Source organism: Chanodichthys erythropterus, chromosome 21, assembly GCF_024489055.1.
Source record: "Chanodichthys erythropterus isolate Z2021 chromosome 21, ASM2448905v1, whole genome shotgun sequence".
In the NCBI taxonomy this organism is placed as follows: domain Eukaryota; kingdom Metazoa; phylum Chordata; class Actinopteri; order Cypriniformes; family Xenocyprididae; genus Chanodichthys; species Chanodichthys erythropterus.
This window is the reverse complement of record NC_090241.1, coordinates 15012333-15156511: the sequence shown is the minus strand read 5'-3', so window position 1 is coordinate 15156511 and position 144179 is coordinate 15012333. Positions and strand designations below refer to the sequence as shown.

Genomic DNA, 144179 nt, shown 5'->3' with positions numbered 1-144179 from the left:
CTTAGTTCTGGGTCCTGTGTGTTATTGGCTGGCAATAATATTCACGCACACCCAAGCCTCCCTTATTTCATACACTTATTTTGAATTTAATTAAATAACATTTAATTCAATTTTAAAATTAAGTAGTGGCAATCAGTTGGCATTTTGCTATCAACAAGCAATTCTCTTTAGGAAAAATCTGCAAATAGGGAAGGCTTTCTCTTTTCGCTTTTTCCCATCCTGTTATTCTATGCACTCATTTAAATTTAATTGAACAGAGTTTAATTCAAATTTGAATCAAGTGCATCTGATTTGTTTTTGTTTTATGTTATTTTTACTTTTGTTCTGCTTCTAGCTAGTTCCTTTTATACCCCTACTCTTTTATCCTACACACTTAATTTAGTTAAATTCTATTTAAACAAGATTTAAATTGAGTTTTAAATTTACAATTAAGTCGTGTTTACCTGACTGTTTGTGCACTTGCAGATAAGGCCCTTTAGCGCCCTGGGGTGAGCTGACGGTTGCTCCAGTGAGTTCCAGTGAGTGGAGCTACCTGGCCTGGCGCTTCTTACACTAACCGTGTGTGAATCGTGGACATTCTGACCTCGTATCACGGGCAACACGCAAGGACATCAGCGAGTTGTGTATCAGGTACAGGGAGGCAACGAGACCCGGGGTGACAACAAGCGGCAATTTTGTTTAATTTCCGTTTGGAGTAACTGCCCGTAAAGGGGACAGACTCTGAGTTCAGGGAAAACTCAATCTTGACTGGTCACTCGGGCCGTTGGCGCAAATACCTTGCCAAAGTGCGCAATTGTGCTGGTGTTCCCTGTTTGAGAGGTTGCACCGTGGTACAAAGGGGACAGGTGGCCACGGACACCGCAGTAGAGTGTTTGATCGTCAAGGAAAGGTGGCCTGCCATTGAGTTCTTATCTGAGCACCCACGATTCACCCAGGCCTAAATTAGTGACATACAGTCACTTCACCTAATTGAAAGCCACAGAATATTACATATTCTTCAATTACTCAGGTGCGGGCCAACCCTTAGGCTCTCGATCCATACCATCCCTCTAGGTTTTATGACGCAACCGTGCACTCGCCTGACACCGTCATAAACCCAGCTGGAATAGGAAGTTTAAGTTTCACTTCTCCCCTCTAGCCCTTCTGTTTTAGTTTATTGCGATTCTATTTTGATTCCTTTCTATTTGTTTACTGCTCTATTTCTCATTTAATTGCATCCACCCTGTTCTGTTTTGCTTCTCTACTGTGTTTGTTTCTTTCAGTTCATGTAAAAGCAGAGCCTGTGAGAGCCATCACGGAAAACTGAGTAATAGATAGACGACCGAGCAGCGAGAGTCATCAAAGGACTCTTAGGGCTACCGCCTGTCAAAATCTTTATTCAAATCCGGCACTCACCCACACAAATTGACCCGCGTGGTCCTTTTGGCTATCGACAATTAAGTGTCTAGCCTACATTCCACTAACTGTCTGCACCAGTTAACTGGAACCAAACCAAAGAATTATATTATCATGCATTATTATAAGTCGTTAGCCCTGCGCGTGCTTGCATTGGTTCTGTTTGTGCTGTCTTTCTCTCACCAACAGCAAGCTAACGTGTTCAGAGCAGCCAGCCCCAGCACCCATGGGGACGGACTCAAGACCGGGTTGGGCTCCCTGACCAGCACGATCCTGCCCAACGACGCTGTGGATCCCCAGCACCTAAGCAACGAGCAGCTGGACGACAACCTGAATCGACTAATGGCCCACGATCCAATGCCGAGCTACAAAGAGTGGGCGAGAGTCATCCGAGCCATCACCCACAACCTCAAGCTCCAGGCGGAGGACGCCCGGAGGAATCAGGCCCAGATTCATCGTCACCACGATCAGCGACTCGTCGAGACCCAGGACCAGCGTTGGACAGCGGACGAATCCAAACCCGAGCTGCAGGAGGAGCTGCAAAGACTTCAAAAAGCCCTTGCAGAGCTCCACCTGGAGGTGGAGCGTAGAAAACTGACTGGAAAACTCCAACACAGCGAAGCTCCCCTAGCCAAAGCAGAGACTACGCTGAAAGACAGACACACTAAAGCCCTGACCTGTGAAAATCATCTCAAACAGACCCAAAAAGGAGTTACGGCTCCGAAACAACAAAGTGACTATGTGAATGAACTTGACACTGGTTACAGAGTACTGAAAAGTGGCATGGGAGGGGAAACACACATCACCGAGTTTCCCCTAACCAGTCAAGAAGCCCTAATTCCAAATGGGGTTAAAAGTCCACTGCCCAAAACGTCCAACGGCCAAGAACCTTCGCCAGCAGCTGTCACATCCAACTGCCAGCACCTGCGACAGGTTCTGATCCAAAAGCTTTCTGACCCTGCATCAGATCAAGGGCTCCCTGCTGCCATGGACCTAAAACGGGGAAGACTGAATAACCCATACACTTTCTACAGCCGAATGCAAAGAGGATACTACGGAGCACGTAACCAGCCAGCAACGGAGGAAGATTTCATCTTCAACCCTCTGCTTCTCCGAGAGCTGCACCCTGCGGTGAGTGATCATCTGGCAGCCTTGGCCTGCTCAAGCAGCATGTCTATTCAGCAGCCGCGAGACTTGGTCGACGAAGCTCAAGCCAAGCAGAGAACTGCGTCTAAAAAGACTGTAGAAAATCCAACCAGTTACCCAGACTCCGATCACTGCCCAGAAACCTGTCCTCACCTTTTTGAAAGACTGAGAAATGAAGCTGAAAGACAAAGCCAGACTCTCAAGTCACAAAGATGTGAGCTGAATGTGCAGTCTCACAGTCCAAATGAGGTCCACCTTGAACACACAGCTCCCATGCACCACACCATTGGTCGAGTGAGCCTGGTACCTCCTGTGTGCGTAGCGCAAATGGACACGTTTCTCTGTTTCACCCACAAAGACCCGCTAGACTGTTTTGAGCCCTTATTGAACGCCAGACCGCTGAAAATCTGGGCTCAAGTGTGTGAACTTCTGCCTTCCCAGTCACCCAGGCCACCTGAGCCAGACGGTCAGGTCACAGAGGTCGTGGGAAATCTCCCAGCTAACCGCGGGAACCCCGGCTCAGAGCACAGTTCAAGGTCGCCACCCGGCGTACTTCAACTCACCATAGACTGTAACTCTCTCTGCTCCAAGGTCACGACAGACTCAGAGCTGAATGATGTAACTACAACAGACATTATTCTCACACTGGGGGCAGACAACTCAGCCTTCAGCCACACGCTGTTAAATGCTCTCAGTGAAGGAACACCGGACCTCCCATTTGTCAACAAGCAAACACACTTTCCACTAGACTTTCGTCTGCCAACCATGATGACTGTCAAGGACATCTGCGTTTTGAACTTCAAATGGAACAACCGGCATTTTACCCATCACTTCCTGGTCCTTCCAGACCTCCTGATGCACTCTAATGCTCATATGGACAGTGCAAGTGAGTTGTTGTGGGCCCCTATGACTGTACCTCTTCCTGTTGTTCCTGTCAACACTGCCAACTTCCTGTCAGGCCAGACTATCCAACAGGTCTGCATCCTGATCAACATACAGGAACCTGTAGTACCACCTTACACCAAAGGGGGTGCTGTTTGGATCAACATACAGGAAATTGTAGTACCACCTTACACCAAAGGGGGTGCTGTTTGGCTCAACAGGCAATGTGGTCAAACCCTAAGCCACATGCTGGGCTCCTTCACACTGTCACCTGAAGGCGTGGAACTTGGACTTGCTCTAAAAGCCACACCGCTAACTGAAGTGTCACCCTACGGAGTTCACAGCTGGCTCAACGAATGCATGGTCACAGACATCAGCATTCCCAAAGCCCACCATCTAGAATGGATAATGGACCATGGCCCCTATGACTTTGAACGCAAGTTAACAGTCATTAACTTAATACCAGCTGCCATGGTCCCAGAAGGAAGCTTAAGCAACACAAGTTTCACAGCATCCTTCAAGAGCATCTCCATCACTTCCATCAAACTGGTACCCACAGAACAGGTGCACAGAACGGAGCTGATGGAGGACAAACACCTTGCAGTACCCACAGTCGCTAACCAGCCTGCCTGTGAAACTCAGGAAAGCGCTGCACCTCGGACAGCCAACCTGACAGCTTACACCACAACAGAGGAGCCCTTCCCAAGGTTTGAGCCTAAAGGCCAACAGATCCAGAAAGATGCAAGTGCGCTAAAGAATGATGCAGACTGTCGAAGACTCAGAAACGTCTTGCACAAATTCAAAGTGACATTTGACAAAGACCTTTTATGCTGTGGTCTCACTAAACTTCACACAGTGCATAGTGCAACACACCCAAATGCTCCTCCCACCTTAATCAGGCAGTACGAAGGTCACATCGCCCCACATGAACCAGTACAGGAGGTTGTTCATTCAACAGAAGGAAAAGGTGTTATCTGCCCATGCAACAGCACCTATTCAGTCCCTACCTGGTCCATTGTCAAACCAGACAGCAAGTGGCGACCCACCAGCGACTTCAGGAGGCTGAACCAGCAGGTGCCACTGCCACAACGTGCCAGAAAGCACAAGTCTGCACGGAGCAGAGATTCAGCTGCCTGTCAAAACTGCTATAACAGCACACCAGCGTTGACACTTGAGATACTGGTACCCCAACAACAGCGACCAGCCTGTCACAGATACCTCAAAGAGAATGCGTGCCAAGGAATGCCCACGGCCTACGTCGATGGACGTTCCTACAACCATGAGGGCATCTTACAGGCAAGTGCAGGGGCACGATGGTTAAACAACCAACCCTGCCAACCACAGAACAGCAGGTGGGGTCCCCAGTCATGTCAGTATGGTGAAGCAGCAGCGACCCTCAAAACCTTTCAAGACTCCTCTGTCCATAACATCAGAGAACTCATGTGCACAGACTCACACTTTGCCAGACCTTGTTTCACATGCCATCTTCTGGGCTGGAAACAAACTGGTTTCAAGACTGAATGCAACAAGCAGGTGAAACATCAACACATGTTCCAGACACATGATCACCTCACCCAAGCACACGACATGATCGTTTACTGGGAAAAGGTGAAAAGATGCTTAAAGCAACCAGGGCGTGACAAAGGCGTGAACGACCAAATTAATGCCCTTGCCAAGACTGGCACCCTGCATGACAAGCTATGGTCACACCCACCCCATTCACCCACCCTTAGTGTGGCAACAACAACCCGCAGCCAGCGGACTGTTCCTGCAACATTTCCCGCCTCACTGCCACTGCCACTGACAACCAAACTTGCCAACACTTCCATGCAAAATGTTTTGTACCACCACTCATACCCCTCCAACCTCCCGTTCACGGCACCTGGTCCCATGACCGACCACATGCTGCGTGTGGGAGTGAACTTTCTAAAATATGTCCCTGATGTCTTCACAGCGCCAAAGCTTGTACTGCCACAGGGCCAAAAGGGGGATGAACTGATATACACCCACGACACACCATGTGCCAAACACCATGGCACCAGAACTATTTATGAGACTTTGGAACAAGTGGCGTACTGGCCCAGCATGCAGAAAGATGTGGCAAAGTATGTCAGAGAATGTCAGGTTTGCTGTCAAGTCCAAACTGTAAACCCAAACTACAGAGCTCCACTGCAACACAGAGGAGTCACGTTTCCACGGTCAGTCGACCAGAAAGACTGGACTGTAAAACCTCATCTGATGCTCATGGCCATCACAGACACCATACAGGAGTCAACTCAGGTGTTCCCCACAGAACTACTGATGGCACGGCAGGTGCCACTGCCGTTGCATCTGTACCAACCAGGAGACTTGAGTCTCATCACAGCCTGCTCCCCTCATCAGCATCACAACAAGCTCCGCCTACAACTGAGAAAGCAACTCGCAACACAGAGACAAACCCTGCAAACCACCTGCAAATCCTGGAAAGGTATTGCGGTGGTTCTCCGCACTCACAGTTTCCTGCTGATCCAAACTGCGAACTCAAGGAAGCAACTGTTTACAGTCCTCCAGAATGAATTTGCCCAAAATCAGCTGGTTATAGCTCTGTTGACAGACCTGCTGCGAGAAATTAGCTTCTCTATGGACAGAGTGGCTATGAATAGGATTCCTCAGTATCCTACACAAACTGTGCTGGACTTTGCTACTGGCAGACCCAAAGACACGGTCAATGTCAGGTGGCGGCAACGTAACACCCATGCCAAGAAACACACCTCAGTTGCGGTAGCCTACCACAACAGCAACCCACGGCTGTGCCCGGCTCCCCACTTTCGCAGGTGTAGTTTCACCAAAGACTTTCAGTACTTCTGCCCAACCTGCTCTTCCTCAGAAACCACACTGAAGGAATGGGCCGGTTGCAGCCCATGACCAGCGACACACGCTGCCCGGCCAAGCCTCGCACCCCAGTTATCGGAACACAAGCCGAGACTGTGGGTGATCGACTGCTCATCCACACCCCCACTCATGCAGCCATCCTAATCTACAATCAGCACAACACCACCACTCGTGTCAGCCTGCCCAATCCAAGTAAGAGGATCCCTTTACCCCTGAGTTCCATCCTTTATCACAGCCATCTGGCAGTGCACTGTCTCTCAAGCAAAGAGGACCAGTCAGAACTGGAAATCCCATCTTCCCCCAGGGATCACAATCACACCTTAGATCCAGGAATGGAACTGAGGATTGACAAAGGGGGGTCCCAGCTAAGTGACAGTACTCCTATTGATGCAGCCCTCCAAGCACTCTCACGACTGCCTGTCCTGACCAGCTCACCTAGAGCCCGAGCTTGGACTGCTGCCAACACAATCCGTTGCCTCTCCATGGCAATCAAGTACGCACTCGCCCTGGCCTTCATCCTATCCCAAGGGATCAAAGGGATGCAAGAGTCCATGAACAAGGGCTTATCTGCCCTCCCTCAAGGACCAGTAGGAACCACCTGCTGCGTGACCATCCGGATCCATGTGCCATCGAACTTGGTTACCGTCCAACGAAGTCCGCACAGGAACTTCGTTGGCCGAAAGGGGGAATCTGTAGCGTATGTACACGTATCAGGATAATCAATAAACTTTGGAATGTTCAGAACGCTTTTAGCATGCTGGACTGGGTTGTAAAACCCCCCCAGAGACTTACCAGATCCACATTCCAACACCCCACACACACAGGGACACACAAAAACACACACACAGACAGACACAGAAACACACAATCATACATTTTGAACTGTATTTGTAAACTACCACTATGCTGAAATATATATTTCATATATTTTTAGGGCCTATGCATGTTTCCTAGTGTTTAAATGAGTGTATTTGTGCTAGTGTGCATTTTAACGATATAATTTTGTCTGTAAACCATAACTTCTCTCCTATGCCTTTCTGACCTATCGAGTTTGGTCTCTCCGTAAAGCTCCGGACACGAGCTATTCACTGAGATATGTCACACCGCTGATAAATGCATTTTTCTATGTGTTTAATGATACTGTGAAGAACGCACTCCATTTGGAGATCTGATCTGAGAGTCATAAATCATGCAGATTAAGTCGTGAGGCCAAACAAAGGAAAAGCTTTCCCGCCAACTTTGCACCCATGTTATTGGCTACCCCACCTCAAGGAGGTGTGTCGGCTTATCTGTCATAAAAGCAAAGACGCACAATTTCTTGTGTGTTCTCTCCCGATTGTCTCACGAGCATCTCGTGCACGTTTTTCCCGGGCCCCTCCGGTGACCACGCGCTGTCATCGCGCTCAGCTTCGGGATCGCCATCTTCCAGCGAAACTCACTCTCGTCCTCAGTTCAAACCTTCCCGCTGAACGGAGGAAGCCAACGAACTGCACCAGCGCTAACCTGAAATTCGACACACGCAACCAATGCAAGTATACTGCCGTTTCTCAATCTTAGATGATGAAACTGATTTCCGTGCTGGCTTTGGACTGGTTGTGAGTTTGCTACTTGCCTTCTCTCTCTTTCCTTCTCTACTTCTATTCTTGTACATAGGTGTGTATTTTCTTGTATATATATTTAGATGTATAACCTCTGTATTCGTAGTTTGCATATATTAAAACGTTATTCATGCTCGATTGTTCTGTTTGTTCTTTCAGCGGAAAACCCAAGTCACTTTAACGTTTTTTCGATCGCTTTATGCTTTAGTTATTTTCATGGCCAGAGAATAACTCCGTTTATAATATTCTGTGAGGGACTTAGTTTGCTGGACAAACGAGCAGTTTCTCTAAATAATTATTAAACCAGAACTAATCATATATGTAATTGATTATAATTTGTTGTAATTGATTCACAATATATGTTTAATTCCCCATTGGGTCGATATATGAATCATAATTTATTCATAACCTTATGAATTATTATATTCATATTTCATCCATAAATTGATTAATAACCGCTACATTTCGTTACACCATTTATTTTTTAGTTTGTTTTAGTTAACAGGAACATTGCACATTAATAAAACATTTCTGTAAATGCACCAGAATTAGCCGAAGGCTATTTTTCATCTGTAGTCCCTGGACAGAATATTACAAGTCACCTTAGACAGAAATATGTGGTTAAAATACATACTAGTAAAACAAATACATAACACACTATATAAAAACCATCTATCAATTAAAAAAAAAACTCAATATAAAAACAAAAACAATAGCAGGACAGCCAGAGGGTGTAAATTCTAATGTTGACAGAGCTGATTATTAATAAACCATTTCTTTACCTGAACTCTAAATAATTGATATGCATCTAGTTCTCTTATAATGTATTCAGACGAAAACCTGTGTGCAATGGTTGCTACAGAGTCAATAAAGTGATGATTAAATTCTCCTGCTACTTCAACTGGATTGTTTATTACTTTCCCCTTTATTTTAAGTTCTAAAATGTTCCTATCTACATTATGTTGCCCTGTTAATATTTTTAAATGATTCCAGATCGCCACTTGCTTTTTCTATTATAGTCAGGAAGAAGTCAGATTGGGCTTTTCTTAATTTCTTTACCACACAGTTCCTCAACATGTTAAATCGATATCTATCATGGGTCAATGTACTTCTAAGTGAAAGTTTTAGGGCTTGATTCCATTCTTTCATCAAATTCAAAATATCTACATTTATCCATTGGACCATGTTTTTTTTCTTCTTTATCTTTCTATAATTAAGTTTGCAGGTTTAATCTGTAATAATGTTTTCTAGTCTTTTTGTGAAAATCTGACTATATTCCTCCTGGTCGGTACCCAATATTAGATCCCATTCTATCTGTTGAATAGCACCTTTAAATTCTCATGTTTATTTTTTGGGATCCCAAAAGATTCACATTTCTTAGCAAACTAGCTAAACCTCTAGTTTTCTAGCAACCAGAATTAAATTATGATCAGACAGGCCAGTTAACATATTATAGGATTTCAAAATTCGCTCAGGTCTATTACTAAACATTAAATCAATTTGACTTTCACTAGAATTAGTTATTCAAGTAGGCCCACTTATTAACCGATAACTTTGATCTTAAACGGTTATCTGTTTGAGATTTTTTTTTCTAGTGGATTTATCTTCCCCATTATTGTTGAAATCACCCATAATTATTACGTCTTTGTTAAAATTACATTCTTTCAATAGACTTTCAAAGTTCTTATAAAAACTAAAATTAGAAAAGGGTGGTAGATAAAGTACAGTAAAATGAGTAAATGCCATGTGTGGTGATAAAATAATATTTAAACCAATGCATTCCAAATCCTGACTGTTTAACCACTGATTTTTATTATACTGAATACTATCCTTATATATATATATATATATATATATATATATATATATATATATATATATATATATATATATATATATATATATATATATATATATATATATATTTATTAACTACATTAAAACCGGGCACTTGAACTACTGCAGGAGAAACATTTTAATGGAGCCAAGTCTCTGTCTAAATTTGACTTAAATTTGAGATGATGGACTTGATCACTTTTTGATTTGATGATTCTTATGTTCAAATGACCCCCTTAGAGTCCCTTTGTTTTATCTTTTAGGGTCCCAAACTATTCTAGATTGATTGACACCTGCTGTAGATCACCAAACCCAGTGTGATTAGCGTTAGGCGGCACGGCCTCCGCGGTCCCCATGCCTGCGGTGACGCCTCAAGAAGACACGACACCCACAGCAGCGCCGCCGAACCAAGACAAGGGAGATTTGTTGGTTGAGTGTAATAAGACGGTAACCTATTACGAAAAGTGCGTTGCATTGCAACATGCATTGCATCCACTGTGATGTAATCCTCTGTTTCAACGCGGAGAGGAGGACTAGGACACGGACGAACACCGCCAGAAAATGGCATCGTCCGATCAACACCAGGCCGCCCAGCGGTCCCCACACCAGCGCTGATGCCCAGAACAGATATGACATCGCCCGCCGAACCAAGGCAAGGGAGATTAGTTGGTTGAGTATAATCACAGTGTAACTCGCTACCTGTGGAATATTTATAATATGCGTTGCATCTGCGGAGATGTAATTTTCCTGCTTCATTTTAATGTGAAAATGACCAGGACACTGATGAACATCTCCATATAACAGCAAACAGATTATAATTATCAGTGCCTAACGATGTCGAAGTCGAGCCGGTGGCTTAGAGTGTTTCTTCGCCCTGTAGTACAAGAAGGTAAAAATAAAAGTCACAGATAAAGAGTGCTTCCCATATCCAAAGTTTTCCGTGACATGGTTCGTTTGTTAGCTTAATATATCAATAGTGGTCACAGATAATTTCCAGTTATTTTGGGAATTGAATTTAACATAATTTAAAAGTGTATTGGTACTATCTGGTCTTAAAATTTTTTAAAATGAATCCATATACTTAGAGAGCTGTAACTGCACCTGCTCTACATACCGCCATCTTGAAGCATGATAATGCACAAACTTCCAGGGTGGAGCCACTGAATTCCAGGAGGCCTTTGCATCATTAGAAGCTCCGCTTAAAGAACATCTATCAGGCCAGGAAATTGTCTTGGGCAATCAAACAGTGACTGTGTAACACTCCAGTTAGTATGCCAGGAGGATACACTAAATAAGGGGAATATTTGTGTCACTTAAACAAAAAAAAGAATAAAACGGGAGACAGATGTTCATCAATAAACCCAAGTGTTTTTACAATTCAATCTGTGAACACAAAGAAATAACCACGTTAAAGGTGCTAAAGAGGATGTTTTGTTTTATACATTTTTGCAATATTACTTGAAACTGTCTTTACTACCTGATAAAAGACTATTTATTAGGTGCACTGAAAGGAATAATATTAATATACATCATCTGTGCACAAGGTAGGGCCTTAAAAACATCAGCCAATTGTTTACGCGATCATCGCGTAAACGACTGGCCTTCTGGCTTGTCAATCACTGCCATGACGTTCCTTGTGAGAGACGTGCGCTGCTGCGCACTCCAGTAACTTTCCACACTCCACAGGCGCTGCATGCAATGTTTTTGTCAGGAGACAGGAGTAACAACTACAGATTATGAGTTACCTGCGGTGAGTCCGACATAATGAATCCACTAACACGACACAGCGAATGTCGGTGGTAAAGAAGTTTATTTAGGAGCAGCCTCACCGGGGAAATAGCCAGTCCGAGAGCAGGATCCTACAGGTACAGTCCAACTGTTTAAAGTCCTCTGGGGCGAGTAATCTGTGGGAAAAAAACAATATACTCCACAAGAGACGGCGAAAAATCAGCTCAGCAAATAAACAGTCAGGAAACGAAGCAGGGAAAAAAGATTTAAATATGAATGAAAAAGACGCACTGTGAAACGCCGGCGTGCCAGTTCCTTATATGGGAAAAAACAGTGTAAACATCCCACTGAGATAATGTAACGTCACGTGAGGACGGAGCGCAAGGAGAATCTTGCAGGAGCAGAATCTCGTGGGAATATAAATCAGGGTCAAACACAGACAACACATAAGGAAGAAAACGGTATACAGGGGAAAGCTATTTACACATAATAGTCAATGTATTATTATTGACAATTGAAACTATAATTAGGCTTTCTCTTATGTGGCAACGCTACATAAATCCCTCCCCCCAGCCTGCGGCGTCAGAGGAGAGCGTCCATACCAGCGCTTCAGGTTAACCACATTTTCATTTTCAGTTTTAAGTGGGTCTCCACTAGGGCTGGACGATTATGGCCTAAAATCAAAACCTTGATTAATTGAACATTTTACCTCGATTACGCTTAATGGGTCTCATTCATGAAACACGAGCAGAACAAATTTTTGTGTAAATCGTGTGTAAAGTGGTTATGGTGTAAATTTTCGGATTCATTAAAATGTTCATATTTTCCAAATGTTAGTTGGTACGAAAGAAATCTACACCTGCTCCCAGCCACGCGTAAATAGTGCGTTTAACATCCAAACGTTTTGCTCATTAATAAGGTTGCATTTTAATTCACCTTAATAAGGTACATATTTACACAGCATTTTGAAAAAATATTATATATAGTAATTACATACGTTTTTTCTTTTTACTTTTATTGTGAGAGCCAGTAATAGCGTCTGCAAACGGAGCACTTTAATCAAATAATTAAGTGATTTCAATAGGACTGGGCAAACTAATGGCCCCCTTTAATTGTTATGGAAATTGTTTCCTATAAAATGGCCAAAATCCTTCATTTGGTGTCATAATATGATGCCCATATATAGTTGTCAGTCGGATTTAATGGGCGGGATTTATGGTAATTGAGAATGAGCGTGCACGCGCGTCCCATTTACGACTGATTGGAATTCATTAACACACACACACACATTTCACTATCATTTCTGACGTTTACGAAGTATTTGTGAATCAGGAGAAGAGTTTTCAGGAAGGTCTCTTTACGCGCAAATCACTCACATATTTACTCGTATATTTACGAATGTTTCATGAATGAGACCCAATGAACGATTTTTTTTTTTTTTTTTGCCCTCATAGTTCAAGGTTTGTACTGTAAATATGACTATACGAACGGACGTCATGCCGCGTTGCATGCCGGGGCGCCACCGCCATTTTGACAGGATCGGCCCCTATTGCACTGAAATTAATACGGATACTTGCTTACCTTTTTATTGTTTCTGCCATTAAGTGGGACATTCACATTTTTAATGGTATCGTTTGCAGGGAATATAAGCTAGTTTATAGCATTGCATTATAATTTTATTTATTTTTATTTTTTTCACTTAAGTTTTGTAGAATTTCGTTTACAATGTTCACCTGTTTACCGTGTCGCATGCTGGACGCTCGCTGCTGCTTCAGCCATCATATGAATATTCAAATAAATCTGTGTTCAACAAGTGGAGAGAAGTTGATTCATTTATTTGTTGGAAACGTTTAAATGACGTTTAAACGAGCATATTGAGTAGGAATACAACTGTTGTCATTGTAAATATTTTCCACGATCCCAGTGAATCAGAGATTATGGGTCAAAGTCAACGGACACGAACACACTGTATTTTTATATTTATTTCAACAAATGAAAGCCAAAATCAAAACCTTAGGAGCTTGTCAACAGTTTAGTAGTGACTCCCTGCAAGGGCACATTTTAAAAACGCTGGCTTAGTGTATTATGACATTATATTAAAAGATGTGCAGACAAGCCCTGAATATGAAAGCAGCGCGTTCTCCACACATGCTTTAACAGATATGTACAGAATTGTGCGCTTGTCTCGGTGCATTAAGCGTTTCTTCATTCTTGTTAAGCATTTGAATGTCCCCGTTCAAGTTCTACTAATTCACGAGTGGAGTGAGAGTCAAGACTCGCAAAAGGTAATGTTAATTATTAAACCAAAAATGTAAAAAAAAAAAAAAAAAAAAAAACTTAGCAATGTGATTCTTTTATTGAGTGATAAGCAGTGGGTTTAATCAGTGCCGTTACTAAAAGATTTGCCATCCGGCGTCTTCTCGTCATCTCCTCGACCTGCTTCCCTTGGTGTATTTACACGTAGAAAAGGCAAAAAAAACATTGTTCATTGTCCAGTTTTCTCTCAGAACGATTATCAGAGTTACTATTGCCATTATCGATGCAGCATTAATGACATAAAATGGTGACATTTTTCACAATCATGACAGAAAACAAATTACTGCACTAAACTCAATTACGGAAAGGCTGCGCGATCCTGTCAATATGGTGTATAAACAAAGAAGTTACCCAGAACTCAACACGATGTGACGTCAGATTCGTATGCTCTATAGAGTGCCTCAGGGATGACACATTTTTGTAGGCAAAACCTGAAAGTGAGTTAGCATTTTAGGACTTCCGGTTCCAACGCCGTCAAGTCTATGGTTTTTTTGAATGGGTTTTTGCTAAATCGCCTGAAATAAGGTCTGTGGTTAACAAAGCCTCTAAATACTTTCACGTTTTGATCTATGACATAAAACCAACCAGTTATTACCCACTTGTGATTTTTACTGTGTCTTAAAATCGGCGGTTGCTAACAAATTGCTAAAAGGGACTACTTCCTTTGGCGGGGACTTTAGACGTCATCATTAAAAACGGGACATTTGGACAGCATTTCTCATGAAAAAGTGGATAAGTATTCATAACAGCACAGATCATAATCAGCGAGCATGTTTATAAATAACGTTGTTTTTTAAATACAGTTTGAGGAAGCTTGGTGGTGACGACGTTGATCCGCGACCATGGTGTGCTGTAGTCCGTTTATAGCCTACTGTTAGCCTTTTATATCTGACAACTTTATTTAGGCTTCAAAATCTATAAATGTTGTGTTAACTTGTAAAGATTGTCTTGACAGACAAAACGTGTAAGGGTCATAACCCTTTGTTAAACACAGAGCTTATTTTCTGTGATTTTCCAAAAGTCTATGGGAAAAATGCATAGGCTTTCAACCGAGGGAACCCGTGCGCCGCTAACTTCCAGTTTTGCCTACCAAAACACGTCATCCCTGTGGCACTCTATAAAAGGTGGGATATTTTTTCCTATTGAAAAAGTGACCTGACACAGCTCACTTTCAGCAGTTATTTTATCTATGGTTTGGAACATTTCTTACAGATTTCTGCTCGTTGTAGATAGTTCCTTCAAAAGTAGAAAAACACATGCTATAATAACTTTTGAGTTTCTAAGCTACTTTTGTCATAAATCACTGGACAGCACTGACAGCTAGTTTCTGCGTTCCTCTCAGTGCGCGCGATCTTCACGCATTACACAGCTACTGTTTGAATGAATGTTCATGCCACAAAGCAGCTGCGAGCGCATTAGCTCGATATAATAATACACATCCGATTGTCTAATCGCTTGAATGTCCAAAGAATAAAACATACAACTGACAAAGTTTAGTGAAGACTAGGCATGTGACGGTATCAAATTTTCATGTTGCGATTAATTGATGAAGCTTTTATCGCGGTATACGGTATTATCACGATATTAAAATAAGTTGCAAAACCATTTTTGTCATAGTTTAACAGGTTTAAGAACTCTTTTTGTAATAAAACAAAAACAACTCTGACTGAAATTTTCAAACAGATTAAAATGCAAAAGAAGGCTATAAAGAACAACAGATAACACTTTATTTAATGCATTAACTAAGGCTGAGCAATAGCTACATTTGTTACAGAAAGTGTTATTTTTTGTTAATGTTAGTTTAGAAACACAACTGATCATTGTTAGTTTTATCTCAGGTCCATTAAAAAGTTATTTTGATTTTAGTAATGTTTTTAAATAGTAACTAAGAAATTAACATTAATTAATAATAATTAATACTTTGTATTTTTATTATCAGTTTAGTGATAATGAATTAACATGTTAACTAATGAAGCTGTATGTTTTCAAAGTTTTACTGAACAATAACAAATAATCAGAACATTTCTAATCATTAGGGCATGTTGTAGTCCAGATTAAAATATAAAAATGTTTAGGTTTGAAAATAAATATCCTTTTAAGTCTTTTTTAAGTATTCAGTATTTGGTGCTGTGATGAACAACACTGAGATTACAAAAAAATGAATGGCTGTTTGAAGCATTTTAAAAACTTCACTAGTGCAGTTACTTTGTTTGCACGGTTTCCGTGGTAACCGCTGCACGCTGCTGTTCCATCAGCGCCCTCTGCTGTCAGAGAGTGAATGCGCACTTTCAGTCAGCTCGTCTCCTTCACTGGTACCGCCATGTGCTTCTCGTGCACGTTGGGATTGTTTGCATCTGAGCGCGTGTCCTTTTGACGCAGAATACAGCGGTGTTGTGCATTTTATACGATTGATGGGTAAAGTATTCTTAATTGCCTTATAAAAACATTAATAATTGGTAATAAATTATTATTTACGGTATTCTGAAGTGCCTACGATTACAATATCATGCATATTCATTATCGTGATTTATCGCATTACCGAATATCAGCACAAGTCTAGTGAAGACGCAAGTCTCACCACTCGGGTACCATCACTATGTGTTGAACTGGCCGGTTGAACCTCCTTGTTTTGCTTTTTTACCACTGACTGGATGGGACGGAGTCATGTGGCTACATACGCTGTACTATGTTTTTAAGTCGGAAGTATTAACAGTATTAAAAAACCGAAATAACCGACATGGGAAAATTACGTCGGTTAGAGGTTCTGAATTTCGGTTTCAATTACTTTTCGATTAATCGTCCAGCCCTAGTCTCCACAACGAACTGTGTAATTTATTGGCCCTATTTTTTTATTATTTCAGCTGGTCCCTCCCACTTGAGCACTAGCTTAGCAGAGTTTGAGGCTGATGAAAGGGGATGTGTTCTCATCCAGACTAGATCTCCCGAGTGAAACTGCGCATCTTTCCTTCGGGTATTGTAGTATCTAGCTTGTCTAGCTCGTTGCACTTTCATTCTAGACTTTACCTCCTCTGTCATGATGTTCTGTCTCTCCAGCAGATGAGGCTTGATCTGGTGCAGGTGGTCTGAAAATTAACCTCTCCAATGGCCCATGAAGCTGCCTTCCCAGCATCAACTCTGCTGGAGTTTTGCCAGTGGTCTCCTGGTAAGCTGTATTAATGGCAAAACAAAATTCAGATTACCACTGGTCCCATGTTTGATGTTTTTGTCCGACATGACGCAATCATAGTTTTTAATGTCCTGTTAATTCTTTCGGTCAGGTTTGTTTGAGGATGATAACTGATCGTGAGTTTTTGGGTAGTGCCCCAGGTCTTGCAGAGCTCGACCAGAACATTGGAGGTAAATTGTGCTCCACGGTCAGATATGATGAATTTTGGTAACCCCCAGCGGTTGAAGATATAATCCTTGAGAATTCTGATAATTTTCAGTGTCTTGCCATCTCTGAGAGGGAACATTTCCACCCATTTTGTGTAGTAATCATCTACCACAAGGAGGTAAGCGTTTTGTTTTTTACTAAGAGGAAATAGACCCATTAAATCCATTCCCAAAGTGTGCCCTGGTTCCGTCACCTGCGTGTTTTGTAGAAAGCCACTAGGTTTTGTGTTGTCATGTTTGTATTTTTGACAGGTGTCGCAGCCCTTGATGTACTTCCAGACGTCTTTGCAGACACTTGGCCACCATGCAACCTCCAAAAGCCTCAGCAGTGTCTTTAACCGGCCAAGCTGTCCCCTCAGAGGGTTATCATGAAAGTAATGGAGGAAAGTTGGTATTAATGCCTGAGGTACGACCACTTGAACTTGTCTCCATTATTTCTTACAGGTACTCGGCGATACAGCACCCCCCGGCGGTTGGGCTTGAACTTTCCTGTTTTTTTTTATCTGATTGCAGGTGAGATATGGTAGTGTCACTCTTCTGGGCTTGAGATATTTCATCCAGTGTATTAGGAATGTCTGATGAATGTCTAGATGTTGTTATGGCTAAGCAGTGCACATGGTCTGGCTCACAGGCACGAGATAATGCATCTGGACCTAGGTGGAGGCATCCCTTTCTGTGATGGACCTGGAAGTGGAATTGTTGCAGCCTAAGAGTCCAGCGGGTCAGACGAGAGGAGGTTTTGGGGCTATTGAAGGCCCAAGCCAGAGCTGCATAGTCCTTGTAGACGTTGAACAGCCTCCCTTCAAGGTAATGTCTCCATTCAGTTCAGCTCCACATAAGGATCTTGAACCATAGGCGATCACTCATTCCCCCTCAGGTGTTTGCTGCATCAGAATAGCTCCCAACCCCACCTCACTAACATCCATATGCACCTGAAGACTTTGGCTGAGGTCGGGTTGCATCAACACAGGTGGGTTTTGTAATGCTTGTTTGACAGTATCAAAGCTGACCTGGCACTCGGGTCCACTCCCTTTTTTTTTTTTTTTTTTTTTGGTGGTTTAAGGGTGCTGTGAGGTCTGCAAAATGGGGTATAAATTTATGATACCATCCTGCCAATCCCAGGAAGCGCTGGAGGGCTTTAAGGTCTTTGGGAGGTGGATACTGGGTAAATATACAGCTTGATACAGCCTGAGTTTTCTCTGGGTCAACCTCAACTCCTCTTGCTGAGACGATGTGTCCAAGTAACTTCAGCTGCTGTTTAAAGAAGTGACACTTTTACATATTAAGAGTAAAATTTGCCTGGGTGAGTCTTTGTAGTATGATGTTCAGATGTTGTATGTGTTCATCTAATGATCATGAATAGATGATGATATTGTCAATGTATACGAAGCAAAATTCTCCCCTTAACTCTGCCAGGACTTTTTCTATCAACCTCTGGAATGTAGCAGTGGCATTCCTGAGTCCATACGGCATGGAGCAGAATTGGTATAGCCCTTTAGTAGTGATGAAAGCAGTCTTCTCCTTGCTACCTTCCTCCATTTCCACCTGCCAATATCCTGACTGTAAGTCTAATGTGCTGAAACAGGTGGTGCCATCCATGGATTCCAAGATGTCATGTATTAACGGCACTGGATAAGCGTCAGGTATGGTCTTACTATTCAGCCTTCTATAGTCCACACAAAACCTATAACTGCCATCAGGTTTGGGGACTAGCACCACCAGTGATAACCACAGAGAAAAGGAGGGTTCAATGATGTGGTCTCGGAGCATCTGATCTACCTGGTCTTCAATGATCTTCCTTTTGAAGGGTGAGACTCTGTATGGTCTGGACTTAATCAGTACCTCATCAGACAAGATGATTTTATGTTGTTCTACCAATGTCTTCCACAACTCCTCCTGATTGTCAGAGTCCCAGCACGGAACAACCTCCGAGTTCAGGGTAGTGAGTGGTGGTTGCCAGGTTGGAGGTAAGGTGCAGTAGAGAGTCACAGCAACAGGGTGGAGAGTGTTTTCACCAGTCGTTGTTGTCAGCCCTGGAGTGATGGAAGATGTCAAGAAAGGGTAGTATGCATAGCCTTTCTCTGTTTTTAGACCATATCTTCCTTCGCCCACATCCAGAAGGGCTATAGCGGCTCTCAAGAAGTCCAAGCCAGCAATCAGGGGAAATGCAAGGTGGGCTCCCTTCATTATATAAGTGTCCACACTGCAGACTTTATCATCTGGAGGACAATCCTCTCCCTCAATTTCATCGCTTGCATTTAAAACATTTATATCCAATTTAAACTTAGTTGATTTATGGCGCTTTAGAAATAACAATTTGAAAGATTTCTCTTTTTATTCTGCTCGCCACCACACATATTCTAGGATCGATTATATATGTGTTTCGCCATCTCTGATTAACAGTATTCCGCATATAACGATGTTACCCATTCTCATCTCTGATCACTCCCCAATACTTTGCAATATCACTCCTTCTACCTTCACTCCCAAGTTTTATAGATGGCAATTTAATGACAGTCTGTTGACAAATTTAGAGTTTATGGTACAAATTAAACAACAGATTAAGGAGTTCTTGGAGATTAATAGATCACATTGTAAAAATCCACATATATTATGGGAGACTTGCAAGTGTTTTATAAGAGGGTCTTGTATAGCTTTTTCTTCAAAATTGAAAGCACTTAGAACGAGGAGAATGCCGGAGATTGAACAAGAGGTGCAGTCTTTGGAGGGACAACAAAAAGTACAATTCATGGTGCAAAGAAGTAATACTGTATCCGCTTTAAGGGGGGAATATAATTCTTTGTCTTTGCACAAGGCTGAGTTCACTGTGCATAGAACCAGACTAAAATATTATTTTCAGGGAGACAGACCTTCTCATTTGTTGGCGTGGAAACTGAAACAAAATGAAGCAAAATGCTCAATAAACTCCATAAGAAATAATAAGGGTGATATTATAACAAAGCCCAAACAAATTAATCAGGTATTTTATGATTTTTATAAGAGTTTATACACTTCTGATAATCCTGTAGATTTGCATAAATGCAAAACCTTTCTTAATAGCATTACTCTACTGAAATTGCAATTGGCAGATATAGATTTTTTGGAGGACTCCCTGACATTGGAGGAGTTAAAGATGGCAGTAAAATCTCTTCAAAAAGGGAAGTCCCCGGGCTCAGATGGAATCCCTCCTGAGCTCTATCTGGCTTTGTGGGACACAGTAGGAGTGTTAATATTAGACTCTATAAACTATGCTTTACAACATAAAACGTTTCATAGGGATCAAAACACTGCTCTTATATCATTACTGTTAAAAGATGGAAAAGATCCCATGGAATGCTCCAGTTATCACCCCATCTCATTGATATGTGGAGATATTAAATTATACACTAAAGATCTTGCGCTAAGATTGGATAAGGTAATGGATAAATTAATTCATTTTGATCAAACAGGCTTTATTAGGGGTCGTTTGGCAGCAGACAATGTCTGCAGATTGTTTCATATTTTGGAAAGGGCAGAATTGTTTACTGAAGACTGGGCTGTGTTCTCTTTGGATGCAGAAAAGGCCTTTGACAGGCTGGAATGGCCATATCTGTGGGCAGTAATGAAACATTTGGGATTCGGACCAAGATTTTTATCTATGATACAAATTCTATATGAAACTCCCCTGGCCTCTGTTATCACAGGCACATGTCAGTCCTCATCTTTTCCATTGCAGAGGGGCACACGACAAGGCTGCCCTCTCTCACCATTATTATTTGCGTTATCACTAGAACCCTTTGCTTAAGCCGTAAGAGAGCACAAATCCATATATCCCATTGTTGTTCATGGCTCCAAACATTCTCTATCACTTTATGCAGACGACATTCTTTTGTTCCTTTCCAACATCAAAATATCAATCTCACACGTGTTAGCCCTGTTCAATGAATTTAAGAATTTGGCAGGTTATAAAATAAATTGGCATAAATCCACTCTTCTCCCTCTAAATTCAACTTTCACTAATGTTCAATATCCTCCCTCCATTCCTGTAAGCAATGTTATCTCCTATTTAGGAATTAAAATATACGGAAAATTATCAGAAATCACTCACAAAAATTATAAGGAAATTTCTAGGAAGAATTTCTATCGTTAAGATGAACATTCTTCCACATCTCAATTTTTTATTCTCAATGATTGCAACTTCTCCTCCACCTAAGTTTCTTGAGCAAATCCAATCTTTGATTTCCAAATTTATATGGGACAATAAACAAACTAGAATTAAGTCTTCTACTTTGCAGCGTCCTAAATTGATTGGAGGGTTGTCTTTTCCTAACTTAAAATTTTATTACTGGGCATTTCAACTAAGAGCTTTAAAGGTCTGGATGGATGAGAATTGCAAGGTGCCTTGCAAATCCATAGAGGCCACACTGGTACAGCCTAACAGGCTTCAAGACCTTCCATTCACAGATTTAAAAAGCCAAGAAATTTAAAGTTAAATTTGGCACTATAATTGCTAATAGTTTGACAGTTTGGAAAAAAGCAGAGAAACTGTTTGAAACCTAAATTTCATAAACTTTCTCCTTTATGGAATAATACTCATATATTGACAGGAAAGAAACCTTTCACATGCCCACTTTGGGCTGCTAAGGGAATTTGTACGCTGGGAGACATATATGGTAAAGATGGTTTATATTCATTTAATAATCTACAGACTTTGTTTGACATACCTGGTTTTTCTTTTTTTCTTTATCTGAGAATGAGATCGGCCATGAAGGCTTACGGAGTTCCATGGAACATATCACTACCTTCGCATCCACTGGCAGGATTGTTTGATCCTGGAAAAGAGTCTAGAGGCCTGGCTTCACAAATTTATAACTCTCTTTTAAAATCACAATGTAAACGATTGTCAATTGAGGTAGTGTGGGAAAAGGACTTGGAGCAGGCTGGACTTCGTCCTGATTGGCTCACGGTATGGTCAAATATGAGTGAAACATCTCGAAATTGGAGTCACCAACTTATTCATTTTAAAACTATCCATAGAGCCTATGCGACGGCATATAGACGATACAGAATGGGATTAATATCTGATCCTAACTGCTAGGGTTGTACGATTATGGCCTAAAATCAAAACCTCGATTAATTGAACATTTTACCTCGATTACGATTAATGAACGATTATTTTGTTTCTGTTTTTTTTTTTTTTTTTTGCCCTCATAGTTCACTGACAAGGTTTGTACTGTAAATATGACTGACTTTTAAAAGGTGGGATATTTTTTTCCTATTGAAAATGTGATCTTACATAACAGCTCACTTTCAGCAGTTATTTTATCTATGCTCGTAACATTTCTTACAGATTTCTGCTCGTTGTTAATCAGATAAAGATAAATTAGCACCAGTACAAGTGATTGCGTGTGAATTAGTCATACCGTCTCTCTGTTCATTGTGAAGCTGTGGGTTGTAAATGGTTACTTCAAAAGTAGAAAATATATGCTATAAGAAGTTGAGTTTCTAAGCTCCTTTAGTGATAAATCACAGGACAGCGCTGACTAGTTTCTGTGTTCCTCTCTGTGCGCGACATCTTCACGTTTTGCGCAGCTACTATTTGTATGAGTGTTCCTGCCACTATGCAGCTGCGCGAGCACGGTAGCTCGGAATAATAATACATCTCGTCAAATCGCTTGAAAATACAAACCTTAAAACAAACACAACTGACAAAGTTTAGTGAAGACGCAAGGCTCACCGCTCACGCGCCATCACTGTGTTGAACCGGCGTTTATCTCCGTGTTTTGCTTTTATGCCACTGACTGGACGGGGCAGAGTCGTGGCTACACACATGCGGTAACGTTTTTAAGGGGAAAGTATTAACAGGATTAAAACAACGAAATAACCGACATGGGAAAATTACGTCGGTTAGAGGTTCTGAATTTCGGTTTCGGTTACTTTTCGATTAATCGTCCAGCCCTACTAACTGCACTATATGTCAAAGATCTGTAACTGTAGCTTTGAGTTCGATGCATGATGTCTGTGCTTCGATGCGGCTGTACAGGTGCATAACATACGTCATAACTAAACGTATCTGATTGGCTTACGGGTAACCAATGATTTTAAACTTCAGACAAGCGCCCCCTAGCGAGAGAGAAAACACTTCTCTATTATGCCATTCCAGACTCTGTCTACGAAGCAAAGTGAAGTAGCAGAGTCTGGTATTACCAGGCTAGCGGAATGATGTTTCTTCTTTGAACCTTGGCACAGTGGACAAAAGGATTCTTTTTCCACAAATGCGCGCAGCGATCTACAAATCCACAGAAAGCAATTCACAAATGCACAGGTATGGGATCAGATTCCCGCCAATAGTATTGCGGTCACGGATCAAAAAATAATACCACATGTATAACACATGTAAAAATATATAGCACAAACTTAAAAAAAATAATGCAAAATGATCGGAATGGCAAAGAACATGGTCACGGATCAAAATATAATAAGCGTAAATCGAAAAATTAAAAGCACATTTAAAAAACATAACAAGCATGAATCAAAACTTCAAACACATTAAAAATGATATTGCACAAATCTTAAAGTTGTGTTTGTGCGTTCTTAAAAGTTGTTTTCCTTGCTTTTATTACTCTTTTCTTTCTGCTCTCTTTACATTTTCTGCTTATATTTTACTCTTTTGTGCGCTTGTGCAGTTTTTCTCTTTGCTCTTCTTTCTACGTTCTGCTCTTGCTTTTCCAAATGTTGCAGTTCGAGTTTCATGTAAATTAGGCTGGGCTTAAGCGCCACCATTGGTCCACTAATTCTAGATTGACAGCTCCTCCTCTAGCCAATCAATCGAAGGGAGGGAGATGACATCACTTCAATGCGACTCATGGCTACTGATGCTCACACTCATACAGGAGAAAATAACAGTTTAATCTGAAACTTTACAAGGACTTTCAATCTGTAAAGTTATCTGAACTATGGACAAATAATTCCTCTTTTTGAGATACTCTTTTTATTGTGCAGTCTACTTATGATTGTTAATCTTTATGTTCATAATATATGGTATTTGGTGTTAAAATATTACTTGGCTCATGGTGCTAATATGCTAAGGCTACTGTAGCTAATATATTTCTTAATTGTTGTTAAACGATCATAGGTAAATTAATTCTAAGACTGAATGTATCATCTCTGCATTAACTACGATAGTGTTACAGAGAAGATAGTTACAGAAACCAGGTGGATTTGATATGCAGTGATTTATTCACACATTTATTGTGTTTAATTACATAACTACATAATTGCACAATACTATAAGATTAATGTTTTAAATAAAAACAAAATTACAGATACAGATATGTAGGTGGCGAAAAGTTCATTCAAACTTCTCGTTCAAATCAGGAATTCATTAATGAAACACTGCTGTGTTGCTCAGAGACGAGCGAAGCTGTTCTGCTGTGACTTTGTTTGATACTCATTTCATTAAAATAGTGCAAAAACACATTCAAAATTAACTTATAGCTATATTGATTTATACAAAAGCTCAATCAACATTTGCAATTGCTCTAATATTGGGGAAAACACTGATGTGAAGGCTATTGCTTAACTTTATAATTTTATAATCTCAGTGTTAAAATGTGATCAAATTCATAAACCAACACCCGTGTCAGTGACATACTGTACATGGAAGACAAAATCTATAAATCTGTTTACAGGAAAACAATACATGACAAAATATGCACAGTTTACTATTACAAGCAACATACAATGATCTAAACCAGTGGTTCCCAAACTTTTCAGAGTGGAGTACCCCCTGAGACACTTACCATCCTTCTGCGTACCCCCTCTCTTCCACTTAGATTGTAAATTTTCCATTAAGGGACAATATTTGCCCCCTAAATTGACTTTCTAGTGCAGTTTTTGATCTTTATGAATACCTTTACAACAATAATAATGTTTTAAATTAAAAAATGTTCAATAGAGAAATATGCAATGCTAAAAACGTGAAAAGTGATTATTTTAAATACTAAAACCGCCAGTAGATGGCGGTAAGTCACTGTCTTAATGCCTGAGTCATCGAGTCATTCATTCAAAGATGCAAGTGGCTATATTTATGAATGAATCATGACTTTCACGAACAATTCATTCAAAGTTGCAGATTCGTTCTCGAAGCACTGGTGTGTTGTAATTATGCTGTTGTTTTCGTTGCAAAATAGAGCAAATACTGACAATACTGTGAAGAATAACACTTAATATTACCTCTTTGTTTGTTGAACTGTTGTGTGGATATTTGGATTTGCATTCTTGCTCATATAATATTATCAACATTAAAAACAAGAACTCACAAAAGGTAGGCTATGTTTTGTATCAAGAGCTTGAATCTTAAATTGATATTTAAGCCCTTTTTGTGCCAGGCTATTGTTCTTCGTGCTAGTAAGTGCTAAATCTGCAGGTACAGAATGGCAGTATGTTGCACGTTTTGCTCAGGCTGCAGACTCCGCACGCAACCTATACTGTAGGCTATATGCACCCATATGTGCGCTGCATGTGGAAATGGACTCTGTCAGATTTGACCGCAAAAGATGTGGTATTTTGATTGGATGTCATATGGCATATTGTACCTATTAGAAAATACATGATCAGTTTTAATGTTATTTTAATGTAGAGAAGAATTAAATGAATGGCAAAATTCTGCATTTTGTTCGCGTAACGTTACCCCCTCTGTCACCTCACGTACCCCAGTTTGGGAACTACTGATCTAAACAATTGCCATGGCATATCTTACTTTAAATGTAATTCACGAGCAAATATATTAGCCTAGTAAGGTAGGTTTCATATGTTATATTCTCTTGTGCAAAAGACAGGAATAAAAGAGACAACAAGCAAGCATATTATTATTAATATTATGAATACTAAAAATATCTAACAGTAACATAACAGGTATAGACGAGCCAGGCACACATAAGAGTGATGTTGTGAGGCTGCTGCATGGTGGACGCTGCGTTTCACGGTGCCAAGTCCAGTGATAGGTGCATTAAAGATTAATATAACAATGATAGATCGTCAGACAGGCACAACTGTGACAAGTTGTCGTTAGGATGGTAAATTTAACAATAAAAGATTGTCCAGGTAGAAGTAGCCTATATACCGGTGACAGGTCGAGTTGCAGGTACATATGTATGAAGGTACATATGTACATATGTTATAATGTATATATATATATACATTATAACAGTGTCCTGCAACAGAAAGAGTTTACCCCAGCTCGGAAATTGCCAGCTGTGATGGTTATCTTCTCCTGTATGAGTGTGAGCATCAGTAGCCATGAGTCGCATTGAAGTGATGTCATCTCCCTCCCTTCGATTGATTGGCTAGAGGAGGAGCTGTCAATCTAGAACTAGTGGACCAATGGTGGCGCTTAAGCCCAGCCTAATTTACATGAAACTCGAACTGCAACATTTGGAAAAGCAAGAGCAGAACGTAGAAAGAAGAGCAAAGAGAAAAACTGCACAAGCGCACAAAAGAATAAAATATAAGCAGAAAATGTAAAGAGAGCAGAAAGAAAAGAGTAGTAAAAGCAAGGAAAACAACTTTTAAGAACGCATAAACACGTTTAAGATTTGTGCAATATCATTTTTAATGTGTTTAAAGTTTTGATTCATGCTTGTTATTTTTTTAAATGTGCTTTTGATTTTTCGATTTACGCTTATTATATTTTGATCCGTGACCATGTTCTTTGCCATTCCGATCATTTTGCATTATTTTTTTAAGTTTGTGCTATATATTTTTACATGTGTTTTTAAATTTGTGATTCACGTTTATTATTTTTTGATCCGTGACTGCAATACAATTGGCGGGAATCTGACCCCATACACAGGTGGTGATTCACAAATAAATGCAGGCAGAGTTGTGCTTGTGACATAAAAACATATTTGTGAATATATTTTTTTATTAGCAAATCTCATTTTATTTATTTGTGAATCTAATTAATTTTTGTGAAAGTCCTAACATATATTTGTGGATCTCATTCTATGCATTTGTGTATATGATTATTTTTTGTGAATACCTTTACATTTATTTGTGGATCATAATCTATTTATTTGGTATTTTGCTACAGTTCTATCTCCATATTATTTCAGCCGTTTGAATTGCGTCTGGTAACAAACGGGCCTGCAGTGAAATCTGCATTCGTGTTTCAGAACTAGCTTCAGTTACATTGTCAGTGTTGTCAGTATTCACAATTGCATCTTGTTGGGTATTTACATCGGTGTTCTCCATATTTAACAATATGTAAAACAAAATTACACACAAAAAAGAACGTCCCCGTACGGGCCACCAATATGTAGCTAACACTCCACTCCAGTTAGTATGCCAGGAGGATACACTAAATAAGGGGAACGTTTGTGTCACTTAAACAGCACAAAAAAAAAAAAAAAAAAAAAAAAAGAATAAAACGGGAGATAGATGTTCATCAATAAACCCAAGTGTATTTACAATTCAATCCGTGAACACAAATAAATAACCACGTTAAACATCCAAGGTAAAAAAAAAAATGTGTATAAATGTGTGTTTTTGTATGTCTGAAAAGTCTTTAGAGTCCAGCGCGTAAATTAGTTTATTTAGGAGCAGTCTCACCGGGGAAATAGCCAGTCCGAGAGCAGGATCTTGCAGGTACAGTCCAACTGTTTAAAGTCCTCTGGGGCGAGTAATCCGTGGGGAATATATATATATATATATATATATATATATATATATATATATATATATATATATATATATATATATATATTCCACAAGAGACGGCAAAAAATCAGCTCAGCAAAAAACAGTCAGGAAACGAAGCAGGGAAAAAATATTTAAATATGAATGAAAAAGGCGCGCTGTGAAACGCCGGCGTGCCAGTTCCATATGGGAAAAAAACAGGCTTGTTCGACTTGATGCAGCGCCGCAAAGACCGATCAGCGGCTGACTTGAAGCAGTGCATGCCGGTAAGAAATGTCCGACCAAGCGGCAACCTCCCCCTTTCTCTCGTGAAGCCAATACGGAAGTAACTTAAACTGCGATTCATCGACTGGCCGCTAGGGACAGGCTCCAAAAGAGAGCAGAATCTCATAGAGTCCCATGTTAAATTGGCCAAGTTTATAGCAGAAAAAAACATGTTTACAAGTTGGTTCAAATTGTGGTTTTGGTCTATACTGCTATTTTTGCCCTTCATGACAACTCTGAGGGGGGTGAATTTTTTTTATAACTTATCCGTTTAAATTATATTAAGCCTTAAAGTTCTGCATAATTAAGGGCGTGGCCACTTGAGTGACAGGTAGATTGCCGCTGCTGTCTGTGAGCCGTCATGTTACCTCAGCTGCCGCTGAATTTGGCATCTCAGCCGTTTTTGTGCTTTTTTTCTCGATTATTTTATACAATTATAAAATATGGCTTGCTGCATAATATTCGAGACTGATGTGTGTCTGTGTGCATGTATGGGGAAGAGACACAGAACACACGTTGTTGGATCGTGGCATTGGCTGAAAGTTTTGATTGCGAGATTAACTACAATGACAATACCAGGAGGATATACAACTCTTGGATATTATAACTAAAACTGCTGCACTATTTTGAAAAAAATATACTTTGTTTGGACACAGGCTCATTTGTTTGTTAGATACGATCGCTGCTCAGATTGCATATCCTTTCTTGAAGAACGATGACAGAGAGCAGATCATTCAGAAGAAATGTGAAATGTTTTTTGTTTTGCAATGGACATTTATATTTTACCCAAGTGCCACAGGTTGGATTCATCTCGCGATCTCTATTACAAAGGTATGAAGTCCCATTTGATGTTCCATGTTGTTATTTGCACACCCAACACAAATTACTGGTGTTGGAGCATCTATATCTTAAAAAAACACCGTAAATTGACAGTAAACCTTTAGAACTTTCTGATGTTAAAACTTATCTTTATTAATAATTTAGATAGTATCTAGATAGATAGATCCTTTGCTTGCTAACGTGGTCACGTCGAGCTAGGCGGGCGTGGTTTCAGCAACCAATCACATCAGCTCAAACCACCTCCCCGCCTCTTTGCCCATTTTCAGTTATCCGGGAGTGAAGTGCGGTGACGGGCAGCTAAGATGGCCGCGTCCTCATTTTCGCTTCAAAACTGCTATTCAGAACTCTATGGGTGACGTCACGGACGCTACGTCCATATTTTTTTACAGTCTATAGGCTTGTTTGAGATGAGCAAATTCTGCGCAGAACCGATCAACGGTGATCACCGCAAGATGCATGCCGGTTAGAAATGTGTCCGAGGGTGGGCCGCCTTGCTCTGATGTCATGCCGACGCGTGTCAAAAACCTCTTGCGAGGGCGAGGCGGACGTGTCGGATTCTGCAGTCGAGCGCAGTTGCTCTCCACCGACTGCGCTGACCAAAAGCACGATGGGAAACAACTTGATGACGACACAGCTTAATGCTCATTGGTTTAAACAACCGTGATGTAATGATCTCTTTTAAAATGTTTGATTTTAATACTCTAATATCATGATTTTATGTGTATAAATTATGTGTGATAACTCCCAAACACTCTCACACTGCGATATCTCTATGTTATGTGATTGTTGTCATATTTATAAAAATACATAAAATCATGTCTGTAATTAAAATAAAAAGGATTGATACACATGCCTTTCGAATGGAAATAAATAAGTACTTTGGGTGTCTTGTTCATTATGTTTGTTTTCATATAAAAGCAACATAACTTAAATTAGCATTTAAATCAGCAACACAGCGCACGAGTGTGAATCCCGCGATATCCGCCTTTGATCTCGCAGGTGTCTGGTCTACTACGAGAACGGAGAACTGTCCGTCTTGCCTGCACTTTTTTCACTCCTCCTCTCACTGCAGCCGCCTACTCTCGGCTGAATTTCAGGCAAGGCTAGGCGCATCTCAAACAAGCCTCTTATCCCGCTGAGATGACGTAACGTCACTTGAGGACGGACCGCGAGGAGAATCTCGCGGGAATATACATCAGGGTCAAACACAGACAACAAACACATAGGGGAGAAAACAGTATACAGGGGAAAGCTAAACACATAATAGTCAATGTATTATTATTGACAATTGAAACTATAATTAGGCTTTCCCTTATGTGGCAACGCTACAACTGAAGCAATCTTGTGTACAGTGTTGGTAGAGGTCGAGGGAATCGTCAACTCTAAGCCTCTCGGTTATGTTTCATCAGATGTTGCCGACCCAGTCACACCCAATCTATTGCTAATGAGTCGTGATGCATCGCTCCCACAAGCAATATACTCATCTAGTGATCTGTTAGGGTGAAGAAGGTGGTAACACAGCCAAATTCTAGCTGATCACTTTTGTGTTAACTTCATCTGGCATCACTTGCCAAGCCTACAGCCCTGCCAAAAATGGCAGAAGGACAATGCCAATCTAAGTAATGGTCAGGTCGTCATGATAGTGGATCCACAGTTGCCCTGAGCTTTGTGGCCTATTGGCAGAGTGACTAATACCTATGCAGGAGTAGATAAGCGCATGCGCACCGAAGAAGTATAAGTAAAAGGATGGACTTATCTTTGGCCTGTTGCCCGGTTAGTTAAGTTGCCATCATGAGAGGATGAGGAAGAAGAAAATAATCATTGACACTGAGATTTTCATAACAAATTACAAATTTATATATTAAATTTGGGGGTGGCAATATAGGAAAGTCTATCCTTTTAATTGCACTTCAATATTTAACATGTACATTTTTATTTATTTATTTATTTTTTTTATTGCAACCCAATTGCTCATCAAAGTGACCTGTACTTATGTGCCCAACTTTGTTCAAATGTTTTGGATGTAACTCTCCGAGCCCTTAATCTCTTACTCCCTTACTCACATGGAGTCACCGATTCTCAATCTGAACAATCCAGAGGTTCCACCTCTACAGGAGGTAACCGTTGTGCATGTTACTAGATGGGTGGTGCATCCCCAGTGTTTATACACTGGGGAGTTTATATACCTCCAAACCCTCGCTACTCTCCCAGACAGATTTTGCCACTTGCATTGAAACTGGGCTCTCCCCACCTTGACTGCAGACCCGGCCATATAGAATTAAAGTGATGTCTGTGACGTTTTGCACTTTCCCAGGAGAAACAGACAGGATGAGAATCCAGTTTGCAGGCACCCAAGGGCTTTGGTTTATTTCCTGAATGTTTACAATCTAAAAAACGGGTATCAGGAGGTGTCTTAACTTTCCCAAAAACAACAAAATGCAAAAAGAGCTTGACTAACTTAACTTCTTCACTTTATAACAGAGAATAAACACTGTCATTGCCACAATTTAAATAATATATATATATATACAGCTATGGAAAAAAATTAAGAGACCACCCCAAGTTCAGAAATCAATGTTAATTGATTGTGTTAAAATTAAATGTTAATTTTTTCCATAGCTGTATATATGGGGTATAATGGTCCACAGAAATCACGTTTCGGTATGTACCTCGGTTTTGTTGTCATGGTTCGGTACAATTTCTGTACAATAGGAAGAATGGTCACACTTTAGTTTAGGGTCCAATTCTTACTATTAACTAACTATTAACTATGATTTTGCCTCAATAATTTCCTAATTACTGCTTATTAATAGTTAGTAAGGTAATTGGGAAGGATTATGGGATGTAGAATATGGTCATGCATAAGGCATTAATATCTGCTTTATAAGAAACAGCCAATACCCTAGTAATATGCATGCTAATGCAACTAGTTAATAGTGAGAATTGGACCATAAACTAAAGTGTTACCAGACAAGGGGAACAAATCCACAATGTTAGGTTTCTTTTATTTTATTTTGAACAGACAGTAGTGCAAATCATAGTTTGTTCCACCTAGCAGCATTTAGTGTACAGCCTCCTTTAGTGTATTATCCACTAAGCAGTAAACAGAATGCAGTCCTGCATAGGTCTTTTTTTTTCTTTTCTTTTTTTTTTTCTTTTTTTTTGTGCAGGGCTTATAAAAAACAAAAGATATTTGGTCACAATCAGCTATAAAACTGAAAAGTGCCTCATGTTATAAAAGTACAAAATACATATGGAATATAAAACTTGTGCATTAGGAGTGTTACAGTTTGCTCCACTTAAATGATATTTAAACATTTAAAGCTTAAGCCCAACCCTCCTATACTTATAATTTTTTTTTGTTCCGCTCCGTTTTGTGCACAGTTGAGTGTGTGAGCCTTTCGAAGTATTCTCTTTTGTCCGTGAGTGCAGAAAAATGCATTCAATGCGTGCACACTGTCTAGTGGACTTTGTTTTCAAGCGCTCAAGTCATGAATGTATGCGCAGTTCTTCTTCTGCTCTTTTTCCTGTTGTGGCTGTTAGCAAACAGTGCAGTATCCCCCCACCCCCCTTGGATTGGAGCAATGTGAAATGGAAATGTGAATACTTTTAACAAAATAAGAGGGATCATACAAAATGCATGTTTTTTTTATTTAGTACTGTTTAGTATTTTACATTAAAGATGTTTACATATAGTCCACAAGACAAAAACAATAGCTGAATTTATAAAAAAATTACACCATTCAAAAGTTGATGTACCCTTGATTCTTAATACTGTGTGTTCACAAACTGTGATCAGAGTCTTCATGAATGAACATAAACAAATGTTCAACAATATCAGATAAGATGCTAAGACAACTGCCAGACACCTCTTATGGGGCAGGAAGGGGGACCTTCTGTACCCACCTCCGTTAAGGTTGACTTTAACCACCAAACTCATTCCTAAGGTTTAGTCAAGGACTGCCCAAAAAAAAAAAAAAAAAAAAATGAGGACCTCCCGGATACCGCAGCAGTGCCTGAAACAAACACAGGCCACATATATCTATTTAAATCCATTCATACCTATGTCTGGAAACCTTAAATTGATATAAACTGCAAGACATCTACTTTATCTTTCATGCAAAGTACAGTTTATGTTAATGGTTAATAACTGTTAACACAACAGTTCACAGGACGGACCTCTTAACAGATAAATGAATGCATGGATGATGTTTCTTATTGTGTTTAGACACTGTTCAATGCCTTTAATAACGTGAATAAGGTTTGGAAAAAGAATAGTGCATGGGTAAAACTATAAATACACTATTTTAACTCTGTACTTTATATACACAAATGAGTTCCACACAAGGGCGGGCAACACTGTGGCTATTTCTGACACCAGCGGCCAATCACACTCCAGATACCATCTGGTACACTCATAATAATCAAACCTTAAGTGACAAATGATCAAAAATCACATAATCTGTGACTTAAGTATGACTGCTTCATTTTTATCTTCTTTCTCTTTCCAGTCCATCAATTTCCACCACTCATCCTTGCATAGCTCCAAACTCACTTAGCTCGTAAACATACTTCATAACTAGAAAATATTTAAATAACCTGTTAAAGAATTTGTTATTTCTCAATTGTAACTTGCTTTAGATAAAAGCATCTGCTAAATGAAATGTAAACATGACATTATTATGCAATAATTTAAGAAATGTCTCCATAGCCTATATAGAACCTTTCTGGCATATAAGGTTCTTTATAATTGAGTCAAGGATCCTAAGGTTGATTTGTTTGTATGATTGTAGCGTGGTTTGTAACTTGCGGTGTGTGTTGTTAGAAACACAATGAACGAGTCTTTCAGAAGCCCTGAATTACGATTTTAAGATACATAACAATTGCGACATCTTCTGGTCTTATACGTGTAAGTGCAAAAATAATAAAATGATTTGAAAGTTACATGCATTTTTATTAAAGGATATTAGGGGTCCTTGGGTCGGCAATGAGTGTGGGCTCTTGAATAGGTCTAAGCACTGTAATCATTAAACGGGTCCTTGACAGCTATATCAGCACCGGAAGCGCTCCCAAATGTCAAGACCCCATTTCGCAAGTCTAATAATGCTGCCTCCATTGCTTCAACGCATTGCTTTAATTGAATTTTATTCATGAAGTCAATTTAGTGAATTAATGAATAGCCTTGAAACAAAAACAGGAAATTGCAAGAGAGCCTCCGAATCCCTCTTGCAGTGGGTTATGTGTAAAAAGCGCGCTCCTGGCAGATGTGATGCGCGCGCCCTATACGTAGTGTTATCATACCTCACGCTCTATCTGACAAGTGGAAGATGCATGCTGGCGCGCTCCAGACAACAAGAACAGCGCGGATAACGGGACGCCAAGACACTCTTCTTGAAAATATTTACCAATAATAATAATAACAATAATAACAAATACCTCTAAATTAGTGTTAATAAAATATTGAAACAATTAGTGTCATTAAAGTGGTTATTGAAGATGAAGAAAACTACTTCGCATCAAGGTAAGACCTTCATCTTTCATTATGCGTACAGTATGTGGCTTTAAAAAGATTTTCATTAGGAGATATTGGACTACCATTTCTTTCTTTCTTTCTTTCTTTTTTCTACATTATCTCTGTTTCCTCATCCTGTTCACTTTATCTTGGGGCTTTCTTCCAAGAGCTCTATTAATATACTCAAGCATGAGGCCAGCTGACCTCTATTCCTAAATGCAGAAGACACTTAAATGGAAGGTGAAAACAGAGCCACATCAATCAGACCACATGTTGAACTAATGCTCTATGAAAATTGAATATTTCCTCTATTTATGTATGAGCTTATTTTGTGGACATGATTCAGAGAATTGCACATGACGAATATATAGAATATAGACATTTCTCAGTGTGAACTGTGGTCCTTGTGTCTTCAGCAGCCCCCAACTAACTTTTACACACAACTCCTCATATTCAATTTGCCATGACAAGCATTTTAAGGCACATACATATTTATCTCTGAATACTGAAGTGATAATTTTACACATATTTCATTTTATTTCATGAAAGCAGCTTGATATTCCAGTATCTGAAACCATGTACTGTTAAACACACAAATGGACTGTTATGCTTGAGTTAATCTAGGGGCCATCTAATATAGTCACTCAGTCCTGAGTACATCTTTTATATTGTTAAAACTGCCAGAAGGAGAATCAGTGGTCTAGATAGTAATGGTTGTTTCAGGAACAAAACTGATATTCAGGCAACATTTATAGAAAGAACTGAATTCAGGTCATGAAATCATCCAAAGGTTATGCTTAATAGAATTAAATATTGAATTTATATTGGCATAGTTGAATAACAAGAGTTCAGTACATGGAAAAGACATACACTGAGTTTCAAACTCCATTGTTTCCTCCTTCTTATAAATGTCATGTGTTTAAAAGACCTCAGAAGAACAGGCGAATTCCAACATAACACCGACTGTTACGTAACAGTCGGGGTGTACGCCCCCAATATTTGCATATGCCAGCCCATGATCAAGCCATTATTCAAGGGCAGAATGTCTGGATGTGCACAGCTGAATCATCAGACTAGGTAAGCAAGCAAGAACAATAGCGAAAAATGGCAGATGGAGCAATAATAACTGACATGATCCATGATATCATGATATTTTTAGTGATATTTACGAATTGTCTTTCTAAATGTTTCGTTAGCATGTTGCTAATGTACTGTTAAATGTGGTTAAAGTTAGCATCGTTTCTTATTGTATTCACGGAGACAAGAGAGCCGTCGCTATTTTCATTTTTAAACACTTACAGTCTGTATAATTCATAAACACAACTTCATTCTTTATAAATCTCTCCAACAGTGTGTAATGTTAGCTTTAGCCACGCAGCATAGCCTCAAACTCATTCAGAATCAAATGTAATAAATCCAAATAAATAGTATACTTACATGATCCAATGTATGCAAGCAGCATGCATGACGAACATCTTGTAAAGGGTTATATTAGCTGTGTATACTGTGTTTATGCTTTTTAAGGCAAGCGCGAGCTCCGGGGGAGGGGGAGCACGAGAATTAAAGGGGCTGCAACCTATACCGGTGTATAGTTAATGATGCCCCAAAATAGGCAGTTAAAAAAAATGAATTAAAAAAAAATCTATGGGGTATTTTGAGCTGAAACTTCACAGACACATTCAGGGGACACCCTAGACTTATATTACATATTTTAAAAAGAAGTTCTAGGGCACCTTTAAATGTATTGTGCTAGAATATATGCAAATTACATTTTAATCTTTAAAGCTTTAAAGCAGAGGTGATATGTGACCAAAAAACACACAAGAAAAGTCCTCAAAAATAATACCCAGTGTACTGTATTAAAATGATGGAATTTTCAGTATTGAATTTTCAGTTTCAATCTTACCAGTATCTTGCCAGATTTTTTTCTTACAGTGTGTAGATGTTCAAAGAATTATTTCCTATAATGCCAAAAGCAGTTAGAGAAGTTAAGTAATCCCTTAGAAAATATTCATGAGCAAATAATCAGAAGAGTGATTTGATGCTTTACATTATAACTGCAATGGATTTTGTAAATAATAAGAATAGTATGTAGATGTCACATATGTCAGCTGCTCTTCTATCTACAAAATAATGGGGATCTTGTTAGCATTCCTTTATAATGATGTTAAAAAGTGTTTATTTGATTGCTTAATATTTTTCAAAGATTAAAAATCGTCTTGGGTTACGAGTGTAACCCTTGTTCCCTGAGTAAGGGAACGAGACGCTACGTCGTTGACGTGATGGGAATCCTCTGTGTTTTTGTGTTCGTGAAGCACCACTGTATCCAACCAATGAGAGAGAGAACGTGACGTCATAGGCGGGCGACGTCGCGGACTATAAAGCACGCCCAAAAACAGAGAACGCTAGCTTCTGTGATATGTCTGAAGGAAGCGCTCCAGGCATGCAGGAGGTACGGCAACATGACGTAGCGTCTCGTTCCCTTACTCAGGGAACAAGGGTTACACTCGTAACCCAAGACGTTCCCTTTCGTGGGAACTATCGACGCTACGTCGTTGACGTGATGGGAACGCTGTCCCAACTATGCCGTGCCTCCGAGTGCCTGGCTGCCATCTTGTAGCACCAAAGCACCCGGAGTAATACTAACATTTAGGTCATAAAACCTAACAAAAGTATGCTGGGATGACCACCCCGCAGCACCACAAATATCAGCCAGGGAAACACCCGACCTGTGAGCTGTTGATGCCGCCATACCTCTTGTTGAGTGCGCCCTAATGTTCAAAGGACACGGGAGCCCTAAGGCTCTATAAGAAAGTGTGATGGCCTCAACCACCCACTTACTCATTCTTTGTTTGGAGGCTGGGCCCCCCCGATTCGGGGACCCATAACATACAAAAAGCTGGTCAGATTTTCTCCACAGGGCAGCTCTGTGGACGTAAGTATCCAGCGCCCTCACTGGGCACAGCAGGTTAAGTCTCCCCTGATCCGGTGTGTAACCAGGCCTTGTATGCAGGAAGGCCTTAACCATACCTGGTGCAAACTCTAAACATGATGGTAACACCGAAAGAGCTTGAAGGTCACCTATTCTTTTCAATGAAGAAATGGCTAATAAGAACACAGTCTTCAATGTTAGCATTTTGTCCGACACATCTTCCAAAGGTTCAAAGGGCGCCTCCGCCAACCCTTGTAACACAATGGCCAAGTCCCAGGTCGGAGATTTTGGGCGCACTGAGGGCCTCAACCTCAGTGCGCCACGAAGGAAGCGTACAACTAAGGGGTCTCGACTTACCGAGACACCCTCCATAGAAATGTGGTAAGCCGAAATAGCAGCAACATACACTTTTAGTGTGGAGTACGTTAGACCCTCTGACAGTTTTCCTTGAAGGAATTGAAGCACATGGCTAATAGAAGAATGGACCGGGTCCACTCTGAGATGACTACACCATGTAGAAAACACATTCCATTTATACATGTAAAGCTTCCTTGTAGATGGAGCCCTGGACTGAAGGATGGTTTCCACCACCTCCGTTGGGAGACCAGAATCTATGAGTCTTGCCCCCTCAGAGGCCAGGCCCACAGTTTCCACATTTCTGGACGGGGATGAAAGATCGTGCCGCCCGCTTGGGACAGGAGATCCTGTCTGAACGGAAGCTCCAGAGGAGAGCCGTAAAGGAGAGAAACTAGGTCCGCAAACCAAATTCTCGTTGGCCAGCAAGGAGCCACCAATATTAGATGCACCCCTTCCTGGCATACTTTGTCCAGAACTCCCGGGAGCAGAGAGACTGGGGGAAACGCATACAGGCGTCGCCTCGGCCACGTCTGTATCATGGCATCCAACCCCAGAGGAGCTGGGTGCCTCAGAGAATACCACAGAGGGCAATGGGTTGACTCCTCTGTGGCAAAGAGATCGACTTCCGCTCGACCGAACACTTTCCATATGAGCTCCACTACCTCGGAGTGGAGCTTCCATTCCCCGGACTCGCGCCTTGCCTCGACAGGGCGTCCGCCCCCATATTCAGATACCCTGGGATATACGCCGCTTTCAACGAGAGTAACTTCCCCTGGGTCCAAAGGAGGATACGGCTGACTAGCTCGCACAGTGGACGAGACCGCAGCCCCCTTGGTGATTTATATAAGAGACCACCGTAGTGTTGTCTGTCTGGATCAACACATGGTGGCCCCTCAGGTCGGATAGGAAGTGTTTCAGAGCCTGAAACACTGCCAGCATCTCCAGCCGATTTATGTGCCAGGAGGCCTGGTGTATATCCCACCGACCTTGAGCTGAGCGACCACTCATGATCGCTCCCCAGCCCGTGAGGGACGCATCTGTTGTAAGCATTACGCGACGACATGAAGTTCCCAACACGGGTCCCTGGGACAGGAACCAAGGCTTTTTCCACATGACCAGAGCACGAAGGCATCGCCGCGTGACTTTGATCATGCGAAAAGGATTTCCCCTCGGGGAAAACCCCTTGGTCCTGAGCCACCACTGTAAGGGTCTCATGTGCAGAAGGCCAAAAGTAATAACGTTGGACGCAGCTGCCATCAGACCCAACAGTCTCTGAAACTGTTTTACAGTGAGTGACTGGCCTAACTTCACCCCTTTCACGGCCCCGAGGATGGAATCCACACGAGCAGGGGACAATTGCGCCTGCATCGTGGTGGAATCCCAGATTACACCTAGGTAGTTTGCAACCTGCCTCGGGACCAGCACACTCTTTTTGGCATTGAGCCTCAACCCAAGCCTTTTCATGTGCGACAGAACCACATCTCGATGTAGAACTGCCTGACGTTCCGTTTGAGCTAATATCAACCAATCGTCGATATAGTTCAGTACACGGATGCCCCGGAGTCTCAGCGGAGCCAAGGCTGCATCCATGCACTTCGTGAACGTGCGGGGTGACAGTGATAGGCCGAAGGGAAGAACCTTGTATTGGTATGCTTCGCCCCCGAAAGCAAACCTGAGGAACTTCCTGTGAGAAGGATGGATGGATATGTGAAAATACGCGTCCTTCAGATCTATCGCCACAAACCAGTCCTCGGATCTGATCTGTGGAATAATCTGTCTGAGTGTAAGCATCTTGAACTTCAACTTCTTTACAGATCGATTTAGTATGCGTAAATCTAGAATCGGACGCAACCCTCCATCCTTCTTTGGAACAATGAAGTAGCGGCTGTAAAAGCCCGACATTTTGCTGGGAGGAGAAACCCTTTCTATAGCTCCTTTTTGCAAAAGCGTCGCAACTTCTTGTTCCATAACCAGAGACTGCTCTGGAGCAACCACAGTGTGAATCACTCCACTGAACTTGGGGGAAGAGAACCGAACTGAATTCTGTACCCCCGTTCTACTATGAACAGCACCCATTTCGAAACATTCGGAAGACATTTCCACTCCTCTGAATGATCTACTAAGGGTACCAGCCTCTCGAGACTGGTCTCTGGTGTTTTTTGAGCACTTGGCTCGTTTATCTGACGCGGCGCACCGGCAGATAAACGAATCACGTGCTGGCCGAACCTCCTCGGAGGATCGACAGGGACTGCTGCGCCCTGTCGCACACTGGGTGGCAGGGTTGGCAGAACAGTCCCTTGAGGGCGCCGAAGGGGAACGATAGAAATTAATCGTCGAACCCCTTCGGAGGGGGCTGCCCTCAGAAACCCTGGCCCACGAGCGTCAGGATTTCTTTTGGGAAGCCTTCCGGGAAATAATGACGGTCCTCAGATCCGCCCTACCCCCGGAAGGCTTCGGCTGTGCAGCACGCTCCGGTCCCCAAGCTTTCCGCGGGGAGCACGGGCGGCCACACTGGCCTTTTGTTGGGGTCTGTGCCCCGAGGAGCCGGCTGTCGGCTGAGGCTGCCCCCGCCCGGCAGCCTCAGGGGGATGAGTTTTTCGAGGGAGGAACCTTTGAAACGCCGCCTTCTGCTTCTTTGCCTCCTCGAACCTGTCGACGACAGTATTAACTGCGTCACCGAACAGGCCCTCGGAGGAAAGCGGCGCATCCATGAGGACATATTTATCTTTGTCCTTTATGTCAGCTAGATTGAGCCACAGATGTCTCTCCGTGCCCACCAGTGCTGCCATGGAGCGGCCCACTGACTTGGCCGTCTCCTTGGTGGCACGGAGAGCTAAATCCGTGGCTCTCCTCAGCTCTTGGATTGTCTCAAAGGTTACCTCCCCACTTTCATCAATTTCCCCCAGCAGATCAGCTTGGTATGCCTGCAGTATACTCATCGTGTGCAGACACGCCGCAGCCTGACCCGCTGCCGAGTAAGCCTTGCCCACCAGATTTGATGTTTGCTTTAATGGTCTGGTGGGCAATGTCGGGGATTTCAGGGACGATGCAGACTCGGGCGAGAGATAGCTCGCAAGCGTCTCTTCAACCCGAGGCATCGCCCCATAACCGTGTTGTTTCAGCCCGTTAATATTGCTGTACATGGATGTTTGCGGGCTGAAGACACGGTACTGCACGGGTCTGTTCCACGACCTCGACACCTCGGCGTGGAGGTCGGGAAAGAACGGCAGTCCCCGACGCTGAGGCAATGACCTGGCTGGAAGAAAGCGTTCGTCCAGTTTGCTCTTTATTTTGGGAACGCTTTCCTCCACGGGCCAGTTTATATTCAACTTTTTTACTGCCCGGGCCATAACCTCAGCAAGCTCCTCATGGGCTGGAGATGAGGATGACGGTCCCTCATCTCCACCCTCGATACCTTCAATATCAACCTCCTCGGAGGAAGATATATTCAGTATCGGTGTCTCTCTTCGGGGGAAGAAACCGCAGCGCGTGCTTCCACCACCAAAGAAGAGACACTAGATCTAGCAGGTAAGGGGAGCGATAAGGCAAAGCCCGTCTCTCCCCCCTCTGCTAGATCCATTTGTGAACCCCACGAGTGCAGCCTTCGCTGTGCCTCGGCAGCAGCGGGACCAGACCCGCGGGGAACACTCGCCGCGGCGCCCTCCTCAAAGAGCGCCCGGCGTGAGCGCAGCGCCCTGAGAGTGAGCCGCTCACAGTGCACACAGACAGCCCCCTCAAGAGCTGCCTGTGCGTGCTCAACTCCCAGGCATTTCACACACATCTCGTGTGTATCTCCCTCCACGATGAATCGCGGACAAGGAGGTGCACACTTAGTGAAACGCTGGCTTTTCTCCGTCATTTTATATATATATATGTCTTTTTTATGTGTCTATTTCACTTGTTAGAAACTCTTGTCCCCAGACAAAGAGATCACTTTCTGGCGAGATGGTAGACAGACAACAGTAAATAAGACAGACAAGATACAGATAGCGCTTACTGAAGACAACAGAAGCTAGCGTTCTCTGTTTTTGGGCGTGCTTTATAGTCCGCGACGTCGCCCGCCTATGACGTCACGTTCTCTCTCTCATTGGTTGGATACAGTGGTGCTTCACGAACACAAAAACACAGAGGATTCCCATCACGTCAACGACGTAGCGTCGATAGTTCCCACGAAAGGGAACTACACTGTATATCTTATCAAGCAGTTGCTTCCCTCACCATTGCACCATAAGACTGAGGAACTGTACTTACTCCTTTGCAAGACTGGAATTAACATTGTAACAGGAAGTGACTCATGACTTATTAGCTCTCTGCAGTCCCTTTCCACTGCTATGAGCTAGTTTTCCTGGAATGTCATTTTTGCTACAGTTATGCAGTCTAGACTTTATGAAAATAATTCTTTATTCATTAATAATATATTTCTTTATTTTTTTTCAGAATAACTTTATTCATTCTCTCTTGCTATGACATCATTTGCTGCTGGCTATTAAGGTTATACATAAATAGCTCTTGAAGCGTGCAGCTAATGCATGATGTCACGACTGAAAAAGCTTTTGAACAGATGGAAAAAAACAGGTCATGTTGTTATTGTTTTTTGCTTATGGTAGGTCATTAGGCATGAACATTTAGCCAAAACCACATTCCAGATTCTTCTTAGGAGACTGTTCCTGAGTTTGTTTCCACAGCCCTGTTGACTTATAGAGCGTTTATTTCATGATCTCTCCTATGTTTATAATCACAAGTGTTGCATGATCATAAAATCAGAACCAATGTAAAGAAAGTTTTAAGGCAAAGTATGGGTCAGAAATTAACCAGGGCTCCAGGCAATATATGTAGCCTTTTATTACTGTAACAACAGGCAATTACATGATACATGGTTTACATTTACATTCTTATTTGCACAAACACACTTAACAGTAACATACACTGGACAAAATTATAAAAGCAACACTTTTGTTTTTGCCCCCATTTTTCATGAAGTGAACTCAAAGATCTAAGACTTTTTCTGTGTACACAATAGGTCTATTTTTTATACATATTGTTCACAAATCTGTCTAAATCTGTGTTAGTGAGCACTTCTTTGCCAAGATAATCCATCCACCCCACAGGTGTGGCATATCAAGTTGCTGATTAGACAGCATGATTATTGCACAGGTGTGCCTTAGGCTGGCCACAATAAAGTACCTCCACATCCAGCATCTTTAACTCCAAGATTGTCTGAGAGCAGCCATCCGGACACCTGCTGCAACAATCGGTTTGCATAACCAAAGAATTTCTGCACAAACTGTCAGAAACCGTGTCAGGGAAGCTCCTCTGCATGCTCGTCGTCCTCATCGAGGTCTCGACCTGACTGCAGTTCGTCATCATAACCGACTTGAGTCGGCAGATGCTCACATTCGATGGCGTCTGGCACTTTGGAGAGGTGTTCTCTTCACGGATGAATCCCGGTTTTCACTGTACAGGGCAGATGGCAGGCAGCTTGTATGGCATCTTGTGGGTGAGCGGTTTGCTGATGTCAACGTTGTGGATCGAGTGACCCATGGTGGCGGTGAGGTTATGGTATGGGCTGGCGTATGTTATGGACAACGAACACAGGTGCATTTTATTGATGGCATTTTGAATGCACAGAGATACCGTGATGAGTTCCTGAGGCCCATTGTTGTGCCATTCATCCACGACCATCACTTCATGTTGCAGCATGACAATGCACGGCCCCATGTTGCAAGGATCTGTACACAATTCCTGGAAACTGAAAACATCCCAGTTCTTGAATGGCCAGCATACTCACCGGACATGTCACCCATTGAGCATGTTTGGGATGCTCTGGATCAACGTATACGTCAGCGTGTTCCAGTTCCTGTCAATATCCAGCAACTTCGCACAGCCATTGAAGAGGAGTTGACCGACATTCCACAAGCCACAATCAACAACCTGATCAACTCTATGTGTTGCACTGCATGAGGCAAATTGTGGTCATACCAGATACTGACTGGCTTTGATACCGTTTTCGGCTTTGAGTTCAGCTCATGAAAATTGGGAAAATGAAAAAAAAGTGTTGCGTTTAACAAAAGATGACATTAATTTTCAAAGATGAAAGCAACCTGCTTTCTTCCTGAGTCCTATTCCTATTGTTTCCACTGGCTGTGATGTGAAGACCACATGTCCCAAGATTCCACGCTCAATCTTGACGTTATCAAGCTACGCCTTTGTTTTGAATAGGCCTCTATCGACCTCTAGCGGATAGAAATCCTACATACTGCACATTTAAATCATATTTTTCAAAAAATATATTAATTTCTTTAAACATAAACATAAATTAAAAATGTACCTTTAATTATTGTACCTTTCAAACCTAAACTTTTAGCTCAGAACTTGCAGGTAACATACAAAGACCTAATGCTTAAAGAATGAAGATTGTCTGGATTCTTATTCTAATTAATAGTTACATAACTCTCAAGGTCATGCTTAGTGCTTTCATATTTAGAGTTGTGTGCTCTGCCAAAAAAGTGTGGGCAAGTCTGTGGAGCCTGTGGCCAAAATCCACATGAGAGGAGTTTGTCTCGGCCCTGCTGCTGCTGTAGATAGACATTAGCAATTTGACTAGCTACATGGTCAACGGAGCGGGCCAACACATGATTTTCACCCGAGCTACCGATAGCATAATTGCAGTTTTTTGCCTTGACATATCTAAATAAATATGTCAGAAAAGCTTCTTTTTTTAAAGCAAATATGTAGCAAACATTCAGTCTTTTCCCAGTTTGTAAGTCATGTATGAGCATAACACATCATGGCACTGCACATGGTATTAGAAAGTAGTCCGATTTAAAGGTTCATATGGATACATTTTTTCTGTTAAACGGATTGTTTAAAATCGACAATTGTTTAGGATCAAGCTCAATCGGAAGGAACGGCCCGGTCCCAATGGCACCCTAAACCCTCATGGTCTTCCTCTGAGTCTGCACTTTAGTGACGTAATGCCGCTTTGACTGCCAGGTAGAATTCCCCTGTAGAGTAGAGTTCGCAGACTTGTGGGTTCAGCAGAAGTGTGCATCGAGGGCGCATAGCGGCCACAAAAGGGGTGCTCGTAACCACCCTTATGAAAACTAAAATGATGAATGGGACACCCTACAGTCTCGTGGACTTAACGGACATGTGCATGTAGTGGCCAAGTAAGTCCAAAAGACCGAAAGTCCAAATGAAGTGTGCCATTTTGGACGTAGCCATTGAGGTGGCTTTTCAGTCTGATTGAACCATCATTATAACCCATTATAACTGGATTATCAGGTTGCATGTAAACATAGTGTTATTTGATAGTTAAGAATTCTTTGTAGGTTATAATCAAAGATTATTTACAGATTAAATACAGATCAAATACACTTTAATTGGGTGATTCTTAATGCAAAAAAAAAAAAAGAAAACATGGAAAATTTACCTCCATACACATTTTTCTCCAGGCCATGTTTAGATTTTGTTATACAGGTAAAATTTTGAATTTGTACAGAATTGTCATGGCCCATTTAACACAGGTTCATGGAGAATACAAAGACAGAGAAGCATCCCTTCTCTTGCTCATCACAGAATACATATACCTCTTTTATTATATTTAGTGACCATCAGACCAAATATTTTATTATTAGACATGTAGAACATCTACATGTCAGCTAACTCTTACTAGAGTATAAGTAGACTGTTAGGTATTGGGGATTGGGTTATGGAATAAGTTGACATAGTTGCTGTCAGCAAAGGGTAGCAGAAATACAGAAAAAATACGGAAATTAAAGTGTTGGATCTATTTGCAAGCAGTAACCTTTAAACAAACAAAAAAACTCAAAATCACAAACAGTGTTGTATATATGTTGTATACCAAGAAACACAAGGTACTAAATGAGGTAATTAACAAGAACACATGAGGGCAAATCAAACACTATGGCAACAGATGACAGAGACAAAGGAAACTGAACTAGGAACAGTGCAAAACTAACAGGCTAACAACTCAAACAAAACATATACGACACAATGTTTTTCCTTTGTGTGTTTACAGACGACAACGCTGTCAAGTAATCCCTATTCACATGGATCCACAAAAACTATTAAAAACGCTGTATTATGCATGTCAGGCCAGAAGTTGGTGATGTCACTTTGTAAAGAAAAACTACGCACCTATAGAGTGAACACACACATGCGCATGATCTAGAAAAAAATCCATTACTTTGATGAATATGCTGCATCATGAAGAAATTCTTGATATTTTTCCACAATTGTTTTTTTTTTCTCTCCTATATGCACTTAAAAGTCATCTCATTTGCCCTTTTCTATTCATTGAATCACTCCATCACATCCCTTTATTGCTTCTGTCGTGACATCACCCTTTCTTCTTGTATATCTCATTCTTTTCTGACTACTTCCTTTGCTTCTATAAGCATTGCTCCCCTGCAGCCCTGCCATCAGACTTAGTCGGTCACTGCATGCTTATATAACAAAATGTTCATGTCTGAGTCATGCTTGTAGGTCAGAGTGTTTGGGGCTGTAAGGAATGTGCACTTTAGTTACACTGATGCTGATGCTATTTGTGGATTTATCTGCATCTCTGTTTTGTGCATGGATGCTCTTGCACACGTGCCTCTGCCCATCTGCTTTCCTGAAAAAGAAAGGGGAAAAAAAAACATAAGCATGTGTGTGTGTGTGTGTGCACATGTGTGTTTACAGGATGTTCATTCATGCAAGAGGAATGTGCTTTGATAACAGGCTGCAGGAGATTGTGTTGTGTGCATGTGTGAATCAGGCTTGATGGCAGTGCTGAAAGGTATGGCAGAGATCTCCTCTGTCTCGTCCATGAGTTGATAAAACCTTGGGGCCTTCCCGATTTTCCCCAGCCACTGCTCATCCAGCACAGCCAGAAGAGTGTGTGCCCAGAATATGACTTTATAAATATCCCTGTTACTGTGCCATTAATTTCAGTGACGTGTCATCATAGGAGCTATGGTAGCCAGACTTTAAATCCATGCACTATGTAGCCTTCTCACTCGTCTTAGTTGACATTTTTGCAAGGTAAAATGAAAAATGATGGAAAGAAGCACAAAAGAGATGATGTCTCTTTAATGTCTCAATTGTTTCGCTCAGACATAAGTAAGAATGAAGTGTAAAGACTTTTGCTAATGTCTCCTGATTTTCTGATAATTTCACATCTTCTCAGAAGTGCTCTCCGCAATATTTTAAACATGATTTGTAAATCCGCAATCAAAAGTGAGAGAATTCTTATGAACTTGAACATTTCTCATCAAATACTACTTATATAATAACTGTATAGATGCCATAGTATTTTACGAATATGGGTTTTAGGATTTTAGATTTATTTCTATTGTGAATTGTTTAAAAATTGAAAGATTAAAAGATTATCTTATATAATATATTATTAATTTAAAATCATTAATAATTCAAATTTATTTTTATATACTTGACAAAATAAATAAGTAAATATTTTCTTTTTTATGCCTTTCCTTGAAAAAAAAAAAAAGTTAAAAATAAATAAATAAACAAACCTGAATCCCCTGAGGCTCTTCGGATGCCATTATTTAACACCATTATAAGAAGGATTCTTTTGTTACCACCTGCATTTTTTTTTTTTTTTTTTTTTTTTTGTTACCTGCTGTTTTAACCACTTTTATGATCATTGAACAAATATTTGTAGCACACTGCTGGGATTTTGCCAAGTGTTTTTAAGAAGCACACCCTCTAATTTAATCTCTGCTGTAATGCCTGTAAAAATACCTTTCTTTTTCAACCTATTTTATAATACTTTCCTAAAATACCTTTCTACCTCTCTTCTTTATTTGATGTCTTTCCTCTGTAGCTACACACTCTGCTTTTTAAGATCTAAGTTTTATATAAAGTATGATTTAAAAAGAAACTGTTTTAGTAGTAGTGAACCACTGATATTATATATTCTTTTACCCTGTGAGAAGATTTATATCAACAGCATGTTAGAGCAAAAGAAATACTGTATTTCCTAAAAAAGCCAATTATTTCTAGTACCAGATTATTATAGGCTTATTTCATCTGCGTCATCAGTGACCCAGAAGGAATAATCATCATCATATGGTAGAGTGATATGAGGCCTTTTTTATCGTTTGGAAATGGAGAGTAGGTCTTGAATCCTGATGCATATACGCTAATCAGAGTCCCACGCTACATTTGATCTTAGATGTGTGAGGTTTAGGTCATAGGTCATCATGATTTTATTTTGAGTAACGACATGTAGATTATGGGCACTGTTTTCACTGCAGGAATTTCACTGTGTTCATTGTCACTGACAGCCTTAATGCTTATCTTATTGCACAGTGATGCAATAAAATTTTTCTTGAATGCTGTTCATAAACCAGATGAGATTAATGACTCACTCACAAACCAGCCATCTGTACAGCCATAGAACAGTTAATTTTCCAAAATGTGATGGATTTAAGAAAACTGTGTAATATTGTCAAAAAAAAAAAAAAAAAAAGCCTTAATGCCTTATGCTTACAATAATAGGGTACAGATACTTGCATTGTTTCAGTAATGAAATTAAATAGTATTGCGATTCATGTTGCTTCAGCTTCATCAAACCCAGTGGTCCAAAGATCTCTCTTGTTTGCTTTCATGGTGAGAGTTTGAGGCTGTTTATGGAGTCACATGGCTTATCCCCATCTCAGAGACACAATACAGCTTCAGTGTCAAAGGAGGTCAAAAGAAAGACGTAAGAAGATCGAATGAAGCCATATGATCAGCACATGTCAGTACAGTTCCATTGGATGCACTTGTCAATTAAACCCTTTAAACTATTTTAATATTAGTATCGGGGAAGGAAAATAGAGACAAAGAAAAAGAAAGAAAGAAAGAAAGAAAGAAAGAAAGAAAGAAAGAAAGAAAGAAAGAAAGAAAGAAAGAAAGAAAGAAAGAAAGAAAGAAAGAACAAAGTGAGTGGATTGAGAGAGAGGGGGGGGGGGGGGTGACTAAACTCTCGGAAAAAGCAAAAGGGGAAGTCTGCAAATAAAGGGAGAGGAGGAGAAACGCTAGAAACCACATGTGGCTGCTAGGAGCCATAATCCAGCTATGGAGCGAGACAGAATTGCTGGTAAGTAAAACTCTCTTTCTCTCTCGTTCAGTTTAAAAGACTGCTGAGAATGAGAATCTTTGTAAATCGTTTTGAAATTCGCCCTTTACTCTGGTTTTGTCATAAGAGAGATGAAAGTACTGTGTTTTTAATTTCCACTTTATGCAGGTTGGTCAGTTGGTGATCAGGCACAGTTGTGACACTCAGTTGTGACACTCACATTTCATTTGAATCAAAGCAATTTGGAAGTATAGTAGTTGGTCCGAATAAACTGTTCTGTGTCATTTGTGTCTATCTCTTCTTAACTATTTTCCAACTGTTTTCCAAGTAAAGTGCACAAATCATTATGTTTGGTTTATGTGGATTGTGCTTTTTGTTTTTTAAGGAAGACACATGACCATGGGTGTGATTTTATCAATAAGGAAGTGGAACCTGATTTTAGTTTCTGCTTTTTGAGTTCTCTCATTATTTCTACTTCTTTCACTCTGACTTTTAAGTGTTTTCTTTTTTATTTTTCAATACTGTCGTTACATCGTTACTTACACAGTTCATTGGTGAAGTGATTGAAACAATTGTTCAGTATGAAGGAGAACAAGACAGAAGTATACTTTTCTTGAATGTGGACAACTCCCTAGTGATTTCACAAAGTTACTAGAGTGTGTGTAAGAGTGACAGTGAGAAGGGTTACCTTACTCAGCAGAATCTCCCATAAGGATTGTGTCAGTATCACACCGCAGAACAGCTGTGTAGGGAGGGGTTTGTTGTGTGGCATGCCTCAAATCTTTTGAGCTCCTGTAACATCAGCTGTTAGTGGGCAATGCCACACGCCATGCACACACCCTGATACAGTATATTGTTTTTTAATATTTTATCCATTTGTTTTGCACACCATAACGCTTGGTTTTTGTATGGTTGATCAGAATGTCATCTAAAACTGAGAAAGGCAAATATTTGTATGTGTTTTACATGTGACATCAAAGAATATTGTAGAATTTTATTGAATTTGGTCTGCTATGCAGTTTAACAGGTGACCACAGAGGGGCGTTGGAGCTTTTCTGCATCCGAATATTATATATACTGTAGATTCAAATATAACTTTTGTTTGTGGTGAAAATGATGACAAGGAAATAGATGGAGTCAGTGAAAGTGACTTTGTGTTCATTTGTGTTGTGGAAAGGTGTTTTTGTTGTGGTGCAAGTGTGTGTGTATGTTATAAGGCATGGGAACAGATTTCCAAACTGTAAGTTCAGCTTTATCGAGGAAGTTGTGGGCAGAGCTACTTCCTGGTAATCCATTGGTTTGCACGTGTTGCCATGGCAATTAACACACCAGATTGTTTTGAAAGTGATATGTCACAGAATCCTAGAACTTTTTGACCCCTTGAGTCTCCTCTCAGAGCTCAGACACAAGATTGTTACTTGTCAACACTTTAGCATAGTTAAGATAACAAGCACACAGAGAGAATCACTGATCATGTGTTACATGTAGATAACACTCTGGATTCTGTTGTGGTAGAATATAGCAGAGAAACCTAGTTGTGCTGGAGTGCTAAAGCAATTTTAAAGTGGACTATCAATATAAAATCTTACATATTGTAACAAGGTTTGTTGATTAGGGAAGGAGGAGGCGGGAACCTGCGAACATTCAACATAAACTTTAATCCAAAAATAAACATACAATAAAATGGCAGTAAAGCGACTACCGCATATAAACATAAAGAAACATAAAATCCAGGCCTGGTCCTCTCTCGTCCTTCACTGTCATCACTCTGGGAGCTTCTCCGTGGGACTTTGTGTGGTGGGACAGTGGGACAGTGTGGTGCGAGTGCTCGCTGCATTCCCATTGCTCTCAGCCCCGTCCTGCTTGCCACATACCCCCATCACAGGCCGGGGGGCACCCACGAAACTGTCTTATCAGCACATTCCTCCTTCCTCCTGGGTAGGGGTGGGTGATTTTCCCAAAATGAGTTGTACTATCGAGAATATAAAGACTGGAACAAGCCTATGAACTTATTTATTTGCAGAATTTAAAGGGCACCTATTAGGCCCCTTTTTACAAGATGTATAAATCTCTGATGTCCCCAGAGTGTGTATGTGAATTTTTAACTCAAAATGCTCCAGAGATAATTTTATATAGCATGTTAAAACATTTTGGGGGGTGCGCAAAAACACACCATTTTTGTGTGTGTCCCTTTAATTGTAAATGAGCTGCTGCTCCTGGCCCCCTTTCAAGAAGAGGGTAGACAGTGCCAGATAATATATGCTGCATGGAAATAGAACAGGTATAGTTTAGTTTAATTATGGTTATACATTATGTTGTCATCTTGTTAACCACTTATAGTACAAGCCTGTTAGCGAACCCCGTCCAAATGATGGCCAAAACTTTACTGATGAGTTTTATGAAGTTTATTGTACATTACACAAAAGATGAAGCATCCGTTTCACTCCAGAAAATCACTGTAAGAGCTGAATGAACAAAATGTGTACATTAAAGTCTTATCCATAAACTCTCTCAATCCCTTGCATTATCATCAACATAAACAATGATCGAATTACACAAAAACACTAATTATAACTAACAGTAAACAAATATATAGGACCTTATTCTTTTTTTTTTTTTCTTTTTTTTTGATGGGGGAGTTTAATAAACTGGTCAACTTTATATCCTTAAAACAACTCAAATGAACTATAATAAACTGCGTGCTTTCCCCTTCGTTGCTGCCGTAACCAGTAAGTTATCGCTCCGGAGACATTATAAGCTGGATCAAGAACAGTTGGTACTGATCCATCCTTGAGTAACAACTTTTTTAGCAAAACCTGTGTTTTGTATTGTCCCTTTGCACTGACCCTCAATCAAAAAGCAGTCTGGAGTGAAATGATTTGCGCAAACATAAATGAATTTAGGTATATTTTGGGGTGCATTACCTTCAAAAATAAAACTAATCCACTAGGTCTTCAGTGGCTCGATGTTGGGAGAAAATGAAGACTCCTACAGTATGTTCACTGTTATATCCAACAACAAAACACAGGGATTGCTTACGAGACACTGTTGTCGGTAAAGCTGGATGCTACCTCCATCATTGAATGCCCTTCACCTGCTCCTCGTCCGCATCCAAAGCCCCCACCTTTCCCTCCCTCATTTCATCCCTTATGATGCAAGGTCACGCCTTTCTAGGAGGGGCCATCATTTAGTTCATCATCATGACGAGGACATAAAAGATCACAATCTCTACAAATTTGTGTGTTTTTCAATGATGACTCTGTACAATGATACATATGTGGTGTGTGTTCACACACAGGCAGCATCTGTGGACACATTTTGAATCACTGCACAATCACTCATCCAGCAGCTTAATCACATGGTTGTGTAATTTCAACAGCCTTTAAAGTGAACGTCCTGTATTCAGTGACCTCCAAACCGGACACTCCAAGTAGTGGTCTTGTTCCATTAGTGGCGTATGGGATATCCTGAATGACTCATGACCTCACACGTGTACTCAGACTCATACACACAGACACACAGACACACAAACCAACATATCATCAGTAATTATTACTCTGCTATTTTATAACAGAAAACCCCAGTCTTACCTTTCAGAAACACTAGTGTTTAAGGGCTTTGTATAGCCACAGCTTTGGCACAGATATTCAGAGAAAAAGTAGCACAGAATTATCTCAGTAATACCGTCCCTACTGACCAAAAGTCACTTTAAATGTATAAGGGAGTTAAAAGTTGTTTGTGTGCATGAACAACATGTCTAACAGTATGACTATTCAACAGGCACGTTGTCCAAAAAAAGCACCCCATGTGTAGTGATTGCAGCAGTTTCTGGGGTGCAACTCGCTTCTTAACTACCATAGTATGATGCATTGTTGGAGAACAAATAGTTGCCACTGTTTTCTGAAACCATAATAACCTGGTCACATCGCTGTCATTTGAACCATATAGGTTCAAAAATATATAGGACTGTCATTAATGATATCACACACAGGTGGTGCAGTAACTAATTACCTTAAAATTAACTTGGCTAATTAATTGATTCAATTAATGATAGATTATTATTGTTAATTTAAACAAAGCAACAGAAAGCAGGTACTTTTTTAAGAGGCCATTTACAAGACACTGTTTTCAACTAAAAACAGAAAACCTTTATGGTAAACTACAAAAATGTGAATTTGTGATAAGGATGACGTCATGCACATGCGTATTACGTGTTCAGTATAGGCGCGTAGTTTCCTTTCATGGGAACTATCAACGCTACGTCGAAATGACGTGATGGGAACCCTCTGCGCATTGCGTCGTGAAGCACTTCTGTATCCAACCAATGATGAGACGAGACGTCAGAGGCAGGTGACGTCACGGACCAGGAAGCTATAAAGCACACCCAGAAAAAAAGAACGCTAGCTTCTGTTGTCTTCAGTAAGCGCTATCTGTATCTTGTGTGTCTTATTTGGGGTTGTCTGAGGACAAGATTCAGTTAAAGCACATCACTATATATATATATATATATATATATATATATATATTGTCAGAGTAGAAAACAACAATGGCGGAGAAACAAAAAGACACAGCTCAGGATAAGCAGATTTTTAGAAAGTGTGTGCATCCCTGCACTAGATTCATCTCGGGACACACACGAGATGTGCGTTATCTGCTTGGGAGCCGAACACGCACAGGCAGCTCTCGAGGGAGCTGTCTGTGTCCACTGTGAACGGCTCACGTTGAGAGTCCTGAGATCACGACGGGCACTCTTCGAGGAGAGTGCTGCGTCCCATGTTCCCCGCGGGTCCGGTCCCGCTGTTGCTGAGCTGTTGAACCGCCATCCTCATCACCAGCATATGAGGAGCTGCTGGAGGTAGTGACGCCGGCGGTCGACCCTTGAGTCGACCCTTGAGTCGACCCTTGAGCCCTTGACCCCACTCAAGATTGACTGGCCCGTGGAGAGAAGCGAAACAAAACTCGAATGAGCGCTTTCTCCCAGCCAGGTCACTACCACAGCGTCGGGGTCTGCCGTTTTTTCACGATCTCCACACCGAGAGCAAAATCGGGCTTGGTGGGCAAGGCTTATTTGGCGGCAGGTCAGGCGCCGACTTGTTTATATACCATGTCAATATTACAAGCCTACCAAGCTGACCTGCTGGGGGAGATCGATGAGAGTGGGGAAGTGACATTTGATACGGTGCAGGAAATCTGTAAAGCCACAGATCTTGCTCTCTAGGCCACCAAGGAGACGGCCAAGTCAATCGGCCGCTCTATGGCAGCACTGGTGGTCACGGAGAGGCATCTGTGGCTGAATCTATCTGATATCAAGGAGAAAGATAAAAATGTCCTCCCGGATGCGCCACTGTCTCCTGCGGGCCTGTTCCTTGACAGGTTCCAGGAGACACGTAAACAGTCAGCGGCCTCCCTGAGATTCCTTTCCCGCCGCATTTATCCCCCCGAGACTGCTGGGCGGGAGCAGTCTCAGCGGTAGCCAGCTCCTCTGCTCGTAGAGAGCAACAAAAAGCCAGCGTGGCCACCCGTGTTCCTCCGCAGAGAGCTTGGGGACCGGGGAGGTCAACGCAGGCGAGGCCTTCCAGAGGTAGAACGGATCTGAGGACCGTTTTTATCTCTCGGAAGGCTTCAAAGAAATCCTGACGCCAGTCGTCCAGGGTTTCAGAGGGCAGTCCCCTCCGGAGAGGTCCTGATATTGAAACACCAAGTGTCAGCGCCTCTTTGGTGCCCTCAAGGGGCCGTTCTGCCAACCCTGCCACCCAGTGTGCGACAGGGCGCAGCGGTTCCCACCGATCCTCCGAGGAGGGTCGGTCACTTGATTCGTTTGTCTACCGGTGCGTCGGTCCAGACCAACGAGCCAAGTGCTCAAAAAACACCAGAGGCCAGTCTCGAGAGACTGGTTCCCTTAGTAGAATTTATGGAAGAATGGAAACTTCTCCCGAATATTTCGAAATGGGTGCTGCTTATTATAGAACAGGGTTACAGAATACAGTTCGGTTCTCAACCTCCCAGGTTCAACGGGGTTCTTCCCACAGTGGTAACCCCAGAGCAGTCTCTGGTTATGGAACAAGAAGTTATGACACTTTTGCAAAAAGGAGCTATAGAAAGGGTTCCTCCTCCCAGCAAGCTGTCAGGGTTTTACAGCCGTTACTTTATCGTTCCAAAGAAGGATGGAGGGTTGCGTCCCATAATCGATTTACGAGTACTAAATCGTTCTGTACAAAAACTAAAGTTCAAAATGCTTACACTCAGACAGATTGTCCCACAGATCAGGTCCGAGGACTGGTTTGTGGCGATAGATCTGAAGGACGCATACTTCCACGTATCCATCCATCCTTCTCACAGGAAGTTCCTCAGGTTTGCTTTTAGGGGCGAAGCTTACTAATACAGGGTTCTTCCATTTGGCCTATCCCTATCACCTCACACTTTCACAAAGTCCGTGGATGCAGCTCTGGCTCCACTGAGACTCCAGGGCATCCCCGTACTGAATTACATCGACGATTGGTTGATATTAGCTCAAACGGAGCAGTTGGCAGCTCAGCATCGAGATGCTGTTCTGTCACATATGAAAAAGCTTGGGCTGAGGCTCAACGCAAGGAAAAGTGCAACTTACCAACTATCTAGGGGTAGTTTGGGATTCCACCACGATGCGGGCTTATCTGTCACCTGCTCGTGTGAATTCCATTCTCGGAGCCATGAATGGGGTAAAGTTAGGCCAGTCACTCACGGTGAAACAGTTTCAGAGACTGTTGGGTCTGATGGCAGCTGCGTCCAACGTGATACCTTTTGGCCTGCTGCACATGAGACCCTTACAGTGGTGGCTTAAGACCAAGGGGTTTTCTCCAAGGAGAAACCCTCTCCACACGATCAAAGTCTCGATGCCTTCGAGCTCTGGCCGTGTGGAGGAAGCCTTGGTTCTTGTCCCAAGGTCCTGTGTTGGGGACTTCTCATCGTCGCGTAATGCTTATGACTGATGCTTCCCTCACGGGCTGGGGGGCAATCATGAGTGGTCGCTCGGCTCAGGGTCTCTGGGAGGACCATCAGCGTTCCTGGCACATAAATGGAAATGATGGCGGTATTTCTTGCATTAAAATACTTCCTTCCAAACCTGAGGGACCATCACTTATATCAACCACCAGGGTGGTCTACGGTCTCGCCAACTATACTACTTGGAACGTCAGATCCTCCTTTGGTCCCAGGAGAAATTCCTCTCGCTCAGAGCGGCATATATTCCAGGGAATCAGAATGTGAGGGCAGACTCCACACCGAGGTGGCGGAGCTCCTATGGCAGAAGTACGGTCGAGCGGAAGTCGATCAATTTGCTTCAAAAGAGTCAACTCAGTGTCCACTATGGTACTCTCTAACGCACCCAGCACCTCTAGGGCTGGATGCCATGGTGCAGACGTGGCCGAGGCCACGTCTGTACGCATTTCCCCCGGTTGCTCTGCTCCCAGGAGTACTGGAGAAAATCCGCCAGGAAGGGGTCAGTCTAATACTGGTGGCCCCATACTGGCCAACAAGGTGAATAATATCTGAACAATATCTCTACTAGACGGCTCCCTGATGGAGCTTCCACTCAGACAGGATCTCCTGTCACAAGCGGGCGGTACGATACTCCATCCTCGCCTGGAATTATGGAAACTGTGGGCCTGGCCTCTGAGGGGGCCAGGTTCATAGACTCTGGTCTCTCAACCGAGGTTGTGGAGACCATTCTCAACTCCAGAGCTCCCTCCACGAGGAAGTTATATCTATATAAGTGGAAGTTGTTCGTTGCTTGGTGTAATCAACACGGAATGGACCCTGTCCACGCACCTGTAAATTTGGTGCTTCAGTTCCTCCAAGAAAAATTCTCGGAAGGGTTAACTCACTCAACACTAAAGGTTTATGTTGCAGCTATTTCTGCATTTCATGTTCCTTTAGGGGGTTCCTCAGTGGGTCGAGACCCCCTAGTAATACGCTTCCTCCGTGGTACTCTAGGACTGAGACCTGTGGTACGTTCTAGGACTCCAGCCTGGGATTTGGCTGTAGTATTAGAAGGGTTAGCTGATGCACCTTTCGAACCACTAGAACAAGTTTCTGCAAAGTTCCTTACACTCAAGACCATATTTTTATTGGCAATCTCGTCTCTTAAAAGAATTGGAGACCTGCAGGCGTTATCAGTTTTGCCATCATGTTTGGAATTTGCACCAGGAATGGTGAAGGCATTCCTACACACTAGACCGGGTTATGTGCCTAAGGTCCCCACTAATGTTCCGGGTCCTATTGTACTTTGTACCTGTGGCGTAAGACAGACCAATTGTTTGTATGTTATGGGTCCCCTAAGAAAGGGGGCCCAGCGTCTAAGCAGAGGATGAGCAAGTGGGTGGTCGAGGCCATTTCTCTTGCGTACAAAGCAGCCGGACAACCATGTCCTTTGGTGGTCCGGGCTCATTCTACAAGGGGTATGGCGGCCTCTAAGGCCCTGGTGTCAGGAGTTCCTATGTCGGATATTTGTGATGGTCATCCCAGCACACTTTTATTAGATTTTACAATCTAGATATTAACTCCACTCCAGGTTCAGCGGTACTGTCAACAAGATAACAGACATGTATTTGACTGTACGGCCTAGTTGGGATAGCGTTACCATCACGTTGTTTCGATGTAGCATCGATAGTTCCCATGAAAGGGAACGTCTCGGGTTACTTGTGTAACCCTGGTTCCCTGTATGAGGGAACGAGACGCTACGTCACGTTGCCGTACCCCCGGCATACCTATGAGCGCTTACTTCAGACATATTCCAGAAGCTAGCGTTCTTTGTTCTGGGTGTGCTTTATAGCTTCCTGGTCCGTGACATCACCCGCCTCTGACGTCTCGTCTCATCATTGGTTGAATACAGAAGTACTTCACGACGCAATGCGCAGAGGGTTCCCATCACGTCGTTTCGACGTAGCGTCTCGTTCCCTCATTCAGGGAACCAGGGTTACACAAGTAACACGAGACGTTTTCCTTTACAAAGTGACCTCGCCAACTACTGGCCTGGCATGCATAGTACAGCATTTTAAATCGTTTTCGCAGATCCGTGTGTGTAGGGATCATTTTGACAATGTTGTCGTCTGACGCACATTTTCAGTATTGTTGTTGTGTAAACGTACCCTGTATGTAGTATGCAGTAGCACAAATAGCTTGTTCTCAATATATATATATGTATATATATATATATATATATTAATAAGTTTTTAATATATTTTATAATGTAATAATTTCACAGTTTATCTCCAAATTAATGTAGAAACAAAATAAAATCAGTATATTTTAAATACTTCTTAAATGGCATCTTTTTATGAATGAAGGCCAGTATCAATCATACTAATACTGCTACTGATGTCTCAATGAAATTGTTTTTTTATTTTTTTATTTTAAACATGAATTATTGCCATTCAACATTACAATGCAATTGAAAACTGTCAATTTTAACATCAACTTTTAATTTAAGTGAACTTAAAACAACCTTCCCATAAACCCATAATAAATGTCACATTTACCTGTGGCCTTCCTACCCATCTAACAGGTATGAAATATAACGAAATTGAGTAAAGTTATCAAACAGTCTGCACTAAATTATATTTAAATTTAAATTATATATTATATAATTAATATAATGATATAATATATAATTTAATTATATAATATAATTACATTTAAATTATATATTAATTAGTAATATATAATTTAAATGTAATAATTAAATTATTATTATTAAAAATACAAAAGTTCTTTAGTCAAAAGCAGTGGGTAATTTTATCTGTTGCCTTTGTTCATTGATCAACATTACTGACAGACAGCATTAGTGGCTGCTGTCACTTTAAGATCTGACGCTTCTGCACATAATGCGTATTTGATGCGTTCCATTTTCTCACAACTCGTTTTACATTTTTTTAAGACTTATATAACTGCTCTTATGAAGATACTCAACAAAACAGACATTTTGGCATAATTGTGCATGTTATTCTGGTGTGCCGTCTGTGCGCATGATACTGGCGTGTCTTTCTGTGCATCGTGACATTCACAGATGCCGCGTTCTCGTTTGTCTTGATGTGCTTGAATGTTTTAAACTTTGCATGAACAAAAGCGTGATCATATTATGTAACGCTAGCCAAAGGATGACATAAAAAACGGATGCTGCGTTAATTGCGCTAAATATTTTTAATGCATTAAACTGAAAAAAAAAAAAAAAAATGTGCTAACATTGACACTACTACTTAGGGCATAATCGATGTGTTTATGTGAATACGAGGCAAGACGGACATTGTGAAAATATTTTCGTGTGTATTTGACTGTAAGCACAAGAAGCCATGAAAAAGAGATGGCTTTATGTGTACCCACTGGGAATGAAGCATGAAAACATGTGCAACCCCCTCTGGAATTCAGATCAACCTTTGTTACAATTCGCATTTTTATTAGAAATTTGTGTGTTATTTGTTGTTATTGGAGACATCAGAGATTGATGGTGCATAATAAATGATTGATTTTTTACACATTTTAGCAATTTAAAAATGTTTAAATTTAACATTTAACAATGTTTTTACACAGCACCCCTGCTCTCACCAGACAGCAGCCTCATTGGGAAACGCTGTGCTGGTACATTTCTCTCTGATATTAAATTAAATGTGGAGGATTTTAACTGTGACAAGATGATTGATAGGGCAGTTTAAACCGTGATAGGATGCTAAGAAGTAAGCGACAGAGCGGCCCTTTAAAGATACAATTACGACAGTGTAGTATTTCCCAAAGCTTGCCTACTCTTCTGCTACACACTCAAAAGTACACAGTTCACAAAACAGTACATTCTTTTTTGGCATAGTACAAGTACAAGATTCATTCGGACTCAGCAATTGTTTCTTTTTGAAGGAACTCAACACTGCATTAATTGCTGATGTTATGGGGACGCATCCTTGCAGAACCCAGTTTCTGAGGGACGTGTAACTTCACACCAGCACCACTGGCCGATGCAGTGCAGTGACGTCACCAGTGTGACTGTGTGTGGAAAAGCCTTGTGTTTGTCTGTAGTTATTATAATTCAATGCAACCAGGAAAAAAGTTTTGTCTTTCATGTTGTGAAGAAAGAAAAATGGTGAATGAACAATTTGAAAGATGTGTCCCTCCTTGCCCTCCTACACCAGGCGATGGACACGAGTTGTGTGTCATCTGTTTAGGAACAGAGCATGGGTGCTCAGCCCTCGAGGGGGTTGGATGTGCTCAATGTGATACATTATTTGTGAGAAACCTCCCTGGTTCCCTGCGTCGGCTGCAATTGTTGGGATCTCAGATGGAGCTAGCAGAGGATTTTGAAGGGTTCTCTCTCACTTCTTTTGCTAGCTCCGTGGCTCTCGAATCTATCCCGGAAGCCTGTGTTGTGGCTTCTTCCAGGTTTTGGTTGAGAACATCTGCTCGCTTTTGGTTCTGGTTCTGAGGAGCTAAATGTGGAGTCAGTTGCAGACGTAACATCTAAGTTTGACACTCTCCCTTCCTATCAGAGCCCCACATACGATGAGCTTTTGGAGCTTATGACGCATGCTATAGCCCGACTAGGTTTGAATTGGTCTGTCCCGAAGCACGGGATCGCCCGTGGTCATGTAGACAAGAGATATCTACTAGATCCAAAGTCTCCAGCTCCAGTGAGCCTTCCTTTTCTTCCAGATCTGCACACAGAGATAGCAGGTTCATGGAAGCATCCTTACACTGCTCACGTAGCTCCTTCAAGATCAAGTTATGTAAATATCAAGGTAATGTGTGAGTGGGGTTGAGGACAGATACCTCGGGTTGACAAGAACTCAGCAAACTATCTCTCACGGGGACATGTTTGTCAGTGAAGGCTCTCGTTTTGCAATCCAAGCCATGCCAGGTAACATCTAGTCTGGTTTGTCAAATCGTATGCAGTGGAAGGTCAGGCTGGTGGTGCTGCAGGCATACCAGGCTGACCTACTCAAATACCTGGATAAGGGTGAGGATCTATCCACTGAGGTGCCTTCAAAACATTTATCCCTCGCAGTGTCCAAGCTCATCCAAAGTTTTCTGGTCCTTCTCAGAGAACAAGTTCATGGAGAGAGGAACAGAAGAGATGCCACAGGGCTGTGCTCTCCGATGGATATCCAGTGAGTGGAGCTGACAACTGAAGAGAGTGTCACCTGTTGCCCTCCTCTTATTCCAAGGAATAGGAGTTAAGCTAGGGCTTGTGCTCCATTTTTAATAACATTTTTCTCCCTAGATGGCTTATGCTTTTCGGTGAATGAGCAGAAGGGCTGACACATGAAAATAGAAAATAAAATAAAAACTATTCAAAACTACTTGTAGTCTTCCCCAATTTTTCGACTGAGGTTTTTAAGCAAGGCTGCGCTACTGAATTTGGCTATGGGGTTAAGCTGGGCCGATTGAGTTGTTGCCCCTCCTAGTTTTAATTCTAAGAGTTGAAATATGATTGTGCTCCAATAAACCTATTTTTTGGAAAACTAAAATCATTTTCTGTGATCTCTGTCGATCACCTTAAAACTTCACTATCCATCTCATGTAGTATGTGCAAAATTTGTATTAGTGGATCCCAAATCATGTCTCATATGGGTTTTTAATTCTGGTGAATTTTCCAAATATGCTTAAATTTTGGGCAAATACTCCCCATAACTTTTTTGGTTTCACAAGGTTCTTTTATGTTGTTAAAATTTGTATTATCATAATTTTTCTTTAAATTGTGGCTTGTTTTCTGTTGGATCCTAATTGACTCCATATTCCCTTCACTTTTCTAAGGAGTTTATGACAAATGAAAGGTGATGCTTCTTTAGTTCTATGAAGGGACTGGAAATATAAGTTTATCTATCTTAATGTACAGTCTGCCCTAAAGCTGCCGTAAGCCTCAACACAGCGGTCTTGTTAGAAAGCCAAGAAAAATAAAGCTGCAGTGAAGGTTGGCTGCTTTAACATATGCTGGCCTGGTTCTGAATCTAATGATTGTGTGCTGCTCAAGAGAGAGACTGGAGGACATCAGGTCAAATCAGGTTTTATCATCTAGGTGTTTAGTTATTCGTTAGTAAATCTATCCAATTGCTTGTTTATCTCTTAATCTTACATCTGCTGTGTGTCTAAGTGTGGTGGGTTTGATAAGTTAGCATGGTCAAACTAACAGCACCATTCTTTAGGCAAAAAAAGCTTTCCACACTGATGACCATTACACAATTTGGTATGTTTTGTGAAAAAATAATAGCAAATGTTTAACCCGTGGCCATCAGGCTTAGTCCAGCCTGGCGTATATTTCTGAAATCTCTGAATTGGTTTAGGAGGGGTTGCTTCTGAGAACAGTAAATTTGAATTGAAATTCTGGAGTTAGAGCTTATTAATTCTGGAGTAAGAGCTTATTACAGGATATCCATGAACAACTACAGGCTCTCATACACATTGCTCTGGCATGGATTTCCTTTTTGCCATTCCTAGTTTTTCCTCTGTTTTCCAGGTGCGTGGGATGGACAAATGGAGTGCTCCCATAATCCCTCAAAAGCATGCTGGCTTTTCTTCAGAAACTGAAGCCAAAAGGAGCTCATGGGCTATGTTTGACTCAGCCAAACAGCTGTAGATACAGCAAATGTCACTTCATATAAATTAAAAAAGCATATTGTTTTAGTACACAAACAGCTGTCGGAGCAGGCTGATCTGTGGGTTGTGCATCTCAGTTTTATTTGGAAGCATATGGCCTAACCTCAGAAAAAAAAAAAAAGAAAAGAAAAAAAAAGGGTAATAGTTAAATGTAATTTGTTTTATGTGAATGGGTATTACTTCAGGTAAGGGCACTGTTGACCCCATGGCCTTTTAAAAACTAAACTTCTTTAAAACTCACTTTTCACTCTCTCACTCATTTATTTAATTTGTCTACTAACAATGTTTATCAGTGGATATACATGCATCACAGCTGAATTCTGTCTTTTGTTTTTAACCGACATGAACAAATGCCATTTGGGACAGCTTGAAATGATGTTCACTTTATTTTTTCATCATTTCATAGTTTCACACATTGCAAGTCTCATATTTCATATCAAGTAGGCTACCATTGCTGTAAATAATTAGTGGAAAATTTTTTGCATAAATAATTTTAATACAATGAGTTTATTTCACATTCATATATATATATATATATATATATATATATATATATATATATATATATATATATATATATATATATATATATATATATATATCAGAGGCATGCAGTCCACATAAGCTGCGAATGCTCCGCATACTCAAGCCATTCGTGGAGTCTCCAATTAATATTAACATTATAAATTACTATTACATCCCTTGTTTGAGGTGTACCATAAAGCCTACATGACTGGTAATGTGTATTTAACTGTCCGTAATTTATTTACTTGCCAAACGACTGTATTTTAAATTTATTTAAAATCTTTAAATTTGCCAGTTACAGAGACTTCCGGGTAAGCTGATCTACATCAGGGCTGTGTTCAGCCCCAACAAAACGCTGCAAAACATTTTTTAAACGGAACCAGTGGCGTGTTGAACACCCTGTTCTGATGACGCAAGAGTTGCAACTATAGCAGCTGAGAAGGCCATTCTTTGTGTTCTTTTTGAAGAATTTTCGGAGCCTGATGAAATCAGTATAAATATGTGTTTAATACTGCAAAATACGCTTGATGTTACGGTCATTGCCCTTGCAATCTAGAATAAAAGAGAACACATTTATTGACTTTACTTGGACCCATTGTGCGAGCTGTCTCTTTAATCCTGCGTGGTTTAATATACATTTATATACACCCACCAAACAAGAGAAAACATATCTCAAACCAAAGCCACTGGAAGGCAAGCCTACAACCTTTAGCCAAAAAAGCGTAACGGCTAATTTTAATGCCCCGTCCCTGGCGGTATGCAGGGAAGGAGACCAGAGGCTGTTTTTTGAATGGATGTCAATGGATGAGAGGCTTCACTATGCTGATTAAACAGCTTTTGTGCAGAAATAGCCAATCATTTAATTAAGCGACAGCCTGTTTGCCAATCTTCAGCATGTTTTACATGAAACAATACTTTCATTGGGAACTATATGTAGATTTTAGCCTGATAAAAATGTATTTTTTATGAGAAGGCAGACTAGGGAATGTTGCAACTGATGTCACTGCGATTACACGATAGGCTGAGAGGTGCCACACGTGATTAAGTTAGCCGTTACGCTTTCTCCAATGGTAAGAGATACAGACCCTCTTATCTCCCTATTATATACAATCTCTGTCTCAAACCCATTGCACACCGTTTCCAGGAAACATGTCGTTCAACACGGAAACCGTAGCAAAACGTTGCGCACCGGTTTGAGCTTGAGTGTGCCCCAGCTTTTGTACCTTCACGCTTTTGTTATGGAACATCATCATTGTCCCGCATTCTCATTGGTTTGCTAGCCTATGGCGGATTACATGGCAGGATAAGCTGTGAGCAGATCGCTCGCCCAAGAGGAAAAAGGAGCTGCTGCCAAATCTCGATCACCGAAAATCACATTATATTTGATACATAACTAACTAGACTTAACCAAATGGGGACAAAATCATAACTAAAACTATTTTTTTTTAAATAGTATTTCATTTTCTCTATAGGGATTTTTTTTTTTTTAATGAAAACCTATAAATTATTCAAGACAGTCCTACTGTAACTAGGCCTATCAGAGGATGTCAATCGATAGTCTTTGCGTTTGTTAAAGTCATAAGGTTGCATAATTTCAACTTTTTTTTAAAGAATACTGATATTTTTATTTATTATAGCCTATATTTATTATAATTAAATTTTATTTTTTTTTTATTTATAATAGGCTGCTAATACTAATTATGTTATACTTATTTTTAATTATTAATTTAAAAAGTACTTCTGGCATACAATTAAATTGATGCCATGGTGTTTTTTTAATTGTTAGAGCTGTGTCCTAAACTGATACGTTTGAAGGTGAAGTATGTAGTTTGTGTGACATTAGCGGCACCTAGCGGAATAAAAAAATATAGCATATTTTGCAAACGAACCTTTCGCATGTCGCGCCTTCATAGGGCTGGGGGATATATCGCATGTGATTGTCACATGCATTTTGTCAGTAAAGCCGGTTCCCTGATTACCGCTAAATCACCATCACCTGCTTTCAAATGCACGTGACAAACACGTGCGATATATCCCCCAGCCCTACGCCTTCGTCGACTCAAACATCACAAAAGCTCTTACAGGTGCTTTTCTTTCCTCAGCGGACATTCAAACTGACTTTTATAATGGATATAATATTATGGAGATTGACTTGAAGAATGAATGTAATGCAATATATCAGACACAGGTAATAGCCTACTCTCTCAGGCAATCTCTCTCTCTAATACTGTACAAAATTCAATGCGTTTCAATGAAGTGACTCAACGTTCCTTCGTTACTAGTTCTAAAGTGACGTTTTGGAGTTAGTAATGGAGGCTTGGTCCAACTGACAACTTGAGATTTGAAACGTTCCTTCGTTACTAGTTCTGAAGTGACTTTTTTGAATCCGTGGCGGAAGGAAGTAGTGCTGCAGAAAAGAGGGTTTTAAAGACACTCAGTTGTTGTTCTTATTTGTTTACACACTCGTGCCATCGAACTGTTGTATAAACACAATATCACACGAGTAGCCGTGCGATATGGCTGTATATCTGCACGCTGTGATTACCTACGTCCGATTACCTACGGACGAATCACAGCCGTGCTGATATACAGCCATATATATATATATATATATATATATATATATATATATATATATATATAATAATTATAAAATAATAATGATAAAAGTCATCTGGGACAAGTGGGTCAGGACCGTGTCTGGGACAAAGGTACATGCAGTTAAATACAATCTAATATTATATGACTTTCATATAACAAAATAAAAAATGTGCTTGAAACTTTTCAAATCAGGAGTTGAATCTCATTGGAGGTTTCTGATGTTAATACATTGTTCCATCTGAATCTGTTAGTCAGCTGTTGCAGAAACTCCAAGTTGATCACCTGAGCATGAAATAGTTGTACAAAGAAATAACAAATACTGACAGTTTATTATGTTGTGCTGAGTGACATTACAATGAAATTCTCTGTCATGTATTATATGCCATACTGTATATGTTGTGTTGTCGCATGCTTTATTCATTAATATTTGTGTGCCGAGTGTGAGAAACTCGTAAGGGATTTTCAAAGCACTGTGAATATTGCAGGCACAAAGTGCTCATATATGTGTCTGGGAAAGTTTGTCTCTGGAATATCTGGCCCAACTTTAGAGGGATTGTATTTTCTCCCAAGTCATAAACAACTGGGTGGTGGGATTTTGAATCCGGTGGCCTGGACATGCATGTGATCTCTTTTAGACTGTAAGTTTTAGATTGACCATATTCACATATCCAGATTTTTTCATATAAAACATATACTGAAAGTGAGTAAGACACTTAAATGAGCAGTTCAGATTTTATTAAACTCTTAAAGTTTATGACAGTCTGCTATTAACTTTACTATCAAGCTGTTGGTGTGAGAAAATTATTCAGATGCCATTACATTAAAAGGTCAAAATAAATGTCACACAAGTGTTTAGCTCTGATTTCCATAATTATGAAAATATGAAGTATTTTATAGTTTTCCATTCAAAGAATTTATTCTTCCAAGAAGGGCATATAAGACCAGAGGCCTCATTTATAAAATGAGTGTACGCACTAATTTGGAAAATGTGGAAGAGAGGCGTGTACACATTTTTTTATGCGTACATTCATTCTCTGAATAACACACATACATACATTTTTTTTTTAGCTAATCTTTTATAGCCAAAGCAGTTTGAAAGGGAATAGACCTATGTTTTATCAATGGCTATTTCTCTACCCAGCTTTTAAAAATAGCAGGAGTACCTAAAAGTAACATACATTCACAAAGAGATATAAGTCACTTCAAACTGACAGAGATATACTATTAGACTGATTTGTATGGAAGCTCATTTCAACCACATGAGAGAAAAAAAAAAAAAAAATCATGCTTTGGTAAATCATAATTATATGAGATTAAAAAGTCAAAATAATGAAATACAAAGTCAAATTAATGACATAAAATGACAGACTTATTAGACAAAAAGTCATGATTATAAGTTGAAATGCTGAGAAAAAAGCCTTTTATCCTTATAAAATGATGTTATTTTTATCTTTATATATAATTTTGGCTTTTATGTCATAATTGAATTTTTTATCTCATAAGTTTAACTTTTTTTATCTTATGAATCCTACTTTTTATCTCAGTTATCAATTAGTATCTCAATTAGTATCCCATTTTTATATGTCATAGTTATGATTTTCTAAAGCATTTTTTTTTTTTTTTTTCTTATGTGGTGGAAATGGGCTTCCATAGATTTACTTTTACATATGAATTTAGCAGATATAGACAGAGCCTTATAAATGAATAGTGTTCTGTCTGAGAGATGTAGGCTGATTTGGATCGCAGTCCATAGTGAGTTTGTCAGTAATGCATTATTGTCTGCACAAACAACTAAAGAAGAAAAAATAAAGAATAGCACTTAATAATCGCACACATTTATTTTAAGCATGGAGTCCTTTGTCCACCATTTGAGCTGTTATATCTTAGAAGATGCTAAAATGCTTAATTAAATATCAGAACTAGAGCAGCTCCTCAGGGCATCCAGTGATCTTATGCGCTCCAACAGTGATGCTGGCACTGGCACCAAACAGGACATCTGCATTCAGACAAGCATGACAAAACAGCACACAACAGGCCACTTTTCTGATATGATATGACCTTATATGAATTTGTTTCTCTGTTTAGCGGTGTGAGGAAGATGATTATGATTCAGTCTGAGTTTTCTTGTCTCAGATGAATCTGACCATAGAGTGATGTTTAGTTTATTGGGAGAATAGTGTTCTTAGTGCATAGATAGTTGTGGCCGCATGGAGATAAAACAGAAGTAGAAAACTTGAGAGGGTGAAGGTGTCTTTCAAATAAGTACATATAAAATGAGAAAAAAATTATGATAAGCATCCAATCATGGAAAGCCAGACGTAAAGGTCCAAAATAACACCTAACTTTACAAAACACTTCACAAAAATAGTCATAAGTGAATAACGCCCTTTAAAATGACTTAAAATACATACAACAATGAGGCAATAATAATTGGTTCAAAGAAAGCATCAAAAGCAAGTAATTTTATGATTTTACTGAATAAGCTGTTAAAATGCATAATACATAGATTTACGGATTATAACAAATGCCGGCATCGGCAGGACAGTCGTGGCCTAATGGTTTGAAAGTCAGGCTGGTAACCCTGAAAAGGTTGCAAGTTTGTTTCTCAATAACGGCAGGAAATGACTGAGGTGCCCTTGAGAAGACACCTAACCCCTAATCATTCCCCAGGCACCACAGCAAAAATCGCTGGCCACTGCTCTGGGTGTGTGTCCACAGTTTGCAGTGTGGGTGTATGTGTCCACAGTTTACAGTGTGTGTGTATTCACTACTCACTAATGTGTGGGCACTAACTGGATGGATTAAATGCAGAAGACAAATTCCAAGTATGGGTTACCATACTTGGCCTTGATATGTCACTTTTTTGCAAACTCAGAGCGGGGGTTTAAACTTTTATTTATTCTCCTGTGTTAGCATTGGTTTACAAATGATAGCACTGTATGCTATATTATGATGTTTAAATTGTTTTAATATATCATGCAGCCTTAGCAAATGGTCTAATAATGCGGTTTTGAGTATCGATACATCTACCCTTTTTGAGGAACACAAGAACACGCAACAATCTCAGACAACTTAATGCATTTTATCCAATCCGCAAATTTGTATGAAGAACCAAATTAGCCATAATTTAGTTATCATGATTAGAAGATCTGGCATCTGTCAAATAATTTTAGATGTATTAAACGAGGTATGAAGAACAGACCCCAGGGCATAGTTATCCATCAATTATGATCATTTACACCCAGCCACAAACATGAGGTGGGGGCAGATGCTGGAATGGCGTGTCACATGTGCTTAATGCGTTCACCTTAAAATGCATTTTTTGTTTAAATTTCTGTTTATGTTAAACAGAAAAATCTTTGTCTTTGGCCATCTTTTGTGGCCAAATCTTTGTCCAGAGCACTGAATTTGGCTGTTCCACCCAAATGAAAATTCATTATAAAGTAAAATGGTGTTTCATAACTCTTCTGTGCTAATAAGTGCACCCTGGGTACCATGTCACTTTTACCATCTGCAGAATGTTTGCTGTGGGTTTGGCCGACCTGCCTCACAGTCTGGATGCCCTCAGCCTTCCATTACTTTTCTAACACTATAAAATATAATTGTTAGTTTGAGTACAAATGAATGGTTTCCTTTGTATTATTTACATAATTTGTATTTGAAACCTCACATCTTTTTCTAGAATTTGATGGGTAGATATACATGTGTTGACTACAGAAGATAAATCTAGAAATTTAACACACTAAATTCAAATCTAAAAGATTTATAATCTGACCTTTTCCTCCAGCTCTGAAACGCTCATTTGAAGTGGAGGATGTGGACTCCTCCTCGCACTCTTCATCACCGAGCACACGCCGAGCACCATCCAATGTTCAGCGTTCAGCCATGTCTCCGACCAGTGGAAGGTATTACGAACTGGGCTCCAATGGTACCAAGCCCTCAGACACCTCGAGGCCCAAGGCAAGAACCCCTGAACCTGTGTCACGTAGGACAGAGCTAGGCTTTGACATCTCATCCAACAACAATGGCAAAGCTATTGAAGGCTCTCCCAGGTATAAACTAATACATGCTTAGTTGCAATTTTCATGTCACTGTCAGTTACTAGATTTTTTGGGGTTTGGGGGGAAGACCAACATTGTCTTGTGTGGTATTGTCTAGCAATTCCAGTTGTGTGGTCTTGCTGTGAGCACTTTTGGTAACAATGAGAGCTGAATGAGCAAGCTTTGTGGTTCACAGACAGAATAAAATAAGACAAGGCTTTAGACACTTCACAGACTGCTTTTAATAATGCTAAAAAGTCAGAACATGGAAGAGTAAAAATGCAAAAGTGTTCTCTGGATTTACAGCATCAAAGACAAAGAAAACCTGTTCTTTGATATGTTCTTTGGATTAAAATATGCATTATATAGCAGTCAGTTTATTTTTGTGTGTTCTAAGTGAGCCATTGTATCATTCACTCAATCAATTAGTGAATGATTTGTGAATAACTTGTGAACGATTCAATCAATCAATCAAACCTTCATTCATGAACAAAATAACACTATTGTGTGTGTTGACCTTCATGGTTTTACCTACAAATCATACATTTTTGGATGAAGTCATATGACATTACCAACTTGTATAACACTTCTGAACTCACATTAAACAGTTTTAGAAACTTGAGATTTCTACTTGACTGACTTAGATTTTGAACACCAGTTTTTCAGAACTAGAACCAGAACTAGCAGTTGCATAATGCAGAGTATGTAATGCTTAACTAAAAGATAAAATGTTATTTTGTCCAAGTCCTGGCACAGCTCGGTTTGGGCTGAAGAGACCAGATGTCTTGGGCCACAGTAAGACACCTGAGATGCAGAAGCACTCAGTCACCTTCAGCAAGACACTGGAGACCATTGCCCCCATCACACGTGCAGCATCTACCATTGTTCCTCATGCCAGTGCTAAACTCCCAGAGACCACCTTCAGAAAGAGTGAGCCACCAAGCCCCGGGGATGGATCGGCAAGAAAGCATGAAATCGGTGTTACCAAAACAACAGACACCAGAGGTCATGACAATCTCCACCATCCACTGGTTACAACAAGGTGTCCATCGCCAAATCATGTCGGACGGAAATCTCCTAGTTCTGACGGGCATAGTAAGTACAGTCCAATTATATTAATTTTTTGGTCACAGTTTACAGTATATTGGCTGTCTTTAACTACAATATACTTACTTCAAAAAAAAAAAAAAATGTTGCAGTGTACTTATTGTATTCATGTTGTATTGCAAAAAAATTCCATTGAGGTGGGACATGGGCAAGTTTAGAGATTGGTTTCATGGTATGATTAGGTTTAAGGCTGGATTAAGAGGTAGGGGTAGATGTAATTAGAGATTTACTAAATTAATTACTAAAAATATAAGTACAATGTAATTACATGTATGGAATGAAGCTTTAAGATAACCACACAGCTAGACAGATGTCTTCTCATATTATTATTATTATTATTATTATTATTATTATTATTATCTTTTAAATATTTACGAGCAAATTCAATGTTTTTGAACCAGCAGTGGCGCACATATTTCATTAGTGTTCTTTTCTTTGGTGGTCTGTCCCAAGGTGCCTTTGGTCTATGGTTGGATCCTATTATCTTTAACCTCATCTCTTGCTTTAAAGGGTGTTCAAACACTGTGTGAAACATAAGTGCCTGTCATTATTGTTATTGAGGGTAGTTCTTCCAGTCTTCTGCTTCATGTGATTTCGAATTTCTGTGCTTCATCCCCCTTAGCCTGAGCTCCAAAACTTTCTATTCTGTGTTTGATCTCAGCTGGATACTGAACTTACACTGACTCTGACATCCTGAATGGGCCATTGAGTTTTGGCCCTTTACTGTCCATGAGAAATTAGCAAGATGCAAATGAGCCATGAGTGGAAGAAAGCTGCAAGGCAGCCACAGGCTTCTTACTCTGTCTGGACTGGAGCCTTTCAGTCCAGCTGTGCTTCAGACAGCCTTCATAGTGAGACATAAACATACTGTGGTAACTCAGGATCACAAAGGACCTGAGGTAGAGGAGAACTGTGCTGAATGAGAGGGAAAGTGGTCATATTTAAGTCAGTGCAGCTGTGGAGTATCTGAAAACTTTAATGGCATTTGTAGCCAAAACTATAAAAAACATCCAGAGGCTGTTTATGCCCAGACTTCATTTAAAGTTCAAAACTGTTATAATGAAGGCCGTTTATTTAAGGAGCATTAAATGTGATGGATATGCTGTCAGTTTTATTTATATTTGGTAAAATGAAGGAGGAGTGCTTTCTCTTTTATTCCAAATTTATAAGCACTTTTATGAAAGGTGGAACTATGGCTAAAGGTGGAACCTTATGGCTTAGTAGAGGTTACAACAGGTGTACAACCTACAATCAACTTACCATGTCTGACTATGATGTAATTTGCAGTCTGAAATTTTCTCTGCCTTTGTGGTTGTGAGATAGTTATGATGTTCTAGGAGCTTACGTCACATTTAGGTCATTTAGTAATATTGTTAAGGAAACTGAACAAATACATAACTTACATATATTCAGTTTTCTTTCACAGTTTATGCCATTCTGCTTTTATTGACCTGATATAAACGTATAATATTTTCATAATGCAAAGCCTTACACTCCTACCAATGTGTCTCAAAAACCTTTTATTTAATTTTTATTTTGAAACATGTTAGGTAGTTGACATTAAAGGGTTAGTTCAACCCAAATTAAAATTCTGTCATTAATTACTCATGTCGTTCCAAACCTGGAAACTCATGCGTAACCAGTGAGGTTTATTCTGGTGTTGTTAGGCAGCACATTTGAGCTTCCAGAAGAGGTTTGTTCTTGTGCGTTATTCAGGTTATGTTGAGCTTCTGCTTATGTTTGCTGATTAGTGTTTATATGTGAATAAAAGCCTAAATTAAATCTGTTCATTTTAAAAAGCAGTCAAGTCTCGCACTAAAGTTAGACTAAACTGCTTGACTCATAATCCGATCTCTTTATGAACTTTTTGAAGCATCAAAGTTTCAGTTGCGAAGACAGTCAGTGGAAGGAAATCTGACAGCATTCTGTCATCAAAAAGATCTTCATTTGTCTTCTGAAGATGAACAAAAGTCTTACGGGTTGGAACGACACAAGGGTGAATAATAATGACAATTTTCATTTTGGGGTGAACTAATTTTTTAATCATGGTAGGCACCATATATACATATATATATTACGAAAACAAGCCTATGAGGGATATACCTACAGTCTATTAAATGCATGCTCTCTATATCAAAGCGATGCACTGTATAAAGGTTCTTTTTGCCTACTGAAAGTCTTTTGGAAACATGTTTTGTCAGCTGAACAACAGTACAATCCATTGAACACATTGTACTTCCCTCACAGCCTTGTTTTCATTCCTGTCAAAAATTAAATATGGCACCACCCTGACTAAGGTCTTTTGTATCACCCCTCCAATCACAAAACATTTTTTTTTAGAGTTCCAAAGCTTGCAATCCATGCATATGGATTATGCAAGCCAGCAGTTTCTACAGACACTGTAAGAGCAGTCATCCATTTGAATAAAGTAAAGGTTGGAATATTTGTCAGTACTGCCTGTGAAAATGCATTCTGGTCTGTCTAGGAATTGCCTAATGGTTAATATTTGAAATGATAACACTGATTCAAATTTTCAAATGTGCATAGTAAATTGTGTATAGTAAACTGTAAAGCACATTGAAAAGAGAATGTCTGCTAGCAACGTAAACCTGCCATTCAGAAGTCAAATTGTGCATGTGGAAGATCAAGTGATGGACATGTGAAAGGGTAAAGGGTATAGTTAAAACAGCTTCTCACACATTTGGGTTTGATTAAAGTCATCCAAACTCCACCTTCTCACCCCTTAATATAGCACGTGCACAACAACAAACACCACTGCATATGCATACATTTTAAACAAGTCACACATGTACATCACAACCAGGTACACAACCAAACACTGATAAAACACACACAAGAAATGGCACACATCACACATGTGGAAGCTTTCTGGGCCAGCGGAGTTCCTGTAAATGCTAAAAAATAGAGGAAAGAGTGGCTAGAGCCAAGAATGATCTAATGCCTAAACAGATGCACTGTGTGTGTGTGTGTGTGTGTGTGTGTGTGTGTGTGTGTGTGTGTGTGTGTGTGTGTGTGTGTGTGTGTGTGTGTGTGTGCGTGTGCGTGTTTTCTTGTTTTCTTGTTTATATTACATTGTGGGGACCAAATGTCCCCACGATGTAATATAAACCTGAGCTCACCTACATCGTGGGGACCGGCCACCGGTACAGTATAAAATGCATTGCGGCCTATGGAAAGTCCCCACATTTCACAAAAACCTAACATGTGTGTGTGCGTGTGTGTGTTTGTATAGGCTGTATGGTTTATGAGGACACAAATGTATATAATGACATATGTATTGTAATGTAAACATGGTTAACTAGGACACTTTCTATTAAACAGTATTTTTTTTTTTTTTTATTCAAAAAATGCCGAACGTTTTAGGGTTTAGGGGTAGGGTTAGTGTAGGGGGATAGAATATACAGTTTGTACATAATAAAAACTATTATGCCCATGTAGAGCCCCCATAAAAACACATATTCAAGTATGCATGTGTGTATCTTTATGCTTTATAGGTTGATTTGTTTCTTTTCTATCCCACTACTCCCTATTACTCTGTGTGTTATGCTGTTTAGCATCTGTTAGTTCTGGTACTGGACAATGTCCTATTGAAGTCATTATCAACTTATACTGGTGCTGACTTGCCCTCAGGCACTGCACTATGGCACAAATCCCTCTTGATACATGCAAAACACACAAACATAGCATACATTTCCTAAATTCAATCAAAGCTGGTAAGCAAACATGACACTGTATGAGTTCTTGAAACTAGCATACATATTTAGCTTCTAAAAATTTTAATGAATCTTAAAACTAAGAAAATGTGGTTAAGTTAAAAGTTAAGTTTGGCTTTTTATGAACATTAAATATATTAATTAGATTTTAGAATAAAACTAGTCAACTCAGCTTGCTTTGTTTTTGTTTGTATCTAGGATAAAATAATTACAAGATAATACATAATAAAGGAATATTTTAATAAAACTTAAAAGCATAGTTCACCCATGTCCACAAGAAATGATAAATTATGAAAAAAAAAAAAAAAAAACACAGCACAGAAATGTTACTAATTTAGTGCTCATGGGTTCTCTTGTTCTGATCTGCCCTCTGTGGGACATAATTCATATCATTGTTGTTTTAAAATTTCTTATCTCTGTTATTCTACACCATTTAATTGTAACATGTAAAACATGATTGAATGGTTCATGTGAAACAATTATCTTGCATTAGGTTCACTTTATTTAATTTCATTTTTTAATTGGGGCTTGTGTATTCACTTATCCACAAAGGACTTACTTTTATGTAAAATCACAGTAACAGCTGTATATTTTGTAGTTGGCCCTATACAACTATATAGCTACATAGTATACTACTATAGTATACACAATAGTGTAAAGCTGGGAAGGCAACATCTAACTATAGTTTTGAGTGTGACAGATTAGGTTCCTTCCTGTTCATTCAGTTTTTTGGGAGCAGGAAGTGACCTCACACCAGCTTGTCTCACGTCCTTCCTTCCAATTGTTTCCCCTAGATCTGACATTTAAGAGCCTGTGAACATGTAGTATAGTATATTTTGATTTGCTTTATTTTGATTTTCTATAAAACCTTAGATCAGATCAGCTTAAATCCAGAAATGCTCAAACAACTTTTTTTTTTTTTTTTTTTTTTTTTTATGTAGCTACTGTTTAAGCAACTGACTATCCCCTGTTTTATTCTTTTAATTTAGTTGTAATTTGGTTTTCTAATTTATTCCTGACCTTGGTTCATCTGAATCCCTGGGTCCCTCCTCCTAAAGATCATGTGACTCATCCTTATTGCAGAGGTTTACTTTAAAATCTTTCCTCTTGGGTCAGTAACACTGAAGTAGAGCTGTGTCTTCTGCCTCAGTGAGGTCATACCCAGACCACCCGTCCAAACATGTTATCCATGCACAAGAGAGAGGGGCTGTCAAAATGGTGAAAAATAGATTTTTATTAACTAAGCGCCTCCTGCTGGTGCATTATGTCTATGGAAAGATATCATAAAACATGGAAACCCAACAACCTCCTTCTCTTCTCACTAGCTAAATCTGAGATAGAGAGTGGGTGTCTGAGATTTGGGAGTAGAAATAAGATACAAAGATTTTTTCATTGTTGTGAATGTGAAAAATGTTTTGTGTGCCAAATTCATTTTTAACATAAGATAGATGTAAGCAAGGACAAGTAGAGAAGAAGAGCGAAATCCTGCTCACAGAAGTCATACTATACAGACAGCAAATACTAGCAGTCACCTCCAATATTTTATTATAAATATATAATCAGTCAGTTTACTCAGTCATTGATTAATCTGTATAAAAAGGTCTTAATTATGAAGGATACAACATATCCTTTTAATCATGAAATTCAGGAGGACATTACAGGACACCAAAGACCCGAAAATTCTTTTCTTTACAGATAATGTTTTTATGGACATCTTACTGAATTAAGGGCAGTTCACACAAAGAATTATAACTATAAGGATAAGTATATCTATAAAGTTTATTAATTGTTCTAATTCTGTGAGAATAGAGTAATCCACATCACAGCTATAACGATAAAGACACAGAGAAACGATAGCACTCAAATTACTTTCAGAATGATTATTTCCAGCTAATAAATGATAAAATATATTGACAATATTCCAATCAGATTCCACATAACTTTGAAGAGCTTGAGCATGGAACGTAGTTAGGCCTTAAAGAGTCGTCATGTTGAGGCTTCCATTCTTAGAGCTCAGCTAGGCATTGGTACTGAGTGTCAGGTTCTCTGGTACTCCTGTGTTGGGAACGTTGCTTGGCCTCCTCTCACTATAGAGAATCGTTTTGTTAGAGGCTTCTGCTCCCCCGAGCTCCGTGGGGATAGCAATATCAAATAGCTATCCTTGGTAAGCTGTCCTAAATGTGTTGGATGTAGCTAGGCCTCGTCTCACTTTAGAGAATCGTCTTGCTGAAGCCTCCATCCTCAGAGCTAGACCAGGTGGTAGTACTGAGTCGTTAGGCTCCCTCTGAGCCTTTTTTGGTTACTGCCTGTACTCTGGAGCATTGTTAGGCCTCCTCTCACTTGAGAGAGTTATTTTATTGAGGCCTCTGCTCCTCAAAGCTCTGCTAGGATAGCAATTATTGATTTGTAGGCTCCCTGTGAGCCACCTTAAAAGATATCCTGAGTGTGGGGTGTTGTTAGATCTCCTCCCATTTTAGAGAGTTGTCATGCTGAGGCCTCCACTCCTAGAGCTCGGCTTGGTTGTTTGCCAAGTGGTTGGGCTCTTTGTGAGCCTCTTTGGCTGCTGCAAGTGTTGCTAGGCCTCCTCTCACTAGAGGGTGTTTCTATTGAGGCCTCTGCTCCCCAGAGCTCTGCTGGGATAGCAATTTGTGAGTTGTAGCCTCTCTGTGAACCACCTTGCAAGATATCCTGAGTGTGGGGCGTTGTTATGTCTCCTCTCGTTTAGAGAGTTGTCATGCTGAGCTCTGCTAGGTGGTAAGGTAGTATGCTAGGTTGTTAGGCTCTCTGGGCTACTGACCTCAGTGTGGAATGTTGCTAGGCCTCCTCTCATTATGAGACTCGTTGTTTTGAGGCCTCCACACTGTGGAGCATCGCAGGCCAGTTAGACTGAGTTTATGGCTCTTTCTGAGCTTTCTGAGGAAGGAGTCAAGATGGCGCAGCGGATGGCCGCCTTGGTTTGTAGCGTCTTGGTACTTTTGTTATTTTTGTTTGTTTGTCCTGTTTTGAGTAACTTTTTTCAGATCAGCTTTACTAGGGACAAACTCATAGATATCAGAAACAACACACCAAATAACTTTTTGCCAACTTTTGAACATTCAGATTGTGACAAAGCTGACCTAATTGTCACCGCTGGGCAACACTGGTACACACACACACACGCACTCACACAGAAATACTAACCTTTGTAATGGTCCACGCTCATTTCCCCCTCCCACTGTTTCTGCCGTCGACAGCGCGGGTGCACACGCAGTCCCGATGACACACAGACATGTTGAACATCATTTCTTTTCCCCTCCATCAGTATTCATAACCCTGGACATTTCACACACTCACACTGCTTGTTGTTTTATGTATTGTCCTGTCTTGTCCTTGTTTTAGTGTGTTTAATTGGGCGTGTGATGGTCGGTGTTCCGGTGTGAGATGCTGCATCGCCAAACAGAGCAATCGAGCAGCGATGCAGCATCTTTTACTGGACATTCTAGTTGGAGGATCTGCGATCATATACAAGCGCTCCAAACAATGCAAATGTGAAATTCCGTCAGCGCGGGTTTAGGACTCCACTGCCGAGTATTCATCTGGCGAATCTCCGCTCCCTAGCAAATAAAACAGACAAACTGCTTCTCACGTGCGTGAACAAGGACTTTTCAAACTCTGCACTTTGCTTCAAGGAAACCTGGCTGAAAGGAGCCATCCTATACAGCGTGCTTCATCTGCCGGGCTTCCAGCTGTTCAGAGCGGATCGCGTCACAGAGACTTCGGGGAAAACGAAAGGCGGTGGATTATGTTTTTATATCAAGGAAGGCTGGTGTACAGACGTGACAGTGTTAAAGGAGATGTGCTGCCCTGATTTAGAGGCTCTCTTCATTAACTGTAAGCCTTTTTATTCACTGCGGGTGTTTTCTTCGTTTATTCTGGTGAGTGTTTACATTCCTCCTGATGTGTGCGTGAGTGCGGCGCTAGAGCAGCTGGTTGATCAGATCACACACACGGAGCAGTGTTACCCAAACTCTTTCATTATTATTCTTTGTGATTTCAATAAAGCTAATCTCACCAGTGAACTGCTTAAATACAGACAGCACATCCCATGCCCCACCAGGGACAGTAACATACTGGACCATTGCTTCACTGCTTTAAAGGATGCATACTACTCTGTCCCCAGAGTGGCTTTGGGACTCTCTGATCACTGTTTGGTTCATCTTCTACCAGCCTACAAGCAGAAACTGAAATCTGCTAAGCCTTTGGTAAGAACTGTAAAGAAATGACATGACTAGCGAAACAGAGTGGCCTCTACAAGCCTGTTTCGACTGCACTGATTGGAGTGTTTTTGAGGCTGCAGCCACTGATCTGCATGAGCTCACTGACACCCTGACATCCTACATCAGTTTCTGTGATGACATGTGTGTTCCCACCAGGACTTATTTAACATATAACAATGACAAACCTTGGTTTACTGCAAAACTCAGACAGCTTTGCCAGGCCAAAGAGGATGCCTACAGGAGCGGGGACAAAGTCTTGTTCAAACAGGCCAAATACACACTGAATAAGGAGATCAGTGTAGCAAAGAGAAGCTATGCTAAGAAGCTAGAACACCAGCTTTCAGCTGCTGACCCAGCATCAGTGTGGAAGGGCCTGAAAACCATCACCAGCTACAAGACCCCATCCCCCAGCGCTGTGGAGAACTAACATTTGGCCAACGAGCTGAATTCATTTTACTGCAGGTTTCAAAGACCTGATCTCACACCCCACACCCACTCTGACCAGCTCACTGCACAGCCATCAACACCCTCACCCCTCCCCCTCCCCCTCCTGCTTCTCAACCTGCACTTCAGATCAGTGAGAAGGATGTATGCAGAGTCTTCAGGAAACAGAAGATAAGGAAAGCCAAAGGCCCAGACGGTGTTTCACCAGCCTGTCTCAAAGCCTGTGCTGTCCAGCTGTCATCCATCTTCACACTGATCTTCAACAGATCACTGGAGCTGTGTGAAGTCCCCTCCTTCTTCAGATGCACCACCATCATCCCTGTACCCAAGAAACCAAAAATCACAGGACTAAATGACTATAGACCTGTTGCTTTGATGTCTGTGGTCATGAAGTCATTTGAGAGACTGGTTGTGGCCTACCTGAAGTACATCACTGGACCCCTGCTGGACCCCCTGCAGTTTGCTTATCGAGCAAACTGGTCTGTGGATGATGCAGTCAATATGGGACTGCATTATATCCTACAACATCTGGACAAACCAGGAACTTATGCAAGGATCCTGTTTGTGAACTTCAGTTTGGCTTTCAACTCCATAATCCCTCCTGAATAAACTGACCCAGCTCTCTGTACCCACCTCCATCTGTCAGTGGATCACCAGCTTCCTGACAGACAGGATCTCCTCAGGGCTGTGTTCTCTACCCACTGCTCTTCTCCCTCTACACAAATGACTGCACCTCTAAAGACCCCTCTGTCAAGCTCCTGAAGTTCGCAGACAACACCACAGTCATCGGCCTTATCCGGGACAGAGACGAGTCTGCTTACAGACTGGAGGTTGAATAGCTGGCTGTCTGGTGCAGTCACAATAACCTGGAGCTGAACATGCTCAAAACAGTGGAGATGATAGTGGACTTTAGGAGAAACCCCCCTGCACTCCCCCCACTCAGCATCATGAACAGCACTGTGGAGGCAGTGGAGCCATCTCTCAGGACCTGAAGTGGGACAATCACATTGACTCCACTGTGAAAAAGGCTCAGCAGAGACTGTACTTCCTTCGCCAGCTAAGGAAGTTCAACCTGTCACAGGAGCTGCTGACACAGTTTTACTCAGCTGTTATTAAGTCAGTTTTTTGCACTTCTATATCTGTTTGGTTTGGGTCAGCCAGCAAATCATATATAAGAAGACTGCAACAGATTGTTAGGACAGCTGAAAGGATAATTGGTATGCACCTGCCCAACGCCCAACCTTCAGGACTTGTACAACGCCAGAGTGAAGAAACAGGCAGGTAACATCATCACAGATCCCTCTCACTCTGGACAGCCTGTTACTGTTCTTTGTGCACTAGAACATCTAGGCATAAGAACAGTTTTTTTCCCCAACGCTGTCTCCAGCTTAAACAGCTAACATAGCAATTACCCCTGTTTTAGTATTCACTTTTTGTCACGATCACCTGTGAGAGTGCCTTCAGCCTCTAGAGGGCACTCCTTCCCGGACTCATTGTTTCACTCATTTCATGAACTACATTTCCCATATACACTCCCTGGACTAATTACCATTCATCATTGCACCCAGCTGTTTTGTGTTTGTTAATTAGTGTTTGTCTATTTAATCTCAGTTGTGTCTGTCCCTGGTTGTGGTTCGTTGTTTTTTGTTACGTGCTCTTTGTTTCTCTGGCTTTTTGTTTTATGGACTGGGATTCTGGATTTTGACCCCTTGCCTGGCTTTGGATATATGTTTCTGGATTCCCCAATAAACAACCGCTGCAATTGGATCCTATCTTCTTGTTTTTTTATGTGCACCGTGACAGAACGAACCACCATTATAAGGATCCAGCAGCATGAGGACTATTCCGTCAGCCACTTGCAGGGAGCGTGTGGCACTGCTTGGGGCAGTGATGGCTCTACGCCAGGAGGGAGAAGAGGTAGGATGCTTCGCCAAGGTCTTTTGGACGATGGCGGTGGGGCTGAGATACAACGACGTGGCGCTGAAGGATACTTTTAATTGCTGTCTCGACGATCCTCTTCCTCAATGTGAGATGGAGGGGCTACGGAGTTTAGATTTCTGGAGGTTCGCCACATATCTTCGCCGTCGGAGGGAATGGACCTCACTGAGTCAGCCAGGCAGTTTGTATGCTCCAGCCCATGATTCCGTTTCAGAAGGCATTGAGGAGGTGGGCACTGAGCCTCAGCTTCACCCCGGTAAAGGGAGGAGGAGGAGGAGAAGGAAGAAGTCTCCAGCTAGTGAACCCGTTCCAGTCAGTGAGTCCACTTCAGAGCCCGCTTCAGCCAGTGAGTCCACTCCAGAGCCCGCTCCAGCCAGTGAGTCCACTCCAGAGCCCGCTCCAGCCAGTGAGTCCACTCCAGAGCCCGCTCCAGCCAGTGAGTCCACTCCAGAGCCCGCTCCAGCCAGTGAGTCCACTCCAGAGCCCGCTCCAGCCAGTGAGTCCACTCCAGAGCCCGCTCCAGCCAGTGAGTCCACTCCAGAGCCCGCTCCAGCCAGTGAGTCCACTCCAGAGCCCGCTCCAGCCAGTGAGTCCACTCCAGAGCCCGCTCCAGCCAGTGAGTCCACTCCAGAGCCCGCTCCAGCCAGTGAGTCCAGTCCAGAGCCCGCTCCAGCCAGTGAGTCCAGTCCAGAGCCCGCTCCAGTCAGTGAGTCCACTCCAGAGCCCGTTCCAGCCAGTGAGTCCACTTCAGAGCCCGTTCCAGTCAGTGAGTCCACTTCAGAGCCCGTTCCAGTCAGTGAGTCCACTTCAGAGCCCGCTCCAGTTAGTGAGTCCACTTCAGAGCCCGCTCCAGTCAGTGAGTCCACGTCAGAGCCCGTTCCAGTCAGTGAGTCCACTCCAGAGCCCGCTCCAGTCAGTGAGTCCACTCCAGAGCCCGTTCCAGTCAGTGAGTCTACTTCAGAGCCCGTTCCAGTCAGTGAGTCCACTTCAGAGCCTGTTCCAGTTAGTGAGTCCACTTCAGAGCCCGCTCCAGTTAGTGAGTCCACGTCAGAGCCCGTTCCAGTCAGTGAGTCCACTTCAGAGCCCGTTCCAGTCAGTGAGTCTACTTCAGAGCCCGCTCCAGTCAGTGAGTCCTCTCCAGTCAGTGAGTCCACTACAGAGCCCGCTCCAGTCAGTGAGTCCACTCCAGAGCCCGTTCCAGTCAGTGAGTCTACTTCAGAGCCCGTTCCAATCAGTGAGTCCACTTCAGAGCCCGCTCCAGTTAGTGAGTCCACTTCAGAGCCCGCTCCAGTTAGTGAGTCCACGTCAGAGCCCGTTCCAGTCAGTGAGTCCACTTCAGAGCCCGTTCCAGTCAGTGAGTCCACTTCAGAGCCCGTTCCAGTCAGTGAGTCCACTTCAGAGCCCGTTCCAGTCAGTGAGTCTACTTCAGAGCCCGCTCCAGTCAGTGAGTCCGCTCCAGTTAGTGAGTCCACTTCAGAGCCCGTTCCAGTGAGTGAGTCATCTTCAGAGCCCGCTCCAGTCAGTGAGTCCACTTCAGAGCCCGCTCCAGTCAGTGAGTCTACTTCAGAGCCCGCTCCAGTCAGTGAGTCCACTTTAGAGCCCGCTCCAGTCAGTGAGTCCACTCCAGAACCCGTTCCAGTCAGTGAGTCCACTTCAGAGCCCGTTCCAGTCAGTAAGTCCGTTCCAGCTCGTGAGTCCGTTCTTGAGATCACTGAGGAGGTGGGCGCTGAATCTTCGCTTCCCACACGGAAGAGAAGGAAACGGAGGAGGAAGGCTCCAGCCAGTGAGTCCGCTCCAGCCAGTGAGTCCGCTTCAGCCAGTGAGTCCGCTCCAGCCAGTGAGTCCGCTCCAGCCAGTGAGTCCGCTCCAGCCAGTGAGTCCGCTCCAGCCAGTGAGTCCGCTCCAGCCAGTGAGTCCGCTCCAGCCAGTGAGTCCGCTCCAGCCAGTGAGTCCGCTCCAGTCAGTGAGTCCGCTCCAGTCAGTGAGTCCGCTCCAGCCAGTGGGTCCGCTCCAGCCAGTGGGTCTACTACAGAGGCCGCTCCAGCTAGTGAGTTCATTTTGGGTGTGCCACCGCCTCACCCTCATAAGCAGAGGAGGAGGAGAAGGGCTTCCTCCATCCTACAAGGCCTGGAGGCCACTCTAGAGGTTGTTCTTTGTTTCTCCAAGCGCCTTGCCCTGCCGGCGCCACCGAAGCGCCTTGCCCTGCCGGCGCCACCGAAGCGCCTTGCCCTGCCGGCGCCACCGAAGCGCCTTGCCCTGCCGGCGCCACCGAAGCGCCTTGCCCTGCCGGCGCCACCGAAGCGCCTTGCCCTGCCGGCGCCACCGAAGCGCCTTGCCCTGCCGGCGCCGCAGCCCCAGTCTGAGCACGCTGCCGTCCCAGAGCAGCCCCAGTCTGAGCACGCTGCCGTCCCAGAGCAGCCCCAGTCTGAGCACGCTGCCGTCCCAGAGCAGCCCCAGTCTGAGCACGCTGCCGTCCCAGAGCAGCCCCAGTCTGAGCACGCTGCCGTCCCAGAGCAGCCCCAGTCTGAGCACGCTGCCGTCCCAGAGCAGCCCCAGTCTGAGCACGCTGCCGTCCCAGAGCAGCCCCAGTCTGAGCACGCTGCCGTCCCTGAGCAGCTCCAGTCTGAACCCGCTGCCGTCCCTGAGTACTCCGCTCTCCCTGATACGGCCACGAAGCACCCTTGGCCAGCCCTGTCGCCATCGTCCAAGCCTTCTGCCCTGCTGCCGCCGTCCAAGCCTTCTGCCCTGCCGCCGCCGCCCAGATCTTCTGTCCTGCCGCCGCCGCCCAGATCTTCTGTCCTGCCGCCATCATCCAAGCCTTCTGCCCTATCGCCGCCGCCCAGGCTTTCTGCCCTGCCGCCACTGCCCAGGCCGTCTGAACCGTTGGAACCAGCCTGGTCAGTTCCTCCGCCACCACCCTGGCAATCAGCCAGGATTTCAGAACCGTTGGAACCAGCCTGGTCAGTTCCTCCGCCACCACCCTGGCAATCAGCCAGGACTCCAGAACCACTGGAACCAGCCTGGTTAGTTCCTCCAGCACCACCCTGGCTATCAGTTGGGCACCCTGGATCTGGCCCACCATCCCTCCCCCTGATCCTCCTCCTGTCCACCTCCCTCCTGAGTTTTTTTTTTGTGTTTTTGTTTTTTGTCTGGTGGAGCGTCTGGTAGCCGCTCCTTTGAGGGGGGGTAATGTCACGATCACCTGTGAGAGTGCCTTCAGCCTCTAGAGGGCACTCCTTCCCGGACTCATTGTTTCACTCATTTCATGAACTACATTTCCCATATACACTCCCTGGACTAATTACCATTCATCATTGCACCCAGCTGTTTTGTGTTTGTTAATTAGTGTTTGTCTATTTAATCTCAGTTGTGTCTGTCCCTGGTTGTGGTTCGTTGTTTTTTTGTTACGTGCTCTTTGTTTCTCTGGCTTTTTGTTTTATGGACTGGGATTCTGGATTTTGACCCCTTGCCTGGCTTTGGATATATGTTTCTGGATTCCCCAATAAACAACCGCTGCAATTGGATCCTATCTTCTTGTTTTTTTATGTGCACCGTGACACTTTTAGCAGTACTTGAGAGAGAGTAAAAATTAGTAGTTTTATATATATATATATATAAACCTGGTGAATAAAGCTTATTCTGATTCTGATTCTGAAACTTGGTATTGCCCTTGGGTTAGAGTGTTGCTTAGGTCTCTTGGTTGAGGCCTCCACGCTTCAGGGCTGCCTGAACAGGAGTTCTGAGTGTAAGGCTCTCTGTGAGCCTCCTTAGATACTTGCCTGAATATGAACTTTGTTAGGCTTCCTCATTTAAATTCATCCTGTTGAGGCCTCTGTTTTTGAGAAGCTCCAGTCTATGATCGTGTTGCTGGTGTGCACCATAGGGATTAAGACTACTTTGAGTCCTTTAACTTAGCTCAGCTGATGGGCACTCATTCCTCCAGTATGGCAGTGTGGGTATTCCGTTCCCCATAGCGACCCCTTGGGGACACAGTATAGAGTTCCCTTTCGAAAGAGAACGTCTTAGGTTATGCATGTAACTATGGTTACCTGAAAATAGGGAACAAGATGCTGCGTCCCTTTGCCATGCTTTCAGTATTCTGGCAAACGTCTCCTTTCAGACAAGAAGTGGATGACGTTTTGCTGCCCTTCTATACTCTCGGTCACACCAGTGGTGATGTCATAGGTTGTCGCCTACCAATGTCAAGTTCATTGTCATGTTTAGACTCATGCTTCAGACACCTGTCATGCTGGAGGCATTCCCCATAGTGACCCCTAGGGGACGCAACGTCTCATTCCCTATTCTTAGGGAACCATGGTTATGCATAACCTGAGACATTCTTTTTATCTACAGTATTCGGACATACTACTCTGTTGGCGTAGTGTTTTTCGCATACCATATAGTTGAGAAGTATTCACTTTTGCACTCAGCGATACTGTACACAGCCTCAAAGAAAGTGAGGAAATCTGTAACAAACACACCCACTTGCACTCTGGAGTGTCCGATTGTTTTTGATAAAGTTGTGTGTAATGCTGACAGAGGACTCCTCTGTCTCTGAGAAGAGTTGAGCTGAGATGCGTCACTGGAAATATGACAGTCCTCTCTTGATAAAATTTCCGGAAACATGTGTTTACTTTATATGGTGGGAGGGAGGTCAGAGGTCACACAAGTTTCCCACCACAGTGCAAACCATTCAAATGACTTTACTGTGGGGCCTCTCTGACTTTATTCTCAGTCTGCCCCTTTTGTCTTATCATAGATATTCTATGTGCTTGATTGCCATCTGATTTCTCTCTCCCTCTTTATCTCAGATTTTTTTTGTTATTTTTTTTTTGTCCCAATATAATTATTTAAACACTTTAGTCTTTTAATTTCATAAGAGGTTGTTCAGTGTAGCCTTAAATTATGACTGAGCTTTAGAAGAATGTATCATATCAATGAAGACCAACACTAATGTGGTGAGTGACATGTAGCAAGACATAATATCTCATGAAATCAAAAACCCCTTCAAAACCCTTCATGTTATTACCAGGTGTAAATAGTGTTCTGTCTCACCTAACCATTTAAAATTTATCTTAAATCCAGGTGTAAAAAGGGATTTTGGATTTGTTGATTTCATATATATTATACTTACACGCAAACAAATAATGTGCATATGTACAGTACCAGTAATTGTACTATTTTTTAAGTTAGAATGATAGGCAGTAACATGACGATAAGGTGGAATGAATCTTGATCTCTCTGAGCAGAGCCATCCATCCTCACAATACAAAAAATTATTATAACAAGTAGGGGTGTTCAATAAAACCAGTATCTATTTCTGTTACGATAACAAAATGATTTATTTTGGATAAAACTAAATTTGGTCAGTTTATTTTAACAGTCATTTTAAATTTAAGTCTGATCTACTCATAGTTTCAATATAGCAAGTAGGCTATGCCTATAATTATTATTTTAAAACATTTATGTAAATATCTTTTAATTAAAACAATAATACTAAATGTTAATAACAAATAAAAGGAAAAGTTTTTTAATTAAGTACATAGGTGTCATTTGAAATGTCCATTTCCATTTTTCATTTGAAATGTCCATTTCCATGTTTCATTTCCATTTGAAATGAAAACTACTGAAAAAAAAGCAGCTGGAACCCATGTTCAACAAACAGAAAAGACATCTCCAATCCCTCATTCATCATTTAAATTCACTCTTTTGTTGTAATTTTAATTGTTTATCCAAAATATTGTGCCGTCACCTGGCTCAGCTGTTATCCAGCAAGCACAAATGAGAAATTGCATCTAACTTTTTTTTTATTTATTTTTTTATTATTCATTACAATTTGTTTATTCATTTTGAAGTCATTAAAATGCCTTTTTGATAAAGGTATTCGACTTCGGGCGAATACCCTAACAAGGATCATCACATAGGGATATTATTTGAACCACAACCTCACCCCTTCCCCCGCAGTGGTCTGACTGCATCGTATGTTTGCAGTGGACTCTGATGAAAAGCATTGATGTCTGTCTTTAAAGGAGAGAAAGAGAAATGATTTAGTCTGTGGGGGGTGCAAAACAACCTTTGACCTATCTTATGTTGCCTGTGTGTTCTGCATATTATGACCTCATGACTCACAGCTGTCAGCCTCAGGTTACAGAACAGCAGGGTTCATCCAGCTCTAGGGGGTGATGAACAACACTATTCATGAGAGATGTGATGTGGACCTGTGGATTGAGTAACTGTAAACATGTTAGAAGCAGTGCAGCAGTGCAGCAAATGACCAGACAACTGGAATAAATTAACAAACTTGATTACAATACACTGTCTGTCTTTTACTATACCTCAGAGAAATAGGCTTTAAAAAAATAACCAATTTTCCCAAGGTTGTTTTTCCCTTTTTAAAGGGTTAGTTCACCCAAAAATGAAATTTCTGTCATTAAGTGCTCACCCTCTTGTCGTTCCAAACCCGTACAACCTTCGTTCATCTTCGAAACACAAATTAAGATTTTTTTTTATGAAATCCAAGAGTTTTTATCCCCCATAGAAGGCAAATGAATTACCGTCATTTGTGGCACATAAAAGTAGTAAAAACATAGTTAAAATAGCCAATGTGACTACAGTGGTTTCAACCTTAATGTTATGAAGCACCGAGAATACATTTTGTGCACAAAAACAAAACAAAAATAATGACTTTATTCAACAAATTTGTCTCTCCCCTGTAATTCATAAAAAAATATTTAAAAAAACTCTTGGATTTCATCAAAAATATCATAATTCAGCTGTTCTGAAACCGAATTTCCCATTTCAGGGTAAGTCAACTCAGAGTTCAAATTTTAATTCAGAGTTTGCTGAACCTCCTTTCTGGAATACACCCCATGTGTTTGTCTTGTTGTTCATTGGGGGTATTCCAGAAAGCAGGTTATGTGACATACCTGGGTATGTTTAAGAGTAAGTAAGCAGATAACCTCAACTTTTGGTTCCAAAAACGGAGGTAACTTTCAGGGTATGTAAGTAGCCATAGCAACTTACTCTCTGCAGTTTGTTGCAGGAAAACTTACTCCGTAGCAGGTTATGTTCCAGGGTTGGTTTGCTTAAGAGGTATTCAGATGCGTGTTATATAATTAATATAGTTATATTAATGTTACTAAATTTGTTATATAGTTACAGTTATATATCCAATACTATATATATATATATATATATATATATATATATATATATATATATATATATATATATATATATATATATATATATATATATATATACCAGCATACCTCGAGTAAGCAAGGTTTGGGTTAATCAATCAAGAGTTAAGGGTATGTGACGGTAAGTTAACCTTGCTTTCTGGAAAACCCCCCTGGTCTTGTTGTGTGAGCATGCGGTTTCGAGGTTGCTTGGACAAGACTGTACGCTCTTCTGTCCGTGTGTGTTGTTTACATATACCCTGAACTCTTGTCTGATTAACCCAAATCTTGCTTACTCGAGGTATGCTGGTTCCAAAAACACATCCAGGAGTAAATTCAGCCAACCCAGAAATGGGTACTAAGAAAAAGCATGCTGTTCTACTTCCTTCTTCTTCTTTTGTTTAATGGCGATTTACATAACCTACTTAATGTACATGACCACCTATTTGGTGGTTGTGCAATATTTTTGTTTAATATTTTTTCACTTTATAAAAGTGATTTAAAAAAATAAAAAATATATAAATACTTACCATTTTATTTTTTATCTCAACTCAGTGCACATGATAGTGGTATATCAACACGGAAACACGGGGAGGTACATCTGTGTTGCCCTCAAAAATTGATCAGATTGATTAGATGAAGGATGTGTATAGGATGTGACATGATCATAGAATTCGGACATGCCTTCCTACCACTGTATGCTGCCTGTGAGGCAGTATTTTTCAGCTAGCTTTGCATGTTTGGACACAGAGTGAATTAGTTCAGAAAACCAATCTTAAAAAGTAATCAATGTCTGACCGTGGATTATGGCTTCAGTGAACCATTGAGACTCTTTAAGATGTTTGTAGGTGACAGCTTTACTATAACCACATATCATCCTCAACCTAAATGTCCTCGAGTTGTTTAGGACAGAAAAACACCAGGGGACAGGAAGGTATTAAACCCAAACCTTTTCCAGATAAGACAGAGCTGCAGTCTTAAATCTCTGAAGGCCTTAAGAATGAGTCATCCTCACTGCCTCGGTACTAAGAAAGCTGTGAAATCAATTCCATATGCTGTAATTATAAAGCGTGCCTTTCACTATCATATCTAATCTTGCACAGCCCAGGCTTCCTCCTCTACACTTTCTATCTCTCTGTCTTTTTGTCTCTCTCTGACTGGTTTTTATTCATTTTGCTCTTGGGCAGTGATACACCTTAGTTTGCTTTCTGATAACTTCCTGTGGGGAAAACAACATAAACATTCATTCTAGAATAACAAACAATTCCAGTATAGAATCTCAGGAAGAGGCTGACTATGTGTGAAGAGCAACAACCGGCCAGTAATATTTGAATGTTTATGGTGGTTATCATTAAAAGGAAGTTATGTTGTCAAACCTCTAAGGACCAATCTTGTATGTATATGCGTAATTAAGATAAGCAGAAAAAACCCACAGGAAGTCTCTCTCCCACTCTCTCTCTCTCTCTCTCTCTGTCTTTCTCTGGTCAAGAGTTCCTGAGTAGCATAATGTAGCTGTTCTCATATGTATTAGGATTACACATGAATGCATCTCTGACAGACTACTTCCTGTACCCTAAAATCATTGTCTAGCCTCTCTTATTATTCTCAGTCTCTTAATAGTTGTTTATACGGTGTTGCCATCTCAAAAGGCTGAAATAAACGCTGAACATGTGACTGTCGTATCATTACAATCACAGTGTAGAACGCAGTTGTAGGATGTGGTTACTCTTAGACACAGGAAACTGCATTAGTTTGTCTCATAAGAATTGTTTCAAATGAAGCTTCAGAATAAGTAATGATAATATTTTTTTTTAGTTTAAAAACCCATATTTTGAGAACAAATTTTATTATTGGAGGAACATACCAGTAGTTTGAGCCAAAATATAAATATGTTAATATACGTTTGTTTTAATATAATATGACATTTTATTAAATTCATTCATTCATTCATTCATTCATTCATTCATTCATTCATTCATTCATTCATTCATTAAAAAAGGTAGCCTATTTTTCAGAAATCTAAACAAAACTGATTCACTTACAATTATATGCTACTAATAATACAAATTACGATTTATTATTTTAGTGAGAATAATTTAAGGGATTCATGGCATATTGCTTGTGATTGTGTTCGTTGGCTATAATTTAATGGATACATGGAGAGACACACAAATGTTTGTTTTTATATCATGGTGGGGACTTTTTTTTGTGACTTCCATTGTTTTTATACTGAGCTATTGGATTTTGTACTTACTCTACCTTATACCTAACCCTCAAAAATATATCAGACATTATTTTATTAAGCCGTTATGCTTCCCTCACACTGTACAGTAAATAAAAGTTTTACTATTTTCTTAGAAGACATTTTGTCCCCAAAATGTAGGCAAAATCTGAGCCACACACACCATGACATATTCTACTATAGCCTGTATGAATGGGTGATGAGTGCTGCTTGGCTGCTCTGTGGTCACATGACTCTAGAGTGGGCGTGGCTGTGAGTCCAGCTGGTGTTGCAGGCTGACTCAGGCACAGAGAAAGAGGGACAGAAAGAGAGATAAAGAAAGACAGCAAGAGCTACTAAACGAAGGGTGAGTCACAATCTGCTCTCCATAATTTCTTTTATTAAAACAGACTTTCTCTGCGTAAGTTTTACATCTCTTTCCATAGTCTCATTCAGAGAGGCTGTAATGCTTTTACAGAGCTACAGAGTGGGTGCGCGTGCGCGTGTGTTGCTGTTTGCACAAGTTTCCCAGGTGTCCTCACTGTGTTCTTGCCAGTGAGGAAAGGAAGCAAGTGAGAGAGAAAGTGAAGAGGAGATTTTGGCTAGTGTTATTGAGATTTTTTACCGTGTTTTAAGACCTCTTTTTCTCCTGTTTGTCTGTGCATTAAAACAGATAAGCTCAGTGAACCCCTCCTTTACTTTTCTTCCACCCCCTCCCTTTCTCTCCGCCTCCTGGCCCTCTCCTTTCTTTGTGTGGGGTGTGTGTCATCACCAATGTTGGGGGTAATGCATTACAAGTAACATGAGTTATGTAATTAGATGACTTTTTCAAGTAACTAGTAAAGTAATGCATTACTTTTAAATTTATAAATCTTCAAACAAGTTACATTGTTTTCCCATTGATTGATTGACACCTCACCTGTCCCCATGTTGAGAGAAATCAGGTGCAGAGTTATTGTGTATGCTGTGTGAACATGGTTATTGTAGTTCTAGACTAAATGTGAGCATGCATTTACTCATCTTACTTGCATGAAAACAAATTCAGTATTCCTCAAAATGAATAAAACAGTAAAATGCAAACTCAGAATATTACACAAACCTGTAATAATTAAATGTTAAATATCAAAAATATGTAATCTCACTTTATTAACCAATGTATTTGCTGTTGATCTTCAATTATCCAATTCAACCATACCAGTAAGCAAAAATTACTTTAGATAAACATCACATTTGTTTCTTTTTTCCTTTTCTTTCTTTCTTTCTTTTTTTTTTTTTTTTGTTTTATTTGCTTTAGTAAGAGTGTTTAACTTTCTTCTACTGCATCCTATTTATCTGCAATCCAGAAGGGCAGCACAGCTGAAAGGTTTGTTTGAGCTGCACCTTTTACTGTACAGCAGTGAATTTGCATTTCCTTCAGCCTGAGGCTTATTCATATTCTTTACATTTGCCAAAAGTAGAACTTTTATTTGTTGTTGTTATTATTATAATTATTAAAAAACAAGCAAGCGAGCTCAGCCCAGGTACGCAAATGTAACTTTCCAGAAAAAGTAATGCAAATCACGCAATTTTACTTTTTTTAGCAAGTAAAGCAACATTAGCTGAGTTTCCTTCCAAACGTGAAGTGAATCTTTTCAAAGTTCGCAAAAAAAAGTGAATTAGGTGCATTTCCATCAGGTTGTTAGAGCGGATGAAGGTGGTATTGGCAACCTAGTAACCAACAATAAATAAAACACCATCATTAGAAACAGCCATTAAACCCCACGTTAATGATCTCTACGTCAGAATTTATTCAGCAAATGCATTTCCATCTCCCATTATTTGCATTAACTCTTTTTTGCACAAGTCAAAAAGAACCTCATGCGGCCTTCCAGATTTAATTAGTTTACATCCAGCATCCCACATGTTTAAAATTGTGTGTCATAGCTGTAAACATGCTCTATTTATTATAAATATCCAATCACCAATTATTTTTAATGGCTTCCTATGTTAATTCTGTTATTTTTGTGCTGCATGACAATATAGTTCCTGCTGTTTAATTGTAAAAGTAAATGGACCTTTTTGTAATCAACACAGATCTGTTCTGTTCCTCTGTTTAACTTCTCATTCCATTTGTCAGTAAGTGTCAGATTACTTCCAGTCATTTTCTTACAGTAACAGCAGTTAGTAATTTATCTAGCACACGGATCTTTCAGTTAAGTTTGAGCTTGGTAATAAACCAATTACAAATACTTGTCATCTTCAGTACAACAAGGTAATATGATACTTGTTCAGCCGAGTTCCTTTTTCAGATAAAATACCACTTCCTCATATTTCGAACCAATTGTTTCACAGCAAATCCTTCCACATCTGTAGAACAGCTGCCATTCAACTTTTTTATGTTATATTATTCCCTTACAGCTGTTTTCTTTCTTTTTCGAAGCTCTAACCCATTTTTTAACATCATGTACAAGCATCCAAATTCAACACATTCTCCAAATGTTTAAAAAAAAAAACTTAGATGAGTTATTAGCCATTTGTGGGTTAACTTTAAGCACTGTAATTACTTTATAAGGTGCATTACATGGGTTAAATTGCAGTGTAACAATAATTGGATCTGTCTGAAATGACGTGAAGATTAAGGACAATTTGTTGTTGAACACTGGTGTTGATTATTACATCAGTGATATAGTGTGCATGTGGAAAATGAGAAAGCTTGTCACCACCATACCATATCACGATCTTGTCTAAAATTGACCATCCGTTTTATTAATGTTTAACATCTTAAAATGTTTAAAGCCTCAACGTTTATGTTCAGTTTCCTATTTTATTCTTCACAATAGTGGTAGGCTGATATAAATTGGTCAGGCTGATTCAATATTTGCCTATTTTTTGATTATCAGCTTTTAGATGATAACCAGGCTTGACAAATGAATAGAAGAGGTAGCTTTTACTTATGTAAATTCCAAGGTCTACTTACAATGTATATAACATTGTAACATATATATATAATATATATGTATAGTTGTAAGAAAAAGTATGTGAACCACTTGCAGAATTGCAGAATCTGTGAAAATACAAAATGCATGTTATTTTTTTTATTTAGTACTGTCCTGAATAAGATATTTTACATAAAAGATGTTTACATATAGTCCACAAGAAAAAAAAAAAAAAAAAAAAAGCCGAATTTATTCAAATGGCCCCATTCAAAAGTATGTGAACCATTGGTTCTTAATACTGTGTGTAGTTACATGGATGATCTATGACTGTTTTTTTGTTTTGTGATGGTTGTTAATGAATCCCTTGTTTTTTCTGAGAAGTTAAACTGAGCTCTGTTCTTCACATAAATCCTCCAGGTCTTGTAGATTCTTCAGTTTTCAAGCATTTTTTGCATATTTGAACCCTTTCCAGCATTGACTGTATGATTTTGAGATCCATCTTTTCACACTGTGGACAACCGAGGGTCTCAAACACAACTGTTAAAAAAGGTTCAAACATTCACTGATGCTACAGAAGGAAACACTATGCATTAACAAAGTGGTTCACATACTTTTTCTTACAACTGTGTGTGTGTGTATATATATATATATATATATATATATATATATATATATATATATAATATATATATATATATATATATATATATATATATATATATATATATATATATATACACACACACACAGTGGGTAGAGAAAGTATTCAAACCCCCTTAATTTTTTCACTCTTTGTTATATTGCAGCCATTTGCTAAATTAATGTACATTTGCTCATTAATGTACACACAGCACACCATATTGACATAAAAACACAGAATTGTTGACATTTTTGCAGATTTATTAAAAAAGAAGAACTGAAATATCACATGGTCCTAAGTATTCAGACCTTTTGCTGTGACACTCGTATATTTACTCAGGTGCTGTCCATTTCTTCTGATCATCCATGAGATGGTTCTACACCTTCATTTGAGTCCAGCTGTGTTTGATTATACTGATTCAGACTTGATTAGGAAAGCCACACACCTGTCTATATAAGACCTTACAGCTCACAGTGCATGTCAGAGCAAATGAGAATCATGAGGTCAAAGAAACTGCCTGAAGAGCTCAGAGACAGAATTGTGGCAAGGCACAGATCTGGCCAAGGTTGTAGAAAGTCAACCATCACTGCAGCCCTCCACCAGTCGGGGCTTTATGGCAGAGTGGCCCGACGGAAGCCTCTCCTCAGTGCAAGACACATGAAAGCCTGCATGGAGTTTGCCAAGATAGTGAGAAATAAGATTCTCTGGTCTGATGAGACCAAGATAGAACTTTTTGGCCTTTATTCTAAGCCGTATGTGTGGAGAAAACCAGGCACTGCTCATCACCTGTCCAATACAGTCCCAACAGTGAAGCATGGTGGTGGCAGCATCATGCTGTGGGGGTGTTTTTCAGCTGCAGGGATAGAACGACTGGTTGCAATCGAGGGAAAGATGAATGCGGCCAAGTACAGGGATATCCTGGACGAAAACCTTCTCCAGAGTGCCCATGACCTCAGACCGGGCCGAAGGTTTACCTTCCAACAAGACAATGACCCTAAGCACGCAGCTAAAATAACGAAGGAGTGGCTTCATAACAACTCCGTGACTGTTCTTGAATGGCCCAGCCAGAGCCCTGACTTAAACCCAATTGAGCATCTCTGGAGAGACCTAAAAATGGCTGTCCACCAACGTTTACCATCCAACCTGACAGAACTGGAGAGGATCTGCAAGGAGGAATGGCAGAGGATCCCCAAATCCAGGTGTGAAAAACTTGTTGCATCTTTCCAAAAAAGACTCATGGCTGTATTCGATCAAAAGGGTGCTTCTACTAAATACTGCGCAAAGGGTCTGAATACTTAGGACCATGTGATATTTCAGTTTTTTTGTTTTTTTTTTAATAAATCTGCAAAAAAGTCAACAATTCTGTGTGTTTTTCTGTCAATATGGGGTGCTGTGTGTACATTAATGAGGAAAAAAATGATTTTAGCAAATGGCTGCAATATAACAAAGAGTGAAAAATTAATTTATATATATAAAACAACTGAAGTGTTCATTTCAGCGATTGTGCAGGTATATTGCAGTCATGATATGATATTGGCGTTTTTTACCACCTTGATCTCTAGAATTGGCGTCAGCCATTAAAAAACACAATGGGTTAGATTTATAGCATCTTGTTAGTGGCGTTAACAGCAAACCATAAAATTTTGAAGGATTTGATGTAATTATAAATATTTCGATTGACAAAGTTTGCCTCTCACTGTGGTTTCATTTTAATATATTATGCATAATATGCATAAAATAAGACATTAATTCTCTATTAAGCTTCAGATTAAACATTTACATTAAAGTGCCATAAAATGCATTGATTGCCTGATCTGAATAAAAAATACATTTATCTGTGCTCATCACAAATGGTTTTACAGTGGCTCTTTTGGTTCTCTGCAGTTTTGTCTGCCTACAGCACTTGCACAGGCTACTTTTTTCCTTTCTAGTTGGTTATCTGTAGAAAACTATATTTTAACACCCTTCATCACCATCTGCTTGTGGCATGTAATGGCAAAGGTTCAATTCTCAAGGGATGAGCAGAATGAAAGATGAGTCCTCCAGTAGCATTCTTCATGCTGAGCACCAGAGTTCAGTCTACAGTTGTGAGGTAAACTAGCTGTATACAGCTCAAAACAGTTGGAAAAAAAGAACATCCTGAATACATACCTCTTGGTTTGGTGTGTGGATTATCTTATGCAGGGTCTGACATGGCTGTGCATTGACAGCTTTGATAGTGTTTGATGCATGCTGTCAAAGGAGTCTCAATTTACATCACGAGATGCAAATGAAAGTCAACACACATATACATTGGATTACAGTACACCACTGGGTGTTTCAGGTGCCCTGGAAAGAGTCATCCCGTTTCCAAAAGATTATTAGATATTTATGCTTCTTTAGATTTCCACAAGGATTGGTGGAACATTACACACATCATTTTGAACCAAAAGCAAAATAATACCATTATTTTATTCTTTACTATATGGAATGCTCACCCAAGTCCACCATATAATAGCTAAAAAAAAAAAAATGCAGATTTCCCAGTGATTTCATGCTTAATTTTCTTTCTATTTAAGACAATGTTGAGTTGTCTTTTATGCTATCACCATATTGTATTGTCTGAATTTGGAATTTTTCCATATTGGAATACTAAATAGATTGACTATTGTTAAGTATAGTAACTAACTGTGTATTACATTGGCCTAAATTGGCAATTCAGTGTATAGAACATGACTTGAAGGGCTTCAGTCCAAATATCCTCAGAGCTCTCCAGTTCATGAGAAACACATCCAGATTTGTACATAAATTATGATAGTTCACTATGTTACATTGCTTGTGATTGTCTGTTCTAATGAGACTTGAGGTCAATGTTTCACTTTTTTGTCTGATGCATCTGGTGAACACATGAAGCTTGTGAGAATCATCCATGTCTTCCAGCTGGTGCTTTTTACTTGAAAGTTTCTAGAAATGCTCCAGGTAACTCAAGGCTCCATATATCTGCTTCTGTCAAAGAGAGACATAAAACTTTATTACCGCTTCCTCCTTCAAGTTCACCCTGGATCTGTGGAAAGGGCCTCTTGTGCTCTCCGACTGATTGTCTAGACGTGGCTATACATTCCGCATGGTTTCATACACTTATTCAGAGTGGACTGGGTGTCACAAATTGAGGATTTGCAATCAAAATTTATGAACTCGAAAAGATCATACTTCTGCCATGAGGATTTTTTCTCATCAGACCACATCTATGGGAGCTTGTGTTTAAAATGTGCAATAAATAATTCAGCATTAGTTCTGCCCGACTTTCCTTGCACTCATTATGGATGGTTATTTTTGCATTCACATAATATTACTGAACCATGATAAATTTGGTTAGTCTGTTGAGAGTTTCCTGAAATGTCTTGTAATGTGGTATCAAAATAAGTTGGTATATAGCTGGTATATACGAGGTGATATCAGTTCCTTCCTCCTTTATTTCGTTGTTCTTATAAATTGACACTCTTTTCAGTAAGAAAAGCCTTAGCAGCATTTGCATTCTTATAGCTTAGCATATCCAAAACGTTTAAATACACATTTAGGGCAATTGTCAGATCTAAGCTTCATTGGCTGTTGACACTAATTGTTAGTTGTACAAAGGCTTTTCATTCAAATGATTTTGAATGTCTGTTGCCAGACCAAAGTCCAGTCACAGGGGCCAATATACCACAGACCACTAAACATAGGAAAATTCCCAAATGTTCTGGGTCAGAATGAAGACAGAATTGAACTGTATGTTGCCTGTGAGGAATTAATTGTTAGATGGTCTTGTTTCAGTGTTTGCCTTGCTTTTCTGTGGCTATATGGTTTCTGCACAGAGTTGGATCAGCCTCATAAGGGGGACACACAATCTCTTGGGTTCAGTCTCTAAACTATGTCAGATTTTCAATTCAGAGGGAGAGAGTTTTCTGTGGTTTTACGTATCTTGGAGAACTCATTGGAAACATGAGACTTGTGGAATACTGTTGCTATAGTTGGGGATTTTGTGGTTCTAAATGTTGTAATTTTCAGAGAGGACAAACCCGGTCATACTTATAGATGTACCTGATGGAATACATATTGTGGTCTTTGACCAAACTGCAAAATAGAAAATTAAAAGCATGTTCCAACTGTTAAGGCAAACTATTCAGAATTGACTATTTGAACAGCTTCATAAAGAAGTGACCTAAAATAAAAAGCAGTGGTATCAATTCTAAAACAAGAAATTACATAAGAAACATAAATGTGATGTTTAGTTACAAAGGCAGAATGTGCATATAAATTTGCTTGCATTTGTGTGCAGGGACACACTTTAGCGGTAGACCCTATTTCCTGTTTGTTAGAACTCCGACACTTGCTAATATAGGCCACATGCTTTGCATGAGAGACAGGATAACTGCCACTGAAGCTACATCTTTTCAGAACTGACTTGTATTGTTTTCTGTAAAGATGCTTTATAATGTAAAAGCTGTGAAGACTGAGATTAAAGGATTAGTTCACTTTCAAATGAAAATTACCCCAAGCTTTACTCACCCTTTAAGCCATCCTAGGTGTATATGACTTTCTTCTTTCTGATGAACACAATCGGAGAAATATTAATAAATATCCTGACACATCCAATGAGTATGGGCTGAAGAAAGTGTCTCCATCCACATCCATCCATCAAAAACATGGCTCTGATCATTAATAAATGCCTTCTGAAGCAAAGTGATGTTTGTGTAAAAAATATCTATATTTAACAAGTTATGAGGTAATATATAGCTTCCGCCAGACTGCCCTCGTATTCAACTAAGAAAGTGTAAAAAGTGTATTTATTTGTATAGCAGCCAACCTACAAAAGGCTTATACAGTGTCTCTGCATGTTAAGCTAGGAATGGAGAAAGTGTTTTTTTTTTTTTTTTTGTAACATCTACAAAATTATGTTTCTTTTAAGAGGCCTCTTTTAGTGCATTGTTTGATCTTTATGCAGGGTTACAATCCACACACATTTTTTCATGCTTTCCTGCACAAATCAGGTTTGATAAGGCAGGATCATTTGTTTGAAATACAGTAATATTGATGTGTATCAAAAATGGCATTGTGTGTACAGTGCCTGGACAGTTAGAGAACCACTGCTCTAGATAATTAATTGTTTTTTGACAGTTATATGGAATTTAGCACTTCACATTTTAAATGAGGCATAAAACATAATCAAAAGAGGAACTAATTGAGATTTATGGTATATTTTAAATCATAGTTTTTGTTCCTGTGTCACTGGCCCCTTTCCTATTCATGCCTCAATTTGTTTCTTAGCAGATGGCAAACAACAGGTGCTGGCATCATCTACTTGGAGGGCAGCGCAGTCATGTAATCAATGGCACAAATTATGGTTGGTCTGTGTATTAAACCATAATTAACATGACCACATGTTGTGATCACTCGGACCCACCATGCCAGCAAAAATCCTGCCTTAGATTCAGTAATGACTATTTGGCATTCTCTGAAAATGTAAACTTGCAGGGATAACATTTCACTTTGGCATTAAAAAACTGTGGTTCACTCAAGGTTGAACTGTGGATTTCACATGTGATTGACTGTTGGGTTAACATATGAAAAATAGAGGTCACAGTAAACCATAAGGCTTCCCTGAGATGAATGGAAAGTTCTAGGCCTCAATAGTGAAGCTCGTTGATGGGTTATGTTTACCTAGACCTATCATTTTATTTTAATTGTCTTTAGGAGTTTTGCCAAAACTCCATACAAACTGAAAGAATGCATTAATCATACAGTGTTTGGAGCCAGAGGCTGAAATGAAGGTGGAGTCTGAGGTAGAAGGTGGAGCCTGAGGGGTGTAGTTTGCTCTTGCCTCTATGTTTTGCCAATATGTTTTATGGCCTTTAAGTTGCATTAATTTGTGAAAAAAGAGCACTGTCTCGTATTCAAACTCCACAGCTACCTTGGGAGCTGTTTAGCAAGTGTGTGTTAATGTGTGATGGGTCTAAATTGGGACTTTTAAAAAGATACAAGAAGCTTTTCCTGAACAGGGTTTTATTGAACAATTATTTAGGATTGGTTATAAAAGGAAAAGTGAAAAATAAAATAAAGTATATAGTGTGAAAGAGCAGTCACCTAATGGTGACCACTGACCAGAAAATGTTTCTAATTTGAATAATAAGTAAGACAGAAATTGAAATGTATGAGTACACAGCATGTTTAGTTTGCTAATTCTCTGTTTAAATGGCATTGGTAAAATTCTCTGGCCAAAACAAGGCTGCTTGTAGTTCTGTTACTGTCTAGTGTTTTAGGTTGAAGTTTCAGCATGCCACGTTTTCTGAGAAAAGTCTGTCAAGTAGTGTGTGTAATTCACTGACAGGAAATCGTTTTCTCAATGCTTTGATACTGTACATCAGCCAGAGGAACACATGCAAAAAAGTTTCATATTTGACTTATAGTTTTGACTTGACTCCTTACACACATGAATCATTACCTCAAAACATGGGAGTGAAATATAAAGTGTAAAAATTATAAAACATAACAAGACTGTTTCTTAAAATGATATAAAATAAAACTAAGCAAAAAAAAAAAAAAAAAAAGCTATTGTCATTCTCAGTTTTGTGTTTTATTGAACCCTACTCTTATACTTCATAATTAATTATATTTACAAATGTGTGAATTACAGCATAAACTGTGTTGGTTAAGTCACAGATCAGGATTTCATAGTTTCCACCTCAGGCATCTGATGAAGCAATAGTGAGTTTCATAAGTTATGTTTGTACATGCCTATATTTTTTTGCTGTTCAGTAAAATCACCTTGCATTATTATTTGGACTTACATTATTTTTGACTTACATATTATTTATTTATGAAATCACCATTGGCATTTTTGGGGATATTTTCTTTGGGTATATCTTCTTAGTGAGGCTTTTGTGCAAGTGTCTAGACGCTCTATGAAAAGAGGAAGCCACATTTAGTCGTTATAAAAGGAAAAACAGCTATCTTGTCCCCTCCCACATTCACATATTGAGTGTGTGTCACTTGTTCACTGTTAGACACACATTTAAGCTACTGAATCATCAAATTCAACAACTTTGTAGACTTAACTTTCGTCTTCTGGGTAAGTTTGTGGTTAGCTTTTTTGTATCTTTTGGTAAAGTTGATGATCAGTTGATCATTTGAGGAGAATTTAGTTTGCTCTAGAGGTTTCATGAATTAATTAAGTGCTTTATACAAGTGGTTTTGTAAAACATGGTAATATAATGGAAATTTAGATAAGAATTGTTGGAGTACACAAAATGTGTTGTATAGAATGAGTGTATTGTATAGAATGAGTGTATTGTTCATATGTTTATGTATGTTTTGTTTAAGCTGAGGAAACTTTATAACTGTTGTGGGTTTTCTGACCTACTTTATTTCCATGTGTTCTGACATCTGGTCTCTTTTCAGAAACATCAATACAATATGTGTTTGCTCATTAATAATTAGCACAACTTCAGCAACCAGGAATCAGACTATTTTCATTTTACATATTAATACATTCCAAATATGATTAAAAAAAAAAAAAAAAAAAAAAAAATTTCATTTAAATATGACTTTTACACAAAGTGAAAATTGCTGTTTGGTTTAGTTGACCCACATCTAGTGGACCACTAAACCTCTGAATGCAGTGGTAATGCTTGTGTCAAGCATTTTGCCACTTCTGGTAGCAATGTTTTATCATACCTATTTTACTAGGCTCTGAGCGTGTCTACTTTATTCTGCACATGTAGAACACACATGAGGTATTCATGAAGCTTTGACAATGACCATGTCATTGAAAATTGCACATGAGAAATGTTCAAGCCAAAAATGTTGCACAATAATCTTAACCTGATCTGTTTCTGTCTGTCTTTCTTTCTGTCTTATAAATTCATTAGGGCCAGAGGTCATTACAAGTATTTACGGCAATATGGCAGACGTAGGAAAAACGCCTGTGGCACGGAGTGAGAAGACCAGCAGTGATTTTGGCTATGTGGGCATTGATGCCATCTTGGAACAGATGAGGAGGAAGGCCATGAAGCAAGGCTTTGAGTTTAACATCATGGTAGTGGGTAAGTACAGGTGTGAGTGTGGAAGCCTAGATGCGTGTGCGCTTTTTGTTATATACAAAATACACATTTAGTATCACTAAATGTAAATATTTAAATAGATCTAGATCAGGGTTGTCCAATTCAGCTCCTGAAGGGCCACTGTCCTGCAGAGTTTAACTTCAACCCCAATTAAAAAACCTGAATCAGCTAATCAGGTGTGTTTAGGGAAACTGGAGCTAAACTCTGCAGGACTGTGGCCCTCCAGGATCAAGTTTGGACACCTTTCAAAAAATTGAAGAGGGTCAAACATTACACTTTAATTTTAAGTCATGAAAACCATATATACTTAATATTATTTATTAAAATAAATGTGATTAAGGGATATTCAGTTAAAATTTGGCCTGGTTATAAATTGACTGCTGGCAGGTACAACTTGTTCTTGATAAACATTTTACTATTTTTTATTTAAAAAAATGGCCTTAAAATGGCTTTAAAACTTGTTTTAAATATTCTCCATCTTTCCATATTTTAAATATCTGCTCTTAACTGTATTTTATGTTATTCATGTTTGGAAAACTTTGAAAGCTAAGCTATGGTCAAAATATAGGCCTATATAATGCATACTGTAAAAAATGTTCCATTTGATTAGGTTATGGAATGTAATCAAGGCATGAGGACTTTTGAACTCACTTGTGTTTTGCACACAAGAAATCTGCTCTATTAGTGAAACAATTTCAACTAATTCAGTCAGTCATAAAAATGATTACTGGGCCAAATTTGGCCCATCAAGCTGTAAGCTAAAGAGTCCTGCTCTAGTCAACTGGTGAGAAGAACCAGGTACCAAACTGCACCAGAGTTTGTTTTGAAGCGAAGTGAGACCCACTTTTTCAGTGGTCTTAGTCCACTTGTTTGGTGTGCACCAAGGTTCAGATGGCAGTGTTCACACTTATTTAAATGAACCGCACTAGCAGAGCAATCGCAGTTAATTTTAATCGAATCAATCCTGCCAAGTGTGAACACACCCTTAGTGAGCAAGATGGTTTCTAGTCATTGCCATTACATCTTGGATTCAAAATGGCTTAGATTCAGGCAGACCCATTTGAAACTACAACCTTTGGTTACCAGCAGGTAACACCACCCAGGACTGGTCCAACAATTTCACCTCTAGTGGTGCAATATGAATGCCCTGAATGTCCCCAACTGACTCTTAATCATGACCATGGTTCTAGATTCAGGCTATATATTTCCTACATGCCATATTCGCAGACCCTAGTGCATCAGTATGGAACTGCTCCAGAACACGTAGTGACTTGCCTGGCAGCAGACTGGCAACCCACTCCTAAGATATAACGACAAGCTTTTTAAAAAATTTATTTATCTTCCTGGAGTCTGATTTGTTATTCTCAAGCATTATATATCCCTGATTTTATGTTTTTCTTGGCAGTGTATAAAACTCTAAAGCATGGAACCTGTAGCCACTTGCAGAGTCTTAGAAGAATTGTTTAATGACAGTGCTGTTTGTCTTTTGCTTTGAAGACTTAAGAACTGAGACAAAAGCTTTTGTGTCTCTGAATGAACATGTCGATGTTTGTTTTAATCCAGTACTTTGGTAAGGTACTATATGGATATGTAGTGGCTGTACAGATATATTTAAGGCTTGTTCATGGGTTTATCTTTCTTTAAAAGTTCTTTTAGTGGTTGATGAGTGGTTTTGTCAGTTTGCAGAGTGTCTTCTGAGGTTTGTTGTCTAACTGTAATCCTCTAATTACTTTTTATCAGGTCTTTAAAGCTTAAAGCTTAAAACTTATTCTTCACTTTGTGAACCATTTAGGTTAGGGGGGCAGGAAGTAGAACAGGTTGAATCCTTCACGTATTTGGGCACTATGATTGTGACTCACTTATGGAATCTGTCATGACGTTTAATATTGTTTCTTGGTATAGTCTACTTTCAGCTGGAAATAAGGAAAAATTATCAAGAATTATTAAGCAGGCATCAAAGATTATTGGGGCCTCACAGCTTCAGCTTTCAAATCTTCATTATGTGGCAGTTAAGAGGAAAGCAGTTTATATTATCTCAGATTATACACATCCTCTTTATGAGGCTTTTCAGTTACTTCCATCAGGATGCCGGTTTAGAACTCCTTTGGCTAGGAAGAAGTTTGGAATTTTTTTGTACCCAATGCAGTAACCATTTTAAATAAGGTTAAGTGATTGTGTGTGGGTTGTTTTTTTTAATTCTAGGGTGTTTTGTTTTAAAATGAACTGTGTATTGTGGACTGTATGTATGTAGTATATTGTATTGTATGAGAGCCTTTTAACCAAAGAAAAATTTCTATCATTGTTGATAGACAATAAAGATTCTCTGAACTCTGAACTCTGAACTTATTCAAACATTTGAGTTCATTTAATTCAATTACATGCCCACCAAAAAAAAAAAAAAAAAAAAAGCACAAAAATGTTCAATCGGACATGGTTAATGTTTTCTGCAGTGAGAGCATCTGCCTGGCTGCTCCACTCAACTGATTCCAGCTGTAACCTTTGTTCTTGCTTTATCATGGATGTCAATGAGAGATCCAACAAGCTGCTCCCATGAACCTCCTCTAGAAACACTTGTTCTTTTATAGTCGACAGTATGATGAGAGGGTGTGTGTGTGTGTGTGCGTGTGTGTGTGTGTGTGTGTGTGTGTGCTTTTGTTTATATTACATTGTGGGGACCAAATGTCCCCATGATGTAATATAAACCTGAGTTCACCTACATCGTGGGGACCAGCCAGCGGTCCCCACAATGTAAATGGGTTTATAAATCATATAGAATGAGTTTTTGTGAAAAAGTAAAAGTTTGCACAGTTTCCTGTGAGGGTTAGGTTTAGGGGTAGGGGCAGGGTAGGGGGATAGAATGTACAGTTTGTTCAGTGTAAAATGCATTGAAGTCTATGGAAAGTCCCCACAATTCACAAAAACAAACATGTGTGTGTGTGTGTGTGTGTGTGTGTGTGTGTGTGTGTGTGTGTGTGTGTGTGTGTGTGTGTGTGTGTGTGCCAAATGTCCCCACGATGTAATATAAACCTGAGTTCACCTACATCGTGGGGACCAGCCACCGGTCCCCACAATATAAATTAATTAATAAAAATACTAAATTATGTTTTTGTGAGAAAATAAATGTGTGCACAGTTTCCTGTGTAAGGTTTAGGGTTAGGGGTAGGATAGGGGGATAGAAAGTACGGTTTTTACAGGATAAAAATGCATTGCGGCCTATGGAAAGTCCCCACAATTCACAAAAACAAACGTGTGTGTGTGTGTGTGTGTGTGTGTGTGTGTCATTGAAAGAACTAGTGGCAGGTGGTGGGTTAGCATGTGCGGATGAAGCATTATATATCCCTAACATACAGGCTCACACACTCAAACACACGTTTTAAAGGGTTAGTTCACCCAAAAATAAAATTTCTGTCATTAACTACTCATGTCGTTCCTTCATTCATCTTTGGGACACAAATTAAGATATTTTTTTAGGTTTTTTTTTATCCCCCATAGAAAGCAACATAATTACCATCATTCAAGGTCCAGAAAAGTAGTAAAGACATTGTTAAAATAGTCAGCATGACTACGGTGGTTCAACCTTAATGTTATGAAGCAACGAAAATACTTTTTGTGTGCAAAAACAAAACAAAAATAACGACTTTATTCAACAATTTCTTCTCTACCCTGTCAGTCTCATACGGAGTTGACACAGTGAACACAGTTCAGCGCTTCCATATTTACGTACAAACACTGGCTCAGTATTGGCTGAGGCTGTTCACGTGAGCACCACAACGCATGCATGTGATGCTGACACAGGAGCTGGCCAATACTGAGCTGGCGTTCAGACGTCTTACAGGTTTGGAAAGACAAAGGTGAGTACTTGATGACAGAAATTTCATTTTTGGGTGAACTAACCCTTTAAGTCCCTTGCCATATTTACTCCACTCAGTAAATGGACATTTTGTTTGTTTGTTTGTTTTTTATTTGATTCTAGAACACATTTAAAGTAGGGCTTCATTTTGAAAGCATTTAAAAACGGATAGGAATGGAAAAGAATGGAGTTGAAAGCTGGTGTCTGGAATTGCATTTTTAGCTTTTATAGTGGTGTTTTACTGATGGTGTAAGATGCTAAATAACAGTGAGAAATGACCCAACAAGCTGTGATTACTTTGAGAGACTTTTTGCCTCAGACACCAGCCGAATCTGCCTTTTCCCCTACTGTATAGTGGGTAGGTTCCTCCACTCTGGCCCTCAAAGCACACAGAATTTACTTACAACCCGGATCAAACTCACCAGTCTGTCATCCTAGTAATCCTGAAGACCTTGATTAGCTTGTTCAGGTTCATTTGATTAGGGTTAGAAGCTTTGCAGGACAGTGAACCATGAGAGTTGAGAAATAAAGTAGTAGGTAGAAAGAAGTATATGAAAAGTACCTAGATGACCTACTGTTTTTGCTGAGATTCCAGTGGAGGTCCAGTGGACACTTTACTCTATATTTGCCATTGAGATGAATGATGATTGACAGGGAAGGTGCTGACTACAACTGACGGTCACCTGACAGTGCCAATATGCTGAATGTATTCGTCCATATTAAATTCATACAACACGCATGCATACTTTATAGTACTATGCTTTATTAATACTCCATACATGCATACTTTTATATGTAGAACCTCCTCAGAGACTTTGCAATTTGCAAATCGATGAGTTGAGAGAGGAAAGGATAGCTAAAGGCCCAAACAAAGAAGAGGTGCAAACTCTGACCAAATATATAGAAAGATGCAAACCTTGTGTGTGAAATGTTCTGTCCCTGTCTGAAAAGTCATTCTTGCATTATCTTTGAGACATATGGGGAGTGAAAGCTCAGACTGCAACATACTTTACAGTAAATCTAAATTTGCTCATTCTTGCATTTTAAAAATTGTCTAATGCTGTATGTATTTCTGCATTTCCATGAACAGTCCAATACGACTTTATGCATTCTATCCATTATAGTTTTTTTTTTTTATTTATTCATATAATTTTTATTCGTATAATAAAAAAATGAATTGCACAAAATTAACATAAAATTTACATCCCTACATTCAATTTCAATTATTTCCATTTGTACAGGTCAGAGTGGTCTGGGTAAATCTACACTGATGAACACACTTTTTAAGTCTAAAGTGAGTCGCAGATCGGTGATGACAACAGAGGAAGAGCGAATTCCCAAGACCATCGAAATCAAGTCTATCAGTCATGGTAAAAAGGCCTACAGAACTAAAACTAAAACTTTAACTTGTGCTTATCTATTAAGAGATGGATAAGCAGAAATCTTATTTTAACAATTGTGTCATTCATTTAGTTATCCACAGTGCGCATTCACCTCTTTAAACTCATCTTGTATACAGATATTGAGGAAAAAGGAGTGAGAATGAAGCTGACCGTCATCGACACACCAGGCTTTGGAGACCAGATAAACAATGAAAACTGGTCAGTGACAGTGTCTCCTTATTTACCAGTCAGTGCTGATGCCTGCTATGAAAAACATATCAATATATAAATCATGGAGTATAAGTAACTTAATACTAACTGTTATTCAAATATTTCTTAGATCACATGGTGGTCTTTTTAGATCTCACGTGTTTTCTGGTGTCTCACTGTCTCTCTGATCTCTTTGCAGTTGGCAGCCCATCATGAAGTTCATTAATGCACAGTACGAACAGTATTTACAGGAAGAGATCAACATCGACAGGAAGAAGAGGATTCCAGACTCAAGAGTCCACTGCTGCATATACTTTATTCCTCCTACTGGACATTGGTGAGACACACACACACACACACACACACACACACACACACACACACACACACACACACACACACACACACACACACATTCTATCCCCCTACACTAACCCTACCCCTAAACCTACCCATCACAGAAAACCTTCTGCATTTTTTGAATTAAAAAAAAAAACGCTGTTTAATATGTTTTTTTTTTAAGTCATTTGGTTCATGAGGACACAGAAAGTGTCCTCAGAAACCATATTTACGTTGTAATACCCATGTCATTATACACATTTCATAACTTACAGTTTCAAGTTTGGTGGTAAGGGTCCAACTAACAGGCTTCTGAGCTTGTATAGTTTGATCACTGATGATGCACATGAATTATTTGTGGTTTTGCTCATGGGTACTTTTGGTGAAATATATAGGCCTATTTGTTATTCAGAATTAATAGGTGTTTTAGCTCTATGTAGTGTTTTTGATTATATTTTGTTGTAAAAGTTGTGTTATGTTTCAAGTCACCATTGGAATAATTAGTCTTTTCCATTTCAATGAGAATATACTAATTGTTTTGGTGTATAGACGTAACTCTATATAACTTTTTCAGTTTGCTTAACAAATTGCTGCTCAAATTAGACAAAGTATGAGTTAGACAAAGTAATGTTAACGCTCAGCTTAACTGAAAATGAAATTTTATTCAACTCTAGGGGTGTGACGAGATCTCGTGTCACGATATGAATATGAATTGTCTGTGCACTGATATGCAGTGAAAACAAGATAAAGAAAAGAAGGATATGGAGGAGGAAATGGTTGGGGAGACGCGAGGAACACCTCCCCAAACTCCCCGCTGCTCTGTATCTTGCTTTCTCATTGGCTGTCGGTCATCGCTGATGTAGTTTTCAGTCAGAACACTTTTCACACAGCAGAATTGTGAATCACCAACAGGTCCAGATATTTAGTATGCCAAATATCTCACGTGTGTCGACGACTCGTCAGCGATTCTCTCAGATCGCGTCTTTGCTCATTCACTCTGCGTGATTGTCACTCGCGTGAATGAGCACCGATTTGCCTGTGATTTTGGGTATTTGTCTGTGATTTCTCAAAACCTGTCGGCGAGCCAAAATCGGGGCTAAAATCGTGCAGTCTTAACTCGGCTTAAACTGTGACGAGATTTCTCATGATGTTGCCATAACAGAGTGGTTAGGATGATTAGGAAAGAACTAATGTAGCCACTGCTACATTTACATTTGCTACATTTACATTTACACTGTCGTTTTGCTTTGTATTTAAATAAAAATCATTTAATTAAGTTGTATAACGGTCGCCACTCCATATTTACAGAGTACGCGCGATCACGAAAATTAAAGTAAACGCGAGCGCGCATTCAAACGCGATTTCAATACCCCGCATTTTGAAAGCGGCTCCCTGATGAATACAAATATCTCTCAATATGAAAGCTATTTTAGGCTGGGCAGTGTAGTTGTAATCTCTTAGCTCTGTATCAAAGAAAAATTTGGTCTTTTTTGCACTTTGAATATTGAGAGAGTGCGATTATGGTTGCACTTATGGTAAAGTGTTACCAAAACTGAATAACAGTTTTCTCTTAATCTTATTAAGCACAAAAAATAAGGTTTCATTTGTTAACATTAGTTAATGCACTGTGAACTATCATGAACTAACAATGAATGACTATTTTTATCAACTAACATAAACAAAGATTAATAAATACTGTAGCAAATATATTGCTCATTGTTAGTTGATGTTGGTTAATACATGAATGTTAATAAATGAGACCTTATTGTAAAGTGATAACATTTTCATTTATACTGTTTTATTTCTATGATCAATTTGTGAAAAGAAGTTCAGTTAGGAGGTCAAAAGTTGTAGAAGCTTATATATCATGTACAGTAAGGTCTGAAGAGACTGAAATCATACAGAAGAGAAGCCAGTCAGTTGAGTTAGTGGCAAAACCTTTTACAGTACTTGAGTATTGTTGTCTTTTACTGCATATATTAATTCATACTCAGAAAGTAGAACTGAAATGACATTGATTACAAGATGATTAGTTAAAACATTTGCAGAATTTTTTCTACTCACGTATTTCGCCATCTTGTCTCGTCTCGTGAACTCAGTCTCGAGTCTCATCTCGTCTCATGAGATACCTGTCTTGTCACACCCCTAATAAACTCTGATCCAAAAGTTAAAAACATTTTTTTTAATTCCTTTTTTTTTTTTTTTTAGTTTATAGAACTTTATTATAATATGTTTGATGAAGACTGTTGATACAAGACTTTTTCCATAATTTGAGTATTGCATTTTTTTTGTAATTTTAAGTTTAAGTAAATTTTTTACATTTACAGTATAGACCGCATTTACACCTGGTATTATTACCTGGTAGTATATATATCACACACACATTGTAAGTGATGCATTTAGTCATGAAATCAGAGACCCTTCCCTGCCAACTGATCAGAAGTTGTCACGAGACAACATTACTAGAAGGCATAAACACACTCCTGTGATAAGATGACTGAGATGTATCTTCATATCAGGTATAAATAGGAGTGTATATATCTATTAAAGGGATAGTTCACACAAAAATGAAAATTCTGTCATCATTTACTCAACCTCAAGTGGTTCCAAATCTGTATGAATTTATTTCTTATGCTGAACAAAAAAGGAATATATTTTGAAGAATGTTAGTAACCAAACAGATCTCGCCCCTCATTGACTACCATAGTATTTGTTTTTCCTACTATGGTAGTAAATGAGGGGCGAAATCTGTTTGGTTACTGACATTATTCAAAATATATTTCTTTGTGTCCAGCAGCACAAAATAAAAATCATACAGGTTTGGAACTACTTGAGGATGAGTAAATGATGACAGAATTTTTATTTTTGGGTGAACTATCCCTTTAACCTCTTCCTTTTGTCTGCTAGCTTTCTAACTCGCTTGCATGCATGGGAAGAACCACTGTGTGTGTGCGTGTGTGTGTTTGCATGTGTTTGATGGGGATGGAAGAAAAGGACATTGTGTGGTCCTGCAAGTGGGTTTGCTGTCTCGCTTTCTATATGTGTATGTGTGTAGTGTGTGCACAGGAGAGAGGATGGTTTGGGGGGTTAAGTCTTTTAAAGAGGGCATTTCGTTCTATGAGTGTGTGTTGGTGTGCGCACTGTTATTAGACACTGTCTCGCAGCTGCTGCATACTTGTCAGATATCTGAACAGCTGCTTGTTTCGCCACATCACAAGTCGCACACAGACTTCAGTGCCTGTGTTTGAAAGTTTGTCCTGGAAACAGCTCCTTTCACCTCAAGAGCAGAAGCGGAAATATGGGTAGAGCCAAAGGGGCAATGGGCCTAGCAGAAATCTGATTGGCTCCTTAATTCCTCCTGTCTTGGGAAATTATTGGTTATAGTAAGTCTCTGGCCAAACATAACTTTGGATGTTCAGTCTTGTAGTGGCATCAGACAATCAGTGTTTACAGACATAATTTTCAAATTTCATTATGAGTGATTAGTCACATTAACTACTCATTGGATATTGCAGAGATGGTTTGTATACTCAAGATCTGGTAATGCACCAGAAGCATCTGGTAATTGTCACCTTTTCTTTCTTAAATTGTTTGGGGAAAAATAGCCTAATATGTACAGTATGAGGTTATATTGTAAATGTAAATTTCAAGAACATGCCATATATGTCACATAAAATTAATTTGTTATCTCTGCATATTTTGGCAGTGAGTGCCAACAGATCCAAGACCTTTATTTTATGGTGTCTTTGTTACAGTGTAGTTATACAATTAAGTATTGAGTAATAGTAATTTTAACTACATATTGTTTAATGAGGGTTGGGGTTAAGGTTTGGTTTAGGTTAGTTGCATGTAACTGTGCATAATTGACTGTTATTACTATAGTAACTACATGTAAAATGTTTAACAGGGACACTGTAAAATAAAGTGTTACCCAACAGTCTTTACTGTTACTTGTGCAGATTTCAGAGAATTCCAGGAAGTACATGAACTTGTGGCAGCAGTTCTATATGTTAAAATACATGCAACTAAGGCTTGTAAGGAATTTAACACTCAGTGCCATATTACATATACAGTATATGTACATTTTTCACTTGGTTACTATGCCATAATTCCACAATGAGGAAGTTCTGTTTAAAATTGCAGCCATGAATTTTAAGTAATAGCAGTGGGATGTTTTAGTATGTAATATCACAGCTATTTATTTATGTTGTCAAGTGCCTTCAGGGAATTTTGAGCATCATGACAGCAATACCACTGTCAGCATTTGGCTCTTTGGCTAATTACTTTTAAATCATCATGTTTTCAGAAAAGCAGAAACAAGCTATAAACCCTGTAGTTGTTAGTCAAATCCAAGATCCAGCTGTCAGCACTGGCTGCAAATTTGCCATGAGGTTCATTCTTGGGCATTTCACAGAGATCCTTTCCCTTGTGGAGACTTTTATAATCTCATTAGTGGATGTTGCACTCTGTTGGCTAGCCATTTCCATGTGGTTTGTTACGAAACAGGAAGTGAAATGAGAAGTGTCCACCACAGATCGTGACTCCTTCCTCTATGAAAAAAAAAAAAATATATGAGACCAAAAGATAGGGGTAGGTGCTCATATATCAAATTGGCATTTCCCCTGCCAGGGCTTGTGCAAGTTATGTGTATCTTATAATGTGAGTTTCCTTTCAAATATACATGAGTATATCAATCTAATTGAAGTAAATTATACAAGTAAATTAGGCAAATTCCTGTGTAAATTAATTTATCCTGGCTTTGTAGTATTCGTTTTTACCATAGTACATAATCTGGTTTGTACAAAAAAAAAAAAAAAAAAAAAAAATCTGGAATTTGAACGCTATTTGCTGCAACCCAATGTCAGGGAGATGAATTTACTTACAAAATGATATATAATAAATTAATTTAATATCATTCATTGTAATTACACCTTCTTAAATTCTAGTTCAATTTACAATTCTGTAAATACATTAGATTTACTACCTTCAATTTAAGAATTTGAGTTAGAAAGGCATTCTCATTCATTTGTGTATGCCACACATATGCAGCTTCTAATAATTGTAATGGTTCACCCTAAACCTACTTCTCCATACATAAGCTTAAGCACATACAAAAACATACGCGTTTCAGTTTTGTGGCCTTTCACTTTTTACCATCCTATAATTTACTGCATTGTGTCACTGTGTGAAGGTAATGCTCATATATTCAGAGGCATGTAATCGTGAATGCACGTAATTCCTCAGAGCTTCTCGTGCACGTGTATATTTTGCGTGTTTTAGCACTCACCGCACTATTCAAAGCCCTCAAGCTCTGCGGTCCTCGCCATGTGATAGTATGCAAGCCCAGATTGTGACATCGTTTTGTCCTGCGGACCAAGAGGCTCTGTGCATGTTCATTCCAGTTTATTAAAAAGACAAAATTCAGTGTGTCATGTGAGATGAGTGTACTGGATGTTTGGCCATTAAAGATGTCAGTGTTGCTTGTTTGTGCCTTGTGGTTGTGAATGCAGTACACTCCAAATCAACTCAGTAGACTTAAATACGCGTGCCAGCTGGTTATATGTACAATTATTTTCGTACAAGTAATGCAAAGTCACAAGCACAAAAGAAAGTTCAATTTATCCTTAAGGGCATAGTTCACCCAGAAATTTACATTTTGTTATAATTTACTCCCCCTTTTGTTGTCCAAAACTCAAATGATTTTCTTTCCACTTTAGACCACAACATTTTATTTTATATTAATGTAAAAAAAAAATATATATATAATAATAATACTAAAAAATAATAATAATAAAAAATAAGAGTACAAAAAGGCACCATATAAGTAGTCCATAAAAATGTGTAATTTTGTCATACATACAGTATATTCGAATTGGGGACACCATGACTTGTTACAAGACAAACAAGAACCAATAACATTCCAGATTTATATATTAAAACATAGTCACTCCAGTCACTGTTCTCTTCTGCTGTGTCGAAAAGAGCAGTGTCAACATCCTGCTAAACATCTCCTTTTTTGTTCCACATATGAAAGAAATGATATGAGGGTGCATACATTTCCCCTACTTTTTAAACATTTAACCTTCGGTAGTAAATTCTCCACATTGATTGTTGTCTGTCATTTGTGCCTTGTTGATTATTTGCTCTGTTCTTACAGTATTAGATTGGGATATGTGAGGTTAAACTACTTATACACTGTATACTTTAAATGATTACATATTAGACAGACTGAATAGACATTACCTGATGATCTCCAATTTGTCTATTTTGTGTCTGATTGCTTTCCTTTGTTTGTTTGTTTGTTTTTTCCCCTTGTTTTAGTTTGCGGCCAATTGACATTGAGTTTATGAGACACCTAAGTAAAGTGGTGAACATCGTTCCTGTTATCGCCAAAGCAGACACACTGACCCTGGAGGAGAGAGACTTCTTCAAACAGAAGGTGAACTCCATAGAATATAGATATTGGACCTCTTCCAGTTCCAACTGTATGATAAAAGCTTTTATTACATATTTTCAATACCTCATCTTGTAAAATGCCGGTGAGGGGTTTCCCCTCTTGTCTACATCATTCTCATGGGTCATAAAATGAATTTATTTGGGAGCAACTGGCAAGTTTTCCATTAATTTGAAGACATATTGCCTCACTCATCCAACACCAGTTGTATAATGATGGATTTTTATTTTATTTTTTAAACATTTAACCTCATTACAAACTGTCATCACACAATGTCTGTGAGAACCTCTGTGGGTAAATATCTGTCCATCAGCTTTCCTGATGGTGTGAATTGGTGCAAAACTGCTCCCCCCTGACCATTTCTCAAGGCATTTCCTTGTTGTCATGTTGAGTAACAGACTACACCATATGCATGTGTATAATGACACAACACTGTTTCAGTTCTGATTAGTTGGTGCAGTTCTAGCATTTTGAAATATGTGATACGGTAAAGGTTTAGTCACTTTTACCATTGTTCACCAAAATTTCACAAGCAAAATCTCATAAGCCATGCATTTGGGATTTATGCACAAGGGCAAAATACAGTAATCAACATTTGAAGTGGATCAAAACTTTTCATCAAAGTTGTCCTAAAACCTTCTTCTTAGGACGAATTTGATTAACTTTTTTGATCCACTTCAAATGTTGACTACTATATTTTAAATAGCTTGGTTTAAAACTGACTTCTGTGTGAGAATATTGACAGTAGACAATGGACATTTTTGCCCACAAAATTTTGACATGAAACGCCTGGGTGTTCTTTAGCTGTTCTTAAGTTCTTTCTTAAATTGGAACCTAAAGTCTACAGTGGGGGCTTAGTAACTTCCAGCTATTTTGTAACTAACTCCTAACTCATCTATTTGTGCACATCATCATAATTATTATTATTATTTTATTATTATTATTTCTCTTCTCTTCTCTTCTCTTCTCTTCTCTTCTCTTCTCTTCTCTTCTCTTCTCTTCTCTTCTCTTCTCTTCTCTTCTCTTCTCTTCTCTTCTCTGATGAACTTTGCAACTAGGCAAAGTTGTAACTTATGCTCACCTGGTTCAACCACCCTCATTCACCAATGACATGTTTACTTCATAAAATGTACTTTTTAAATAAACTTTTTAAATAAAATGTGGCACATGCCTTACAACACCCTTCAGTTTTCAACTATATTCTGGATATACCATAGGCTGCTTTTTTTTTTTTTTTTTTTAAAGGGATCTCTATAACCACCCATAAATTGTAGAAATGATGTTTTGGAAAATATCTTCAATCATGCTTGCACATTCTTAATTATGGAGTGAAAGCCTTAGAACTAGTTGAGTATTTTGTGTTCTTTTTTGGGTTCAGGGGCTGCTGAGGCAATTTATTTATTTATTTTATTATTATTATTATTATTTTTTTTTTTACCTCAACTTAAACTGTAACTTCAAATGCTGGTAGAAGCAGTTCACAGGACAGATCCAGCAGTGGGCAGCTGAAGTTGGTACTGTTTATGGAGGCTTGCCATAAAACCAGCACAAACATGTAAACTGATGACTTACCCTTTGGTGTGCAACAATAATGTGTTGTCCAAAAGAGATCTTAAGGACTGCATGTATCTAGCACTTTAGTATGTTAGTGATTATGTAGTGAAGTAAATGGCTACTGATTGAAGTGATTAAACTGCATCAATCGTTAGTATAATTACTTCTTTTTTTTATCCTGTTAACATGTTTGCTTGTGCTCTTAACATACTTCACCTTGTATAAAGTCTGTTTGTTTTGCCTGTGTAAAAGCTGCCAGAGGAAACTCGTGGGCATCCAAGCTACCGTTTCCTCCTAACATTTGCTTCACCTGCCAAACAGAACAAACTGTAGGCTTCAGAAGCTCTTCAGGCTTGTATACAACTGTTATGTTTGGCTGTGTGGTCAGCACATAATCCTTAGATCTTTTTCCTCCACCCCACACGGCCTTTGACCTGACAAGAGAGAAGGGTGACTCCATTTTCAACCTTGAGAACATTGATGTGGACTTGCTGAATTTATCTGGTTTATTTGCTTTAATGTCCAACTCAGGACATCAAGCACATGGAAGCAGAGAATCAAAACAAACACCAGCTCAGAGTTGATTCTGTGAAGGGTGTAGTTTTGATTCTTTGTCATTCATTAAAGCCTCCCGCAGGCTGAAAGTTCTTTTCATTATGCTCACCATGGCCAGTTTAAATCTTCACTGCCAGAGGTCTGAATTCATGTGGGTTACGATTATTCAGTTTGACATCTGGAAAGTGTGGTGACCCTTAATATACAGTAGAGAATGCGTCATTAACAGAAAAGTTCACCCACAAATGAAAAGAATTCTGTCATCCTCCTACTCTTCTTCATGTCGTTCCAAACCCGTATGACTTTCTTTCTTCTGTGGAACACAAAAGGAGAAAACATGAATTACTGGCTGCTCGTTTGCTTATAATGAACTTGAGTTGCCAAAAAAAAAAAAAAAAAAAAAACTCCATGAAAGTGTCATAAAATTTGGCCATGCCAGTGTTAACTAGCACTGTTAACTAAAACTATTTCAAATAATTTCTGTTTGGAATAAAGCTTAAAAAAATTAAATATTATTTGAAAAATTTAATGTAAAATACTTAATGAACTAACCCTTTAAGTACTAAAATGACTAAAAGTTAAAACACTTTTCTGCTATAACAAGTACAGTCCAAAGCGCTGTACAAAACAATACAATAAAACCAAACATAACACAATAAAACAGAACATAAAATACAAAAATTAAACCTAAATAATATTTATTAATATAAGCTATAAGAAATATAAAGAAATATATTAAAAAAATCAAATTTCTAAAAAAGAAAAAGCATATAACAAAATGACTAAAACTTAAACTTAAAAATAAAGTGAAATATAAAATATAAAAATGGAAGCTAATTCAAAATAGTATTAAATAATATAAGTGTTTATAATTTATTTGAAAATAGCACTAGTCCATATGGCTCCTACACTATATTCCAAGTGTTTGGAATCCATATGTTTGGATAGTATTGTTATTTGACACAAGTATGGACTACTTGAAACTTGAAACCTTTCATTTTCATTATGGGGAAAAAGTCTAAATGGTTTGTTTACAAATAGAACTAATTCGATTCTTAAATTCAACTTACGATTTCAATGGTTAACTGCTCACAAGAGGAGAAAATATCAGTGAAAAACTTTTTGTCTACATTACACAACGTTACTGTATATCTTCTGATGACTGTATTGAGATGAATGGACCATTATTATAAGGTTTTTGCATCCTTTTTGAAGCTTGAACTCTCCATGGAAAATGGCAACCGGTACATTCTTAAGCATTTCTTTTGTGTTCCATGCAGGTTTGCAACAAGTAAATGATGACAGAATTTTCTTTTTCAGGTGAACTATTACTTCATTTTCATGTCTTTTATTTTCTTAAGGCCTTTACTTGTTAATGTGTTTAGTAAGAGTTGAACTCTTACTCTTTTTGAAATCATCCTGAATCATCCTCTTTTGTTGACAGAAGATAATTAGGCCTCTTTTTGTATAGGATGCCTCAGACATAACTACAATCCCTAAATAACCTAATGTTCTGTGCGCACACACTCGTGCATGTCCTCCATTGATGAACCAAGAACTAAACAATGATTCATTGGTGTGTGTGTGTGTGTGTGTGTGTGTGTGTGTGTGTGTGTGTGTGTGTGTGTGTGTGTGTGTGTGTGTGTGTGTGTGTGTGTGTGTGTGTGTGTGTGTGTGTGTGTGTATGTATGTGCAGATAAGAGAGGACTTGCGAGCCAATGAAATCGACATCTATCCTCAAAAGGAATTTGATGAGGATGCAGAGGACCGAATGATTAATGAGAAGATCAGGGTATGTCCACTTGGGCTGACTGGGCTGTATATTGTTATTACAAGTGTTGCTTTTGTATATTGAGGGTTTCCATGTGATCTGTGTTTTAGGAGATGATCCCGTTTGCTGTGGTGGGAAGTGATCAAGAATATCAGGTCAATGGAAAAAGACTTCTGGGCAGGAAAACAAGATGGGGGACAGTAGAAGGTAGTCCGCGCACACACACATGCACTCTCTCTCTCTCTCTCTCTCTCTCTCTCTCTCTCTCTCTCTCGCTCACACACACACACTCACACACACAACACTTTTCTTCAGTCTTACTTTTTCTTGCCCCAAACTCACATCTGCACGTCCTCTCTGGCAGTAAGCTCTGTTGTTGGATTGGTGTCCTGTACTTCTTTTCTTCATTTGGTTGTGTGTGTAAGGAATTTTATGTACTCATCATGTCCACATCATACATTGCTGTGATTGTTTTATTTAAACAGATTCTCAAGATTTAAAGAGCTGAGCCAAACTCTTAAAGAGCCACAAGACATAACTGCTTTAACTTTGATATTGTTTTATGTATTTTGAGACAGAGTGTGAGAGGAATAAGATGGAATTGAATGAGATGTTAACTACAAAAATATATTTTAGTCCTAATAGGCTACACGTTCACATAGGCCTATCTGTCTTGTACTTCTGTGTACAATATGGTTCTCATTCTTGCTGCCAATAGCAAATCAAGTTCCTGTTCCCAATTCATCCATAGGGAATAGAGAGCATAAGGAACCATTCAAATGAGAATCCAAACTACTCCTTCACATAGAAAGCATATGATCGGTAGGATTACCAATAGGAGCACAGATCAGCTCATGTGACTTTTTTAACAATCAGTATTTAGACAGTCACTATGTGTGTAAGAGTTAAAAAAAAAATACAGGAAGGAAATGGTGCTTCTGTTACTATATGGGCCATTCTACTAAACTGGTTCAAAGTCAGACTTGGAAACGTCTTGAAAAATGTATTTTTCCACAAATTATGTGTGTGTGTATATATATATATATATATATATATATATATATATATATATATATATATATATATATATATATATTAGTACAGTCCAAAAGTTTGGAACCACTAAGATTTATAATGTTTTTAAAAGAAGTTTTGTCTGCTCACCAAGGCTACATTTATTTAATTAAAAATACAGTAAAAACAGTAATATTGTGAAATATTATTAAAATTTAAAATAACTGTTTTCTATTTGAATATATTTCACAAAGTAATTTATTCCTGTGATGGCAAAGCTGAATTTTCAGCATCATTACTCCAGTCTTCAGTATCACATTATCATTCAGAAATCATTTTAATATGCTGATCTGCTGCTCAAGAAACATTTAATGTGTACAATTGTACAAAATATTTGTGTACAATATTTTTTTTCAGGATTATTTGATGAATAGAAAGTTCAAAAGAACAGTGTTTATCTGAAATCTAATCTTTTGTAACATTATAAATGTCTTTACTGCCACTTTTGATTGATTTAATGCATCCTTGCTGAATAAAAGTATTCATTTCTTTAAAAAAATAAATAAAAATAAAAATTCTTACTGACCCCAAACTTTTGAACGATAGTGTATAATGCTACAGAAGCTTTGTATTTCAGATAAATGCTGTTCTTTTGAACTCTCTATTCATCAAGGAACCCTGAAAAAAAAAGTACACAACTGTTTTCAACATTGAAAATAATCGTAAATGTTTATTTAGGAGCAAATCAACATATTGGAATGAAGGATCATGTGACACTGAAGACTGGAGTAACGATGCTGAAAATTCAGCTTTGCATCACAGGAATAAATTACTTTGTCAAATATATTTAAATAGTACACAGTTATTTTAAATTTAATATTATTAAATGTAATATTTAATATTATTTTAAAATTAATATATATATATAATGTATGTTTCATAGGTAAATAACAATTACAATTTTAACAATGTTTCAAGTGTAATTCATGAGATTTGTTGTATTTTGAATCCAATCTTTCTTTGTAAAAGGCATAAAGTTTATCATACTGATTTCAAAGTTAAGGATTCGTTAGTTTGAACATAGATTGAACCAATCACTATAATAACATCTTAGTTAATAATTTAATATACTTTATTTTTGACAAAACATCCCATGTTTCGGTCACGACTCAATAATAACTAATTTTAGATACTTTTGAGCCTAGCTCAAAGATGATAATCAGCACATGGTTTTCTAGCACAGTTCTGAACAGTTGTACATACATAAAAACAAAATTTTATGCAATAAAACCCCCAAAAAGTTTGCTTAAATGTAGAAAACATACACTGTTTTGGTAGTGACATGAAAATGCGGGACACATTTTTTTTTTTTTTTTTTTACATAAAGTTTCATGATTTAAAAATAAAATATAGATCTTTTTTTTTTACTTCATTTGAAAAAAAAAAAAAATCCAAAATATATTTTTAAAAACAACAATGGAAAAAAAAATGCAAAAATTATTTCAATATAATACACATTTCAATAATATATACATTGAAATTTAGGGGATAGGGTTCGGGACAGCCAACTCCCAATTGAAAGTACCCAATAAATGATGATTTTATATGTATTAAGCTTACAGATATTTTAAATATTATTGTGGGATTCAATAGATAATAGAAGGATCTTAGTAAGCATCCAAAATTTGAATACGTGTGACAGCAGTTTGCACCAGTTCTGTAGAATAGCCCATATAGACTTATAATTTATTGTTCCATATCTAGTTGCTTTTATGTTTTCTATTGTTCTTCTCATTATACCCCATATTGTCATTTTTAACATTAATCAGCTCTGCATTTTAGTTTTTAACTACCAAAAATCAACAGAATCCAAAAATCTTCAATTTCTTTTATTAATGTGACTTCATAAGAGTCTCTATGCATTAATGCACACGCTTGCTCTCTCAGTAGCCTATTTTAAATGCGATGTGTCAAACCATTTTGCTGCTTAAATAGCTCACTCTGTTGTTGTCTATTTTACTGCACTGCCATCTAGTGGCAATAATATGTTACCACACCTCAAGCACAATAGAAAAATATAGAAACATATAGTGGCAGATTCTTTACACAACATGTTATATAATAATTTGTTAATGTTTGTTGTTTTTCATGACTGAATTACTCTCTAAAACAACATCATCTTCCTTTTTCTAATTATTTTTGCAGTTGAGAATACAGCACACTGCGAGTTTGCCTATTTGCGGGACCTGCTTATCAGGTATTCAACATTTCAGTTCTTTGGAGTATTTGTATAAACAAGACTGCAGTTCATTTTTTAGTAAATATATTTCACTATAAGTGTTCACTCTGTGCCTGTTTCCCCTGTTCTAGAACTCACATGCAGAACATCAAAGATATCACAAGCAGCATCCATTATGAGATGTACCGCGTACGCAGACTCAATGAGAACAACACACAAACAAATGGGCAGCAAGCAATCCACACCAATGGCATACCTGAGCCTGAAGTCCTCTCCCACGAGATGTAGATGTCTGTCTAACCATCCATCCATCCATCTATCCATCCATCCATCAGTCCGTCCATCCATCTATCAATTGCTCCTTCAATCTCTTAATTTTCGAAAGTCTCTCCTTCAATTCACTCTCCCTTCATCATTTTGTCTCTGTGTTTGTTTTACACCAAAAAAAAATAAATAAATATTTCTGTGGAATATGAATCTTTAAGTGTGTAGCAAAATTTGATGTTCTGTAATGAGAGTTTTATTAAATATGTTACTACATGTCTTTCTCTCTCTCTCTCTCTCTCTCTCTCTCTCACTCTATATTCTCATTTATGTTAACTGCTCAGAGATCAGAAATAATGACATCTGTCAAAATGTCACACTGCTTAAAGTTCTCTCACTTAATCATTACAAATAACACATTAAAGTGGTTAAATTGCAATTTGAAGAACAGATACATATTGTATGGCTATTGGGTATAAAAAGGGAGGGGCTCTGCAGGATAAACATAAATCATGTTTTTGACTATTTGGAAATATAATGGATCAAAGACAAATGGAAAGGGATCTAAATATTACTGGACTTCTGACTGTACATTCACACACTTTTAGACAAGAGGTTTGATCTTGATTGAAGCATTGTATGAATAACATTTTAGTTGAGTGTAAACATAATTCAATTTTAGTAACCCCTTTTTTGTAGTGACTCTGCCCTGTGTTGTATCTTTACCAATATACAATTCTATTGTGCTTTGTGCCATGTTTGCATTTGTTTTTTGTTTTTTTAAGGCTTAGTTTGTTTATTTTGTAATTTTAACTATTGTTGTGCTGTTTAATTGTAAAGACTTTGACATACTTATGTGAAATTAAATGTTCTTTTTGTTTTTAAGAAAGGCAAGCATTTTTAAGTTGTAAAGAGTTATGTATTTATATACAGCATAATTTACCCGGATATAATAGTGTGGCTTTTGTAGGTCAAATGTTCATATTTCCAAAATTGCACCACAGTGACCCAAATCACCTGTACTTGTGTTTTGTTTTGATTTTTTTTTTTCTTTTGCATCTGTCAGTATTCAGTAAAGCAAGTCCTGAGCCATTCTATTCTCTGTATGTATTCTGTAATATACATGTGACTATGATTTGTTGATAGATGTATTTCATGTTAGTGATTTCATGTGTTTCATGCTTAGTGACCCCCCAAACGTTTTGGACACTTAAGCCACACTTAAAAGTGCATAGATGTTTTTGCATTATGTACAGTAGCAAAATATCAAAAACAAGTGGCATCTCAATCACAAAGAATTTGTGTGTGTGTGTGTGTGTGTGTGTGTGTGTGTGTGGACAAGAGGGGAGCAGATTTTATTCTTCCAAGGTTTTGTTTGTTTGTTTTTTTGAAGATGCCATTTGGTTTAATATTTTGGTTTGATAATTCATACATTTTTTTTTTAAGTGTGACAAAGTGTACACAATTGTAAAAATATTTTCTGGGTCAATATATGGACAAATATAAGTTGAGCAATTTCCTTAGTTAAACTGCACCCTGGACATATGCTGACCATTTTTCTATGTAAGGAAAAAAATAATTACCACATATTTTGCCTACGCCGTTTAAGGGGATGTACATTTAAGCCTTTTTATTTTTTTAACCCTGATTCAAAATATTATATTTTAAAAAGATTATGCATACTGCTTAAAAATGGGGACAGTTTTCTCAGGTTCCAAAGTCCCACCCAGTGCTGCCTAGTGATTTGCATAATATTTGAAACATGACATGTCTGTCAAAATCCTGGCAGTCATGTTATTTTGCAGCCATAATGAACGGACACCAAATATCCTTTTTTTTTTTTTTTTTTTATTGTTTTATTCAACCTGTATTGTGTAATTTGTGTATGTCCAGACTGGCCAGAGATATTATATACATTAAAACAGATTATTTTATGATTATTGTAAACATTGTATTTTTTTGTATTATAAGGTAAGATTTATCTTATACTGTTGATTTGGGGGGAAAAATAAAGATTGCTATTTTTATTGTCATCTAATTGTTCATAGGTTGTAAGATAATAATATATAGCTAAATTAACAATCCTGGGCTTGTGATTTGTTTTGCATATTATCATACATTGTAAATTTATGAATAAGAGGGTAATATGATTCTTATGTAGGGTATGTGAGGTAATGATCATGAAGAAATTATGCTAAACTGAATGTAAAAATACCACAGTGAATATGAATTTTAAAACAAAGAGACGAAACAGACTATATTCCGTACAGAAGCCTAATGAAAATGGGAAACATTTATTTAGTACTTTATTTATCCAGCTATGGAAATAATCAAAATGTCATTTCACCAGGAGCCTCCAGCAGAGGGACAGAGAAATTGATAGTAAATGAAGTAATCTGTCTCCTTGGGCATGTGTGTATATTCAGTAAGTTACAAAAAAGTGGAAAATATGCCATTAAAAGGTTATTTCAATAGTGGCTGACAATACCTCTGAGATTGCATATCTAAGTTTTATATCTAGACTATAAGCCTAAATAAATCTTGAATATAGTTATAAATCTTAATATAACCCTATTCTCAGGCATAGCAATGGACAGACACCATTTTTTTTTTTAACCATTCTCTTTCAAGGCAAGTTTTGTATAGTTTATAGAATACAATATTATGAATACCATAGTGGGGAAGATCTGTTCATTTACAAGAACCATTCAAATGAACCAAATGCACGAGAATGAATAGGGCTTTTCAAAGAGAGCGGGTTCTGTTTTAGACAACCTGATTCATTAGAATGAATCCAACTTTCCAACACTACATATGAGAGAGAGGTCCATTTAGGATGAACCAGTTCTCTAGAATGAATCAAACTTTCCAGAGCTATTTTACATATGAGAGAAACAGAGTCAGAGGCAGTGAAGGGTCTATCTGTTGTTACTGGAACAATCGTTTATCGACACAGAACCATACTGAAAGTGTCCTTTCTGACAGTCACTTTCGATGTTGTGTCGAAATACTGACACTAAGGGTCACCCTTGAGAGCCCCAGACACCATATTAAGAAAATCCTCAGCATCAGCTGCATTCTTAAAGAGGCAATTTCCCTTTCACAAACAGCAAATTCCTCTAAAAGAGCTGCATGGTGGATATCTTTTTAAAATGCCATTTTTGCTGTGTTCTTCTGGATGCAAGCAATTACTCTCTCCCTCGGATAGGCACGGTTGCTATCTGCACTGTTTTGTCCGCACCCATACTGAAACAGCTTTCGCGGATGGTTCATGCTCTCACTGTGAGAGCATGTCCATTAGGACATTGCAGTCACGACTCTCGTACTTCTTCAAGAAGCCAAGAGCTTCCTCAGCTGCTTCCCGTCCTTCTACCTCCAGGTACAAGGACTCGGCGGCGAATGCTGAAGGCAATCTGGGGACTACATTGAGAGAGCTGTCACTTGATCAGTCCCTGCATGCCTCTCATTCCTCAGCATGCTCAGTCTCCCCGGTCAAGTTTCTGGATGAGTTTAGCGTCTCGTCCTCGGGCAAGCTTAATTTCTCATCTGGGGCTCATGAGTAAGATGAAATATCATTCACAGAATCGGAGGGAGGGCTTATGCCTTCAGTCGCAGATGACTTGTCTGTGCTCACACCGTCGGGTGTGACAGCACAGTCTGAGGCTAATGAAGAGTTGGAGCCGTGCTTTCCCGGGCAGCCGCAGCATTGGGTTAGAGTGGACTGGCTGGACGATTGGTTCCTGGGGTCAAAGCGTGATGCTTAGCCACGCTCCACCCTGGTTCCATTTTTCACGTAAGTGCACGAGGATATTGTGAAGTCATGGAAGGCACCTTTCTTCACTTTGCAGGCTCACTCCTGGGGCAAATAGCTTCTTTCGCTATGGTCACGCCGCTGAGGTTGATGCATATGAGACCGCTTCAGCATTGGCTTCAGGACGATTCTGTTTATTCAGCCCTTGGTCAGACCTTTCTGTTCTACGAGCAGGAGTTCTTCTAGAACAAGTGTTCAATCGTGTTGTCACAACAGATGCCTCTGAGATGGGCTGGAGTGGTGTATGCAATGGGCATGCAGCCTCGGGTCCCAGGCCCTGACTGCATAGGCACATCAACAGCCTTGAGATGTTGGCCATGCTACTAGCCCTGAGGAGGTTTCTGGTAGGGTTGGCAACCGAGAACCAGTTCTTATCCAGAACCATTAGTGTTTTTTGAAAAGTCTGAAAAGTTTTGTTCCGAAAACAGTTCTGGTGTGATGGGTGGGCGAAGGGCGAGGAATGTATCCTTTAATAGAGACGTCTCACCTCATGAATATTATAGCAATGAATGCACTGAAAAGCCCTCGTGCTATTCATATACGTCAGATATCAATGCAGAGAGAGAGAGAGATGCACGATTAATCTTTAAAATATTGCGTTCTCGATTTCATCACCCATATGATTTAATTCCTAAATGACAATGATTCGCCCGTGTATATTAAACCTTTGACAAAAATAAAATCGTGACATTCAGATCTGCATTCACATTGCTACTGATCTAGACAGAGATCTTTTCAAACACACAGTATAATTATTTCTGTTACAAATATATCAATTATCAGAGAAGTATACAAAAGTTTATTATTCAGATATAAACACTGACGTCTACGTTACCAATCAAAATAGAATAAATCACCTTTTGAAAGTAACTTGGTGCTTCAAATAACGACTGTATCGATTGCATTGTTATGACACTAGGTGGCCACAAATTACTGTTAAAACTATATCTATCACTGAATCATTCTTTAGAAACAAGTGAAGTCTTTATGAATCCAACTTACAAAAATATTCTGTTTCTGGATCTAACATGTGTGTTCAAGCATCTTATTTGTGCTGAATTTGTGGTAACACTTTACAATAAAGTTCATTTGTTAACATTATTTAATGTATTAATTAACATGAACTAACCATGAGCAATACATTTCTTACTGTATTTGTTAATCTTTGTTAACCTTAGTTAATAAAAATACAGCTGTTCATAGTTTGTTCATGTTACTTCACAGTGCATTAACGAATGTTAACAAATAAAATTCTTGATTTTAATAATGTATTGGTAAATGTTGAAATTAACATTAACATTTAATAAATGCTGTAGAAATGCAGTTCATTATTAGTTCATGTTAATGTAGTTAACTAATGTTAACTATTGTAAAGTCTTAGCAAACTTAATTATAAAAATTACTAAAGGTTAATAAATACTGTAGAATGATTGTTCATTGTTAGATCATTAATTAAATTTTTTAGCCCACTAATGCATTAGTAATAACATTAGTTAATGCACTATGAACTAACATGATCAATATATAATTAATATATTAATATTTATTATTTATATTTATTTAATTTGTTAAGTACAGTACATTTTCAGCACTGTTTGTTTGTTTGTTTGTTTGTTTGTTTGTTTGTTTGTTTGTTTGTTTGTTTGTTTTGTAGTGAAGTTCAGCACTAGTTTACTCTCAGAGAGATTGGATACACTGCTGCTGATGCAGAGCAAGCACCAAGATTTGCTACTGCCAAGACATTCATAGACATGCTGCACATATAACATACATGAAATAACACCCGTAGCGGATCTATACAGGTAGAGGGTTTGTGAAAGCACGCTGCAGTAAACAGCAAACACTACCAGTATTTGAATGTTGAGCCTCAGCTCATTGGCTGCTGATGCAACAGCAACTAATGAGCTGCGCTATGTAGATAACGATGTGATTGAGTTAAGGACATATCAGCCTACGCCATCTAGAGTTTCATGACATATCTTAGTATTTCATGTTTTTTTTATGTGGGAAATGTGGGAAATAATATAGTAATCAATATTAGCTTTATTTGACAATAGTAGAAGTCCCCATTTAGTAGGTAGCTAGGTCATTTTTGTGTGTGTGTGAATGTGTGAGTGTACACACTGGTGGCAGACAGTCATCTAACTCAAGTCGTTAGTTTCCCAATAAAAAATCATTGTCCTCTCTCCTTTCCATCTGACCCTCATCTATGAAAGTCGACAAGCTCCAAAACAAAAGCTCGTCATCCTTCTTAAGATCAGCTAATCGGCACAACGCTAGCACGTTTGTTCAGACCAAGAAAACCAAGGTAATTGCTGATAATGAATTGCTTTTTATTAATAACTTTGAAGTAATAAATGTTATTTTTTTTACACTTTATACTAATTTTGTAATTAACCTGCAATTTGGTGATTGGGACAGCTCACCCATTGTTCTGTTCACAATACCCTTGAGCCAATTTTGCAAATGTCCACATTGTTTGTTAGTCTATCTAAATTGCTAGCATCAATTTTTTCACTTGCATAATTTTGATTTCCATTCCACCTCATCTGCCTGTCATCTTTTACCACCACTCATCCGTCCTGTTCAAATGGATACAAACATATACACATGCGTATTCTCACACTGAGACACTATTCTCTGACTGTCTCCTGGCATGATGCCAAGTCTTTTTACAAAGGAAGGGTTGGGCTGTTACCCTTCCCATATGCAAATTAATCTAATTTTTATTAAAAGACAGCTGCAAATTTAATTAGATTCTACAGCAGAGAGAAATATCATGCTGGTCCTCTCTGGAGGGGAGTGATTTACTTGAATTAATGTTTGCCAGACTTGCACTTGAAGTAAACACAGGGATAAAGAGAAAGGTACGTTGTTGCAGATCTTTTACGAAGGGCAATGAGGCGTTTCTATAAAATATCACTGAGGAAAAACCCCCTTGCACCGTTTAATAAAGTTTGAAGCATTAAAAGCCCAAATAACAACATAGTAGAAGCCTAAAAGAGCTGTCTTAATATGCACACAGATTATTTAAATAAGAGTCAGCCTCCCTCCCTCTTTATGATTATATTAGTTTTTTAACAAATGCAAAAGCATATCAGCAATTTACTAGTTGAGATGTTTAAAAAATATATCCCAGAAACATGGGAAACCAGAATTTACATTTGAAGTGTTTATTTATTTATTTATGATATCAGTATTTTCCCAGTTTACACCATTCTTCTGATCAGCATTAAATAGTATGATTCCACAACATCATCTCCTGGTGTCATTCACATAACTGTGTTTTTTTTTTTTCACCTGTAAAAGATTGTAGAAAGTAAATGTTACGGTATGCTGGTGCAGAGATGAGGCAGATACGGATTTCCACAATAATAGATGCTTTTTAATAAACAAAGGTAAGGAACGCCAGACATACACATTAACAAAACAGAGAACGGACCAGGAGTGAAGGGAGTGAGTGCAATATATGGGGAGTGCTGACAATAGAGTCCAGGTGCAGGTGATGAGTGACGATGAGGAGCTGACGAGGGAAGTGAGTGCAGGTGTGGAGAACAGGAGGATTCTGGGAAATGGAGTCCAGGGAAACAAGGGATCTGTAACAGTACCTCCCCCTCCCGGTAGGCTCGTCCTCGCGCCGTAGATGTAACAACCGGGAGGGGGGCGGGCGCCCTGGAGACCTCAAACCGGAGCAGGGGGATGAGTAGACTGGAGTGGAGGTCTCCAGGGCGGGCTCAAAAGCCATGGCGGGTCAGGGGCCGAAGGCAGCCATGGAGGGTCAGGGGCCGATGGCAGCCATGGAGGGTCAGGTGCAGAAGGCTGCCATGGAGGGTCAGGTGCCGAAGGCGGCCATTGGTGGATCAGGAGCCGTGGGCAGCCATGGCGGGTCAGGTGCAGCGGGCAGCCATGGCGGGTCAGGTGCAGCGGGCAGACATGCAGCGGGCATACATGGCGGGTCAGGTGCAGCGGGCAGCCATGGCGGGTCAGGTGCAGCGGGCAGCCATGGCGGGTCAGGAGCCGAAGCCTTCGAGGCGTTGAGCCCAGGCGTCGCTGAAGGACTGGCGGGTGATGGCGGAACCGAAGGCTCCGCCGACCGACGCAGCCGGTGCTCCAGAAGGCCGCAGTGTAAGACAGACGACATACAACAAAGTGAACACTGGGGAGAGTGAGGCGGCCAACTGGAGCTGAGGGACGGAGTGACGGAGCGAAGACGGAGGAGTGCAGTCCAGAAGTGAGGGCAGGCCGACGAAGGAACAAGGTGTGAACGGGGGCAGGATGGAGACTGGTGACACTGGTGGACTGCTGGACAACGGTGGAGCAGAGGGGAGGTTGGAGCCGGGGTGAAGGTAATCGCCCAGAGGTCCGAGGTGGAGATCTGGGCGAGGGCTTGAGGTGAAGGTTCAGTGCTGAGACATATGGACGGAGGCGGGAGAGGGAGGCAGGGAGGGGGAAACAGTCTTTGGGCTGGAGGTTTCAAAAACACAGTTCATAGGAGCAGTTGGTTCGGCGGCGGCGGCGGCTGGAGCGGCTGGCTCGGCGGCGGCGGCTGGAGCGGCTGGCTCGGCGGCGGCGCCTGGAGCGGCTGGCTCGGCGGCGGCGGCTGGAGCGGCTGGCTCGGCGGCGGCGGCTGGAGCTGAGGGCTCGTAGGCGGCGGCTGGAGCTGAGGGCTCGTAGGCGTCGGAGACTGGAGAACTTTGCTCGGCGTCGGAGACTGGAGAACTTTGCTCGGCGGCGGAGACTGGAGAACTTTGCTCGGCGGCGGAGACTGGAGAACTTTGCTCGGCGGCGGAGACTGGAGAACTTTGCTCGGCGGCGGAGACTGGAGAACTTTGCTCGGCGGCGGAGACTGGAGAACTTTGCTCGGCGGCGGAGACTGGAGAACTTGGCTCGGCGGCGGAGACTGGAGAACTTGGCTCGGAGGAGACTGGAGAACTTGGCTCGGAGGAGACTGGAGAACTTGGCTCGGAGGAGACTGGAAAACTTGGCTCGGAGGAGACTGGAGAACTTGGCTCGGAGGAGACTGGAGAACTTGGCTCGGAGGAGACTGGAGAACTTGGCTCGGAGGAGACTGGGGTTGAGGGCCATTTCATCCCCTCAAATACAATTAAAATCCCCACAGGCACTGGAGCTGGCTCTGTGGGGACTGGAGCTGGCTCTGGAGATACTGGAGCTGGCTCTGGAGATACTGGAGCTGGCTCTGGAGATACTGGAGCTGGCTCTGGAGATACTGGAGCGGGCTCTGGAGATACTGGAGCGGGCTCTGGAGATACTGGAGCGGGCTCTGGAGATACTGGAGCGGGCTCTGGAGACACTGGAGCGGGCTCTGGAGATACTGGAGCGAGCTCTGGAGATACTGGAGCGGGCTCTGGAGATACTGGAGCCGGCTCTGGAGATACTGGAGCGGGCTCTGGAGACACTGGAGCGGGCTCTGGAGATATTGGAGGGGGCTCTGGAGATACTGGAGCGGGCTCTGGAGATACTGGAGCGGGCTCTGGAGATACTGGAGCGGGCTCTGGAGACACTGGAGTGGGCTCTGGAGACACTGGAGCGGGCTCTGGAGATACTGGAGCGGGCTCTGGAGATACTGGAGCGGGCTCTGGAGATACTGGAGCGGGCTCTGGAGATACTGGAGCGGGCTCTGGAGACATTGGGGCCGCTTTCTTCCTCCTCCTCCGCTTACTGGGCCCAGTAGCGGAATATGGGTCCAGCCTGGGGCAGGCAGGGAGTTCGCTGGAGCGGTGTGCGGAGGAAGCCGGAGGTTGACTAACTGGCCCGGCCAACCGTGTTTCTGGATGGACCGGACGACAACACTGATCCTGAACCTCTTTCACTAAGAATTTGGAGCCATTCAACCACAAAATTAAATTGATAGTTTCGCTTAAGGAGAAACAAAAAACAGGTTCATCAAAACGGATAGTGTCGTCATCCAATCCATCCAAAAACAGGGAGATCAACTGAGCGTCGGGCCAGTTAGACAAGTAAGCAAGCTCAACGAACTCCTCCACATACCTCTCCAGCGAACGTCCTACCTGCAGGAGCCCGATAATCCGTTCGCTGGCTGTTAGGGTGAGAGGCGATGGAGGAGCTGGATCCAGGGAGCTGGGGAAAGTCTCCATTTTTTTTTTCTCTCTGGAAATCCGGTCGGTTTAGGTCCGTTCTTCTGTTACAGTATGCTGGTGCAGAGATGAGGCAGATACGGATTTCCACAATAATAGATGCTTTTTAATAAACAAAGGTAAGGAACGCCAGACATACACATTAACAAAACAGAGAACGGACCAGGAGTGAAGGGAGTGAGTGCAATATATGGGGAGTGCTGACAATAGAGTCCAGGTGCAGGTGATGAGTGACGATGAGGAGCTGACGAGGGAAGTGAGTGCAGGTGTGGAGAACAGGAGGATTCTGGGAAATGGAGTCCAGGGAAACAAGGGATCTGTAACAGTAAAACTTTAGTAAAAATTTTAAACTCGCACTGCGTCCCCTATAGAACACTTTGGGGAATGCCCCAGGCACGACTGGTGTCTGAAGTGAATGTGGAAACACAACCAGTTTTAGACAAGCACTCGCAAACTTCCCTGAGCACTTCCCCTCGGGGGAATCCCTGTCGCCATTTTGAAGTGCGTTCCACTTTGTGAAGTGGAAAAGGAAAGTTTACATGGACAGACCCTCATCCCCTCAATTTTGACCGAGGGAACGAGTCTACTTCAGATGACTCTTTGAGAAGGGTCATCATGCTCGCAAAATAATTATATAGAATATGGCCAGTATTGCTTCTCGCATTCCCACATCTTATATATGTTGTGCAATAGTATGGAATGCTTTTCCCTCTTTATTGCACTTAAAGCTGTGAGATGTATATAAAGAACTATTCCGCGGCTCACATCCCACCTTTCCAACTGTGATCCTCACAGTGTTGTGAATTTGTATTAGGAAGATGGGCAGTATCGCTTCTTGTGTTCCCACTTCTTCTAATCTTTTCTGCAAACACACAGAGTAGCTTTTCCTCTGTTTCCCTCAAGACTGTAAGATGTAAATGAAGAAGATGGGCTATTCTGCTGCTCACATCCCACTTCTTAAACTGTGATCCTCACAATGCTATGAATTGTATGTTGTTATATAGAAAATGGGCAGTATCGCTTCTTGCATTCCCACTTCTTATATAAGTAGTAGTATAGAGTGGCTTTCATTCTGTATTGTGATTAAAGCTGTGGGATGTACACTGCGTTCCAAATTATTATTCAAGAGGCAAATCAGTAAGATTTCCGTACAATAAACATTCAGATTTTAGTTTTTCTAAGAAAATGTTTGTTTGTTTATCCATGTCTTTTTAAATAACTGGTATCAATCTCAGAAAAAATAATTTGCCAGATCTATGGAAACCCTACGTAGAGGTTGTTCCACATTATTAAGCAAGTCACAGTTCTCATGCAATATGGGGAGGAAGAAAGATGTGTCTGAAGATGAAAAGCATGAAATGGTGCAATGTTGTGCAAAAGGCATGAAAACAACTAATATTGTGTGAAACTGAATAAAGATTATCAAATTATCATAAGATTTGTGAGTGATTTAGAGCACAGCAGAACTCAGTCAGATAAAGGGTTATTTAGGAAAGTTCCTGTCAAAAAAATTGAATTGTATTAAAAGGGCAGCTATAAGAAAAGCCAGTGTTGAGCAGCAAACAGGTATTTGAAGCTGCTGGTGCCTCTGGAGTCTCAAGAAGCTCTCCATGCAGGCTGGCAGTTGTGCGTAAAGATGCATTTCAGCCACTCCAAACCAAATCTCACAAAGAGAAACTTTTACAGTGGGTGTAGAAATACATGAAGACTCATTCTAAATAGTTTTATTCACTGACTAATGCCATACTACAATGGATGGTCTAAATGGATGGATTTCTGGATAGTTGGTGAATGGCCACCACATTCCAACAAGACTGCGATGTCAGCAAGGAGCTAGTGGGTGATGATTTGGGCTGGAATACTGGGAAGTATTAAAGGTATTAAAATGACTTTTGCAAGATATGTGGAGCTCATAACTGGCCATTTTCAGCTATGGTATAAAAAGGAGGATAGTGCATAGTACAATGCACTATTTGTACAATGCACTATGCACTATCCTATGCTGCAAAAAACACCACAGCAATAAAACTGTTTGAAAATGTATTTCTACACCCACTGTTAATGTTTCTCTTTGTTAGGTTTGGTTAGTGGTGTCTAAAATGCCTCTTTACACACAACTGCCAGCCTGCATTGGTGAGGCTCTCAAGACACCAGCAGCTTCAAATACCTGTTTGCTGCTCAGCACTGGCTTTTTTTTTTTTATAGCTGCCCTTTTAATACAATTAATTTTTTTGATAGGAACTTTAATTAATAAGGCTTTATCTGACCGAGTTCTGCTGTGCTCTAAATCACTCACAAATCATATGATAATTTGATAATCTCCATTCAGTTTCACACAATATTAGTTGTTTTTATGCCTTTTGCACAAAATTGCACCATTTCATGCTTTTCATCTTCAGAAAGATCTTTCTTCCTCCCTATATTTTGCATGAGAACTGTGATTTGCTTAATAATGTGGAACAACCTCTAAGTAGGGTTTCCATACATCTGGCAAATTATTTTGTCTGAGATTGATACCAGTTATCTAAAAAGACATGGATAAATAAATAAACAAACAAACATTTTCTTAGAAAAACTAAAATCTGAATGTTTATTGTACTGAAATCTTACTGATATGTCAATTGCATAATAATTTGGAATGCAGTGTATATGAAGAATGTGGGCTATTCCGCAGCTTGCGTCCCACCTTTTCAACTGTGATCCTCACAGTGTTATGAATTTGTATTAACATAATCTGTTGCATAATAAGACAGAGTGGCTTTCCCTCTGTATTGCGCTTAAGATTGTGAGACGTGTGGGCTATTCTGCGACTCACGTCCGACTTCCTTAGCTGTGATCCTCACAATGTTATGATTTTGTAGACTGTTTTTAAGAAGATAGGCAGTATCGCTTCTCGTGTTCCCACTTCTTGTAGCAGGTATGCAGTATTACAGAGTGGCTTCCCTCTGTAATGGCTTCCCTTTGTAAGGCTCTTAGAACTCCATTTAATTTGACATTCCCTTAAAGGTGTGCCAAGCCCTCAAGCTCTGCCAGTGGGCCGAGTTCTTTTTGATTCAGTCTTGCAGGGAGGGGAGGAACAGGAATGTGTCTTCTTTGGTAGGTGTACAGCTTGGGCCTTGGCCATAGGGAATTAGTCATGACAGCTGCTGGTGTGTACCCCAAGGATGGGGACTCCTTAGAGTCTTCTCTTAATCTCAGCCGATAAGGCACTCATCCCTTCAGCATGGCGGAGTGGGTACTTGTTCCCTAAAGTGTCCTCTAGGGCAGTGGTTCCCAATCCTGGTCCTGGAGGCACCCCAACACTGCACATTTTGCATGTTTCCTTTCTCTGACAAACCGTTTTCAGGTCTTGGAGTCTCTACTAATGAGCTGATGACTTGGACCAGGTGTGTTTGATTAAGGAGACTGCAAAATGTGCAGTGTTGGGTTGCCTCCAGGACCAGGATTGGGAACCACTGCTCTAGGGGACGCAGTATGAGTTCCCATTCGAAAGTGAACGTCTCAGGTTACGCATGTAACCATGGTTCACTGAGAAGGGGAACAAGACACTGTGTCCCTTTGCCCTGCTTCAGATATTCCTGTGTATATCTCCTTCAGACAAGGAAGCAGATGATGTGCTCTACAGGTGCCCTTTTTTACTCACTGCCAAAATACTCCAAAAACATTTTACAGTATGTTGTCATCAGCAGTCTTGTAGTAGGAGAACCTGTGGTGTCTCCCAGTTTTTACAGGCCTCCTCACCCAAGTAAAGGATATGCCTCATGATTTCCAGATGGAGGAAAAACTCTTTGAATAATAGGATTGACACCAGTGATGGTATTTGAATACCAGTCAGGTAGGATATGGACATCTACCAAGGACATGCCCTGTGTAGGCCGTCTTTCAGGTTTAAATAGAGATGTCTACAGTTAGTGCATGTTGGATCAAGATATTCTTTAGTTAGCGTGTTGTGTTTCCCAACTTCTGGGAACAGTAGAAGCATACTATTAATGTATGTTATTCACAACACACTGCCTCTTGAGTTCTTTCACCAACTTGATGTATGTATGTAAGAGTGCATTTTATTGGTATGTGGTCCCTTAAAATCAAATCCATGACCTTACTAGCACCATAATCTATCAGCTGGACTACTATTGAATAAAGAGTGGCTGATTTACACTACAGTGATAGCATTATAATCCTTTTCTTTTTTTTAAAATGCATCTCATAGGCTACGTATCTGCTCCTAAACATACAATTATAAACAGATTCAGAGAATGGAGGGCAAATTCAGGTTTACAGTATGGGATATAGTAAATGTTTTGACCAGTATAACAAACTAGAATGGGAATACCAGTGGCTGTAAGCCATGACTGGTGGTGCATTGAAAGTGAGTAAAGATCCTCTCTAAGAAAGTGATTAGAGAGATGATGGGAGTCTCCAAAATATTATGAGGCTTTAACAAATTTTACTTGTTTTATCTCTTCAAAGCACTCACCACGCTCTCCCAACTAATTAGGTGCTGAGACCTACAGTATGTATCAGTAGATAAAAATAAAAAAAAAGGTCTGCACTCTAAAATTGTTTTAGTAAGTTTAAACAGGAAATAAAATCAGGACAAAATGTTTAAGCCTTCATCAGTGTAACAATTCACTTGTTTTCAATGAGTTCTCAATTAAAAGTTGATACTGTCTTGGTAGATGTTGGTACTATCTACACCTCAGTGTTTTAATCACTTGCAAATTGTTGAATGAGTCACATAAGCAAAAATAAACATGCTTGCAATGGTTAAGCTACTAATTTTGATAACTATCATTTAAAGTTTCTATAGACTCAGCAAGATTGGCAGGCATGTGTATAATAGTCAAATCAGTTATTAAATGTCTATTACAGGTTTGCATAAGAGGCTTTGTGTGGTAGTGGGAGTAGTGGGCTTTTGTTTCTTTCTTTCTACTGTAAAACGTATTACAAAATGGTCTTTAAATGTTATTATTATGCTTTAAAATGCTTCTTAAAGCCATAATGTCAGTTTACTATGAGGACATGCATGTTATTAAATCTCTGCTGCCCCTTGTGTTAGGGTGGGTGTAGTGTCTTTGGCTGCTGTGTGAGACATGAGAAAATGATCATTATGTTTGATGTCAGATTCACAGTTATAGAAGCCTCCCGCCCTTACACTTTTTCTTTCTTTCCTTTTTTCACCCCTTACTATGTCACACACATGCCATGCATATGCAGTTTTCAACTTATTTTTATGTGAAAAAACACTTACATCTTTCCTTATTTACATTTATATGATCAGATTTACTCTCCTGTGGTAGCTATGCAAATTTGCCCTTTCTCAAAAAGCTGTTTGCTGAGAATACATTTTCAGCGGCTGAAAAATAATAAAGTCTCCCTCCAGGAAGAATGCACATGTAAGTTGGGTTCTTTTTCCTTCCTCATGAATTTAATAACACATTGGTTTATGTAGACCCAGCTAAAGCCTTATCAGGGTATTTTGAGCCTTATATTCCATATTCTCATATCAAAATGAACTCTACACTGAAAAAAGAAGTGGGGTGCCTTTGAATTAGTGGAACCTAATTTGCATTCTCAATCAACAGAAAACCGAAATTGTGTCCAAAAACTCCTCAAATCCCCCATAGAATCTTGAAAATATGGAAAAGTATGTGTATGTTCAGTGCTGCAAAATTGATCGTAAAACTGTTGATCGTAAAAGTGGAAACCTGATCAGTCCATTATGTCTTGGTGATCTGAAGGACCTGCTGGATGTGTGTATTACATGCAGGTGACATGCTCACACAATATCTGAGTGAGAAGGGGCTAGACAGCACACTTATGGTGTGGGAAAATTGGAGATAGAACACACTTCACAAGCAAATTGCTTTCTACCAACATATTGGCAATGCCAATCTTTATTCCTGAGACTGAGGAGCCTTGTCTTTGGTCATTACTATTCATTCCAATTTGTGCATATGTGCAAATGTGACACTGAATGAAATGCATATGGAATATTTTAAAAACTTTCCAAGTGAAACCTGATACTATAATCAGGCAATAAGAAATTAATTTTCTGACTAATTAATTTGACTAGTTGTAGATTGGAGGTGGGCTACTGGCCACAACAAAAATATCTTATAGATGCCTTGAACATGCCAAATTGTACAAGTAATATATGTATTTATGCTGGCACTCCATCTTGACTCTCACTATACTGACTTCTAGACATGAGTGACTTAAAGATCATAATATGGCAATCAGGATCAAAGCTCTGGAAGCCAAACTGTTGACCTGTCCAGGCGGCCCCCAATCTGCACAACACAGGCACAAACAAATGTACATTATAGTACTGTCCTGTCAATGTAGGGAATGGCACACTTTTTCAAACTTACAGTGAATTAAATAAAAGTCCAGTAAATAAATTACTTTTAATTAACTACTATTCTACTTGAGTAAAAGTACACACATTTGAGGTTTAAAATATTTGAATGCAAGTTTAACAAGTTCACACTTACATGTAATCAGATATCAATCAGGTATTGTTTTTGTTAATTGAAATAAAGCACAAATAAAATATAAACAGGCTATTAGATGAAAATTTTGAATCTAAAAAAAACTTTTAACAATTTGTTGACTTGGCTACTAACTGAATAATATAATATAGTATATTACCACAATTTTACTGTAGTGAAATTACTAAAACTATCACAATTTTTAAAAATCAAAATCTAAAAATGACTAGAACAATTATTTACAAAATTACCAAAATTTAAACTAAACTTAAAATAAAAACAGATAATACAAAAAATAATAATGAATATTAAAAAAGTATAAATAATACTAAAATAACACTGCTGAAATGTTGTGGAGTAAAACATCTCAGGTTACACATGTAACCATGGTTCCCTGAGAAGGGGAACGAGACACTGCGTCCCACTGCATGTCTGAAGCACTTGATTCAAATGCAACAATGTCATTGGCTGGCAACAGCCCGTGGCGTGCCTACATGTGCAACTGTGAGTACAAGAGGGCACCTGTAGTACACGTCAACAACTTCTTTGCCTGAAGGAGATGTGACCAGGTATGCCTAAAGCAAGGCAGCGAGACGCGGAGTCTTGTACCCTTCTGAGGGAACCATGGTTACATGAGTAACCTGAGATGTTCCCTTTCAAATGAGCACTTGCACTGCGTCCGAAGACACCATGGGGAATGAATACCCACTCCGCAATGCTGAGGGAATAACTGCTGAAATGGCTAAGATAAACAAAAAGAAGGCTCAATGGACTTAGATGCCAGAGACCAATCCCTCACTTAGGTCATACACAGGGCTGTCAGTGACACTATTCCTTAAGGCCACAACCTGGGGCCTTGCCCTATGCAAGGAAGAACCCTTACCGGGGCGAGCAAACAGTGCCTGCCACAGGGCAGAGCTCAAGGTTTGGTAATGCCAGTCCCTGACAGAGAGATATATATTAGAGAAAAGTAAGTTCCTTCACCTTGTCACTATACTAGGGGGATCTGGTTCAACCCTTGAGGAGGGTTCAACCCCAGGGGAGCTGAAAAGACATGCTCAAACCTGCCTGACTCAAAGCCAGCATCTCTGAGACAAATAAAAATTGGGCCCGAGACGGGTCCAATTAAATGATGTTTTATAAACGTAGTTCAGGAGGAACAAGTCAAATAAGATACCCAATCATTACATCATTTTAATCATTACGTCATCTCAACCAGCTGTCAACAATCTGTAATCAACGTATCTACCCAATTGGCATGAGTTCAGGCCTGTATATAATCACAGTCAAACTCACCCAAGGATCCTCGACAGTTTCCAGAATCCCTCCACCACCCCATCTCCTCACACTCTCTGGATTACTTCATATAATCTAAAAGGAGGGGGGGGGGGGGTACTCTGTGTTCGGGCTGATTACCGAGCTCAGAGCCCTCTCCCCAGACAGCATGCCAAATACGTTTACCAACTAAGTTACCTGACTTATTTGTAAGTGTGAACTCGTGAAAGACAATTTACCAAGGTGGCCTCACAGAGGGACGAACACTTGATGTCACTGTCTAGCTGGAGCTCAGGTGAGCAGAGGCCTCAGCAGAATGACTCTAAAAAACAAGAGGAGGCCAGCCCTACCCAACCTTAGAAACAGTTTATCAAGGGGGCCTCCCAGAGGGCCGAACACTTAATGTCACTGCCTAACTAGGTGAGTGGAGGCCTCAGCTGAACGAGTCTCTAATGCGGGAGGAGGCCAGCCCTTGTCAACTTTAGAGACAGTTTACTAAGGTGGCCTCCTCCCACATTAGAGGGTGGGGGGGTCAGATGAGCGGAGATATACTAAATTAAATCAAATAGCAGTACCAGAGCTAGCAAAAGGAGCTTAAACAATAAACATTCCTGTTCGACTTCTGCCACATTCCGCCTACAACCCTTGCGCTCGATCCCACCTAACCGCAATGGCGGCTGCGGGACCCGAGCCGCAGAGAGTTAGTGCTTAACTCAGGAGCCTTGTCTCTGGTGATTACTAATCTGGTCATGACTATACAAGAGAGAGTAAAGCCTGGGTGGAACAAAACACAGCGACTGCATCACACAACATGCATTTGACCCCCTCAGGAGCTAATCACACTAAATTTAAACATTAGATTCTGTAACTCTGAAAGAATCATGCGAGAACAACCATGCATGCATCACTATGTGTGCCTATAACCCCCTCAAGAAGCTGAACGCACTTGTGCAAACGCTAACTACTATCCCTCAGAAGAGAACAGAAAAGACCAAGCTCCTTTACTGTTTCTGTAGATAGTTATGAGAATGCATCCAAAATTGTTGATGTACTATAGGTGCCCTCTTGTACACACATTATTATACTTTGGTACGCAGTGAAACTAGAGTTTCCCTAACATGTTGTACATTACTGTCCACCATTATTTGGAGCACTTCAAGACACGGTTTTCAACATTTGAAATGTGTTATTGACTAAGAGTGGTCCTCTGGCCTGTTCCTTGATCACAGAAGAATATTCAAGAATATTCTCAACATCCAAACTCTCTCTTTACCCCTCCCCCAGTCCTGCTGTATCACCCTGCTTGTGCTGGGAATCACCATTTATAACTTACACACAAATACACACACATGCATTACTGCTCACTGCCCCACCTGAGCACATTTGTCATCACCGTTCCACATTTGTTCCCTCACTGATGGAAAAACTCGCACCAATATGCAAAAAAGACAGAAAAGGTAAATGTGGGTTGCCTGGGCAACAGCGAGGTTATTTCCAAACCCTGATGGAAATCAATGTCATGTGCCAAGCTGCTCTGTCCTCAGGAAAATTAGAAAAATAGGGAGGGGGAATGTGCATACAGTGTGTGTGTGTGTGCATGTGTGTGTGTGTGTGTGTGTGTGTGTGCGTGTGTGTGTGTGTGAGATAGAGAGAGAGAGAGAGAGAGAGAAATAGAGATAGATAGATAGGGCAAGAATGGGGGGAGAGAGAAGGGAGAGCCAGAAGAACAAAGAGAAAAGAAAAGAAAGAGCAAGGGGAGGAGAGAAATCACATTTCTCCTTGTGTTCCTTAAGGGCTTCTCGCTGTTCTTCAAAGGAGCCAGAGAAATTCTCCATTTCATTAGGCTCTCTGTACAGCCCCCATCAATTTCCTACCTTATTTGTTTATGCACAGCAGGAAACATACCCCCTGGATGGGCCACAGTATGAATAGCAAGCTTTTTCAAAGATTGTCTATTGTTTTTTTTCCCCCTTCTTCTTCTCACTAATCTGCTCTCCTGCATGAAATAACATCTCACAGCTATTGTGATGTTTTGATCTTCTGAAATGGTCAAATGTAGAGATCTTGTGAATAAATAAAAATCAATCAGTTGATTACTGAATGTAATCAACTCTCATTTACATCTTAAATGGAGTCTTGAATGTACATTATACTATATTTATGTATACTGAATGTACTGTTTGTTATTTTTTTTTTTTTTATATATTTTGTCATTTGCTTTATTGCATGTTGTTTCATTGTCATGCTAACCAGACCTGTCAGTCTTTAAGTCCAAGTCTATGTGCTTAAGTATTTAAAATAAATTGTCTTTGTGTTGTTTCTACATTAATTTGGAGAATAACTGCAAAATTATTACATTGTAAAATATATTAAAAATTAATAAAAGCTTAAGTGTTTTTAATTGCGATTAATCACAGAAAAAAATGTGTGATTAATTTACTTAATTTTTTTAATCGATTGACAGCACTAAAAAAAAAAAACATTGCATTTCATTTGCTATGTCAATATGCTTTAGGATACTTGTATCTTCCACATCGACTGCAAGCTGGTGTGTGGTAGGCGTTCTGGCACAATATGGCTGCCGTTGCATCATCCAGTTGGATGCTGCACATTGGTGGTGGTTGAGCACAAAGAAAAGAGCAATATAAATGTAACAAATTATTATTGTTATTATTATTATTATTGCAAGTCTGCATTATGTCTTGTCCAGTCAAATTCTGATGGATAATATATATGTTGTTGTAAATCTGTTTAACACAAACTGGACATATCAACTGCTGCACTTAGTTATTCCATTGAAATTTTACCTTGAGAAGATTAGGAGGAGGTCACAGAAGAAAGATGGAATGAAAATACAGGGACAAACACCATGAAAATTCTGCCTGGACAGTCTGATTGCACAGAGGTTTTCAGAGGTATCATTCCTCACATCTTTTGACATTTTCTATTATGTCTTTCACACATGGGTGAGGTTTTCTTTTTTTTCCCTCCAGGCTATCCCGTTTTCCTCTCACCTTCACTTTGTTTTATTTTTTCCAATGCTTCTCTCCCTCACTCATCCTGAATTTTTTGGTATAGTGACATTTGAAATGTGGTCAGATTTCTAAAGGAACTCATCAATCTTCACACACTATATTCAGGGAAAAGGAATGAGAGAGAAAAAGAGATCAAGTGAGTTTTGCTGACTATGACAGGTGCATAACACTTTATGTGATGACAATATACTTCAATGAGAAAATGCAAAAACATTCTTTAACAATTTAATTTCATTGTATGCAATTTGTATCACATTGTAATCTATCTGTGTTAGTCTGTAATTTCAAATTAAAACTAGACATTTCTTTTCACAGTAAATAATGATTACAGGGGCAGATTATTAATTAATAAAGACTTATTTTTGTGGTTCCTTCCACAATTTGAAGTTATTTCATATAAATTTGGGAGGTGATTGCTGTCAAGTTCATGTTCAGTTAGTTTCACTTTCATGGACTTTTATGCTGCGTTCCAATTCGCCTACTTATACTACGCCCTAAAAGTATGTACTCTTTCTGTGAACAAAAAGTACTTACTTTTGAGTGTGTAGCAAAAGAGTAGACAAATCTCTCAGCGTCGATCGCGCTTATCCGCCATGTTTTGTCGTTTTTTAACACTTTTTACTCATGTTTGTAGTTCTGAACTGAATCCTCGTCCAATGCGCAATGGGTTGTGGGCAATATTAGCCGTTATAGTGTGCACGGATCCACACTTCGAAAATCTACCGGAAATAGTAGACCATCCGGGGACTTTTGGCATACTCTTTTCAACATACTATGCTTTGGGACACACTTATTTTAATCTCACATATTATTTAGGATGGATAGTATGGACATTGGAACGCAGGGTTAGTTTGTTTGTCTTCAGTCACATGTTTCCTTTGTTCAAGATTTCAGCCACTCATCAGTAACTATGGACACTCATGCATTCATCACAGCTGTTCGTCATTTAGTTCATCACCATGTGTATTTAAGTTCCTCACTTTCACCTTCAATACCTGTTTGTCCAATATTGTTTGTGCTTTGCACACTTTTTTGTGTAATTGCTCTTGTTTAATAAACCGTGTTGTTATTGGGAAATACTTATTCTGCCTACATCATCTTTGACCTAGGTTAGTGACACACGCCCATCTAATCTTTTTAATATTACCAGGATATAAAAGCAGTCTCTTTATTTTTTCCCAGTGTCAGTTCTTTCGGCATCTCTTCTCCTCCTCTATGTATTTCACCTATGTAATCATCACTATTAGTCAATTTTAGACAAATCGGAGCTTGAGTAGTTTATCCTCCTCCTGAGCCCTGCCATATATAGCAGACAGCAAGCCAAAACTGTTTACCATGTACCACTATATGGGCACACAAATTCATAACAAAAATGTTATGGCCATAAAACCTTTTTTTTTTTTTTTTTTTTACCATGCCTTGTATTACAATAAATATTGACATTTGCATCACATAAGCAGCTCCATATGTATGTTTTTCTGACATAGTAAACCTGCTTGGTATCTCACCTGGCACATAGTACTATGCTAAGTGCTCTGGTTCAAGCCCAGTGAAACAGCTCAAAGACTTGCCAAATGACAAAATGGCAAATGCATTGTCATCTCACGTTTGGTGGGTTGTGTTAATCATGTTGTTAGCTAGCGTCATCAGTTAGCTTTAGGCTGTAGATGCAATGTGCCATGCTATTTT

General features: G+C 39.8%; 1 protein-coding gene across 3 annotated transcripts; it reads left to right on the top strand.

Moving 5' to 3' along the window:
- Window positions 1-48715: 48715 nt before the first annotated feature.
- Window positions 48716-123754, top strand: septin9b (septin 9b). 3 transcript variants are annotated; one of them, XM_067374683.1, is made up of 12 exons: window positions 48716-48857; window positions 69361-69625; window positions 70359-70708; window positions 101936-102109; window positions 107219-107347; window positions 107497-107578; window positions 107769-107906; window positions 114230-114347; window positions 118168-118263; window positions 118353-118449; window positions 121462-121513; window positions 121627-123754. In XM_067374683.1, the coding sequence occupies exons 1-12, from the start codon at window positions 48836-48838 to the stop codon at window positions 121781-121783; spliced, it is 1680 nt and encodes a 559-aa protein (XP_067230784.1). In that variant the 5' UTR covers window positions 48716-48835; the 3' UTR covers window positions 121784-123754. The 3 variants fall into 3 exon arrangements, with proteins under 3 accessions (XP_067230784.1, XP_067230786.1, XP_067230785.1); XM_067374685.1 differs by lacking the exons at window positions 48716-48857; window positions 69361-69625; window positions 70359-70708 and adding an exon at window positions 90774-90861; XM_067374684.1 differs by lacking the exons at window positions 48716-48857; window positions 69361-69625; window positions 70359-70708 and adding an exon at window positions 100994-101136.
- The last annotated feature ends 20425 nt before the right edge of the window (window positions 123755-144179 follow it).

What these genes read in the sequence shown, in the direction of transcription:
- septin9b (XM_067374683.1), top strand. Translation starts at nt 48,836, where the DNA reads ATGGAGCGAGACAGAATTGCTG. An exon ending in GGAGCGAGACAGAATTGCTG is followed by an intron (nt 48,858 to 69,360) that starts GTAAGTAAAACT and finishes CTTTTCCTCCAG; the next exon opens with CTCTGAAACGCTCATTTGAA. An exon ending in GTTTAACATCATGGTAGTGG is followed by an intron (nt 102,110 to 107,218) that starts GTAAGTACAGGT and finishes CCATTTGTACAG; the next exon opens with GTCAGAGTGGTCTGGGTAAA.